A 109,015-nucleotide genomic window follows, 5' to 3' on the forward strand; every position below is an offset into this window, starting at 1 on the left:
AGAGAAGTTTGCATGCTTTATTTAAACTTCATGACAGAAGAGACATTGTTTATAAATCTTGTTTGGCTGTTCGTTCAAAGTTATTTGAGTTGCTGCAGATGGATTCTTGGACTGCTTGACCATTGACTGCCCTGTACATTAGGACAAGCTGGAATCAGCAGAGGTGTAATGTGGGAGTACTTGGAAATGTTGAATCAATTTGGGTTGGGAAGGTCGAGAATTATTCCGGATGAGTCGTGGAGCTTTGATTGCATACGCCAGGACTGAATTGCAGTAGTTAAAATGAGAGCAAACCAGAGCCTGCACCAGAATTTGAACAGTTAGGAAAAAGTCAGAAGATGTTCTGCAGAAGATTCTTGATTGTGGTCACAAACACGAAATTGTTGTCCAGCGAGACACAAAAGTTTTTGAGGTTCTTTCTATGTTGGTGAGACATTTGAGTTGTTTATTAAAATGAGAAGGTGGTTTTTGGCTGGGAAGAATAACGACTCAATAATGTCGGCTTCTGATGATGGGCGTTCATCCAGGCCGAGGTTTTTGCCAAGATACAGTTATTCGTGATGATACCTGGATTTCAGAGTGTGAAAATTGAGTTTGGCAGACACTTTAACCCAAAGCAAATTACATTTCATTTGGGATATGCATTTCCAGGGAATCGAACTGATGACTGTATTCTCAGATAATTGAGTTACTATCTACACATGAATAAAAGTAGAAGCCATAACACATAATATGAAGAATGTCTGCTGAAGTCACACACATTTACTCTGTCCCACAACTACCTGCCTGTCCTCTGGAGTGGCAGATGAAATGCACTTGCAGTATATAAATTATAAATTAGCTGAAAGGTAAACTGTCAAAAGCTACATGTGGTTGTTGAAAAGGTCAGTAACATCCTCTTACCTTCTTGCGTTTCACAAATCTGGTTAGTAGCAGCTGATCAGTGATAGATAAAAACACATGGCTACATGTGCAGTCAAGCCCGAAATTATTCACACCCTCTGGCAAGTTCTGACTTAAAGTTACTTTTATTCAACCAGCAAGTTTTTTCTTTGACCGGAAATGACACAGGCTTCTTCCAAAAGATAATAAGACGATGTACAAGAGGCATCATTGTGAAAAAAAATATATATTTCTCAGCTTTTATTTACATTTGAACAAAAAGTGGCATTTTCAAAACTGTCACAGTCTATGGCAAAATCCAAAGTTCTATACTATTCCAAATAGTCCAAGCTGTTCTAAAGCATCCTAATTACCCTGATTCATTGGGAACAGCTGTTTTAATCAACTCAACAGGTGAAAAACAGAAGGTCTCTGCTGTTGGTTCTCACTGAGGACCTGCAGCTGCGCATTGTGGCTGCTCACAAGTCAGTACAGTGCAAAGTATTAATAAAAAATACAAGACGTTCCACACTGTGAAAAATCTCAGAGGACGTGGTCGGAAGCCAAAAGTGTGCTGGCCAGGAGGATAGTGAGAGAGGTAAAAAAAAGAATCCAAGAATCACCACCAAGGCCATCCTGATGAATCTGGGCTCTGCTGGTGGCAACATCTCAAGGCAGACAGTCCAACGGACACTGCACACCGCTGGGTTTCACAGACGCAGACCAAGGAGGACACCAGATAAGGCACACAAAAGCCCGCTTGGCCTTTGCAAATGCTCATCTGGACAAAGAAGAAGACTTCTGGTCTTCTGTTTTATGGTCAGATGAAACAAAAATTTAAGTGTTTGGCCACAATGATGTAGCCTTCATTTGGTGTAAAAAATGAGAAACCTTCAACCCTAAGAACACCATCCCCACTGTCAAACATGGTGGTGGGAACCTAATGTTTTGGGGGTGTTTTTCAGCCGGTGGACCAGGGAACCTAATCACAGTAAATGGCACCATGAAAAAGGACCAATACATCAAGATTCTCAACAACAACATCAGGCAGTCTGCAGAGAAACTTGGCCTTGGGCACCAGTGGACATTTCAGCATGACAACGACCCAAAACACACAGCAAAAGTGGTGAAGAAATGGTTAGTGGACAAAAACATTAACGTTTTGCAGTGGCCCAGCCAGAATCCTGACTTAAATCCAATTGAGAATCTGTGGAGGGAGCTAAAGATCAGGGTGATGGCAAGGAGACCCTCCGACCTGAAGGAGTTGGAGCTCATCGCTAAAGATGAATGGGCAAAAATACCAGTGGAGACATGCAAAAAGCTGGTCAGCAATTATAGTAAGCATTTGATTGCTGTAATAGCCAAAACAAAGGCTTTTCTATTGATTATTGAGAAGATATGAATAATTTTGGACATGCCACTTTTTGTTCAAATGTAAATAAAAGATGAGTAATATTTTTTTTTTTTTCCACAATGATGCCTCTTGTACATCGTCTTATTATCTTTTGGGAAAAGCCTGTGTCATTTCCGGTCAAAAAAAGAAACTTGCTGGTTGAATAAAAGTAACTTTAAGTCAGAATTTGCCAGGGGTATAAATCATTTCGGGCTTGACTGTATGATGGCATAACCATCTATGATGCTGCTGGATATCTTGTCTGTAGGGAGCACAGGGTTCAGATCAATTAGCTTGATGTTGTATTGACAGTGTCAGATCTCCTTATCCATCAGAGACAGTCACTATACAGCAGGATTCAGCAAATCTTACCCTGGAGGGCCAATGCGCTGCAGAGTTTAGCTCCAACCCTGATCAAACTAAGCTACCTGTGATTTTCTAATGATCCTGAAGACATTGATTAGCATGCTCAGGTGTGTTTGATGAGGGTTAGAGATAAGTTCTACTGGAAATTGGATCTCGTAGGCCAGATTTGATGGTCCCTGTTGTACAGTTTTAGCAAATGTCCTATATAGGGACAAATGTGTGAAAAAGTACAAAGAGATGGCAAAATATTTGCAATCCAGATCTGAATCATGTTTGTATTATTATTTTCAGATATTTAATATGAATGTAATTCTAATTAATTTCACCAATTTACTGTTGTATCTCTCTAAACAAAAAAAGACAACATGAAAAAAGTTCAAATTGCACAGGAAAATAACTAAACATTTAAATGAAATGACTGTTTTGTGGTATAATTCTATATACACACATATATTTTAAGAGATATGTTTATTTCAAAATAATTTGAATGGATACAGTGGGGAAAATAATTATTTGATCCCCCGCCGATTTTGTATGTTTGCCCACTGACAAAGAAATTATCAGTCTATAAGTTTAATGGAAGGTTTATTTGAACAGTAAAAGACAGAATAACATTTAAATAAGTTAAATAAGTATTTGACCCCTTGGCAAAACATGACAGTACAGACAGTGGGGATGGTGTTCTTGGGGTCAGGCAGCATTTCTCCTCCTCCAAACATGTTGAGTTTAGCTGATGCCAAAGGGCTTGATTTTGGTCTTATCTGACCACAACACTTTCACCCAGCTCTCCTCTGAATCATTCAGATGTTCATTGGCAAACTTCAGACAGGCCTGTACATGTGCTTTCTTGAACAGGGGGACCTTGCGGGCGATGCAGGATTTCAGTCCTTCACGGTGTAGTGTGTTACCAATTGTTTTCTTGGTGACTATGGTCCCAGCTGCCTTGAGATCATTGACAAGATCCTCCTGTGTAGTAAAGTTTTGTAAAAATCAAGGCGTTTCAGAAAGGCGTAATGTATGATATATGTGGAAAATAATGTGTTTTGAACCTGTGCAAGTATTATAACCATTTTTGTTTTGTGTGTGTAATTGTATTTTTATTTACAAATTATACATTTTTTTTATAATTATTTAAATAATGAAATGTTTATATATATATATATATATATATATATATATATATATATATATATATATATATATATATATATATATATATATATATAATTTTAGAAAATGGTAAATAATACAATTCTCATTCAAATATTTTAATATCAATTTCAATGCTTCTTCCACTGGAAAATATAGTAACTGACATCTTGTGCAAGGTTAACAGTTGGACTTCAAATAGTGAACATATGTTTTGCATCATAGCTGTTACCATATTGTGCGTTTTAGCATGACTGGAACGCTGTATCCGAACTATCCGTTTCATAAAAATTAAGCAGCCCTATACTGTTGAACTTTATTGTAATAAGAAGGGATCCAGTATTCCCTTCAGACAAAACTTGGCATATTTATATGATTTATATTATTTATACTTGCGGTCGGAGAGGTGTTGGATCAAAATAGGCCGCTGTAACTGTTTTTCCTGACTCTGTGCTGCCAAAACTATTAGTGAAGTTCTGGCCTGTGGTGGGCCTCTGGGGGCCAAGACAATGAGATACAGGAGCTGTCAAAAAAATACCAAGAGGCCCTCAAAGAGAGCTGCGTATGCACTTACTGTATATGTCCTCCCTGAATTAGTATTCCAGACATGGGTGCTGATAAAATTCTCCTAGCCAAATGATGATGGCCAACTTTTCAATATAGTAAGATTACATTTTTATTGTTTCATCTATCTGTGCCTGCTTGCTTGTTTTGCCTTCGGGATAAACTCTAATTTGTTTTGATACATATCTGAATATTTCTCAAATGTCATTTTTTTAAAAAGTCAAACTGCTCCGATATATATGAGAAGTCATTTTTTTATCTGTCACATCATTTAGCAGGCACTTTTATCTAAAGTGACACATCACGCAAATAAAATCTCTTACAACGTTATATATAGGGAAATGTGTCTAGCACCTGTATAGCAGCTGGCTTTATGACAGACCTATGATCTCCACATGAGCGCAACGGCGGAGGAATTTATACAAACAGTTCCCAGGGAGTTTCTCGCTGTTGCTAATTTTAGGATACAGTAATTATGAAACCCTTTTAAGCGCAGCCAAGCACCCTGGCTATTTGAAATGTACTCTATTTGTTGAAGGTTTGCGGTTCATTGGCGAACAGATGTTGCAAGGCCCACATGATTAACACTAATTGTTCCACATGAAGAATAGTTTAAATAAATTAATGCACAAATAAAATAATCTCTCAAACTCAAATGGTTTCTGTCAGTGTCAGAAATGTAATTTTCCATTAAGGGGCAATATTTGCCCCCTGGAATTTAATTTTTTACCTATACGAGCAATTAATCACCCTATTAAATATATTTTAATATATTATATATGTCAAGATACTTAAATCTAACCAGTTAACCAGTTACTTAAATCAATCACAATACTATAGACTGTTATCAATGAAAAACATAAATAAATAAATCTGCATCAACAAAAGCCATCTTTACACATTAAAGATGGACAAAGGCTCAATATTTGCTTATTTACAGAGGCTGATTGCTGCTCTTGTACATGTAGGTTATTTACACAAAAAAATCATAATGTAAAAAGCATATAAAAAAAAACAGGAACTAATTATTAGATTTTGTCATTATCATGACAAAATCATTATTGCTTTTCATATGGTAGTAGTTTCATATGGTAGTAAACTGCTTGTTTTGCTACTTGATATTGAAAATTGGTGTGTCTTACCATGTTTTTTTTAAGACTTTGACCTTCAGACTTCCTGAGTTGTCTGGTATAAAAAGTCTTGCAATTTTATTCTGGACAGATCGGAGACTTCAGACTTCTCAACCTCCTTTACTCTGATCTCAACTTTCTTCTGGGTGCACCTGAAACGGTCTAATTTTCTATTAGACTTATTTTTCTCAGATTTGAAAATATTAATAGACTATTGAACTAAATTTGACTTTATTAATTGCAATTTGGCTTTTATGGAATTCTCTACTTTTGAGTAAATATAATTATTGCAATATTTCTTATAATTTCTGCATTTGTATATCTTCTCAAAGAAGTATACTATTATTGAACAGATTTGAATTGGCTTATTAATATAACATTGAAACTAATGTTTATTCCTGATCAATGGATTTATGGACTCTTAATTGTGTTAATCTTACATTTATGACTATTGTTTGGATTGTGGTCTACATTGCCCCACTGAAATATAAGAATTTTATCTGAAGATTATTGAATAAATTGTATAATCATTTTTAACCCCACCCGTCTGACTCCGAATCAATCATTTTCCGCATCAGTAACTAAGTAACATAATTAGTCACTTTTTTAGGTAGTAACTCAATATTGTTATGCATTACTTAACACTGATCTCTACCCAAGAATGAAAATTGTCATTATTTATTTCAGTTTTTCCAAATTCAATCCTTGATTCAAATTTCTCATAAGCCTAATTGATTTGGTCTAAAGAGAGAAGAATTAGAGAAGACTATTTTAGTTTGAAGACTATAAAATAGCTACCAAAATAAATGTTGGTAACTGCAGTTTGACTAAAAGTAATGACTAAAAGTTAACTAAAACGATGGAAGACTCAACTGACTAAAAAGTGACTAAGACTATTAAGCTACTGCATTATCAGGAAAAGTAATTAAAATACATTAATATCCAACTCTGGTTGTAATGTTCAACATTGCAAAACTTGCGATGATGTAACGAGCAAATGTGAGAGTCGGTAATAGATTAGCTTAATTTTTAATTTAACAAATTCAAGATAAGGGGACCAAAATGTTCCATTTTGTTCATTTTGGTGGCTGTTTTTGCCCCAAACCCCTGTTAATTTCCTAATGGAAAAGTATGATGTAGATGTACTGAAAAGTTTCCCAACCCTATTTTCCTTCATTAAAGTTAGAAGAGCACCTCTGAACACACGACGCAGGGAGCCATTTGAGCCCCAGTGTTTTCATATTCAAGATATGCACTGATGGCACATCCATATTAGTGTCCAAATGAAAATAAAAATGTGTTGTGTGATTTTGATGCTGAAACTATATATATGCAAATGGGTGCAGGGCCTGATGGGTGTTTCCTCTCCCTGAACATCACCTTTCAGTCTGCCTGACTGTCGCACTGAGATTCGTAAACAATTTGAACAGCCAAATAGATTCTTTTATTATTTAATTTCCTTCCACTTTTTAAATGGCAGTCAGCTACTTTTCCAGAACAAGAAAAGTCTGATGTTGTAGTTCTCAGAAGAGACCGAATTTTCGATATTATAATGGTCCTTGAAGAATTAGTCCAAGCAGTGAGAAAATTGTCTAAGCCCTTTATGTATTAACTTATTTATGAAAAATAAGAGTTAGAAAGAGATTGTTAGTATAGGTAGAAATGCTTGGTGTTACACACATCTCCCTCTGGGGGGCAGACTGTTATTTTCCTATTTGACCATTAGCTAGAAAAGTCTACTCAAGTAAAGTGGAATAAATAGTGCTATAAATGTTACAGAATGTAAATCTAGCTTTAAATATAAACAAACTGTCACTGAATATTTCAGTCAATGTTTTATGCATCTGTTGGCTCTTGTTTTTCAATGGACTTGACAATGAAATACATCCCCTCATATGCGTCTCCTTCGGTGGTAGGAAATGGCAATGCATTTCTATTACAGCCCCAGCATCTGTTTGCAGTCAGCCTCAGGTGCCAGTGTTTAATTTAGTTTACCACTCTGTATCTATTTATTCTGCTCCCGTAGCTGGAAAATTGATTTCCTTGCTTTGCACTGTTCATTATTCACCAGCCAATGAGCCTAAATGTGCTGAAATAAAACATGAAACACTTGTGGAGTTTAATTAGCTCACTTTGCACTTACCTTCCTGTACAAAGTGACAGACCATTCGAGAGGAGACTGGACTGAACTGGTCTCGGTGGCATCGTTGGCATAAGGACAATCAGCTAAGAGAACACAATCAAGGGTAATGGTTTGAAATGTACATGATTTTTGTACTACAAAAGTCTGAGCAGATGGAAAAACTAATAATAACAAGTGCATTCAAATGGTCATTGGTCACTTGTTTTAATTATATACATTGGTCCCAAAAGTATCCAAACACTTCAAAATGCATGTAATATGTATATTGATCACTATTAATTAATTTAATTGTATTTGTATTATGTATTTTAGTATTATACTATTGCATTAGTAGTATAATAGTATTAATTGTAATACTACTACTACTACTACTACTACTACTAATAATAATAATAATACAGTAAACTTATTTAATATTATAAATAATTGTTAATATTGTATTATTAATAAGTATAATTTGAGGTAATATTATTAGTATATTTTTGTATGTAGCATTATAATATTAACATATTACTTTCTATTTATTATTTATTTATTTATTCTTATTCGTTTAAATGTGCGTGTGTTGTTGTTGTTCTTATTATTATATTGATATTAATGAATATTTATCTTTCTTTCATCTATCTATCTATATCTATAATTTTATTTTATTATTTTATGTATTTTAAAGAATAGAATATTAATAATAATATAACCATAGTGTATAGTATTATTATATTATTTTATATTTATTTATTTATTTGTAATAATTTACTCTAATAATATGCATGTGTTGTTGTTGTTATTATAAATGTAAATGTAATATTATTAAATATATATCTATAAATATATCTATAAATAATCACCTATCATTTTATTTTTATTATATATATTTAAACGAATAGAATAATAACATTAATAATATAATGATAGTATATATTATTAGTAGTATATTACTTTTTATTAATTTATTATTTTTATGTGTGTGTTGTAGTTATTACTTGTACTTTTAGATTTAGCAGTACATAATAATACATATACTATATGTATAAGTATTATATGTACAAATATCTTATATATATTGATCATTATTAAGATAATTATTAGTTATTGTAATAATAATAATATTATAAATAATATGAATAAATGTAAATATAATATTGTTAAATAATTTACTTTATTGTAATAATTTATTTATTGTGCTTTTAGATTTAGCAATACATAATACATGCAATATATGTATATGTATAAATATAATTTGCGTAAATATCTTATATATATATATATTAATCATTATTAAGATAATTATTAATTAATATAATAACATTAATAACAATAATAATATATTATAAACTAATTATATAATTATAAATAAAGCTAAATATAATATTATTTAATAATATCATATTATCTATCTATCTATCTATGATTTTCTTTTCTTTTATTACATATATTTTAAAGAATAGAATATTAATATTAATAATATAATAATAGTCATGGTAATAATAATAAAAACAATAATGCATGTTATTATGGTAAATTAAGTTACTATATTATAAATAGTTATTCATATTTTTAATTGACATAATACATTATATTATTACCAATTAAAATACAGTAACATAACATTATTATAGTATTTTTAAGTTCCGTATTCGCTGTGCATTTGAACCATTGTGTATTTTCAGCCTTAAATACTGTATGTGATGGTGATGTCAATTAAATCCCTGTTGTTTTCCAGGTCGCTCTCTCTGACATGCCATTTAAAAGTAATTCTGGGCAACAGTTCCGGTTGCCTTTAATTTGCTCTGTGAATCACCACAAGCAGCAACCATTAAAACCCATGTGACTCCCATATACAGGTGTGATGACTCCTTCCACATGAGCAGTCAGGTGGCAGTGTTTTAGCTATTACTGTCTGTACCGCTAAAATGTGTGAAATATTTTGTATACTTAGATATAGTCCCTAATTTAAGGCAAATCCTATTGTGCTTTATGCATTTTGTTTAATCATACTTTATTCTGCCATTCCAGTTCCATCATGGCAAACAGGCCGACATCAAAACAGTCCCAATTTAAAAGCTCAAAAAACAGCCTCGGCTCTCCTCAAAGCACACATGAATCGCCTCTAATGGACCTCACACTCATTTACAAAGCTTGTAAAACCTCTGGGGGGATTTTCTGCATCAAATTAGCCCGCGCAATTTAAGGCACTTACAGTGGTCTGAAAATGTGGTCATTTACTTCGCCCAATCCCAAACAGATGAATCACCGATGGTGATAGGCCTTTAGAGCCAGTGAACTTACACTGGGAAATGTCTTTAATAACACACTGCAGTCATTTAAAGGTCTTAGTATTTCCAGTCTGACTTCAGGAAGCAGAAATCCTGTTAAGCAAAGCATATTTTGGAAGTACAGGAGGAGCCTGTGCCTTAATTAAGGCCATGTCTAGCTGTCTCTCCCGTGCAACAGTCACGCAGTTTACGGCAAAATCCTCAACAGCTGCCACTTAATGGGAGGATTTTATAGGCTTCTGTCTGTACCAAACATAGTTGTGTGTGTTTCGGTTTTTTCGCTGTGAGAGGTCAGTGGTTTGGTGAGTTCAAAAGATGATGTAACTTGTGGCTTTTTTGCTTTATGATTTATGGCGCCTCATAAACACGTAAAATCCCCTGCATGTGGCTTTAAGCACACATGAGCATTTCACGCAGAACTCTAGAAGCTCAACCCAGAGCGGAGTTTAAAATCATTCTCCATGTCCTGGTGTTTGCATCCATCTAGTGGTTGAAATATAAATTGCACAGGTTCACGATTTTTATTTTTAATGTATAACATAAAAGAAGGCATTTTGAAGATTTTTGGCAACGAAACAGTTGCTGGTAGCCATTGACTATACAAAGAAACTCATACAGGATTTGAAGAACGATAGCAGATTTAAATTAAAGAACACACATGTCCAGTTTTAGGACTATTATAGACATGGTCTGCGCAGGGAGAACCAGAAAAAAAGGTGAAAATCCATGTGACATCATATGGACGGTATATATTTTATATCTTAAATATAATAATTGCCCCTGTCTGGTTTAAACTGTACAAAGAGGTTTTATTGTACCTGAGTATCTGTATGCGTAAATATTTCCATTTCCATTTCCGCAAAGGCAGTGGTTCGGCTGACACACGCACCATAAGGTCCCAGATGTACGTGACCTGGATGTTGACATGTTTGCTTTACAGGGATTTATTTATGAGCCAGTGACAAATCTCATGTGATTAATAATTCCACTTTAACCACTTCCAGCAGCAAACAAAAGTCTAGATAGATAGATAGACAGATAGATAGATAGATAGATAGATAGATAGATAGATAGATAGATAGATAGATAGATAGATAGTCTGGGAATCCCTGTGATAGAGCACTAAATGAACATTAGAGGGCAGTAGTGAGAGCAGCACTATTCAGGTTTTGATCTGAAGAGAAACAGTCATTTTACAGGATTATTTCCTGATCATTTACTCATATTTCATCCAAAATATTCATGTCTTTCTTTTTTCCGTCGAAAGGAAATTAAGGTTTCTGAGGAAAACATATCAGGATTTTTCTCTATATAGTGGATTTCATTGGGAGCAAACGGGTTGAAGGTTCAAATTGTAGTTTCAATGCAGCTTCAAATGCTCTACATAATCCCAGCAGAGAACTAAGGGTTTTATCTAGCGAAATTATCTGTAATTTTGTAACAAAAAAGAAAGTAAAAATGTATATACTTTTAACCACAAATGCTCATCTTGCACTAGCTCTGAGATGCGCGTCCGCAACTTCACGCATTACATAATCATGTTGGAAAGGTTATTTCTTCGTCTGTTTTGGCAGGCTAGGGCGAAAAACTCTCCTCCAGCTTCATTGTCCGACACCGTACATTGTCTGTAGCTTTTTTTTTTTTTTACTTTTTTTTGGTGTTTGACTTTTACTGGGTCGGTACTTCCATCTACATCACACGTGACCTTTCCAACTTGACTACGAAATGCGTGAGGTCGGGCTAGTGCAAAATGAGCATTTGTGGTTAAAAAGTACATAAAAATGTATTTTTATACATAATGACCGATCGTTTCGCTAGATACGACTCTTGTTCCTCGGCCATTTGAAGCTGCATTGAAACTGCAATTTGGACCTTCAACCCGCTGATCCCCATTGAAGTCCACATTATGATGAAAAATCCTAGAATGTTTTCCTCAAAAACCTTAATTTATTTTTTCGACTGAAGAAAGGAAGACATGAACATCTTGGATGACATGGGGGTAAGTAAATTATCAGGAAACTTTAATTCTGGAGTGAGCTAATCCTAATGCTAATGACAAGCAAAACTGTACTAAAGATGTGAAATTAGGTTAGATAATTTGCACCTATTCCTTTCACTGCATATGGAAAGGTGTCCAAAGCTCATCAACTGGTTCCTCAGGGATCCGTTTTTGGACCCCTCCTTTTCTCCATATACCCCATACAGTGGGGGAAAAAATTATTGGATCCCCTGCAGATTTTGGACGTTTTCCCAATGACAAAGAAATGATCAGTCTATAATTTTAATGGTAGGTTTATTTTAAAAGTGAGAGAAAGAATAACAAAAAAATCCAGAAAAACAAATTTCAAAAAAGTTATAAATTGATTTGCATTTTAATGAGTGAAATACGTATTTGATCCCCTATCAATCAGAAAGATTTCTGGCCCCCAGGTGTCCTTCATACAGGTAAGGAGCTGAGATAAAGTGCTCCTAATCTCAGTTTGTTACTTGTATAAAAGACTCCTGTCCACAGAAGCAATCAATCAATCAGATTCCACACTCTCCAACATGGCCAACACCAAAGAGCTGTCCATAGGATGTCAGGGACAAGATTGTAGACCTACACAAGACTGGAATGGGCGACAAGACCACCACCAAGCAGCTTGGTGAGAAGGACGTGGAAACATTATGCTTTGGGGGTGTTTTTCTGCTAAGGGGACAGGACAACTGTACTGCATCAAAGGGAAGATGGACGGAGCCATGTACCATCAGGGCCAGGACATTGAAAATGGGTCGTGGGTGGGTATTACAGCATGGCAATGACCCAAAACACACGGCCAAGGCAACAAAGAAGTGACTCAAGTAGAAGCACACTATGGTCCTGGAGTGGCTCCAGACCTTAATCCCATAGAAAATCTGTGGAGGGAGCTGAAGGTTTGAGTTGCCAAATGTCAGCCTCAAAACCTTAATGATAACGAGGAGTGGGACAAAATCCCTCCTGAGATGTGTGCAAACTTGGTGACCAACTACAAGAAACGTCTGACCTCTGTGACTGAACAACAAGCGTTTTGCTAAGTCATGTTTCACTCATTAAAATGCAAATCAATTTATAACTTTTTTTAAATGTGTTTTTCTGGATTTTTTGTTGTTGTTGTTGTTGTTGTTGTTGTTGTTGTTATTCTGTCTCTCACTGTTCAAATAAACCTATTAAAATTATAGACTGATCTTTTTGGTAAGTGGGCAAACGTACAAAATCAGCAGGGGATCAAAAAAAAAATTTCTCCACTGTATCACTAGAACCCAATATACAGGCACATGCTTTCTGCCACCATTGCTATGCTGATGACACACAGAATGAAAGAACATCAATTCTAGCTCAACTTAAAAAAGACAGAGCTTCTCATCTTCCTTGCCATAATTCGCCATCCGGCTAGATTTTTCAACAATTACCCTATCAGGTTCAATGAGTAATCCTTGATGATCAGCTGACCTTCAAAGAACACATTACAAAGATGGCTCAATTACTCAGGTTTCCGCTGAACAACATCAGGAAAATCAGGCCCTTTCTAATGAATCATGCTGCACATCTTCTGCTCTTGCGAACGCAGCAACACGACTGATCTTCAACGAGCCTAAAAGGGCCCACGTCATACCTCTTATTCTCTCCCTGCACTGGCTACTGCAGCTCACATCCAGTTCAACTGATGCTTGCTTGGAGATAAGTCATGGGCTTAGCATAATAGTACCATCACGGAGAGGCACAAAATCATTTACGAGAACACTGTTCCATGCTAGTGGAATGGTGAATTTCTGTCAGTATTCAAGAGACAGCAGAATACTCATCTCTTCTTTTTAAACAATGTCTGAATCTTTGTATTATAAGTACTTCTTGTGTTTATCTGGATAAAATTCAGTCTGCTGCAAATATGCAAATCTAAATATGTTGACATGCGCTAGTATGTAAGTGTGAGTTTTTCATCATTGTGTGAGATTTTAACAAAATCAACAACACATCATGTGCCTTCTGTCTCTCATAACAACAGTGTCTCTTGACGCACCTTCTGTGGTGTGCATGCTGTCCATTGTATGGCTTCAGTGGATTTAGCTCGGTTTAGTCCTAAGGGTGACCGCACCTGTGAACCATACCTGGCAACTGTGAATATACAACATTCAACAAAGACAAACTCAAACTTGGGCTTTAATTGAAAAAATATATATACAGCCAAGCCCAAAATGATTCATACCCCTGGCAAATTCTGACTTAAAGTTACTTTTATTCAACCAGCAAGTTTTTTTTTTTGTTTTTTTTTTGACCGGAAATGTCACAGGCTTCTCCCAAAAGATAATAAGACGATGTACAAGAGACATCATTATGGAAAAAAATATTTCTCAGCTTTTATTTACATTTGAACAAAAAGTGACATTTCTGTGACATTGCAAACTGTCACAGTCTATGGGGAAATCCAAAGTTCTATACCATTCCAAATAGTCCAAGCTGTTCTAAAGCATAATTACCCTGATTCATTGGGAACAGCTGTTTTAATCAACTCAACAGGTGAAAAACAGAAGCTCTCTGCTGTTGGTTTGTGGACAGTCATGGCTAAGACAAATGAGCTCACTGAGGGCCTGCAGCTGCTCATTGTGGCTGCTCACATGTCAGGAAAGGGCTATACGACCATACCTAAATGTTTTGAAGTTCCAGTGGCTACAGTGCAAAGTATTAATACTTAATGTAAAAAATACAAGACGTTCCGAACTGTGAAAAATCTCAGAAGACGTAGTCGGAAGATGCAAATGCTCATCTGGACAAAGAAGAAGACTTCTGGTCTTCTGTTTTATGGTCAGATGAAACAAAAATTGAATTGTTTGGCCACAATGATGTAGCCTTCATTTGGCGTAAAAAAGGAGAAGCCTTTAACCCTAAGAACACCATCCCCACTGTCAAACATGGTGGTGGGAACCTAATGTTTTGGGGGTCACAGTAAATCACAGTAAATGGCACCATGAAAAAGGAGCAATACATCAAAATTCTCAACAACAACATCAGGCAGTCTGCAGAGAAACTTGGCCTTGGGCACCAGTGGATATTTCAGCACAACAACGACCCAAAACACACAGCAAAAGTGGTGAAGAAATGGTTAGCAGACAAAAACATTAACATTTTGCAGTGGCCCAGCCAGAGTCCTGACTTAAATCCAATTGAGAATCTGTGGAGGGAGCTAAAGATCAGGGTGATGTCAAGGAGACCCTCCCACCTGAAAGAGTTGGAGCTCATCACTAAAGATGAATGGGCAAAAATACCAGTGGAGACATGCAAAAAACTGGTCAGCAATTATAGGAAGCGTTTGATTGCTGTAATAGCCAATAAAGGCTTTTCTATTGATTAATGAGAAGGGTATGAATAATTTTGGACATGACACTTTTTGTTCAAATGTAAATAAAAGATGAGAAATTATTTTTTCCATTATGATGCCTTTTGTACATCATCTTATTATCTTCTGGGAGACGTATGTGTCATTTCTAATAAAAAAAAAACAAAAAAAAAAACACGCTGGTTGAATAAAAGTAACTTTAAGTCAGAATTTGCCAGGGGTATGAATAATTTCTAATTGACTGTATATATGTACATACATTAAAATAATATGGTAAGACATAGGGATGTTAACCGATGACCGTTTGACCGGTGGTTGACCGTATCAACGTTAACCGGTCAAAGTTGTCGGTAGTCGGTTAAAAAAAAAAGTGCCGGTGCGTCTTTTACGCATTCTGAAGGTGCCTGTTTTATCCATTGGTTTTATCATGTTGCAGTCTATTAGGCCAGGGATTCCCAAACTTTTCAGCTCACGACCCCCAAAATAACCGTGCCAGTGACTCGTGACCCCCACTATCCTCGGAAGTGTTTAAAATACACAAACTTTGCGCGCAACGGCGCACATGGGCCAATAGGCCTATCCAAACATCTGCATGTCAACACAAAAGAACACAACGGTCTAACAACTAGGGCTGGTCCGAATACCATTTTTTGAGCTTCGAAGCTTCGGTGGGAGGGGCTGAACATATTCTTCTCTCTAATAAAGGCAGGAATCTCTGTATGTCTTTCTGTTTGCATTTTTATTATGTCGAGAACAGTTCATCCAAACGATTTTTGCTGTGGACCCGAGGGAGTGCAGTGTTGCATTTTGGTGCAATATGGACACACCACACGTTCAGAATTAATAAATTGTAATAGAACATTGCTGGATGCGACGCGCCTCACGCAGGCAGAGCTTATACGCTTCATGAACGGACACCGCGCTAGTGATACAAAACACACAGGTCTGTTAAGTGCAATACTTTTAATAAGGTAGCCTAAAAAATTTTAACAAACAAATCACTCCCAAATCAGAAATTAGCACAGTAATTACTGGCACCGTGAAGGGTAGGCTATTTAAATAAAAGTAGAACGAAAAAAATGGCGCGGTGTTTATATATAAATAAATTGTTCATATCTAAATTATTTATAAATAAATAAATATATACATTATATATAACGTTTGTGTATATAAGCCTATATAAAATACACAGCCTATGTATATTATGTTGAAACCCAAAATAAATGAGGCCCAAACATTATTAACAAACGTGCGTGTTTATTTGAGCACTTCAGTCAGTGAACAATCAGCCTACAAAACGCTAAAATAAATCAAATAAATAATACATTTAAATATGAATCTAGCCTAAATAAGAATGTTAAATCGGCTATTTAAGAAACATTCGTTGCAAACATTACTAAAACCTCGCCCGGACCTTCTCCGACAGCTCATCAGATTACTGTCTCGAGTCCGACTGGAACCGGTCTGTTTCTCTTTCTCTTCCCCACTGCACAGCTGCTGTTTTTAATAGCAAAGTGATTACATTTATTTTCGTTTATTTAGGTTATAAAGTTAATTTAGACATATATTTGGAACACTTTTTATTTGTTAAATTTAAGTTTTTGTTTTTTAAAGTAACGACCAAGTCATCACGATTTCAATTAAAACCCATAGATATAAGCACGCTTTGCAGAACATGGAAGCGCCAGCCAGCGCTATGTGAAACTTCATTTTTGCTCATAAAGGTAAGACTAATATATCATCCGAAACTGTAAAAAAATAATTTAAATAATTCAAATCGAAAACAAAACTCTTCCAATAGCTATAGGCCTAATGCATATGCATTTAGGTATTAAAGCCGCGTCAATGAGCAAATGGCATCAGGATCGTCAACTTCATCTTTGTGTCAAATACTAGGTTTTTAATAAATAATTCAAATATCTCCCTACTTTTCCCCCGACACATTCATGGTAATTATTTTTGCTGGGGCTTTGCGATCAGCTTTAGCCTATGCATGCATTTAAAGCAGAGGCGCAGTTGTCATTATGACAGTCACAGCCCTAGTTTTGCTTAAACCATTTAAGTGGGCCCGACTGTACTTTATAGTGTCTCTCAAATATTACTAAATTTCTCTCTCTCTCTCTCTTTTTTTTTTTTTTTTTTGTTGCTGTTTCTGTGTTAGTGGCGCAGCAGTCTGATCTTCTTCATTCATATTTAAGCGCAAATGAGAACCGTTTTGCGGGGGATGCAAGGTGTATGGAAAAAAAAAAACGAATATTGAATCTCAATTTAAAATCGAATGCCAACCCACCGAACGAATATTAGTCCTACTAACAACCAATTTTTTTTAAATAGTAATTTACTCGTTTGTTTAATTTCAACAAAAATAATATCCTAGGGGATTTTTAAAAAGTGATGTGAGTGGCAGTGTGTGTGTGTGTGAGGGAGGCAGAGCGGCAGAGAGATGCGACAGAGTTGCGAAATTGCAGGCGCGGCTCGAAATGGCTGTTATTTCAAATAGCGTACCATATTTTAAACTAATCGGTTAACCGGTTTCAACCGGCTAATGAGGCTCGGTGGTCGGTCAAGAAATTTTTTAGTTTTCGCCATCCCTAGTAAGACAATAATTTGCGATATCAAGCAGCAAAATGAACTGTTTTGTACAGCTAAAAATAATCGAATGAGACCGGAAGCCAGACCCATGAAATTTGCAAATAGCCGTGGCCGCTCTTACAGCAAAAATAAGGTGGATGGAATAAATCAATGCATGTGACCTTATTTTCTCTTGTAACTGCTGTTTCCCCAGCATTGTAGGATCATACAATCGTGGAATTACACTTGAAAAATGTAATTTGGCAGCTTATGCAAAGCACTGGGACATTAATTTTTGAAACATTGTTCCTGTTCTTGTTATGGCTGTTACATTTACATCAGGTATAACCCATAGTCAGCGTGGCGCAACTTTCTGTACTTTCAGAAGACAGAAACTCCATAAAACAGTTTTTAAATGAAGCAATATGTGAAGAATAACAAAGCGCTGTAAACGGCAAAACTGTTTGGACTACAAACCAGTGTGTTCATAATTAAGATAATACATTAAAATAGCATGGTAAAATACACCAGTTTGTAATATTAGGCAGCAAAACGAGCTGTTTATACAGCTAAAAAATAGCTGGGAGGTAATGACACCGAAAACCAGACACAATCAATTTAGAAGTGGCCACACCCACTCTTACAGGAAAAAAGGCGGATAGGGAAATAACCAGAAGAATAACAACATGCAGTAAACTGTAAAACTGTTTGCACTACAAACCAGTGTGTTCAAGATAATACATTAGAATAATGTGGTAAGACTCATCAATTTGCAATATCAAGCAGTATGAGACCGGAAGGCACACCCATAAAATTTACAAATGGACGCACTCACTCTTACGGATAGAAAAAGGTGGATAGCACTAGAAAGCTGTCATGTTGCTATGACGAAACTAAAAAAGGGGGAGCTGTCCGAGGTGCTGAAATGGACCAAGAGACTGCGAGCAAATAGGCTTATATTTGATCTGGAAACTGATATTTAGGATGATTCAAAAGTGGCAAAAGAGTTTTAAGAAATTAGTAGGGGTTTCCTGAACGATTCCGGTTTCTTAACAGTTCTATAATAATTCTGTCCGAAAAAAAAATTATGCAATTATTAAAAGTTTGTTATAAATACCACTGATTTCAATAGATTTAGTTTAGATTTGAAACAACCACTACAATTATTTGTAGTAAGTTTTACGAACCTTAAAGTAAATTAATCCAGTAACTGATCAGGGCTGCGTTTCCCAAAAGCATCGTAAGCCTAAGAAGTTCGTAAAAATGATCGTAATATTACGGTCTGTTTCCCAAAAACATCGTAACTTAAGTAGCACTTTAAAATCTTCGTAGATCTACGAGTGCTCTGGAGTAATCGTAAAGCCTTAAGTGCATCGCAAGGAGATAGAGTTATGAGGGCACCTGCTGGACATCCGGCAAATTGCACCTAAAATGTACTTCTCTTCAAAGTAATTTTTCCTTTTATTTGTACGTATATTTTTATTCATTTCTATTTTCTACTCATTACACAATTCAATATAGAAATAATAAAGAAATAAAATAAAATGACAATAAATGTTAGAATGAAAAAAAAATTTAAAAATTAAAATTACAAAATTAAAAATTTAAGTTTTTCAGGCTGTGATAATATTCACATGTTGCACACTGATTGTCATCTATTTCACTAATTGCAAAAGGCCCCACTTGAAAAAACTGAATCGCTGATTTTAGAAATTGCATTAATTACCTCTTCCCTGAATTTATTCTCTTGTTAGGTTCATAATGGTCAAAGGTTGTCCTTTTATAAATGTATATGGAGAGTACATTTATATAAAACAGTGCTGATAAAGAATGTGCACATTAAACATTTTTCTGCACATATAAGGATAGGCTAATAGATAGGCCCTAATACTATATTGCCACACACACCCTCAAGACTCAAGCTGTAGTAAAATATATAACCCTCTTTTCAAAATATATAACCCTCTTTTTTCAAAAGTGTGCTTAGCTGTTTAGAAGCAGATCTTTTAAAAGTGGTGAACACCTCACTTCTTTCTGGGACTTTTCCAAACTCCCTGAAAACTGCAGCCGTTAAGCCCCTTCTGAAAAAGAAAAATCTTGATAACACCATATTGAGCAACTATAGACCAATATCAAATCTTTCTTTCATAAGCAAGATTATTGAAAAGGTTGTTTTCAATCAGCTGAATCACTACATAAACTCAAATGGATACCTGGACCATTTCCAATCTGGCTTCAGACAACATCATAGCACAGAGACGGCGCTCATAAAGATAATAAATGATATTCGCCTAAATTCAGATTCTGGCAAAATATCAGTGCTGGTACTACTAGATCTCAGTGCTGCGTTCGACACTGTCGATCATAACATTCTTTTAGATAGACTGGAAAACTGGGTCGGGCTTTCTGGGATGGTTCTCAAATGGTTCAGTTCATACTTAGAAGGGAGAGGCTATTATGTGAGTATAGGAGAACATAAGACTAAGTGGACGTCCATGACATGCGGAGTCCCACAAGGCTCAATTCTAGCGCCGCTGTTGTTCAGCCTGTATATGCTCCCACTAAGTCAAATAATGAGAAAGAACAAAATTGCATATCACAGCTATGCAGATGATACCCAGATTTACTTAGCCTTATCGCCAAATGACTACAGCCCCATTGACTCTCTCTGCCAATGCATTGATGAAATTAACAGTTGGATGTGCCAAAACTTTTTACAGTTAAACAAGGAGAAAACGGAAGTCATTGCATTTGGAAACAAAGATGAAGTTCATAAGGTAAATGCGTACCTTGACACTAGGGGTCAAAAAACAAAAAATCAAGTCAAGAATCTGGGTGTGATTCTGGAGTCAGACCTCAGTTTCAGTAGTCATGTTAAAGCAGTAACTAAATCAGCATACTATCATCTTAAAAACATTGCAAGAATTAGATGTTTTGTTTCCCGTCAAGATTTGGAGAAACTTGTTCATGCCTTTATCACCAGCAGGGTAGACTATTGTAATGGTCTCCTCACCAGCCTTCCCAAGAAGACCATTAGACAGCTGCAGCTCATACAGAACGCTGCTGCCAGGATTCTGACTAGAACCAAAAAATCAGAGCATATTACACCAGTCCTTAGGTCCTTACACTGGCTTCCAGTTATGTTTAGGATAGATTTTAAAGTACTTTTACTTGTTTATAAAGCACTCAATGGCCTAGGACCTACATACATTGCAGATATGCTCACTGAATATAAACCTAACAGACAACTCAGATCACTAGGATCGAGTCAGTTAGTAATATCAAGGGTTCACACAAAACAAGGGGAATCCGCTTTTAGCTATTATGCCGCCCGCAGTTGGAATCAGCTTCCAGAAGAGATCAGATGTGCTAATACATTAGCCACATTTAAATGCAGACTCAAAACTCATCTGTTCAGTTGTGCATTTATTGAATGAGCACTGTGCTACGTCCGAACAGATTGCATTATTTTATGTATAATCATTTTACTGTATTAATTTGAAATCATTTTCTTTTTTTTAAATCATCTTAAATGTTCTTAATTTTGTTTTTATTGTTGTGATTATTATTTTAAATTTTTATGATTTTTATGCTATTGTGATTTTAATTCCTTTTTATGTACAGCACTTTGAATTACCATTGTGTATGAAATGTGCTATATAAATAAACTTGCCTGCCTGCCTACCTATAGATCGCCATATAGATTCAATAGCGGTCTGGTGGCGTCGGTGATTAGCTCGGGAAACACTGTCAGGGTAGGTGGTAAAATGCACGTTCGACAGCCAGTGTATCTGAATAAGAGCCGATTCTCAGTTCCCAACCCTAGTGATAGCAGAAGCGCATTCGTTATTTTGATTGAATATTCCGCTTCCCAATTGCAGTCCACAGTGAAAGCCAGGGATTGGGAGAGAGAGGCTGAGAGGGCGTGTGTATGTGTGTATGTGTGTGTGTGCGGAAAGCGTGTGACAGACCCCCTCCCTTTCTCCACCCCTTACCAGCACAAACAGCAGTGTGATATTTACATTTCAAACGACATTTACTTCATCTTCACCCTGCTAATTTACAACATCCAGCTTTTGGAGAAGCATCTGAGAAAGAAGACGCTGATCTATTGTTTTTCATCCTGGCGAGGACCAAAGCAAGAAGCCGTTTATCGTCCTGTCGCTTGTGACATCGGGAATTGCAGGATTATGTTGTTTTCTTGAATGTTGTGTGTCGTGGGAGATTTGGGGATGGGATCTATGACGCCCTTTGGAAACTGAAGACCCACTTTGAAAACAGCATTTGTTTATTGTTTTGATCAAGGTTATTTCGAGTGAAAATCATCATATTTAATAGCCTATATATCTTTTATATCTTGAGCGTAGGATATCGATAGATCAATTGAAAATAGACTGAATTTGGACATCAACTCCAGCCCGCAGTGATGCTTCAGTGTCTGGACTGACTTTTAATATGCGCACTCAGACGGAAATGGAAACCTAGACATTTTAAAATCATTGATCACTTGGAACAGATTCATAAACATAGACTTTGCAACCATATCACAGCTCAAGCTGACACCCAGATGTGAAGGTGATCGCGTTTCCTGGGCTTCCCTAGTCTAAGGGATTACTTGTATTCTTTGTAACAGCAGAACAGTCTTCGGAGGGTCCAACATGCCCACCTCTCGGTCCGGCGCCTGCTCGGTGGAATACTGGGTCGATGGTTCGCGCCGAGATGCGACAGTGGAGGATTTCTATAACATGGGCCCAGAATTAGGCAGGTAAGTACATTACTAAACCACTTTTGATGTTTTTGTGAAAATACATACGTACTTACTATGTGCATATGGTTTTATTCTTAATTATATGCTGACCTATATAGTGTTTAATACAAGTAATTGTTAACTGACATGTAAAATAAATATTTAATTGTCTATTTGTGTGTTTTGACACAATAATCAGACAAAAATAATTGTAGCCTATCACTGTTAGACGCTGAGTGATAATCGATTTGACCAATATAAAATTTTAACGAATATTCAATGTTTTGTACTGATTGTACTTATTATTAATAATATATTCATAATACAAATGTTGTATTTCTTATCATTAAGTATTTCGTTATTGATTATGATTGTGTTGTTGTGGCAGAAATAAAATAATGTAAAAACCTGAATAATAAATAAATAAATATAAATGGCTGAAAATGAATATGTAACCCGATCTCACACGGCAGCTCACTTTCTTTTTTTCTTTTTGACAAGATGGCTAATTCGTAAGAATTCGTATGACCTCACTCGTATGAATTCATAAGATTAGCTAAAAATCGTGTGTATTTTACGAGGTGGCAAATTTGTAGGAATTCTACTAAGGACCACACATAATCCCGCCCTCAGTGTTGCCAAATCCGCTGTTTTGCCGCGAAATTGGGCTACTTTAACACTGCTGTCACGGGTTGTTTTTAATGTCTGCTGGTTGTACAATTTTACCAAGGGAACTTCGTCAAAAAGCATGTATTTTACACCACAGAATGCGATTTTTCCCCCTTAAAATGCCATAGAGTCTTTTCATGATGCGTCATCAGTTGGCCATTTTGGTGGCATTGAACGTAAACAATACCACTGGACTTAATGAAATTTGGATATTTTTCTGATTATTGCTGCTGAAAATAGTAAATTAATGTCATGTTTAAGGCTGCACTAATCGCTCGGACTGGGAAGAACATTATGAGTACTATAGACTGCCAAAAGTTATAACAAATCAAGGAGAAGACTGCAAAAAGCTGAGGAACAATGGGCATTTATGGTTGGCCAAACTGAACCAGGAATTCCAGGGCAAGAGTCTTTACAACATTCATGTTTGTTTTTATCATTTCCGGTCAGGTAGGTGAAATATTAGGCTAATAGCTTAATTAATTAACTTTAGTTTTTTAAAATATTGCGCCCTTTCCTGCTTACTAAGTCATTCTCTATATGATTTAGTAGATTCCACGTTTTTATTCGTGGTTTAGACAGCATAAATGAGCAGAACAACGTATTCAATAGTACATTACCCGTGCAATCCATGCTGTTGTTTACATCCAAGTATCACCAATATGGCTGACCAAACAGTGACTTAAGTGCAAACCCCCTATTGAGATAGATTTTGGCTATTTTTAAGTAGCAATTGGGCAGGTTTTTTTGTGAAAACCTGGCAACCCTGCCAGCCCTTAACCTTAACTGCTACAGAAATCGTACGATTGAGGTTGTACGAGTTTGTACAAATTAGCCACCGAGGAACATATGTACAAAAATTGGCTTTTAAGATTGCGTTGGTTAAGCTGTTTCCTGTTGATCGTGGTTTAATGGTGTTGTTGAGAGATACACTACAAAATAGTGAATATTAATAAAATAGTATCCGTTACACCGATTATCAGTCTATTGTTATACCTATGTTTTGAATTCTATAACTAGCGTTATCATTATTGCAGGTAACATGAAGGTATAAAAATATGTGCCGTCTATGTGTATATGTGAGCAAGTGTTCAGGTTTTGTGTAATAATCAAGGTTATTCTGAACTGCTAATGAGTCTTTGTTGCATGTAATTGTCACAGATAGGGATGGGTGGTTTCTAAACTAATTGAGCTCAAATTTAATCTCCCTTTAGTAAACTAATTATAATGCACTTAATTGAGCACATTAAGGAAGCACCCAATCTTTGCAAATGTCACCAAGTGCTCTAAAATGTCATCATTACCTCCCAGGATGTGGGATACAAAATGTTGAGCCGTTGACGCTGTCTCCCGATTTCACTCTGTGCGGACATCCATGGGCCTCGTTTTCACAAACCAAAATGGTTTTAATGTATCTAGTTGCACTGTATGACTGTGAGTGCTTCGATGTCTATCGCTGATTATGCTGAAGACTTTTTGTCAGACACTGATGTGTTGAAGTGTTGGATAACAAGGCAGCAGATGGAGAAATGATGGCCTTCTCTTTGAGTGCTCGTCTGATTGAGTCATTCACTGACCATGAAAAGCAAAGACAACATGAAGACACACAAATACTGTGTAAGGTTTAACATAATGCAGCTGTAAACAAAGTATAAGTCTAGGCTGGTGTATTTTCTTTGTGTAAATGTGTATTCCCTTCTTTAAGATGCTCTGTCCTCATGGAAACTAATTGTTTAGACTCAGCTGCCATGGACATAATGGTGATGGGGAGGAAGAATGTAGGTAAGAACCTCCATGATTAGTTGGAGAGATGGAGGTCACAGTCGTGAAATGCCAACACTTTTCTTTCATTGAACATCTTGGTTTTCTGTCAGTTTGTGCAATGTGTTTGCATATGGTAAGTGCTATGATGCACGGTTATTAAATTTTAGATCTTTGTTTAATTAGTACTATATAAAGATTGCTTTGTGTTAACCACCAGGGGAGCCACATCTGTTGTGTTTCGCTGTGAAGAGAAGCAAACTGAGAAACCTTATGCTGTGAAGGTCTTGAAGAAAACCGTAAGTTGAGTTGAATGTATTTTCATTCTTCCTGAAATCCCAGAACGACTGTTTGAGGTTTTGTTCATTGTGTCATCAATTCAGATTGACAAGAAAATTGTGAGGACGGAGATCGGAGTCTTGCTGCGTCTCTCTCATCCAAATATTGTAAGATATTTATGTTCTTGGCAACATCTCATTGTGCGCATTGTTATGAAATATTTCATGTTCATTGTATTCTGTGAGAAAATGGATGGGCTCGTTCTGACTCTCTGACTCGTGACTCTTCTCACTTTGTTTTCATTCAGATTCGCTTGAAGGAAATTTTCGAAACCGAGACGGAGATCTTTCTCATCCTAGAGCTGGTCACAGGTGGAGAGCTATTTGACAGGTATGATATGCTCCATAAATGAGAGGCAATTCAAATGTGAAACTGGATTTATGATATTCATCATCTGCGTGAAGAAATAGTTCACCCAAAAAACTTGAATTCTGTCATCGTTTACTCACGTCATGTTGCTCCAAACATGTATTCGCACAAATGTAACCTTGGACCACAAAACCAGTCAATTTTTTTAATTGGGATGTATATATTGTCTAAAAGCTGAATAAATAAGCTTTCCATTGTTGTGTGGTTTGTTAGGGTAGGACAGTATTTGACCGAAATACTACTATTTGAAAATCTGTAATCTGAGGGTGCAAAAACATCTAAATATTGAGAAAATCGCCTTTAAAGTTATCCAAATAAAGTTCTTAGCTCTGTATATATTACTAATCATTTTTTATATATATATATTTATGGTAGGACATTTACTAAATATCTTCATGGAACATGATCTTTACTTAATATCCTAATGATTTTTGGGTCACAAATATAAACTATATACAATAAAAAAGCCAATTTTTAGTAAAAAAAAAAAAGTCAAATTGTAGCATTTTATATACAAGTACAGAATTTATTATTATTATTATTAATTATTATTTTTTAATGTGATTAATCACGTCCAAAATAAAAAAAATTGTGTACATAATACTGTATATGTGTGTGTACTGTGTATATTTATTATGTATATATAAAGACACACATACAGTACATATTTTAAAAATATTTCTATGTTTAATTGCATATATTTCTATTTATATAATTTATATTATATATGAGCAATATCACACGAGTAGACGTGAGATATGGCTGTATATCAGAACTGCTGTGATTCGGCCTTAGGTGCCGATAGCGTGCCGATATACAGCCATATCTCACGTCTATTAATGAGATATTGCATTTACAAAACAGTTAGATGGCACAAGTGTTTAATTACAAAAGAAACAACAACAGAGTGTCTGTAAAAACCCTCTTTTGTGCAGAACTACTTCCTTCCGCCATGAGTTTGACAGTTTAACAGCTGAGCCCAAGCCTCTCTTACTAATTCAAAAACGTCACTTTAGAACTAGTAACGAAAGAACGTTGAGTTGCTTCATTGAAAACTTATTGTATTACTGTATTATGTAGAGTATTATGAGAGAAAGATGGACTGAGCGATCAAGATTACCTGCATTTGATACAGCATTTATTCTTCAGATTAATCCCATTTTCACAATTAGTTTGAATGTCCGCTGAGGAAAGCATCATCTTTGTCGTAACGTTAATATCCTTTCATCTGTTAAGGGTGATTTCTGAAGACAGCGCTGCTCAGTGCATTTGTTAGATGCTTATGACTGTATTCATTTTTTTCAACATAAAAGTCTTTTCTGTTGAAAAACAGTCTCTTGTCGCCTTCTAATGGCAGAATAATGTAACTAAAATCACTATTAAGAACACTACTATTATTTATATAAAATACAGTATTAAATATCACTATTATTTATATTAAATATTATTTATTTAATAATAATATTTAATAAACAACAACAACACCCATCATAAAAGTTGCTAGGCAATTCAGTCAAAATTACACAGGCAGCGCTCTGATATACAGCATTGAATTTACATAAACATGATGAGATTTTGCCAGAACGATTTGCTCTGGAACAAATAATAGACTAATGAGACCAAAGACTGCCCATTAGATTTACCCAAAACAAATTATATCTCATGTTTAACCACTACAGAGACATCAAAGCAAGCAGTTAATTCCAGAAGATCTGGCCGAGGTGAGGCACTCTCATGCGGATTCATGAGTGCAGCACGTCCGTTGACGATAAGGAGCTTTCATGTTCTAAAACAAATTTTCAAATATATGATTGCTTATCTTTATTACAAACTGCATGTTTGAACCATAAACAAGCACATTCTCAACTCAAAACCTCCTAAAACTATACTATGTGACACAAAAATATCAAATAACTATAAAATGATACTGTATTAGGGCGTCTGCCATGACACTCTCTGTAAGAATCTGATCAGTCAATCAGATTCGAGGACCAGAAAGAACTGTTGCATAAATAAATATAATTAATTTATAAACATGACATATTTTCTTAAATATATACAGTCGTGGCCAAAAGTTTTGAGAATTACATAAATATTGGAAATTGGAAAAGTTGCTGCTTAAGTTTTTATAATAGCAATTTGCATATACTCCAGAATGTTATGAAGAGTGATCAGATGAATTGCATAGTCCTTCTTTGCCATGAAAATTAACTTAATCCCGAAAAAACTTTCCACTGCATTTCATTGCTGTCATTAAAGGACCTGCTGAGATCATTTCAGTAATCGTCTTGTTAACTCAGGTGAGAATGTTGACGAGCACAAGGCTGAAGATCATTATGTCAGGCTGATTGGGTTAGAATGGCAGACTTGACATGTTAAAAGGAGGGTGATGCTTGAAATTATTGTTCTTCCATTGTTAACCATGGTGACCTGCAAAGAAACGCGTGCAGCCATCATTGCGTCACATAAAAATGGCTTCACAGGCAAGGATATTGTGGCTACTAAGATTGCACCTAAATCAACAATTTATAGAATCATCAAGAACTTCAAGGAAAGAGGTTCAATTATTGTTAAGAAGGCTTCAGGGCGTCCAAGAAAGTCCAGCACGCGCCAGGATCGTCTCCTAAAGAGGATTCAGCTGCGGGATCGGAGTGCCACCAGTGCAGAGCTTGCTCAGGAATGGCAGCAGGCAGGTTTCAGCGCATCTGCACGCACAGTGAGGCCAAGACTTTTGGAAGATGGCCTGGTGTCAAGAAGGGCAGCAAATAAGCCACTTCTCTCCAAAAAAAACCCCATCAGGGACTGATTGATCTTCTGCAAAAAGTATGCCGAATGGACTGCTGAGGACTGGGGCAAAGTCATATTCTCCGATGAAGCCTCTTTCCGATTGTTTGGGGCATCTGGAAAAAGGCTTGTCCGGAGAAGAAAAGGTGAGCGCTACCATCAGTCCTGGGTCATGCCAACAGTAAAGCATCCTGAGACCATTCATGTGTGGGGTTGCTTCTCATCCAAGGGAGTGGGCTCACTCACAATTTTGCCCAAAAACACAGCCATGAATAAAGAATGGTACCAAAACACCCTCCAACAGCAACTTCTTCCAACAATCCAACAACAGTTTGGTGAAGAACAATGCATTTTCCAGCACGATGGAGCACCGTGCCATAAGGCAAAAGTGATAACTAAGTGGCTCGGGGACCAAAACGTTGAAATTTTGGGTCCATGGCCTGGAAACTCCCCAGATCTTATCCCATTGAGAACTTGTGGTCAATCCTCAAGAGGCGGGTGGACAAACAAAAACCCACTAATTCTGATAAACTCCAAGAAGTGTTTATGAAAGAATGAGTTGCTATCAGTCAGGATTTGGCCCAGAAGTTGATTGAGAGCATGCCCAGTCGAATTGCAGAGGTCCTGAAAAAGAAGGGCCAACACTGCAAATACTGACTCTTTGCATAAATGTCATGTAATTGTCGATAAAAGCCTTTGAAACGTATGAAGTGCTTGTAATTATATTTCAGTACATCACAGAAACAACTGAAACAAAAATCTAAAAGCAGTTTAGCAGCAAACTTTGTGAAAACTAATATTTGTGTCATTCTCAAAACTTTTGTCCACGACTGTACATGCATGCATGTGTGTGTGTTTATATATGCATAATAAATATAAACAGTACACCCACATATATTATGTACACAAAAACTTTTTTGGATGCGATTAATCATTTTCCAGCACTAATTTAATTTTAATTGAGCTTTTTTTAAGTGTGTTTTAGTTTTAGTTTTAATTTGAGTAATTTTAGTACTCCAACTTATTTATAAATATATTATTTAAGTGTCCATTTTTTCAAGTTTTCAATTTAATGTTTTATCTAACACATTTTGGGAATTAAATAAAACAGGACAATCTAAATATTTGATCAAATAAATGTACCTATATTTTACCTATCCCCCCAAACATAAATTGTAACTGTTGCACAGAAGAAAGAAAATCCAGATTTAAAACAACATCAGGGTCAGGAAATGCTGGTATGGAAGCAATCGCATGAAGAAACTGTCTCAATGAGATTTACTGCTTGAAGATTATCAAGAGATGATCTGCTAATGATATGATGAGGGCAAAATGTTTCTCCTTGGATCTTACGGTGATCTCCAGCACAGGAATCTCATTTGTTCTTTATCGTCAACACCTCCCGGCTCAAGTTCTTCCAGCTCAGTGGGCTTTCTGTCTGTTCTTCTACCCAGCAGTGAGACGTAATTGAATAAAACAAGTTCCCGATAATTGGTTTAAGTGGGTTTGGTGCAGAGCAGGAGCAGGATGTGTTTGCCTACACACATCTACACACTGCTAAACAGAGCACTAAATGCTGCCAGATCCACACACACAGACGCCTAAACATCAGCTGTTCGTGTTTGAAAACATATGATGGTCTATATACGTGCTGTGTGATGTTTTTAATGCTGAATTTGTCTCTGAGATGGTCTTGTGTTGTTTCAGGATCGTGGAGAGGGGCTACTACAGCGAAAGAGATGCAGCACACGTTATCAAACAGATCCTGGAGGCTGTGGCGGTAAGACCAAATGAATCATGGGATATAAAAATGTGCTTTTCACCCACACACAGATTTTCTATTCATGTTTGAAAGGCAATAATGGTAATGTGGATGTTTAGCTTTAAAGAGGAACACAAATGGCTCTTTTGAAGTAAAAGAGTCTGATGTACTGGGTAGACATACTCTAATATTCACAATATAAAAGTGCAAAAATTCTGCTTTCAGAATAATAGTTAAGATAGCATAGCATGAATTATGCATGAACAAGTTGGATAATCATAACCAAGATTATTTGAAAGAAATATTCTGTTTGCAGTATTTAATCAACAGCATTTTTGTTAACATTAAAATACTTAGTGTTTCATTACTATAGCAACAAGATGCATGTTAACATGGTTTTAGTGAGGGAAATTGCTTACAAACCTTATTTCTGTAAAATGATAAGCAGTTTACTTCTGTCGTAAGTGACTCATCATAACATTGATTTTTGCTTTTCTTTAAAGATAACAGGGCATGTATCAAAGCTGTCAGTTGAGCTTAAAGGGATAGTTCACCCCAAAATGAAAATTACCCCATGCAATGTGTATATGACTTTCTTCTTTCAGACTAATACAATCGGAGTTACATTAAAAAATGCCCTGGCTCTTCCAAGCTTTAAAATGGCAGTGAATGGCTGTTGAGATTCAATAGTCCAATAGAAGTGCAATAAAATGCATCCATCTATTAGGGATGGGGCCGATCCGATCCAGTATCGGTATCGGGTTCCGATACCAGCTTAATTAATGGATCGGAAATTTCCGATCCAACCTAGAGAAATTTCCGATCCAGAGTTATGTCTACGTACAGTGCTGTCTGCTGAAATGACTTCACAAGTGATCCCGGGCTAGGTGACGTGTCTGTGCTCCAATGAGACACTGAGAGAGATGACATGCCTCCTTTCAGAAAATCTTCAGTTTGCAGGTAGCAGTTTAGCATTGAGCGTCATACATGTCCGCTGTGTGGAAATACTTTACGGTCGGAAACGCCGCAAAGACAGCAACGTGCAATGTTTGCAAAGCCGTTGTTCCGAGAGGTGGCACCTCGTGGATTTATTTAGTAGATTAACTGTTAAATATTACCCATCATAGAGTAAAAGTTTATAATTTGTAGACTTCGTGCGTGTTATTTTCTGTTTTTAACGTTGCCGCACACACCTGAAGCGAGCACGCGCACAGAGAGAGAGAGAGAGAGAGAGAGAGAGAGAGAGAGAGAGAGAGACGTGATTCAAACTGCGCGATTCACAGACTGATTACTCTTTAACGTCTCTTGAACAGAAACATTCATACAAAGTTATGTTTAAATACCCGTTGTTTTATTCTGGTAACACCGTCGGTTATGTCTTCAGTGAACCGAAACAGCTGAGAAGGAGATGCATGCCAGTATTACGTGCATTAGGCCTTAAAGAGACAGCATCCTATAAATACCTGCAGTGAGAAGCACTAGTTATTTATCAATGAATTATTAAATTTCTGCACCTGAATACTAGTATTATTGATTTTATTAGTAACTTTATGTTGTATTCATCTACACTTGTCATTTGTGTTAGTGTTCTTGTTTTGTTACTTATTATATTAGTTCAGCTAGTTTTTGCTGTGGATTAGAAGTACTTAAAGTAAGCATTCAGTAATTAATAAACAACAAACTTTTTTTTGTTTTGTTTGTTTTTTGCTGATCCGAAAAGTGCACTTATTGCACTTTTATTCAAAATGTTTAACATTTGAAAACCTTATTTTGTTGCTGCTACACAAGCAAGAATTTACTGAATTTATGTTGATCAGATGCACATTGTTCTATTTATAGTGTGAATATTTATTTTTTATTTCAAATATTTGAAAACCTTTTTGTTTTATGCAACAAGAGTGTATATTGCACTAGTATCTAGTAACCTTGTCTTGAAATTTAAATAAATATCAATTTAAACCCTTAAAGTTGCATATTTGTTTTCAGGATGGGATTTCTGCCATTTTCTAACCTCATACTTACCTCAAGTTGCTTTTTGGGAGATACTTAGACTTGCTTGTAGAGAAGTTTGTTACAGCCTCATAAAATCAACAATAATGATAATAGTCATAGTGATATAAAAGCAAATAGAGCTCTGGTATCGGAATAGTATCGGTATCGGCAGATATCCAAATTCAGGTATCGGAATCGGATCGGAAGTGAAAAAATGTGGATCGGTGCATCCCTACCATCTATCATAAAAGGAAAGGAAAGGATAAAAAAAAAAAACATTAATTACCATTTTGAAACATCCTGTTGAGTATCACCAAGCCACAGCAGGCTACAGCATACATGACCCTAATTACCTGTGGTTGGCCTGGCTGTGCGTCAGTCAGAAAACAACAGGCCAATCAGAAGAGAGGCTCATAAATATTAATTAGACAGGCTAAAATCGACCTGCTCTTGAAAGAGCTACTAAGAGAGGAGCTGTAAAAATATATTGAGATGGTTTTTGGCATGTATACCGCAAATATATATTCTTAAGGACATTAACAACTAAAATAAACCTCCAGAAAGATGTAAAATATGTGACCTTTAAATAATGTTTTTGTTAAAGGTGCCATAGAATAGAAAGCTGTATTGACCTTGGCATAGTTGAATAATAACAGTTCTGTACATGAACATGACATACCGTGAGTCGTGAGTCTCAGACACCATTGTTTCCTCCTTCTTATATAAATCTGGTGTTTGCAAAAGACCACTGAAAAATAGGCTAACCCTAACATAACACAGACTATGACGTTATAGTCTCAGGATCATTAATCAGGGATGTGATTTTTCCGGATTAATCCGGAATTCCGGATTTTTCGACCTGAAAATATGACCTATGTCACGTATTTGCGACCGTTCGCAAATGGCGGATGACGAAGTATGATTCCGGACCGCAAGGTGCGTCCATGCCGACCGTGAAAGCTTTTGACATAATAATAATAATAAAAAAAAATCCAAACGCTATTTCTAATAAATACATTTATATCAAGCACACAAGGGTCAGCGTTTGGGTGCAATCTTCCGTGCAGTGAGGAGAGCAGAGATCGGCAGACAGATGTAGCTTTCAGTGAGTGAAAAACGTTGATGGAAAATGCATTATTTTGGGGTTACGTCGCAAAATATTGTAAATATATCTTTTTATACTGTATTTTTATACATATTTATATTTTAAACCACGACGGTGAGCAAATGGATATCACACAAGCAACGTGAAAACTGCATATGTTAAAGTGAAAGTAAAAACAGCGCTTTCAGCATCTAATGTGCACATTCTCTAAGAGACAATGATAGACGATTATACTTCATATGCTGATATTAATTTACTTCCCTAATATTTCTCTTCTGCAAAATAAAAAGATACGTATTTTGTGTAAGCTATCCATTGAATAAAATATGAGCGCTGCGCGTTTCAAAGTCAGCTGCGGCGCTGCTTTGTGTCATTCTGACAGCGCCTCCTGCTGGAGGAGAATGATCTGACATTTTTAATCAGCTCGTACGTCTACTGTTGTCAAAAAGACCAATGAAAACAAATCAGTCCATGGTTTTTAAGCACCAAACACGTAGAGTTGTAAATGTTATCTAATGGATCGACAAGATCATGTGTTATACAAATTTAAACAATTAAGGCAATAAAATATATGTTAATTAATATAATACTTGATTGACAATAATTGTTTAAAGAAATCTTTTTTTGTTTTGTAAAATCTGCATCTCAATTGTAAATCATGCTTTTAACAGTCATTTTAATAATTTATTTATTAATTAAATTTTGTTCAGGTCTTTAAAAAAGTATTTAAATGTGTAGAATTTAAGATAAAATATGCTGCAGATACCCTGGTCTCGCGAAAAAAAAAAAAAAAAAAACATAAATAGTTTTTTTTATATATAATTGTCTGGACCTCAGCTGGTGCGCAGGGTTCATTACTGGACCTCGAGCCGTTTTAGTTGAAGACCCCTGGATTAGATGATCGATTTTGAGTGATTTTCTACTATGGCAGGATGTTTAAGCTGCATTAACATTAACTTACTTGTATTTGCTAGCTATTATGGATGCTCATTTCGGTTAATTTTCCCAACCGACAACCGCAAATCGTTATCGGGGTGGGGGGTGGGGGGGGGGGGTCTTAGTATATTTTCCTGCTTTTTTGTCCTTAGCCAATCACATGCCTGATTAATAGTCACGCCCCCAATATTTGCATAGCCCAATCGTCAGAAGTTCTGCAGGTAGGCTATTGTGAAAAAACTAAGCAAGGACAATAGCGAAAATGGCAGATCACGGAAATAAATGTTATGTTCCAGGTTGTGCAGGAGATGTTAAGTGCAGGGATTGTTTGGTGTCTGTACTCAGAAAGGCACAGAAAACAAATAAGGCGTTCTAATAAAATAAGGCGAGCCACTAAAGGAACACGGTTAGCTTCTTGCTAGCAGTAGCCTGTTACATTGCAGTACAGATGATTTCACTCACCACATAAACAGAGTAAGGAGAGATGACTGCGCGGACGATGGCGAATGATTTGCAAATCCCGATCACCGCTGACAGCATCTAAACTTGTCAAATGTGGTAAGTACGGCGGCTGTAGTATAACGTTACACAGAGAACGTGCAATCGCAAATCTCAAATGTGAAAGTAAAAAGTTATCGTGCATTCAAAAAGGCAGTTTCAATGCCCCTTGATTGGTAGGAAGCACTCCCTCTGCATTGTAACTTTACACAGAGCACATGCAATCACAGTAATCACACTAAAATATCTGCGACTCAAAACGGCAGATTCAACAAACCGCATATTAAAAGGAGCTAGAGATCCTAATTAAAAATATATTTTTATCCATGTGCGAGCTATTGAGCTCTGTGAAACAGCCAATCAGCAGAGCTCATGATATTCATGAAGCTTCCAAGTAACAGAGTGTTTCATTCTAGGGACAAATCCTAGGGTTTTAAATGGACTTGTAAAACCGTTTCTGGAGAATTTTTTCCCTTACCTAAGCCATATACCTTCTATGTAGATATCAGTGAACAATTTAAAATATTGTATCAATGCATTCTATGGCACTTTAAAGGTGCCATAGAATGGAAAACTGAATTTACCTTGGCATAGTTAAATAATAACAGTTCAGTACATGAACATACCATGAGTCTCAAACACCATTGTTTCCTCCTTCTTATATAAATCTAGTATTTGCAAAAGACCACCGAAAAATAGGTCAATTCCAACATAACAGACTGTTACGCAACATCCCCGAGATCGTTAATAGTTACGCCTCCAACATTTGAATCGCCCAATCATCGGTAACATCAGCACATCAGTTAAACAAGGCAAGCCACTGAAGGGACACGGTTAGCTTAATACTAGCGCTAGCCTGTTACATTGCAATACATAGGATTTCACTTACCACATAAACAGAGAGATGACTGCGTTGATGATGGCGAATGATTTACAGATCTTGAGAATCACCGAGGAGCAGCTCAACTTGATTGGTAGGAAGCACTCCCTCTGCATTGTAACTTTACACAGAGCACATGCAATCACAGTAATCACACTAAAATATCCGCGACTCAAAACGGCAGATTCAACAAACCGCATATTAAAAGGAGCTAGAGATCCTAATTAAAAATATATTTTTATCCATGTGCGAGCTATTGAGCTCTGTGAAACAGCCAATCAGCAGAGCTCATGATATTCATGAAGCTTCCAAATAACAGAGCGTTTCATTCTAGGGTCAAATCCTAGGTTGTAAATGGACCTGTAAAACCATTTCTGGAGATTTTTTGCCCTTTCCTATGCCATATACCTTCTATGTAGATATCAGAGAACAATTTAAAATATTCTCTCAATGCATTCTATGGCACCTTTAAAGCATTATAAGCCTTGAACCAAACCAACTAGCTATGAGGAGAGTCAAAACTTTATAAACGTTTTTTGATGCCAAAAAATGGAATTCAAATCTGACAAAAAAAGCAAAGTTAAAAGACTGTGTATGTAATAGCTTTAGTGAGTGAAAGAACTACAATCCCATGAAAAGTTGCGAATGACATTAATCAAATTAAAAATTACAGAAAATATCAAACTTAATTTAAAATTGTCGGTTGTATATAGGAACAATATATTTTAAGTTAATTGCAAAATATGCCTGTATTTGGGGTACAACGGGACTAAAGGCGACGGGGGTAAAAGGTGCCTTTGATATTATTTTCCTCTAAACCACTAGATGGCAGAAAAGCCGTAGCACTTTTCAAAACAGCCGCTTGTCAAGATACACATGCTGACGCTTGACGTGATCGCGGATAGCACCGCAAAGTCGATTCTGTGCTTACTTGATCTAATATTTGATGTTTTTAAGAATGTTGTAGATTTAAGTAGCAAATGAGAATCGCTACAATTCTTGAATATATCTTACCTAAGAAGACAAAGGTCTTCTTAATGATTTTCGGTTTTGTTTAAGACAGTTAAAGCAACAGTTTTAAAGCAACAGTCGTACCCTATATACAAATATTTCAATAATTTGGGGGTCTTCACTCATTTGAGTGGGCGGAGCATATCTTTTTACAGCATCATGGGTAATGTAGTTTCTCACCACAAATGCAACATTTAAACATGATTATTTAAAAAAAAAAATCAATCTATCTATTGATTCAATATGAACAGATGGGTTCTACAAAGGCATATACAGCTCAATTAAAAACCTTAAAGCTCACAACAGGTACGTCTTTAAATGTTTATCACTTATTGAGTACAGACACCAACCCATCCCTGCACTTAACATCTCCTGCACAACCTGGAACATAACATTTATTTCCGTGAAAATTTTTACTATTGTCCTCTTTTTTTTTTTTTTTTTTTTTTTTCCACAATAGCCTACCTGCAGAACTTCTGATGATTGGGCTATGCAAATGTTGGGGGTGTGACTTTTTTTTGGCATTTTTGCCTTTTATTACGATAGGACAGATCAGACATGACAGGAAGCGAAGTGGGAGAGAGATGGGGGTTGGGATCGGGAAAGGTCCTCGAGTCGGGATTCGAACACGGGACGCCCGGAGCGCAACGGCGCTATATGTCGACGCGCCGCCCACAAGGCTATCGGCGCCGACTGTGGTGTGACTATTAATGATCCCGAGACTATAACATCATAGTCTGTGTTATGTTGGAATTGGCCTCTTTTTCATTGGTCTTTTGCAAACACCAGATTTATATAAGAAAGAGAAAACGATGGTGTTTAGGACTCATGGTATGTCATGTCCATGTACAGAACTGTTATTATTCAACTATGCCAAGGTAAATACAGTTTTCCATTCTATGGCAAGTTTAATGTTATGAAGTTATGAGAATACTTATTGTGTGCAAAGAAAACACTAACGACTTTATTTAACAATTTCCTCTCTTCCGTGTTTCAGTTGCGTTGCTGTCTATGCAGGGCCAGAAAGCTCTCAGATTTCATCAAAAACATCTTAATTTGGTAGGGTAGCTGAAAAATGTTTATTTCCAAGGATCTAAAAGAGGTTAGAAAATATAGTGTAAAGACCTCAGGGGAAAAAATTTTTTTTTTTTTTTTTTTTTTGGTTTATAATACAGTGCCTTTAATGTGAGGTAAATAATATGACCAAATAGCATGATATGATGATGCGTGTTATGAGGGACAGCAGTTATTTTAATGCATTCTCAGCCGGAGGATTATTATGTATGTGTTGGCCTGGCTAAACACATGTCCGGCAATGGGCTGACAGTGGAATGGGTTTGGAGATGTGGGTCAGTCTTGTCGTCACTCAAAAGCGAACGGTAGAGTAAGCGGATGTGTGTGCAGAGTTGCTAGTGAAAAATAATCTTCTCAGGGGGGGGAAAAAAAAAAAAACATTGCAATTTTTTTTTCCCCTGGCTTTTAATCTCCCTGAGCAGGAGGAATGTGGGCTGGCGTTACATAACAGCTCAGCGATCTGACAATGAAGCAACAATGCGGAGGCCACATTTATGTGTCGAATGTTTGTGTGTGCCTATCGGATCTGTTTAAGCCACGTTGTCTATGATATAATCTGTAGGGCTTGATTGTGACATAAGGTTTATGTATGTGCATATAAGATGGTTTTAGGAAATCTTTGCATTTGTCTCTGACATGTTTTAATCAGGATCTCACTATCTTGGGGATGGGTGATATGGCTGAAAATGTTTTTTTTTTTCATATCGTACGATGACGATATTGTTCACAATATTTATGTACCGTAAATGGGGAAGGAATAAGCTTTTCAATGCTCTCCTGATAATTTACTGTCCCATGTCACCCAAGATGTTCATGTCTTTCTTTCTTCAAAGGAAATTAAGTTTTTTGATGAAAACATTCCAGGATTTTTCTCCATATAATGAATTGCAATGGGAGCCAATGGGTTGAAGGTCCAAATTGCAGTTTCAATGCAGCTTCAAAGGGCTCTACACAATCCCAGCCGAGGAATAAGGGTCTTATCTAGCGAAACGAGTGGTCATTTTCTAAAGAATATTAAAGGTTATATACTTTTTAACCAATGCCGGCCCGTCCAACAGGCGATACAGGCGGTCGCCTAGGGCCCCGTCTTAAGGGGAGGGCCCCGCGGTCGCGAGGTTGTCATTTGGATTTTTAGGTGTGTTCGAATTGAAGCAACGCTGCGCAGAAAGATCCTTGTATAAAACCAGAGCTATAGAGCGCAGACGGCTCTGCAAGCTTTCAAATCGTTCTTACGGCCATAAAACGATCGGTGTGCACAACGCAACTTCAAGCCACACACATCTTCTGTCAACATAACTGGGGTGACGCACCTGAGCTGTACAGTGCGGCATATGTGTCGAACGTATGGAAAAACCAGTCTGTGCGTTCAAATTGACCTCAGTAAACCTGCTGTCTAAAGAGAACATTTTAATAACATAAGTCGAGTGTTTGAAATTACTTTCTTTTGTGATCTGACGTGGTTTCACATCACAGAATAAGGAAAAATCATTATTTAATATATTATATTCTATAAAGTGATGAAGACTGTTGATTAGCATTGCGTTGCGTCTAGTTTATTCATATAAAAATACCGAATATGGCTTGAAGAACAGAGATAAAACAGATATGTCTGTTTCATCAGTTAAAAAAAGTCTTTGTCCATATTGTCCATTAGTGATTTCTTGTATGAATGAAACATTATATTACACGTGTGCACTCACTAAGGCTACAACACCTTATTTTGTGGTTAATAAATAAATAAATAAATAAATAATAGGAATTGTAATACTTTTATAAGAGTTTTTTTCCTAAGTGAATGCAAGATTTTCTGACAAAAATATGATTTTAATAAGAAATTATTTTATAATAAATCCATATACCTTTCTAAACATTTATAGTTTAATTATTCATATTAAAAACATCACTGTGGCCAAATTGTGTAGCCCTACGAACAGGCACAACAAACTCGGTGTTCTTTATAATTTGGGGTAAATAAAGTCTGAAATTCTTTTGTTACATTACAGATTTTGTGGTTATGGTTTAGATTTTGGAATTTACCTAATTTTGCCTCTCAGAATAGTATCTCGAATTGTCTTGTTACACATTATTGCTATTTTTAATTTTTTTTAAATGAAATTAAAGTGAAGTTAGAAATGGAATCCAAACGATATCTTTCCAGAGCTGTAAAAAGGGATGTTTTGACTGCTACATAATATTTATTGCTTTAGTACTTTGTTTTATACATGTAATAATGCCCATAATCACAGACAGACTTGTAATACAAGGACAAATTGAAACACATTTAGCATGTTACGTTAAATAATTACAGACCCAGATCCAGTGTCTAATGCAATAAAGTTTTTTTTGTGATCATCAATCAATCCTTAAAAATAAGCATATTAGCCTACATGTCTTATCATTTATGAATATTAGTAGGCCTGTGTTTATTTTGTCTACGATCTGTTTATTTTGTTCAGTTTTTGTGTATACTTAATTTATATTTTATTTATTTGACTTTTTTTTACTTTCTTGTATCTGTTTACTCAAGTTCACTTGCACTTCTGTTTTTTTAATTGTTTAAATATTTTTCATATGTTTTTTTAATGTGTTACAATTAATACACATTCACACTTAAATATTGAAATAGCCATTTTATGTGACAGTTGTTTAGACTAGTGGGGTCCATTTGCATTATCTTGCCTAGGGCCCCACAAACCTACAGGCCGGCACTGTTTTTAACCACAAATGCTCATCTTGCACTAGTTCAACCTCATGCATTATGTAGTCTCATTGCACAGGTCACATGTGACGTAGAAGGAAGTACCAACCCAGTGTTTGTAGTAACCACAAGTGACTTTTCCAACATGATTACATAATGCGTGAAGTCGTAGACACGCAGAGCTAATGCAAGATAAGAAATTGTGGTTAAAAAGCATATACATTTTTTTTTTTTAGAAAATGGACAATCGTTTCGCTAGATAAGATTCTTATTCCTCAGTTGGGATTGTGTAGACCCCTTTGAAGCTGCATTGAAACTGCAAACTGGACCTTCAACCCATTTGCTCCCATTGAAGTGCACTGTTTGGAGAAAAATCCTGGAATGTTTTCCTCAAAAACCTTAATTATTTTTGACTGAAGAAAGAAAGACATGAACATCTTGGATGGCATGGGGGTGGGTAAATTATCAGGAAGTGTTTATTCTGAAAGTGAACTAATTCTTTAAAACTGGATGAATATCTTCCTTAAAAATAGTATTATTTTGAGAAGTACATTTTCAGTATGCAATAGTAATATATTTGTGTCATAATTTCTTCAAGTTAGCCCAAACATTTATTTTGGCAGTTTGTTGTGAAGATCCTTGAGTTTAAGTGTTTGTTTGATAGTAGTTTTTCTCAAATGAAACTGTGTAAAGCAGGTGAAGCGAGTTTCAGAGCAGCTCTGGAGATTACGTTTACGTGTACATGTCTCATTTTGAAACAGCAGACGCTGAAAACACTGAGCGTTAAGTGTGATTGCATTTGTGAAGTAGACAAAACTACACAACACATTCAGACAGAGACACACAAAACATAAAGACTTATCAGTCATATGCATTGACTGACTGTTGTCATGTTTATCGGCTGTTAGATTAAAGGGTTACTCCACCCCAAATTGAAAATTTTGTAATTAATCACTTACACCCATGTCGTTCCAAACCGATAAAAGCTTTGTTCGTCTTCGGAACACAATTTAAGATATTTTTGGTGAAGCTTTTTGACTGTCCCATTGTTGAAAAAAAAAGCAGCATATGCTGGTTTGGTAGGTTTTGATGCTGGTTTAAGATGGTCCTTTGCTGGTTTATGCTGGTTTATGCTGGTTCAGCATTAAACAGCTAAGGACCAGCTTAAACCAGCATCAAAACATGTCTAACCAGTATCCCAGCATCAAAACTATCTAACCGGCATATGCTGGTTTTTTCACCAGGGTGCCAAGTAAATAGCACTGTCAAGGCCCAGAAAAGTATGAAAGACGTTGTCAAAATAGTCCATCTGCCATAAGTGGTTCAACTATAAGTTTACAAAGCTACAGGAATACTTTTTATACGTAAAGTGAACAAAAATAACAACTTTATTCAACAATAGTGCTATTTTGGAGACTATGCCCTGATCTTTGTCAGCTTGGATGGGGGCTGGCAGACATTTTCTTGAGTCCTAGTTGTTCCAGTCGTCTTCCATTATGGATAATGCTCCTGTGAACCTTCAATGCAGCAGATTTTTTTTCTGAACTCTTCCCTAGATCATTGCCTTAACGCAAGTCTGTCACTGAGCTCTACAGGCAGTTATCTTGACCTCAGGACTTGGTTTTTGCTCTGATATGCATTTTGAGCTGTTAGACCTTTTCTGAGAGGTGTGTGCCTTTCTAAATCAGACTCATTCAAATGAATTTGCCACAGTTTAACTCCACTCGAAGTGTAGTTACATCTAGAAGCAATATGAATGATCCTAAATGTCGAGTGTCCCAGAAAAGGGTATGAATACTTATGCAACGGGATCTTTTCAGTTTTTTATTTTTAATAAATTTGCACAAATGTTAAAAAACAATTTTTTGCTTTGCCATTATGGAGTAGGGGGTGTAGATTGATGTGGGACAAAAAGTAATTTAAAGTAGTTTAACATAAGGCAGCAACATAACAAAATGTGAAAAAATGAAGGGGGTATGAATAATTTCCCAAGGCACTGTATTACATTCTTTGAGTAACTAGCCCAACACGGTTGACGACGTCTTTCATACTTTTCTGGGCCTTGACAGTGCTGTTTACTTGGCAGTCAATGGGACAGTCAAAAAGCTCCCAGTTGTCTTGCTAAAATATCTTAAAAAAAAATTTGGAGTGGAGTAACCCTTTAAGGAGAGACACTGCAGGTGAATAGGGTAAAAAAAATTAACTAATAGTTATCGTCTTACTTGCTCAGTTGTTTGATTACATTGGTAATTTCAAACATTTTTTGTATTACAAGTTTTCTAAAATGTTAGGTTTTAATATGCAAATGAAGCATTATTTAATGAAATATGCACTAATTTGCATACATTTCTAGTACAAAAATCTAAACACTGGATGAAGTCAGTTTCTAAATTCTTGTTTAATTGTTTTGACATATTAGAGTCAAATGTTTTTACAGAGAATCTCATTTTGTCACTCCATAATTCAGAAATCTGAAAACTTTATATTTATTTTACATTTTTTTGTGGAATAAAATGTTGTATAAAATTAAGCAAATTATATATGAACAAATCCCTCTGTAAAAACCTTCAGGATATAGACAGGAATAAAAATGTAAAGTTTGGTGTGTGTAAGTGCTATGGCTCAGTGTAGGAGAAAAAACTCATTTTCAGAAAACAGCCTTTAAAAATATGGATTGTAATTGAAATCTATTGACATGAATAGATAAAGTGCTATAAAAGAAACACTTAACAGTGTCTTTTGGATGTTTTCTTTCCACTAGTCTGAAAAAACACTTTATGAAAACCCAAAAAGCCCCAAATCGCAGACTTGACAGGTGCATAAAAAGTGTTTTTGCCTGCAGTGTCTCCCCTTAATCCATATCGAGTAAAAATTTCCAGTGCTTATCCCTGTTATTAAAAAGTTTATAGCAATCTCAATATGATATTGTTTATCACCCAGCCCTAGCTCAACTAGCTCAAAAATCCTATTTTGACTTGACAAACCACCTAGCAACCACAGAGCACCCTAACAACTGTATAGCAGCCTTCTAAATCTAGTCAGAACACCTTGGCAACCACAAAGCAGTGAGTCGACCTACATTTAGCTTTGTTTATAATTTCCTAAATTATTTGGCCTGATATTTAAATGTCAAATAGAAACAACGCCATCTTAACCTTGTTCAAACCATCTTACATGGTAATTAATGAAATGTTTACAACGTAATAAAACTCCAGAAGCTTATTTCAGTGTGTAGTAGAACTGACTCACCTCCAGTTTTCACACTAGTCATGTGCTAACACACAAGAGTGACTCCTGCCGCCTTCAATTTACACTTTGTCATCTGCCAAACACTTTCTGTACTTCATCGGGTTCTGGCTCACATTTACCAGGAAATCATTGTGTCCTCGCCTGCCATGGTGCACTATTATATTTTTGGAATTGTGTTAAAGGAAAAACATCTGTCTTGTGCCTATAACACAAAATTAATTAACACGGCCTGACACCGTATGAGTCATCCCCGCACTTATCCGACCACAGATCACAGACGCCCATGCTCCGATAATGGAGAACGACCCCATGATCTCAACAGAGTGCTAGAAAAACCTCTTTAGAGAAGACAGGAGGTTTGAAAGGTTCAGGCATCTCTCATCCCAGAGACAGTCTGCAATTGGCTCTGTCTGGAGCCCAGAGATGATTTGTTAAAGAAGAGGTTCAGCCAAAAATGACAATTCTGTCAACGTTCTGTTAAGTCTTTTCAAACTAGGATGACTTACTTGCTTCTGTGGAACACAGGTGGAGAAATTTTGGAAAATATACTGAACATGTTTATTATTATTGTTATTATTATTATTATCAATATTTAAAACAGTTTTTTCATGTTTTTTTAATGAATAAAAAGATGCAAAGATCAGCTTTAAAAGCTTGGAGTCAGTATATTTTGTTTGTTTGTTTGTTTTGGGAAAGAAATGATAGAAATTAATGCTTTTAATTTGCAAGGATTCTTTAAATTGATCAAAAGTGATAATAAAGACGTTTATAATGTTACAAAATATTTCTATTTTTCAACTTTCTATTCATCAAAGAAACCTGAAAAATTTCCACTCAGCTGTTTTCAACATAATAAAAATAATAATAAATGTTTGAGCAGCAAATCTGAATGTTAGAATGATTTCTAAAGCATCAAATTCAGCTTTGAAATCACAGGAATAAATTACATTTTAAAATATATTCAAAGAGAAAAGTTATTTTAAATAGTTAAAATATTTTAAAATGTTACTGTTTTGCTGTACATTGGATCAAATAAATGCAGGCTTGGTGAGCAGAAGAGACTTCTTCATTAAAAATCTTACTGTTCAAAAACTTTTGACTGGTAGTGTATAGGCCAGTTTAATGTTATGTAAGGGAGTGTAGGCCAAATATATTTTTGATATGCAGTTCTGTGGATCATTCAGGTAACAACACAGTATTAAGAATCAAGTGTATGTAAACTTTTGAACAGGCTCATTTTTATAAATTCAACAATTATTTTCTCTTGTGTACTATTATGTAAACATCTTCTTTTGTGAAATATCTTATCCATTTTGTATGATCCCTCTTATTTTTGTAAAATAATTAACATTTTTGCAGATTCTGTAAGGTGTATGTAATATCTGTCACTACTTCAAAACACAGAACCCTAGTGCTATTTCATTCTTTCTAAAGCTTGAAAGCCTCAGTTCCAACTTATTGTAAATCAATGGAAATAAGCAACGAGAACATTCCTAAAAATATTTCCTTTTATGTTCCACAGCAGAAAGTCATACAGGTTTGGAATGACATCAGGGTGACTAAATGAGAACAGAATTTTCATTTTTCAAACAACTATGCCTGTGAAGTGAGGAGACACTGAATACCGAGTCTGTCTCTGCCTTCATGACAGCTGTTTTAACAGAGAACTCCGTGAACTCATCTTCCCCACCTACACTCCATCAGGACTTCAGAGAAGCGAGGATGTCATCTACAGTCACACACAATCAGACACACAAACATGCTCCTGGAGCTGTATAATAAGTCCTAATGAATTCAATAAACATAACAAATTAGCTATTAGAGCAGCTCTGCTAAATGAGGGGCTGATTACTCTGCGAGATGAAGAAAAATTATAATTTTTCAGTGTTGCCGCAATCACATTTGGCAGGTTTTTACAGTTGATCCAGTTAATCCATAATGTTCATTCCATGATTTAGCAAACTCCTACAGATTCCATTGAAATTCACCAAGAAAACTGCACATAAAATTGAAAATTCTGTCCTCATTTACTTGTTTCAAACCTGTATGACTTGCTTTGCTCTGTGGAATATAAAAGATATTTTATTTCATGTATGGTTTTAGATAACTATTATAACCCTGTTGTGATACCTCTCTTCTGTCTCTCTTACAGTACTTGCATGAGAATGGAGTTGTTCACAGAGACCTCAAACCCGAAAATCTCCTCTATGCTGACTTGTCAATAGATGCACCTCTTAAGATAGGTAACATGAAACTGAAATTGAAACTGAACAGTGAACTCTTTCATTAATGAATGGGTTTTATTGATTCAATCTTTTCTGTAATGTTCACAGCGGACTTTGGTCTTTCTAAAATAATCGATGAGCAAGTGACGATGAAGACAGTTTGCGGGACCCCCGGCTACTGCGGTGAGTCAGAATTCAGGAAAGTACATTATCTGTGTTATGATTCAAGCACCCTATTAATGATTTCCTTATTTTTACATGTACTGCAAAGACAAAAGTCATTTAGTTGTCCAAGTGCATGACTAATAAAGTTTTATCAGCCAATTCATTTGCAATCATTTGCAATCATATTCTCACATCCACTCAGCTCCTGAGATCCTCCGAGGAAACGCTTATGGTCCTGAGGTTGACATGTGGTCGGTGGGAGTCATCCTTTATATTCTGTGAGTAATACATTAATGTTTAATTTATTTATCTCACTTGCAAATGCATATTCCAGTATTTCTCTAAAATATGTGAGAAACAGACTAAAACTTGACATCATTATTCCCTTAAAGGGACAGTTTACCCAAAAATGAAATTCTGTTATTAATTACTCACCCTCATGTTGTTCCAAAGCCATAAGACCTTTGTTTATCTTTGGAACACAAATTAAAATATTTTTAAGGAAATCTGAGAGCAGTGCAACTGATACGTTCAAATTGTCCATGTGACATCAGTGGTTTAACTGTAGTGTTATGAATGTATGAAATTGTTTCAAGGTTTCAACAAAACTCAAAACTGTTTTCAACATTGATAATGCTTTATGAGCAGCAAATCAGCATATTAGAATGATTTCTGAAGGATCATGTGACGCTAAAGAGCTGAGTAAAGCTGGGTACAGACCACAAGACAATCAGGCTGATTATGGCCTATTTCTCCCCTTCCGACAATCCTAGGTAATGTCCGATTATCTTGGTGGTTCTAAAGATTATTTTATTAGATTTTCCTGTGGTGGAGGTGTGTTAAGAGTGACTGAATCTGCTCAGAAGAATGTCGGAGGCGCCTCCGGAAATCCCGATGTGTGGGAGGAAACCAGAGGACAAACGCGCAGATTATCACGTGAAACAAAACAATATCCAATCAGAAAGCGATCTGACAGAAGACGGATTAATAACACAGGCAATCATGGCTCAGCACTAAAGGATTTTCTGTCTTTCTTTTTTTTTGTGAATTTTCTGTCATAAACATTCCAAACACTGTTATCGCAATTTCGTCCTGCCTGTCCACCATGTTTATTCTCAAGTGTTTTATTAACAAGATGAAATTACATGTACAGTCAAGCCCGAAATGATTCATACCCCTGGCAAATTCTGACTTAAAGTTACTTTTATTCAACCAGCAAGTTTTTTTTTTTTTTTGACCGGAAATGACACAGGCTTCTCCCAAAAGATAATAAGACGATGTACAAGAGGCATCATTGTGGAAAAAAATATTTCTCAGCTTTTATTTACATTTGAACAAAAAGTGGCATGTCCAAAATTATTCATACCCTTTGCAAACTGTCACAGTCTATGGGAAAATCCAAAGTTCTATACCATTCCAAATAGTCCAAGCTGTTCTAAAGCATTCTAATTACCCTGATTCATTGGGAACAGCTGTTTTAATCAACTCAACAGGTGAAAAACAGAAGCTCTCTGCTGTTGGTTTCTTTCCTGACTTGTGGCTGCTCACAAGTCAGGAAAGGGCTATAAGACCATATCTAAATGTTTTGAAGTTCCAGTGGCTACAGTGCAAAGTATTATTAAAAAATACAAGACGTTCCGCACTAAAAAATCTCAGAGGACGTGGTTGGAAGCCAAAAGTGACACCTGTGCTGGCCAGGAGGATAGTGAGAGAAGTAAAAAAGATCAAGGCCATCCTGGTGAATCTGGGTTCTGCTGGTGGCAACATCTCAAGGCAGACAGTCCAACTGACACTGCACACCGCTGGGTTCCACGAAAGCAAACCAAGGAGGACACCACTTCTTTAGATAAGGCACACAAAAGCCCGCTTGGCCTTTGCAAATGCTCATCTGGACAAAGAAGAAGACTTCTGGTCTTCTGTTTTATGGTCAGATGAAACAAAAAACGAATTGTTTGGCCACAATAATGTAGCCTTCATTTGGCGTAAAAAAGGAGAAGCCTTCAACCCTAAGAACACCATCCCCACTGTCAAACGTGGTGGTGGGAACCTAATGTTTTGGGGGTGTTTTTCAGCCGGTGGACCAGGGAAACTAATCACAGTAAACGGCACCATGAAAAAGGAGCAATACATCAAAATTCTCAACAACAACATCAGGCAGTCTGCAGAGAAACTTGGCCTTGGGCACCAGTGGACATTTCAGCACGACAACGACCCAAAACACACAGCAAAATTGGAGAAGAAATGGTTAGCAGACAAAAATATTAACATTTTGCAGTGGCCCAGCCAGAGTCCTGACTTAAATCCAATTGAGAATCTGTGGAGGGAGCTAAAGATCAGGGTGATGTCAAGGAGACCCTCCCAGCTGAAAGAGTTGGAGCTCATGGCTAGAGATGAATGGGCAAAAATATCAGTGGAGACATGCAAAAAGCTGGTCAGCTATTATAGGAAGTGTTTGATTGCTGTAATAGCCAATAAAGGCTTTTCTATTGATTATTGAGAAGGGTGTGAATAATTTTGAACATGCCACTATTTGTTCAAATGTAAATAAAAGATGAGTAATATTTTTTTCCACAATGATGCCTCTTGTTCATCGTCTTATTATCTTTTGGGAGAAGCATATGTCATTTCCGGTCAAAAAAAAAAAAACTTGCTGGTTGAATAAAGTAACTTTAAGTCAGAATTTGCCAGGGGTATGAATCATTTCGGGCTTGACTTATAAATGATGTAAACAATAAACATTATACATGGTATAAACAATTCTACACTCAAGGGGCAGTAAACAAAGGGGCAGAACTTACATTTGTGAAAATGAAATGTTGCATGTAAAAAATAAGATTTATCATGTAGATGTGCTTTTCTTTGCCGTTCTGCAGGGAATAAATAATATAATACATATTTTCATAACAAAACAAAATGTTTACATATTTCCAAATAAAACATATGTCCTTAACAGAACAAAATGATTATCAATATTATACAATAAAATCACAGTTTTACAAAAGGGCAATGCCAAAATGAATGTTTCAGGGCAACCAGCAACTAAAATCATTATCAGATTTAAATTTTACCAAATAATATTTTGCTGAGTAAATCCTTTGTATAATTTTGAATGATACTTCCTTAACCCTTTTTGTAATTACAGTATTTATTGATTAGGTATTAACCAAACCTTTTTATAAACAATATTGTGTCAATTGATTCCAACATGAATAAACATAAGGCTTGACATTTATTCTCAAGTCTCGAGAAATATCGCGAGATTTCCCATGTTCACAATTGGGACTCTGGTTGAAAATCTGTTGGTGTGTGGTGTGCTGTCTTTGTCACATCGTGGCACACCACACACTATAGGAGCAGAACGGTTAAATCTAGGATTTTTTCTCATGTTTGTGGTCTCTCACATTTTGAAGATCTTATAAGATTTGAAAAACCTTTTAGTGTGTACCCAGCCTTATGATGCTGCAAATTCAGCTTTGCATCACAGGAATAAACTACAATTGATTTAATATATTAAAATAGAAAACAGTTATTTTAATTTTTAATAACATCTCACCATTTTTTCTGTATTTTTTATCCTCTCCTCCAATTTTCGCTCTTGTGAGTGTTTCCCCTTCACTCCATTGTTCAAATTATAAATTGCATTTTCTCTGCTCTCTGCCTTTGTTCTTCCTTTCTCCACCCTCAGGCTGTGTGGGTTTGAACCATTTTTCGATCCAAGGGGGGATCAGTACATGTACAGTCGCATTCTGAATTGTGATTACGAGTTTGTCTCCCCCTGGTGGGATGAAGTCTCTCTCAATGCCAAGGATCTGGTAAGTACCGTGTACTTGCAGATCATTATTGTCTTGTTTGTAATGCTGATGATGTTCATGCACTGCACTGTGATTTCAAATGAGATGAGAGAGAACAGTAGCTCCATCAAAATATCAGATGCTGATTTGATTATACTCACCGGAGCTTTCCCATTCTTTGTTTATTCACCATTAGCTGTTGGTTATGTTTGTTTGATGCTGTCTGTAGGTTAGCAAGCTCATAGTGCTGGACCCTCATAAACGTCTCACAGTGAAACAGGCTCTGGAACACCCATGGGTGCTTGGAAAAGCAGCACGATTCTCCCACATGGACACAACACAAAGGAAGCTACAGGAATTTAATGCTCGGCGCAAATTAAAGGTCAGCCACCAATAGCTATGTTTTGCCAATTATAAAAAAAAGTGTCCACAATAAAGACAAAGAACATTTCCTCTTTGCATTTAAGTTGCGTTCATATCAGGTTATATTTCAATATTTAAACTTTATATCTTTGTCAAGAAAAGTTTAAAGGATTAGTTCACTTCCAGAATAAACTTTTCCTGATAATTTACTCACCTCTGTCATCCAAGATGCTCATGTCTTTCTTTCTTAAGGCGAAAATAAATTAAGGTTTTTGAAGAAAACATTCCAGGATTTTTCTCCATATAGTGGACTTCAGTGATCAATGGGTTGAAGGTCTAAATTGCAGTTTTAATGCAGCTTCAAATGACTCTACACAATCCCAGCCAAGAAATAAGGGTCTTACGTAGCGAAACTATCAGTCATTTTCTTTAAAAAAATTACAATTTATTTATTTTTTAACCACAAATGGGTTAAAGGTCCAAATTGCAGTTTTAATGCAGCTTCAGAGGATTCTACACAATCCCAGCCAAGGGTCTTATCTAGCAAAACGATTGGTCATTTAAAAAAAAAAAAATTTAAATACCTTTTAACCACAAATGCTCATCTTGCACTAGCTCTGGGATGTACGTTCATGACTTCACGCATTATGTCACGTTGGAAAGGTCAAGCCCGGTTAGTTCTTCGTCTGTGTACTTCGGTTGTATTTGCAAATACTACATGAACTGTAGAGCAATCATATATAAAACAATGGATTGAACATCAAAATTTTACATCTAATATTAAAATGTATGTTTTAATGATGTTTTTCTCCCCTTAAATACTTTGGTCAGTTAATAATAATTTATTGTTTATTTTATTATGAATCATTTATTTTATTTAGCAGTTTTATGTCTATTCCTTTATTGTTCAACTAGTTGTGGATGATTTGGCATTTAGAATATAATTAGTATTAAGTAATACAATACTTTTAAGAGAGAGTAATTAGTAAAGTAATGTAATTACACTGTTAAAGATGTCTTTTTTTACTTCTGTACACGTTCTAAAATTGCATATATATATATATATATATATATATATATATATATATAACTGATATAACTATTCTAATAGCTTAAGCCCAATTTCTTTAAAATTTTCTGTAAAGTTCTCTTTTTTCTGCCATTTTCTTAAAACTTTCTGCTCATACGTTTACACAAGAATATACAAGAGTTTAATAATCTAAACAAAATAAGGGAAAGCATATTAGTGGCAGCACAATACACTAAGATTGTGTAAACTTTTAAAACGTTTGTTAATTTGTGTAAATTCAGCTGGGTCATTCTGTGTCAAGTCAACCAAAGGTCCCCGGTTCGAATTTTTGATTTTTCTAGTATTTTATCTGAAGAAATATAGACATGTATAGTGATGAAAGCCAAAATATTAAATCTCATGGATGAATATTTACTGAGTAATCCACTATTTTGTAGAGGGAGGCCAAAATGGCAATTTTCAGCTGACATTCAGAGCCAAATTAGAAGAGGCTAAAAATGACTTTAGTAAGATGGCACGATCATAATGTTATTTTTACCCAGGGATTATTAACGTTATATTAAGGAGGATAGGGCAAAAACATGGTGATATCACTGACAATTAAAGGGGTATTTCACCAAAAAATGAAAATTCTATCATCATTTTACACCCTCAAGTTATTCCAAACCTGCATACATTTCTTCTATAAAAACATGAAGGAAGATATTTTGAGGAAAAAGTGTTTCTGGTCTATGGAAAGAAATACTACAAAAGTCAATGGCTGCCTGCAACATTCTTTAAAATATCTTCTTCTGAGTTCAACAGAAGAAACACAAGCAGGTTTGGTACAACTTTTTCAAATTTTCATCTTTGGGTCAAATGTTGTTCAGTGTAGGATAATTTCCTGTTCAAGAATATGATTTCTGTGCTTTCGGAGTATTGTAATGAACCAGTGCGCAGTAATCATTTATTTCTCCTTCCACAGGCTGCTATGAAAGCTGTGGTGGCCACAAGCCGGATGCACGAGGGCTCACGACGGCGAACAGACAGCTGCGAGATGCCCAACGCAGACAAGACCTCCCGCCAGAGCAGCATACAGAAGGACAACACACTGGATTCTCAAAGAGAGCCTGTTTCTATTAAAGAGAGATCTGAGAAAGTTGAAGACGGGGCCACGAGTCCCTCGAGTCCCCCTCTCCACTCTACTCATAAATCCAAACCTTCTGTCCCATCCGGGCCCATGCCCACTCGCCCACCCCTGATCGCAGAGGGACACAGGCAGGCCTCCGTCCTTCCGAAGGCTCCAGTGGTTCGCCCCAGGGTGCCCAAGAAGAGCTGCTCGGTGGATCCCGGAGGCAAACACGAGCCTTTGCCGGTGAGCACCACCCCACCCAGTCCCAAAAACCTCAGCAACGGTTTCTCTATGAGCGTGGAGGCGAGCGGCAGCACGGCAGAATGTCAGTAGCCTGGATTCCCACGGAAGACAAAGGAGGACAAAGACGATGCTTTTAAAACACACTGAGAATTTCTTCTTCTCCTCTTCCATTTTTGCCATGGGATATTTTGATACGGGACTGACACATGATGAGCTGTTTCCGAAAGCTCTTCGTATGGAGGCATGTGGCTTTCGTGGCAACTTTAGGTTAGCGGCACAGCGAACATAGGTGTTTTTCTCTTTGCACAAGCATTGTGAATAAGATTGTCTCTCATCTGAACTGAAATTCATTTTGCTCTTCTTTTGCTATCATATGCAACTGTTCATACAATCCTATTCTCTCTCTAAAGGTAGTGAGGATCATGTATCTGTGATGTTGTGATAGTATTTATTTGTTTAGGAATGACTGCTAAAAGACCCTAAATGAATAATATAGATACATATATATATATAATACGAAATGTATCTTCATATGTCTATCCCCCATTTTAATTCAACCTTTTTGTATTAGCACACTACAAAAAAATGCTTCAATGGTTTCTGAAAGCTCAGACTAATGGAAGGATATGACAGAATGCCACAGTCAAGGATTATGTTTTTCCCGGCTCATCTTTGGCAGTTTATCGTCCATCAAATCGAATTGATGTCATTCAGGGTTACCACATTGATGTGCAATTCAGTCGCCCCCTTCTTCAACATCTGGGAACGTTTTATTGAAAATCGCACCTAAACTGCCACTGTACTATAAGAAATCTTCTCTATGAGGTGGAAATAATACAACTAGTATGCTTCAGCCACACTGTCTACCTCTTCTACTGTACAGGGGCTTCCAACTTCTCAAATAGGAAATTCTGTAGAGATCTACTCTTAGGATAGAAGGCATGGAAGAATATTTTTCAATGTTGATCGTCGAAGGGCTGTTTTTTGTGAACTTTATGTAGGCTAAATTTATCTGCCTCTATAAAAATGTAACAGCATTGCGAAATGTTTCAGTATATAATATAGTCGCTTCTGTCATTCTACTTTATTTCGATCTTTGCCAAACAAGAATGCTTTGTACATATCGCTGACATAAACAGTAGCCTGATTAGACATCACTGAAACATTATGGTCATGTATGAATAATATTAATATTTTGCGGTTAAGGTAAATCACTTAATTCTGTGTTCAATTGCAAGCCGGTGTAGATGCTGTTTATGTTTGAGCAGGAGTTTCCATGTTTCCAAGATTAATAAATCGTGCTATCAGATGCTTTCTACTACTTTCTGTAGTAAGTTTATATGCTTTTTGGTAGCTCATATGCTGACAGCGACCATTTTTGCTGTAATACTAATATACATTGATCAATAAGCATTGTTGAATATATATATATATATATACACACACATATACATCAGGGGTGCAATTACCGGGGTTCGAGCATTTAAGGTCTTGTTGGCTTCTATGCTGTTAGGGTGTAGGCCAACATGAAATAAATAACATATGATATGAAGATCTAGTGTTTGAGTGAATATATGAGCATTTTTTAGCAATTTGAGGCCATTAAAAATAGAAATTGTGTGGTTTTGAAGCCTTTTTAACTGTTATAGCACCACCTATGGTCCAATTTCCATGAAACTTTGCATGCTTGTTAAGAGTCATCTGACACTTGTTTTCATAATTGTTTCATGTTTCTATAGGCTTTTGAGTATATTTTGCCACGCCCCTTTCCTAAATGACCCTGTTATAGCCATCCAAAGGACAAAATTCAACATTTATTTTGATAATTATTAATCTAGAGATTCTGGAGAACTGCGCTGCAGTGGTTTGATCGAGATTGGGCAAAAACCTAGGACTAGTTCGCAAAAGTAGGTTTTTAACATAATTGTGAATATTTAATGAACGATTTGATTGACAGCAAAGTTCAGTAAAATTGTTCAGCATGAGGAGATCTATCAAATAATATGCATATTGTGTGGATGTGTGAAAGACCACGTGTTTACAGAGCCATAAAACTCATTAGCGCCAACTAGTGGCCGATTTCTTTCAAAATTCTTACAGACCTTTAGGGCCATGAGTCGAACATGTCAACATGCCCACTAAGTTTTGTTCCAATCAGCCTCCATTAACCTTGTCAAATAGGTGCTTAAACTTAATTGGCCAATGACGGCCATGTTTTTTGAGATACGCCAATGTCCTCATAGACACTTGTGTCACTTTGGACCAAGATGCTGCATACCAATTTTCAAGCCGATTGGACCAACTATCTATGTGCTCGAGCCCACTACGTGCTCAAACCCCTAATTAAAAGATGTATAAATCACTCATATTTTTTCTAAAGGGACATTGTCCAGTAGTGACACCAGCAGGTAACAGCGGGTGTCCGCATTTCACCTCCCCTGAACCCATTGAGTTTTAGCGCCACCTATGGTCCAATTTTCATGAAACTTTGCATGCTTGTTAAGAGTCATCTGACACGTTTTCACCAATTTTCGTAAATTTTTGAGTTTTTGTTTAGTTTTTACAGGCTTTTGATTATATATTGCCATGCCATTGCCACGCCCCTTTAGAATATTTCTGCACTGGTTTGGGTCTAATTGGGCGTTAAGCCTAGGACTAGTTTGCAAAATTAGGTTTTACATACAAGTCAATTTTTTGGGGACAACCGTACGTAGTAGCTCAAAAATTCCGACTCCAATTTTGTTCGTGCTGACCCAACAAAAAGCAACGATGTATGTGCTTGAACCCACTACATTCACTATTGGGACATTGTCCAATAGTAACACCAGCAGGTAACAGTGGGTGTCCGCATCTCGCCTTCCCTGGCCTGAACTCATCGAGTTTTAACAAACCACTTAAAATGTATGGTGTGTTTGGTGGAGGGTAACTGAGAATGAATACATAATATGATATGATTAGGATATGACTAGTTATGATCGGCTGTGATTGGTTCATGCGATAAATCCCTCCTCTTGTGTTTGTGTGCGTTCTGCGTTCGTGAATCAGTCTGAAAACTTTTGATTTAGTAAAAAATAATAAATTTTAATAAAAGTACAAGTTCTCAGTACAGTATCTAAAATAGTTTTAATTTTTTTAAAATATTAATTTACACTAAAGCCTATGTGTGAGACTTTCGGTTCATTATCTGCTATAGTGTTTTTTTAAGACACGTCATCTATCGGCCATATTTGCAGCACTGAATGTTAACAAAACATAACTTACATATTTTGCTGATTATTATTGCTGCTGAAAATGATCAACTATTGTCATGTTTTTGGGCTGTACTAATTGGTTGGACCAGGAAAAACATTTACCCCCAGTTTCACAGACAAGGCTTAAGCCTAGTCCAAGACTAAAATGTAAGTATGAGCTGTTTCAACTGAAACAAAATTGCACTGATTGATCTTAAAATATATCAGTGCCTTTGTTTTGTCTCAAGATGCACACCTGTACTGTTTTTTTCCAAGCATGTTTATAAAAATGACTTAAATGTCCTAATTGAACTATGGCCTAATCCTGGTTTAGTCTAAGCCCTGTCTGTGAAACCGGGCCTTAGAGTACTACAGACTGACAAAACTTATAACAAATCAAGTAGAAGAGTGCAAAAGAATGTCTGAGGAACAAAAGGCGTTTGTGGTTGACCAAACTGCAAGAATCTTAATAACATTCATGTTTGCCCTGCTGAAAAAAAAACAGCTAAACCAGCCTAGGCTGGTTGGCTGGTTTAAGCTGGAAGTAGCAGGGTGTTCTTACAATTTCTGGTCAGGGAGATGAAATATTAGGCTAATATCTTAATTAATACTGCTTGTACGTATCTTTACAGCCTATTAACTTTAGTTTCTCAAAATATCACCCTTTCCTGCTTGCTAAATCCTTCTCTATACGATTTAGCAGCTTCCACACATCTTTTCCATGGGTTTAGACAGCATGAATTAGCAGAACAAGGTTTTAGTACATTAATCGTCCAATCCATGCTGTTATTTACATCTGAGTATCACCAGTATGGCCGTGGATCGAGGTAACTGACCAAACAGTGACGTAAGTGCAAACCCCCCGGTGAAAAAAAAACAGCCTGATTTTAGCTGGTCATAGCTGGTCAGCAGGCTGGTTTTAGAGGGGTTTTGGACACTATTCCAACCTGGCCAGGCTGATTAGGCTGGTCTTAGCCACCACCAGCTAAAACCAGCCTGGCCAGGCTGGGAGACCAGCTTAAACCAGCTAAAACCAGCCAACCAGCCTAGGCTGGTTTTAGCTGTTTTTTTTTCAACAGGGCTTTTATTTTTACAAAACAACTTGTTTTTGCTGCTTGATATTACGAACTGGTGTGTCTTACCATGTTATTTATTATTATATTAATTATGAACACTGGTTTGTAGTGCAAACCGTTTTACCATTTGTTATTCTTCTCGTTATTCCCATTAAGCGGAAAATGAACCGGAAGTCTCGCCCATCCGTGTTAAGGAAAAAGGTTGATATAGAAAGTAGATAGATATTCAATAAATAAGAAATACCAAGGTCACACTGTTCTACAGAAGGTCATTTGCATGGGGTACAGATTGATACAGACATTGGATGTGTTTAAAACTACATATATTTCGTGCTATATTAATTATAAAACCCATGTTACGTAATAAATGATCAAACTACATATACTTGCATAAAAAAAAACAACTGGCGATGTTTTAAAAAGGTCGTGTGATGTTTTATCGAAGGTGCGCTTAGATGGGGTGTGACTCCGCAGCATCTCTTCCTCCAGACAGGAGGAGGTGTGGCTTCACTTCAGCTCGAGCTCGAGACACCCCAGCGCACCCCAGCGCACCCCCGTCTTGTGTTGAGATCGGCGCGTGCGAAGTAGGTAGAACAGATCTCCGCTTTGTTCTTTACGCAGTGTGTGACTCCCTCTGCTACAACGACGGTCGAGGACAAAGGAAACGAAGGTATATATATTATATTTGTATTTAAAAATAATTTCAATCTTGTTACAATCTGGTGTTTTTTTTTAATATGCGGACTGCACGCTTTCTCAAACGGTCACAAGCGCTCTTGTAGCTTTGATACTAACAGGCCTCAAAAGAGCGGCCTACAGCGACGAAAGGATCATAGTTTGCAAAATTATTTTAGGTGATAATGTAACCAATCTATGTGTGGGTTATAGTACTATTGCAATGCTGCTATTATAGATTTATTTATTTGTATCACTTCGCGTTGTTCGCGCAGCCTAGCTTAGCTTGGTTAGCCTAGCCTAGCAGATATGCATGGATTTAGCTATTCTTCGTTGTTTTGCGTTCGTTTTTGTTTGTAGGGGAACAAGTCAACGATTAAACGTTTATTTTATTGTAAATAGTAGCCGGTGCAAACATTGGGAATTTTGTTTTAAATGATTTGAACCGATTGATGTATGGTTTGTAACGGGGTAGCGTTTGGAAGAGGGTGTGTTTTTACTACAAGGCTTTTTACGATTTGTTTTCTTTTTCAGACTAAGATTTTGAAGCAGTAAGGTGTCTACATGGCCGTCAGAAGAGGACACATAAGGTATTTGAAAGTAAGTATGTCTAATCTGTTTTTATTTCTTTTTCTTCAGTGAAATGGTGAGTTATCTTACAACAATTCTATATACTATCAACATATGAAGGGTTTTTAAGTTGCACATTGAACAGCCGTTGTTTTGATTTATTTTGTATGTATTTGATTGATCTATGGGATGAATTTCAGTGATAAACTTCAAGTGCTTATAAACTGGTATGTTTGTAAAAGAATATGTGATCCTGGACCACAAAACCAGTCATAAGGGTACTTTTTTTCAAATTGATATTTATACATAATCTGAAAGCTGAATAAATAAGCTTTCCAATGATGTGTGGTTTGTTAGGAAAATATTTGGCTGAGATCATTTTAAATTCTGGTATCTGAGGGTTCAAAAAATTCAATATTGAGGGAAGCCACCTTTTAAGTTGTCCAAATGAAATTCTTGGCAATGCATATTACTAATCAAAAATTAAGTTTTGACATTTACAGTAGGACATGTACAAATATCTTCATGGAACATGATCTTAATATCCTTTTTGGCATAAAAGAAAAATGGATCATTTTGACCCATACAAAGTATTTTTGTACAAAAATATTCCTGTGCTACTGAAGACTGGTTTTGTGGTCCAGGGTCACACATTTGTCTTTAAGGCAAGAAAACAAACTTCTGGTTATGGCCAAAATAGTTTTGAAGGGCTTAAGTTATTGACTGAAACAGTGATGTTTAGCGCTTCTCTGATGCATTTTGACATGGATAATGTACAACAGGCAAACGTTAGCAGTGTAGGCACACTTCACCATGGCCAAGAATAAAAAGTAGAAAAATGTGTTCAGCTAAAATATCAAAAGGGGACTTGTAGCTGAGGAACTTTACTATAGAGGGTTTGCACTTAGGATTTGGTCAGTTACCCGGATACACGGTCATATTGGCGATACTCTGATGTAAATAACAGCGTGGGTTGCACGGTTACTGTACTACTCAATGCATTGTTCTGCTAATTTATGCTGTCTAATTCAGGAAAAAAAACATGTGGAAGCTGCTAAATCATATAGAGGAGGAATTAGTAAGCAGGAAAGGGCGCAATATTTTGACAAACTAAAGTGATGGTAAAGATGCGTGCGAGCAGTATTAAGATAGTAGGCTAATATTTCATCTACCTGACTGGAAATAAAAAAAAAAAAAAAAAACACAAATGTTGTCAAGATTCTTGCCCTGGAGATCCTGTTTGAGTTTGGCCAACCACAAACGCCTTTTGTTCTTCAGACAGTTTTTTGTTTTGCACTCTTCAGCCTTGATTTCAGGGCTCTAACACTTACTTTTCTTGTTAGGAGTAGAACTTAAATTAAGGTGCACAGTCAAAATTTCAGGAGCACATTTTACACAATAATCAAAAAATCTGAGAAAAAATTAGCCTTTCTATTACAAGGTGATATTTGACTCCTTAAAGTGATTTACAGGAGAATTTAGTTTTTACATTTGTAATGGCATTTTTCTAACTTTATTAAAAGCTGTATTTTATTTAAATTTTTTGAAAAAAGTATATATATATATATATATATATATTAGTGGTGGGCCGTTATCGGCGTTAACGTGCTGCGTTAACGTGAGACTCTTATCGGGCGATAAAAAAAATATAGCCGTTAATCTATTCTCAAAGTTGGGTTGGGAGCTGGGTCTAAACTACTTGAGCTATGATGACTTGCACCTTGATATTTGAGCACGGATGACGTATACCTAGTCGAATTGCACTGTAGGGGGCGAGAACGAGTCTTCAACTTCTGTGAAATTACCATATCAAATGAGACGTGCAAACATGGATGCAGTTATGAAGCCGCTTCAGGGCAGGTGCGTTGCTAGATCCTTTTTACTGGGGCACATGAGTTATAATTTACTTTGATAATCCCGAAATAAAGACATTAAACTATATGCAACAACTGAATTGACGCTTCTAAAAGCAACGCAGTTTAATGGAAGACTATGCACGCAGATATCCATGCCGGTGCGCGTCTGTGTATTTAATGGCAACACGCACGTCGTGCAGCCTTTTGCGCACAAGTACTTGGTTACACAAGTTTGTATAGGTAATTATGTAAATGCAATTGTCAAGCAGTTTGTGATGCATTTTGGAAACAGGAGATGAGCGCCTGGTCTAATGCGCCACCTGGCCCGTTCTAGAAGACTTACTTTTAGTCATTATTTGGGTAGCACACATATTCTGAATGCCTTCAGCAGAATTCAAATTAGCCATTTTAATCTAGATTAATTCCAAGATTTAATCTAGATTAAAAAAAAATAATCTATGCCCACCCCTAATATATATATATATATATAAATATATATATATATATATATATATATATATATAAGCTTTTTAAATTCTCTAATTAAAACAACTGAATAAGAACAAGTAGGATAAGAATAAGTTACCAATTAAATGAAATCAGTATTAACAATTAATTTGTACTACAGAGGTGGCACAGAAGAACACAAAAGTGCTTGTAGGTGTGTTTTCATGTTTAATGAGGCTCAGAGGTGGCATGATTGCAATCAAATTCATGTTGAGATTAATGTTTTAAATGTAAAATTTTTAATACAGAAACATTAAATGATTTAAATAACTGAGAAGATACTTTAAAAATGAAACTAAATCTGCCAGCAGGCGGCAAGACACTAATTTAATTACTGAATCATTCATTTATTTGATTCGTTCGAACCGCAGATTCATTCAGGAATAAAGCAATTGACTGTCTTTATGAATGGGAAATTGAATTATTTCACTAGATTTAGGGCTGGGCGATAATTCGATAACGATAATTATCACGATATTTTTTTTTTCGATAAAACGATAATGGCAGTTCGATAAGTGCTCGATAATGTTTATGCACTATGCGTAACGTTGCGCAGGCATTTTGCAGCCTGCGCTTCCGGATGCCGCACGCAGTATTTAGTTTACAGCCACAGGGCTCTACAGTGCGAACATTTCACTCGCATTTGCGACTAAAAATTAGTACGTGCGACTGTAAAAAAAAAAAAAACATTTAGGAGCAGCATGTGCGACTGACCCGATCAGCATATTTGTGTTTGCGCTCAGCGGAGCTTCAAAGGTTTCTATGTGTTTTTGCAACGTTGAGTAATGTAGGCTATCACAGACATATCTCACCAATGCTTTCATAAATAAAATGTAGAAAGAGTGTAAATCAGAGACTGATTGTACAATAAAGAGAGCGTCTTTTTTTATAATAGAGCTTTGTGATATCGCGAACTAAGATGAGTGACAGCTTTTAATAATTAAGGGAGTTTGTAAATGAGATATTGATCTAATACAGCAGTTAATAAACAAGAAGTTATTATTAAGTGACTTACATTGACTGACTACAACACTATGCCTGATTGTGCTCTATTTCCTCATCAAAAATAGTCTGAAAGAAGTCACATCTGCGCGCATATATCCATTCAAAAAGAGCGCCAGCGGTGTTTGGTTTATGAATGAAATGTGTGTTTTTAAACGAATCTAGTGAAATGATTCACTTTCCCATTCATAAAGAGGATTTCCCGAGTGAACCATCCGTTCAAAAGAATCAAATGAACGATATGATTCAGTAATTAAATCAGTGTCTTGCCGCCATCTGCTGGCAGATCTGTTCAGTTATTTCAATCTTTAATATTTCTGTAGTCATGATTTAATTAAAAACATTAATCTCAACATGAATTTATGATTTTGATTGCATTCATTTCACCTCTGATCCTCATTAAACACATGAAAGGGTAAAAACAAAGGTAAAAAACAAAATTCCCCTGTAAATCAATTTGAGGAGTCAAATATCAACTCATAATAGGAAGACAAAACATTTTTATCAGTTTTGATTATTGTTTAGAATGTGCTTTTATTTTTTTATTTATATTGTCAGACAGCTAAAACATTTTACAAAATGTGTTAAATCAGCTGCACGAAGGGACTGGCATGCTGAAAAGATTTGTCTATTCTTATTTTTGTTGAATGTTAAATATTCTTAATCATTTTAACTCTGCATTTAGAGTCAGAGCCATGTTACAAGTGTTGTATCATATTACAGTTCTTATTTTTTTATAAAAAAAAACTTTTTATATATTCTATTATTATTTATAATATTGTATTCTATTGATGTTGATTTTACTAGTAATATTCTAATCTGTATTCTACCTCAATTGATCATTGTTTGGAAAGTATTTGTCATGTTCTGACAAAAAAAAACACAAATTTGTGGTTTTTCTTTCATTCAGGAGTAAAATCTGCCTTTAATATTAGTAGATATAAAGATTTTACATTTATCGTGATAATTATCGATATCGACTGATATGAAAAAAATTATCGTGTTAATTTTTTTTGCCATATCGCCCAGCCCTAACTAGATTAGTTTAAAAGCGCACGTTCATTCATAAGCGAAACACCGCTGTGTTTGAATGGAGATGCGCAGCAGCTCAGTAGTGACTTGTTTCAGGCTATTTTTGAGACGAAATAGAGCACAATCAGGCAATAGTGTTATAATCAGACAGTGTAAGTCACTTAATAATAACTTGTTTATTGAACTGTTGTATTAAATCAATATCTCATTTACAAACTCCCTTAAAAAAATATTAAAAGCTGTCACTCATCTTAGTTTGCGATATCACAAAGCTTCATTATAATCAACGATACTGCACTAGGGCTGGACAATATATCGAACGATATTGTGAGGCGCGTTTAGTCAATGAAGCCGGTACTTTGATTAGTAGTAAATCTCCATCACGTGCGTTCTGCTCAGGTTCAGCTGGAGCGGCAATTAATACACAGAGACGTAAATCTCTGACAAGCTACGCCATATCGAGCTTGATATCGAATGCGATATTGAGCATTGTTTACATTCAGTGCCACCAATATGGCCGATTGATTACTCGTCATGAAAATGCTCTATTACTGGTTTAATTTATCACTTGGGACAGGAAAACTATCGGTTTATCACCAAATTTTTACTGGTTTTGTGCTGAGTACAAGTATAAAGGCCAGGAATTAAGTTAGCAAGAAGTGCAAGTAGCTATATATTGCATGGTGTTATTAGGCCTATATTTATATCATGTTGCAACTGATTTGTTGCTGCAGGTTTGTGAGGTTCAGAACCAGGGTAATGACAGAGACTCACACAAGGGTGGCAGCTCAGTAAAGGTAAAATTGGCCATTATTTTTGTGTGTAGACTAATGTCGGATATTGGATGTTGGTCATTCTTGCCTGTTTTTTTTTTTTTTTTTTGTTAGGTTTTAGTCTGATAGTTGAAGTTTGATGGTTTGGTTACAATGTATACTCTTTTCTTAAGCAGGAAGTGTACGACATGCCGAACGGTTATGAGGACCACATGAGTGATGAGCCAAGTGATGCGAAAACCAACCTGATCATCAACTACCTGCCCCAGAATATGAGCCAGGAGGAGCTCCGGAGTCTCTTCAGCAGCATTGGCGAGGTGGAGTCGGCCAAACTCATTAGAGACAAGATGGCAGGTACGGAGGTGGAGAGAGAGGCCGATTGTTTTCAGTTTTACTTTATGTCTGTATTTCCAACACCTTTTTTTTTTCCCCAAAAGTCACTTTTTTTTTTCTTGTTTGGCTTTGAGGAATATTTTATTTTCATACTTAAATGTTCTATAGGGAATGCACTTATTTTTTCAATGTTTTGAAGTATTTTTAATTTTTTTTTTTTTTATTTGAAGGCAAATCTTTGATTTTCTTTTGACCAGTTTATTGAAGCTTGGGTCAGGTTTGTGGCAGCCGTCCACTGTGGTGTTTTATGCTCCAATAAACATTTTGCTCACAGATTTTTATTTGTTTTTTTTGTTTTGTTTTTTTGTTCGTTTTCACTCTATTTGAAAAGGTGTAAAGATGGTACTGGTCCGATTCAATATCGTTGAGCTTTTAATTAAACTTGGAGTCCTCCCACAATGTGCTGAGTTTTGATTTGACTGAAGTCAAGCACATTTGTTTTTCTGTAATTTTTTTTTTTTTGTGTGTGTGTGGAGACTGCAAAAACTCTTGACTTTTTATTTTTTTTTTAATGATGTGAGCCTCCTGTCTTGTTCTGTGCGAAGTGTATAAGCAAATGTGCTTTAATTTTTGGATTGTGTTTTTGTTTTTTGGTTGTTTTTGTTTTCCTATCGTTTTTGAGGACAATTATCAATTTTCAGTTGAAGTGTGGAGTACCTGGAGAGGCCAAATGAAGTCAGTCTGGTGCCATCTTCATGCATCTATGCCATTAGCTTTATTTGACTTCTGTTTTGTTTTTGTTTTTATTTTATTTTTTATTTTTTTACTTGCCCACAGCATCCCACTATCAATGGATTTTAGAAATATGATGTACAGTTATGATGTGGAATGTACATTCTGTATTTTATTTACTTAAACATTTATAAATGCCTACTAATGTTTTTTGTTTTTATTTTTAAGGAGGTGAAGGAAGGTATTTGTTTTTTTTCCTAGAAACTACTCTGTGAAGACTGTTGGTTTTTATTTCTGTATCCTAACCGTTTTCTTGCCTGATGTCAAATTTTGTTTTTGATGAACATGTAACTGTTTTTGTTTTTGCGATTGTCATTCACAAGAATAGCTTGTATTGTTTCTTTTGTGCGGAGAGAATAGTCTGCAGGATGTGGACGAACGTTTGTTATTTTTATTTTGTTTTTTTCCCTTTTTTTTTCTCTAGGCCACAGTTTAGGGTACGGATTTGTTAACTATGTTAACCCTAGTGATGCAGAAAGGGCAATCAATACACTCAATGGCCTGAGACTACAGTCTAAAACTATCAAGGTAACGTGCAAAGAGGTGTTTTTGTATCCATGTGTTCAATAATAGATGCCATGTTGGTACACTAGACTCAAAGCAGTTAGGACAGTGTTCCAGTCCTGCCTGCTTTCTGTAAGGAATGAACAGCTTCTTGAGTTTCAACAATTGTTCCTTTTTTTTTGGTTTCGTTTTCTTTACTTTCAGTTTCATTTTCCTGACATTTGATGTCTCAAGACTTTTGCTCTTATAATGTGTATGATTGGCTGTCTTTGACTTAGCATGGTTTAATTTCGGTACAGAATTATACTGAAGTCAGTGACGGTTTTTATTTTGGCGTTTAAGATCAAAATCTGCTTTTTTCATTTCTTTTGCGTGGTGTGGTGTAAAAACAGAGGAAACATGTTAGTCATTTGCTTGAGTATGAAATTGTGCCGAACAGAAGCCCTGCGCTGAAGTCCCAGACATTTATTTCATTTGATTTTATTATTGGTTTTGTTTTTGTTTTATTTCTATACATTGTAGTTTAATTCAATCTGAAAGTTGTCAATTTTTTTTTTATTTATTTATTTTTTTGGTAGACACACAAAAACTGTTTTATTCTTACATGAAATACACAATATCATTGTAGTGTTTTTATTTTTCTGGGTTTGTTTTTATTTTTATTTCATATGTGAAACTCAGATGTGAGGTTATGCTTTGGATACACTTTGGAAATACATTGTTTCATCAGTAATGTGAGCAAAAAAGATGGCTTATTACATTTATCTTTTATAATGGATGGATAAAGTGGTTTTTAATGCAGTTCTTCTCCATTAAACTAGGTCTCGTTTGCCCGGCCGAGCTCTGACAGCATCAAAGATGCCAACCTTTATATCAGCGGTTTACCCAAGACCATGACGCAGAAGGATGTAGAGGACATGTTTACTCAGTATGGGCGTATCATAAACTCCCGTGTACTGGTCGATCAGGCCTCTGGTAATAATTTTGTCCTGTGGTCTGCAGTTTTCCATCATAAATGTATTGTAGGTTTAACTCATTTTTGGGGGCTTTTTAACCTGTCAGGTCTGTCACGTGGAGTTGCATTCATTCGTTTTGATAAGCGGTCTGAAGCGGAGGAAGCCATCAAGGATCTTAATGGATCCAAACCAGCTGGTGCCTCTGAACCGATCACAGTGAAGTTTGCTGCCAATCCAAACCAGACCAAGAATTCCCAGCTGCTTTCGCAGCTGTACCACAACCCATCCCGTCGGTTCGGAGGACCTGTTCATCACCAGGCTCAGCGCTTCAGGTAAGAAAGCCAATTATGCTTTATGTAGCTTAAATTTTGTCCAAGATTTTTGCCTCGGATCAGGGGATTTAAACTCCTGAAATCTGGCAACCACAACCATGAAAGTTTGTGAAAAGGCTTGTTACCAATGCAATATAATGCAAAAGTAAAAATGCAAAAGTAGGTGTTTTTTTTTTTTTAATAGTATCAGCTGTGGTCCGAGCTTTACATGCTCGTTTAGAATCACTTGTTGCTAGTGCTCACCGGGTTTCAAGAAATAGCATAGATTTCTCACTCATTTCACAACAGATTGGAGTGACAGCAGTGATTCTAGAGGCGAAGTTGTTTGGAATTAGGAGGTCTTTCGTGTGATACGAATATTGCGCGTATATGTGAAAAACCATGCAATAGACAATCGTTTACGCCCTTGAAAAAAATGTGATGGTCGATTTCTTTAAAAATTTTTACAGACCTTTAGGCAAACAGGCCCACTGAGTTTCCTTCCGATCAACCTCTTGCTTGTCTAATAGGTGCTCTAAGTTTATCAGCCTATGGCCGGCATGTATTTTGAGTACCAAATGTCCTCAGCCGCTTGTGGTACTTTGGACCAAGACCTTGCATACACATTTTCACGTCAATAGGGCAAACAGATGCGTAGTTATGGTGGTTTCTAATGTGTTTTTTTCAAACACTTCTCAATCAACTTTGGCTCCCGAATAAAGCTGTTCTGGGCTTGTGCAAGTTTGTTTGCGTTGCGGTCCGACCTGATAAATGTCCACGCTGTGCAGCTCAAATGTAGCATCATTTAGTTTGGCTTTCATTTTGTTTGATGTTTTTCATATGCAACAGAAATGGCAGGGCTTATGAGTTGAACAACGTGGATGGCATTTTCAATACTAGTATTGGAATCTGAACAACCCTAATTCTGTTCAAAAGTTAAAGCTGTTTTAGTAAAAAAATAGCACTGCCCTTTTCAAATGTTTTGGCGTCCCAATGCGACTGAGGGTTGAAAGTTCGTTTTTTTTTTTTTTTTTTTTGATGATTATTGATATTCTTCAGGGAATCGTAATGGACAAATCTTAGGCGTGAGTTAAGGATTCCAATGACATAAGACACTCGAGCCTGCGACAAACCATTTAGGAGTTATAAGCGATTTTGCACATTTGAGCACTGTAGCGCCCCCATAAGACCAGTTGGGGCTAACCTTGGTGAGGTTGTAGACTGTAGGAGTACTACCCTCCCTCCAAGTTTCAAGTCTCTATGGCCCCATTTACACTGTCAGTTAAATGCGACCCAATTCTGTTTTTTTTTTTTTTTTTTGCTCACATGTGACAGATCGGATCTGTTCTATGACTGTAAACAACCTCCGTGAAGTTGGCACCCCATAAAAAGAAATAATGACCAAAACTATTCCATTCGTTTGTGCTGATTTGTGCCGCAAAAACGAACGTTTGTGCTGGTTTGTTGTTTAAGATATTAAACATTATTTTTTTGACCGTATGACATCACTTTCCACCCCATGTTGTCCAAATCGCTCCAAACCGGCGCAGTTAGTTTGTGCTCGATTTGTGCCCGTTTGTGCCGTTAAAATAAACACTGTATCTGTTTTCCTTCCCTAGATATAACCAAAATATTTTCGGGGCTGTGACGTCACTCTCCACCCCAGTTCCTCTAAATCACACAAAACTGGTGTCATTCGTTTGTGCTCGATTTGTGCCCGTTTGTGCCGTTGAAATGAACGTCAAATATATTTCCATTTCTTAGAAATAACAAAAACAATTCGGGGCAGTGACGTCACTCTCCACCCCATGTCGTCCAAATCTTTCCAAACCGGTGCCGTTCGTTTGTGCTCGATTTGTGCCCGTTTGTGCCGTTAAAACAAACCTGGTATCTCCGAGCCCTTCTTAAATATAATGGGGGAAAATACTTGTTTGGGACTTTTACGTAACTCTCCACCCCATATCGTCTAAATCTAGCCAAAAGGTGCCATTCGTTTGTGCTCGATTTGTGCCCGTTTGTGCCGCTAAAATAAACATTGCATCTAATTCTCTTCCTTTGAAATAAACAAGCAGGGTGTTTTATAGCATATTTTACACGGAGCTCCTGCAGATTTACACTGCACTTACAGTGTATAAATAATATTATGAGATTAATGATAATAATAAAAAAGAAATTAGAACAGAAACATGAAATTACAGAAAAAAAATACAATGACACTTTTGAATGTGAAACTAAATTGCCAATAGATGACAGCATGCTCCTGTTTTAATGAGTGAGTCGTAAGTCATTTATTCAATGGAGGTATTAAACACGGCTGATTCAATCTGGAAGGAAGAACTGTTTTTATGAATGGGTCAGTGAATTACAAATAGAACCGGTTTGTAGTCCAAATCGCCTCAACCCGGTGCTTCTACAGTACTTATACTCTTTGATTTTATGTCGTGGCCACGAGATATTAATTCGTGGGAACGACATCCTTATGTTGTGAGACGATAGATGCAACGATGAGGGAACTACATGCATTTCTCGAGGCCAAGAGTTAAGTACATAAACAAACCTGCATGACCATAGTACCCCCGATTAGATAGGTTTATTAATATTTTATTTTGAGTTAAATGATTGTATCAATTATTCTAGAAATTAATACAATATTAAATTATTATATTAACAATAGGCGATGCTGTCTGTGCGCGACGTTGAGAGCATTCAAAAGTTTATCATGAATAAATAAAGTGCATCAAATAAAATGGCCCTACAAGAAATATTTTATGCATCCCACAATCTTGTCCATTAACTGATCCTATTTTTTCCGTAATATTTTTATTATTCGTTTATATTCGTTATTTTTCCTTTTATTTCAATCTCTTTACTTAATTTTTTTAATGTAGCCTAATACTGTAAGGTTCTATGACTGGGGTTTGCACTGGAATGCAGTTTAAAGGTTGAATTTACCATCTATTGTAGCTTAATTTATTTAGTCTAATTAATAGACAAATATAGTGTTTCACTGAAGAGTGAATTATTCAAGTAGTTTCATTTGGAAATCATTTATCGTCACACAGAATACGCCTACATGACATTCCTTCTATTAACTGATCGTCTTTTTTTCGTATTATTATTATTAGCAGTTGTAGGCTAGTAGTAGTAATTTCTATTATGATTAGCCTATTATTATTGTATATATTTTAATTTTCGTTTATATACGGCTATTTGGCTATGACTGATTTTTACTGTAGTTTTAAAGTTAATTGAATTGAACATTTATTTCGTTTCGTCTTTATAGACTAGACTATATAATACTATAGTGTTTCACTGAGGAATGAATCATTCACGTAGACTATAGTTTCATTTATAAATAAAAACATTTTCGTGTATCGTCACACAGGGGTGTAAATGCAATCATAAAGTCAAACTTAATTGGTAGCTAATTGTCAGGCGTGAAAAAATATAGCCCTAACCAGTTAATAATAGAATAATAGCCTAATAATAATAGCCTAATAATAATAATAATAATAATAATAATAAATATAGCTGCAAGCAGCAATTAACGGGGTTCGAGTATTTAAGGCCTTTACGGCTTCTACACCGTTAGGGTGTTGGCCAACATGAAATATATGGCTGACACCAGAACATATCCATTACGAAGAATACACTCACAAACAGAAACATACACAGAAATGAAATGGTTAAACTATTGTGTTCATTAAGCATGATTACAGACACAGACAGATGCACACATATTTTGTTGCACATAAGAGATTTGTACAATAAATGATAATTGACAACATGCTTAAAACTTGTGTTTTTAAGATTTGATATATCATTGTCATGTTTCACTGTAATCATAATCATGTGTAATTGTCAAATATGATATATCTGTATAAATTAAGCTTTAAACTTTGGCTAAATGTGATTTGAAAAGTTATAACAGTGATTTGGTATCACTTACATATAAATTTAAAACTACATAAAGCCATTAACCCCTACAAAGCACTGTTCTATTAACATGTGTAAGCCCATTAGTGGTATTCTATTGCCATCTAGTGGCTATAGTTGTAATTTTATTGAAATAGAGGTGCATTGTTTTTAAGCTTTATAACAATTACAAAGCTTATTTTGCCCAATGTCCATAAACATATGCTTGTTTTGAATCATACGATGCATGATTTTACTTAAGTTTCTGAATTTTTTTTCTTTTAGTATTTGTAGACTTTAATGTACACTAGATAAAAAGCATATTATGAAATGGCTCTGTTATAGCTGACCAAATGCAAATGTTCAACATTTTTTTGATAATTACTGACCAAGAGAGTCTGGAGAACTGAACTGCACTGATTTTATTGAGTATGGGTTGAAAATCCAGGACGAGTTCACCAAACTATGTTTTTTAAATGATCTCATGTTTTAAAAGAACAGTTTGATTGACAACATTGGTCCTAGAGGCATAGTTGTTCAGAATGAGGAGATCTATCATATGATATGAAGATATAGTATATATGTGAAGATATTGACGTTTAATTAGGATTTTAGTTCTATATACAATAGAAATATCATGTTTTTGACACCTTTTTTAACTGTTATAGCGCCACCTATGGTCCGATCTTCATGAAACTTTGCATGCTTGTTAAGGGTCATCTGCTACATGTTGTCACCCATTTTTGTAAAGTTTTGAGTTTTTGTTTAGGTTTTATAGGCTTTTGGATATATGTTGCCATGCCCATTTTACTAAATTAGCCCATTATAGCCAACCACAGGACAAAATTCAACATTTTTTTGATAATTATTGATCTAGAGAGTCCAGAGAATATTACTGCAGTGGTTTGATCCAGATCGGGCGAAAAACCTAGGACTAGTTCGCAAAAGTAGGTTTTTAACATATTTGTGAATAATTAATGAACGATTTGATTGACAGCAATGGTTCTTGAGTCAAAGTTTCTCTGCATGAGGGGATCTATCAAATGATATGCATATTGTGTGGATGTGTGAAACGCCGCGTGATTACAGAGCCAAAAATACTCGTTAGCGCCAACTAGTGGCCGATTTCTTTCAAAATTCTTACAGACCTTTAGGGGCATGAGTCGAACATGCTCACCGAGTTTCGTTCTGATTGACCTCTGTTAACCTTGTCAAATAGGTGCTCCAACTTCATTGGCCAATGGCGGCCATGTTTTTTGAGATACGCCAATGTCCTCATAGATACTTGTGGCCCTTTGGTCCAAGACACTGCATACCAATTTTCAAGTCGATCGGACTAACGGCTGTGTATTTATAGCTGTTTATATGTTTTTTCCGCCTTATAGCGCCATCAAGTGGACAAGCTCCGCAATTTTTTTGATTTGACCAAAGATTAAGCTTATACACGTGTGTGTTGAGTTTGGTGAAGATATCTCATTCCATTCAAAAGTTATAGCCATTTTAGTAAAAGTGGCCCCGTCACTTTCGAACGTTTTGGTGGCCCTTTGCGACCGTGAGTCAAAAGTTCAACTTTTTTTTGATAATTATTGATATTCAGTGTCCAGAGAATATTTCTGCACTGGTTTGGTTCCGATTGGGCGAAAAACCTAGGACTAGTTCGCAAAAGTAGGTTTTGGACAAATTTCAAAATGGCGGAAAAATTTGCATACCGGAAATGAAATCGGAGATAGCCATTTTGTTTTGATTGACCCAAGGATTTAAATGATATAAGACACTTGAGTCTACGACAAACGGTTTAGGAGTTAAGAGAGGTTTCGCGTTTTGGTTCGCTATAGCGCCACCTATGGTCCGATTGGGCTGATTCTTTGTGAGGTTCTCCTCGATTTTTGCTCTATCATCTGACCAAGTTTCAAGTCTCTAGGCCTTACGGTTTGGGCTGCCCGTTCAGTTTTACGGCAGAAAAATAATAATAAAAATCCTAACAATTACAATAGGGATTCAGTGCTACGCACTCGAACCCCTAATAATAATAAATAAGTGACTTAGAGCTATATTTTTTTATTTATTGTGTATCGCTTTATCTAAATGACGTTGTGTAGACTATGTTATTTGCCATATATTTAGCAAATATTGTGAACGACAATTATGCCAATAGTTTTGTTTTTATGATTGTATTTATGCCTGTGTGTGACCATAAACGATTTACAAACACTATATATGTAAGTTATAATTAGACGAAATAAAATGAAATATGTTAAATTCAACATATAAACTGCATTCCAGTAAAAATCCCAGTCATATAGCATAATCAAAGCTTTACTGGCATGTCCAGCATTTACAGTATCATTTACATTAAGAACGTTGAGTAAAGAAATCGAAATAAAAGGAAAAATAACGAATATAAACGAATAATAAAAATATTACGGAAAAAATAGGATCAGTTAATGGACAAGATTGTGGGATGCATAAAATATTTCTTGTAGGGCCATTTTATTTGATGCACTTTATTTATTCATGATAAACTTTTGAATGCTCTCTACGTCGCGCACAGACAGCATCGCCTATTGTTAATATAATAATTTAATATTGTATTAATTTCTAGAATAATTGATACAATCATTTAACTCAAAATAAAATATTAATAAACCTATCTAATCGGGGGTACTATGGTCACGCAGGTTTGTTTATGTACTTAACTCTTGGCCTCGAGAAATGCATGTCGTTCCCTCATCGTTGCATCTATCGTCTCACGACATAAGGATGTCGTTCCCACGAATTAATATCTCGTGGCCACGACATAAAATCAAAGAGTATAAGTACTGTAGAAGCACCGGGTTGAGGCGATTTGGACTACAAACCGGTTCTATTTGTAATTCACTGACCCATTCATAAAAACAGTTCTTCCTTCCAGATTGAATCAGCCGTGTTTAATACCTCCATTGAATAAATGACTTACGACTCACTCATTAAAACAGGAGCATGCTGTCATCTATTGGCAATTTAGTTTCACATTCAAAAGTGTCATTGTATTTTTTTTTCTGTAATTTCATGTTTCTGTTCTAATTTCTTTTTTATTATTATTATTAATCTCATAATATTATTTATACACTGTAAGTGCAGTGTAAATCTGCAGGAGCTCCGTGTAAAATATGCTATAAAACACCCTGCTTGTTTATTTCAAAGGAAGAGAATTAGATGCAATGTTTATTTTAGCGGCACAAACGGGCACAAATCGAGCACAAACGAATGGCACCTTTTGGCTAGATTTAGACGATATGGGGTGGAGAGTTACGTAAAAGTCCCAAACAAGTATTTTCCCCCATTATATTTAAGAAGGGCTCGGAGATACCAGGTTTGTTTTAACGGCACAAACGGGCACAAATCGAGCACAAACGAACGGCACCGGTTTGGAAAGATTTGGACGACATGGGGTGGAGAGTGACGTCACTGCCCCGAATTGTTTTTGTTATTTCTAAGAAATGGAAATATATTTGACGTTCATTTCAACGGCACAAACGGGCACAAATCGAGCACAAACGAATGACACCAGTTTTGTGTGATTTAGAGGAACTGGGGTGGAGAGTGACGTCACAGCCCCGAAAATATTTTGGTTATATCTAGGGAAGGAAAACAGATACAGTGTTTATTTTAACGGCACAAACGGGCACAAATCGAGCACAAACTAACTGCGCCGGTTTGGAGCGATTTGGACAACATGGGGTGGAAAGTGACGTCATACGGTCAAAAAAATAATGTTTAATATCTTAAACAACAAACCAGCACAAACGTTCGTTTTTGCAGCACAAACGTAGCACTAACGAATGGCATAGTTTTGGTCATTATTTCTTTTTATGGGGTGCCAACTTTAGGGGTGTAAATCGGAGCCTTCAAGACGATTCGATACGATACCGATTTCTTAAGCCAACGATTCGATTATTTTCGATACTTCAGAATTCCCTGTGATACGATGCGATTCGATCCGATTCGATTCAATACTAGATATTTTTACATGATATCTATTAAGTTTCAAATAAATCAACAAAAATAGTAAATAATTTGCCTTTTATTGAGAATACAGAAACAGTATTCTATTCACATAATGTGTATGTTACACTAAAGCAGTTGTGCTCAATGCACTGCAAATAGAACAGCAAATATAAGTTACTGCATCTACAAAGTGCAATCAGATAAATTGTAATAAGAAAAAAAAAAAAAGGCTAATGCTTATAGTGCAGGTCTACTATGGCCAATAGGCTCTATGCACGCGTACTTCCGCGTTTGACGCAAGGCTGCTATTCCGTTTCCGGTTGGAGAGGTTTGAAGCGGAGAAAAACGCGATTATGGCAGAGTCGGCGAATTTTACTCGGTGTTTGCAAGAGTTGCCCAAATGTACAATCACTGATGTGCAGTACAACGCCACAGAGCAAACTTGAGAAAGGTTTCAAGTTTTATGTGTCTTCGTATCTGTGCAATTATGAAGGTAAATTCAGCTAACCTGAACCGCCTGAACTGAACTGCTATTATTTTTTTACGATTCGTCCAGCAGCAGGCGTGTTTGTAATTTTGTCTGAAAGTGTCAGGTAAAATCAGGGCCACAAATGAGATCTCAGTGAAAGCTCACTGCTACCGCTCTATGAGGAAAGCAGAGACTCCACACCAACTGAGAGTAGAGTAGCTTAAAAGTGACGTTCAAAGTTCTGTTGGACATGTTCAGTCCAGTTCAGTTTTTACTTTTCTAACGTTACCACTGTTCAGCTTGGATAACCACAGCTGTTATCTTAGCTAGTATGGATGATTATTGTACAAAATAATAAGAATAAAAAATGTAATGCAGTTCTACGACAGATGAATAGCACTGCATTATCACTGCTAATTATAGCTGAAACAGTGGTAATGGAGATACAAGGCGGCAAAGTTGGTTTTATAATCACACATTCTTTAGGAAACGTGTGGAAACTTAGAAAAGTGTTAAATTTAGCAGATGCTGTACACTGCGGCACACAGCAGTGGTGGCTAGAGGGGCTGTCCTCCCGTCTTTGAAAAGATACTTTCATACGTTTAGATGTCATTTTATATGTTTATTTAATATAATAAAGCAAATAAGCATCAACAATATGAGTGGAGTCTGTTTTTGTGACTAACGTTACCGTAGTATAGAAGACAATACAAGTTATTAGAAAAAATAGTACACAGCACTCTACAATCGCGCCGGAACGGAAGTAATCCAGCATCCTTATATTCCACCGGAAGTACGTCATTCACCGCCGTGCATACAGCCTATTAGCCTATTCACTGTTTTAAAAAGTTTCATTTATACAAAATTGGTTACATTTTGAAAATACAATTTGCATCTTATTAAGAGGTAATGGTCGCACATCCTCTGCAGTATGAACTGCAAATAGAATACTACTCCACAAAATCAGTTCAAAATCATCGCTCTTGAAAGTCAGACAACAACGTGAGGTCTGTGAACATGAACAACATCATAGATGGACTGTGAAACGAAAGTAACACGTGTGAAGTAGAAGACAATAATGAGGTTAGCGCCACCCGCAGCTTAGGAGTAGGTAGTACGCTTACGTCGGAGCCATAGACAGTAAAAGAAAGGTCGGAACGGATTCTAAAAATAGACAAGTGAACAAACAGGCGGCAAAATAAACACATTAATCGATACTCTTGCGGACGATTCGATGCATTGAATCGGCGGCTGCATAATCGATGCATCGATACGAATCGATTAATATTTACACCCCTAGCCAACTTCACGGAGGTCTGTAAACAGGTATGCATTTAGATAATTCGAGATCTGTTTCAGGCCTTATTCATATGTGGAAATTAATCAGATATAAGTCGGATATGTGCCAATGCGACTCATGTAAACGGGCAGATCGGATTTTCTTAGGCATTGCGTTCTGTACGTCATTAAAATTGCTACAATTTGTACTTCTCTGCGGTTTAATGACGTCTTATGTTACCCTTGCTGGCAAAATGAGTGTGAATGTGCACAGGATATTTTTAGGTACAGGTAAAATGGTGAAAAGGTGAAAAATGGGGGGTTTCACAAAAATGAGTTTATTAAGCCCCCGTCTAGTGATCCCAAATGCTCCAAATAGTGATTAGACATCTAGAAGTTTCTTTATTTGTACATTTACTGAGAGGGTTACCTTTTCTCTGCTCGCTTCTCACGCTGACTGTCATCCAGAGTGTGCGCATAATGCGCTTCCGACGGCGCACAAACCCAATAAATATATACACAGAATTACAGTATTTCAGTATTCACGCAAACATTAATCTGTTCTGTCTTAAGTGAACGCTTGGGCAACTGTTGGGAAAAAACATCTGATGTGTAACATTATATTTGATTCGTGCATTACAGTATATCTGTACAGTAGTCTGTCTCATTAAATTCATTAAATAATCAATTTATTTCTAATAAACACATTTGAGTATTTGTATTTCGCACATGAATGCTTTTGTTTAAATGTAAAATGATAAAGGTAATGCATTTCTTTCTTTGTAGGCTATTTGTTATACTGTTTTTCGCATCTGTTCTTATTTATAATAGCAAAGATAAAATAAAAAATAGCTGTATTGTGATTAATGTAGTAATTGTTAATAAGAAAAAAAACTGGAGGAAATCTTAAATCTTTCTCATAATCAACTTTGCTGACTCAAACGGGTGTAGCGTAGTCCAAGAAGTCATGCATCATATTTTTTACAATTTGTTAATTGTGACTGGTTTGATCAGCACTGTTCACATATTATTCTCTGGAAGGAAGCATGTGTAAAGGAGGTAAACGACAACAATGCATGCGCGATGTTTAAGATGGTATGGCAGGTGTAAATGCATGAATCGGATATGGGTCACAATTGAAAGAACGTGTAAACGGACAGCCAAAAAAATCATATATAGGCAACAAATCAGAATTGGGTATCAAGACCTGCAGTGTAAACTAAGCCTATGACTTAGGCCTATGGTCTGCCTAATCAGTTTTACGTGGAGATCGCTGATCCTTGGCCATTCTAACAATTGCAATAGGGTTTCAGTGCTGTGTGTTTGAACCCATAAACATAAGTGTTTTTATGATAAATAACCGGGTGAAATAAGTGACTTTAACCTAGAGTTGTCCCTCTAATCCATCTTTTGCTCTGGCAGGTTTTCACCGATGAGTGTTGACCACATGAGCGGTGCCTCCGGTATGAATGTGTCGGGCAGCTCTTCCTCTGGATGGTGCATCTTCATCTACAACTTGGGTCAAGATGCCGACGAAGGCATCCTGTGGCAGATGTTCGGTCCGTTCGGTGCCGTCACCAACGTCAAGGTCATCCGTGACTTTAACACCAACAAATGCAAAGGGTTCGGGTTTGTTACCATGACGAATTACGAGGAGGCAGCAATGGCCATCGCCAGCCTGAACGGATACCGCATGGGAGACCGAGTCCTACAAGTGTCGTTCAAAACCAGCAAGTCTCACAAGTAAAGGGACTGATTTTTTTTGTGTGTGTGTGTGTCGTAAGAGAACCTGGAAGTTAATTGAGGTTTGTTCTAAAAATTTCAGTTATTGTTAACTGTCTGCATATACATATTCATACATCTGTGTTGGGGTGAAATAAATTCGTCCTAGTGTTTTATTTAAGGTTTGAGCAAAAATTAAAATATTGCATTGGTGGTTTTGTCCCAGATGCCTGGCGTTTGTGAAAACTCTGGACAGTTTAATATTTTCAGATATATATTGAAGGATCAGAGTTTTTTTTTTTTTGTAAACACTGTTACGATGCCTTAAAGATATCAAGGCATTGTTGCTCTTTTCTTCTAAACCCTCTTCCCTTAATCACACTGGACTTAATGGTCCCGTTTTCTTCATTATATTATAATGTGAAAGCTTTTAGCTTATTGTCAGTACAAACTACACATCCCCACTTCTTCTAGACTTTTGTAAATAGTGACTAGTCCGATTCTTCAGTGCTCCAGCTCACCCATCTGGGAAGTAAAAGAATGATGGAAGGACCAAAGAACTTGGAGTGTGTAAAGCATATGCCTTTAAGTGTTTTAGTTTTCCTGTTTGGAACTTAATCTAAAACCGGAAGTATTGTCAATTGTCATCTAGGATGTCAATTTTTGTTGTTTGCTTCCTTTTTTTTTTTCCACTGCAGTTTGCATTTATTTTTTTAAACCAAGTTATTTTGTTTGATATATTAAAGTTTGTTTTGCATTTAACAGCATGTTTCCTTTTATGATTTTCTGTCTTTTATTTAGGTGTTTTTTAAATTATGGTTTTACATGATTTTTAGCAGCACTCCCCATATCGTGTTAAAGGTCTGGAACATTTCTGGATAAATTTGAGTCTGATAGGAGCAGGGTTGTAGGCACGTGACTTCAAGTTGTCAGTCTAGATTTGGTTAGATCAGTGTTCAGTTACACATTTGCTTGCAGAATTAACATTAATAATGCATTTTAATGTAGTGTTTTACTCTGTACTTAGTTGATCCCGAAATGCAGCTTTGTAAATTTTAATGTGAAATTTGAATCTGCTTTTTGAGACCTTGTCAAGTCATGTAAAGCCACACAGAGGTGAAGAATTGTATTTAATTGTTCTCAAGATATCACACAGTACTAGTACACATCCGGTTTGCAGATCAGCACTGTACTTGTGTGCATGTTCGTTTGTCAGTATGTTTGACATTGGTAATTGTACACGTCATGCTTTGGGTCTGGTAGTGTGACCTAAAGTGTTGTAGCAGGATGTTCCATGTGTTTCATTCAAATAAATGCCATTGTTTTGTCGTAAAAATGTATTGTTACTTTTATTATGATTCTAAATATATTTGAGTTAATAATAAAAAGTCTTCCAGATAGCTTAAATTTTGGGTGTTCATAATGGGTAAATGTTCTGCTTTCATTTGCTGAGTATATTTGCCAAACTCTCTTGACAGTGACAGACAAATAATGTTTAGGAATCTAGTGCACAAGTCTTATGAACCGCTCTTGTGATATTTTTCAGTTGCTTAAAAGGCTGAGCCTCATTTTATCCATAGGAGAAATAAAAAGGCAATAAAATTGGCTTGTAGTTTTAGGTGAAAATGGGGAAATTACACAGGTTTGAGTGCAAAGTTATGTATAATTGTGCTTTTGTAGTAGCTGTTAGGTAAACGAGTTAAAACTACACTAGCATTCATGCGGTCATGAGGTAAACTGGTTGAGAATCTGTCATACTCGCTGTATGCAGACTCTTCAAACGTTACAATAATAAAATTTTACCAGAGAAATATTGTGGTAGCAATAGTATCAGAAAGCTATTCCGAATTCAGGCCCAGTAGCGGCTGTATTTTTACTGCAGCAATTATTACCTCAGTGTGCTTTTTCTCTGTGCATTTTCAAGGTTCAACACTAGAGGTCGCACTTGGGAGCCAAGTGGAAAGGAAAGGCCAATGAAATTGGCAAGTGGAATTTGCTGGTTTTAATAGGCTAGTGTGGCATTTGCTCACTCGTTTTATTCTTTGGAGCCAAATGCAGCATCTCTTTGTGAGAAGCAGCACCTCATTCAACTCTTGATCTCCTCGTCTTGGGTTTATGACACAGGCAGCGCTCTCTCTCTCTCGTCTACACAGTTAAAGGGATAGTTCACCAAAAAATGAAAATTAGACCATTATTTACTCACCCTTCAGGCATCCTAGGTGTATATGACTTTCTCCTTTCAGACTAATACAGTCGGAGTTATATAAATTATCCTGGCACTTCCCAGATCTATCATGGCAATAGGTGAGTGTTTCTCTTCATCAGTCCAGTAAAGTGCATCCATAATGAAAAGTGATAGTTGCGCATGCACCGGTGAGTCTTGTGAAAACCAACGTTTGTTTACAGGAGCAAAGGAAACAAAGCTTCCTTACTATAGCAGGAAATTAGTCTAATCTTGGTTTATATTGAAATCTTCCATTTTTCTTTACAAATCCTCATTTGGTTTCTCCATGGTGCGTTTGTCACTTCTGAGCGGCGCATGCGCAGCATCATTGTCGTATGTCACCTGCCCAGAGCAGCTTGAGATGAAGAGAAACACGCTTATTGCCACATAATTTTGAATATAAATCTGGTTGGTTTTGTCTGAAAGGAGGTCATATGCACCTAGGATGCCTGGAGGGTGAGTAAAATAATGGGTTAATTTTCATTTTTGGGTGTCGTAAGAGTACACCTGGGTGCTTCAGTTGCAATCTTTGAGAGGAAATTTCCTCTTAAAGGGGTCATCGGATGCAAAGTTCACTTTTGCATGTTGTTTGAACATAAATGCGTTTTGGCAGTGTGTGTACACATCTACCCTATAATGATAAAAAAATAATAATAATAAATTTCTCCATTTTTTTTTTTTTTAAATCAAGCCATTCTCAGCTTCTTGTCGGTGTGACGATAGATTGATTGACATGGCCATCTAACAGGGACGTAGACAAGAATGGCTCCTAAGAGATTGAGGTGTTCTGTTGTTGGATGTAATAATGAATGAACTTCATTGATGACCCCTTTATAAGCTTCACAAGTGGAATCGTGTGTTTACATCATGCCTTTTCATCGGTGTCCTTTTGGTTGCGGTTTCTACACTTCTCCCATTGATCGGCATGGCCACTGTGTTCAGTACTTAGGCCGTGCCTACTCTAAAGCAGCCCTTGTGTCCATGTCCTGCCCTATAAGGATACCACAGGGTGCAGAGTTCCAGTCTAAATGGACAATGAGATTGCAGCTGTGCTTACCTGGGATGCTAAGAGCAGTGGACTTCAGAGGACTCCCCCATCCTGTCCTCGATGCTCCAATAATGATTGGTTTCTGGGTGGTGAGTGTGAAACTAAGCCACATCCAGCCCCAGTGTCCTTTTTTCCCAGAGGTGCACAAGGAGCTGTCAAAATTGTGGACGACCCCTTTCTCGGCCAGAACATGATACACCCTTGATGAGGGTCAAGCAAGGGGGTACATGGAGAGGAAAGCGATTACAGTGCAGCTCTGCCAGCAAAATGACACCATTTGGCACAGTTGGCAGGGCTGTCCAAGACTCCCATCTAGGGCCTAAAAGTTTTTTTTCCCCTTGTGGCAAAGGCTTACAAGGCCTCTGGGCAAGCTGCGTCCACCCTGCAGGTCTATCAGGGCAAGGCGTTGAAAGACCTGCACAAGGGTGGTCTCAACCCAGAGGTTCTCCAGGAGCTGCAGACGGCAACATACTATGCCCTCTGGGCTACGGAGGTCACGGCACAGGTTTTGAGGAAGGTGATGTCCACATTAGTGATCCCGGAGTGCCATCTGTGGCTCAACCTTTCAGAGATGTGGGATGCTGAGAAAGTGCACTTTCTCAACGCCCTCATTTCCCATGTTGGTCTCTTTAGCGACACTGTCAGAGAATTTGCACAGCAATTCTCCATGGTTAAAAATAAACAGTGGCTATTAAACACATCCTGCCTCGGCGTAGGTCAAGTTCTACCTCTCCAGCCTCCGTCTGTTTGTCTGTAAGGACTGCAGAGGCCCAGCAACAGCCTGAGCTGGCAGTCAAGACCGAACAATGGGAAGCCACTCGCAGAAAGGTGGCACTACCAGCCTGCCATAAAAAGGTAAAATATTTCAGGTTTGCTTCAAAACAAAGTCTTAGCTTTTAATTTTTTTTTTTAAGAAATTTAGACATTTTGTTTCATGTGCTGTGACAGATCGTTGTAATGCCTCAATTTTCGTTCTAATTACTAGTTATGGCATGAAATAAGCATGAATGAACATCAGAAGGATTGGATTTAACCACAGAGAGATGTCAATACACAGCATTTTTCAAGTTCAAATACACCAACGTTAATCTACTCTCCTGTCTGGTTTGTTTGTCGGACAAAAATGGCAGATATGGTGTTATGATTGGTCAGATCGCCTGTCAATCAAACTCCCCGCAAAGGGTCAATTGCCTGGAGTTGTTGAAAATGCTTCTGGCCTTGAGGAGGTTCTGGCTTTTGATCCAGGGCAAGCACGTGTTGGTCCAGATGGAGTTTTTCTTATATCAACCATTAGGCTGGTGTTCGCTCCCGTCGCATGTCACAACTCGCCCACCATCTCTTACTGTGGAGCCAACAGAGAATCAGGTCTCTGCATGCCACTCACATTCTGACGATCTCTGCCTCTAATGGCTGGTCCTGCTCTGAGGCGAATGGAGGCTTCAACTCCAGCCACTCCAGCTGATTTGGGATCGATTCAGTCAGGCAGATAGACCTGTTTGCTTCACAAGAACTTTATTCATTGCCCACTGTGGTATTCCCTGACTGAGGCCCCCCTAGGCATGGATGCATTGGCACACAGCTGGCCCAGGGGCCTCCACAAGTATGCGTTTTCCCCGATAAGCCTCATTTTACAGACTCTGTGCAAAGTTATAGAGGACACGGAACAGCTTTTGTTGGTGGTGCCATACTGGCCCAACGAGACTTGGTTCTTGGAGTTCTTGCTGTTGGCATCAGCTCCTCCCTGGTGGATTTCCATGAGCAGGGACCTTCTCTCCCAGGGGAAGGGCGCAATCTGGTACCCTCGCCCAGAACTCTGGAACCTCCATGCCTGGTTCTCCATGCCGGAATACCATTACGAGGTGGCTAAGCATCTTCTCAGGGGACCCACAGAGATTTGCTATCAGATCAGTACTATCCTTTCTCCTCTGGGAAACAAACTCAGGGAAACAAAGGCTTCCCCAATGTTAATAACCAGGAATTTCTAACTGCTATTTATTCCTATTTTCTCAGAATAAGAAAAGGAGAAAAGGATGGCAGCTCTCCTGGATATTGGAGAGTGAGGTCATAAGTCTTGGGTGTTGGAAGGTTTTGAGAAGGAAGTGCATTTGGTTCTGGCACGCTGGACTTGTCAACATCTGTGCCCTCATGGACTCATAACGCAGTCCAGCAGCTGTGGAATTTAGTATAGGGACCCTTAGTGTAAGTGACCAACTTAAAGGGAATGTCTTTGTCATGTATGGTCCCTTATGCCACAACTCTTAACTCCCTCTGAGTGGGTTGAAACACTTATTGCCACACACTGGCTTATTTATACCCATTTATCTGGGTGTGGCCAGCTATGCAAATTTTGCTTGCCAATTTCATTGGCTTTTTTCAGTGATGTCAGAGGTGTCTGGGCTTCCAAGTGTGACCCCTAGTGGTGGACAACGTCCCATACCCTCAATCAGTGTTTCTGTGGGTCTCAAAAATTTTAAGCCGCCCTTTCACTAATTAAAAGATCTTAAATCAGAGCACAAAGTCTTAATTTATAGGCATGGCATTAAATGTTGCAAATGTTTTTGAAATGCAAAAAGAAAATGTCTTCCTCAGTAATTTTTGTCTTGTTTTTCAGTACAAATATCCAACCATCCTTGAATCAAGATTTATTTAAGATACAAATTAAATATAATATATAGTAGTTTTCTTCAGTCTATACTTAAAACAAGAACACATATCCATCAGTGGGGTATGAAAACTAGTTTTTCTTTTGAATTATGTTGACTTTTCTAAACCTATTGGCAGGAATTTGTACATTTTAATCATAAATTCACTTCATTTTGATCAATTTCTCAGAAAACAAGACTTTGTATGTCATTTTGCTTTCTTAAGATATCATGATTTAAGAATCTTTAGACATCTGCACTAGAAAACAAGGCAAAATACTAAGGATGAACATCACTTTTGCCGTATGATTAGAAGGTACAGTGAACGATTTTTCCATATTTAAGTTGTTGCAAGGTGTACTTTCAAATTTTGAAGTGTTGCTAACATGTTGCATTGTAGGCTCCTTAAACATTTACACTTACAGAACATACTGAGGTTGTATGTTCCCTGTAATTTTCTTTACTTGGTCTTAAAAACTTTTAAATTACCATTGAATTACTGAAACCCTAAAATAGTGTGTAAAAATGTTAAAGGTCTAAAGGCTGTAATAATTGGGTCAGCAGTCCTTTGGACATACGTCTGTTTTGTCCCTGCTGAATTAGTTTCATTGGTCATAACCTCTGAATGGCTAATTTGTCATTAATGTTCTTTGTACTGATCATCCTGAGCTTTTAAACCTGAAGCAAGCAGCTCTATCTAATTAGGCGTAAGCTCTGCTTGTTTTCTCCGAAAACCAAATCCGTTGTTAACGCTCGAACCATCTGTCCTCACGTGCGTGCCATTTCTCAAAACATTGCTGTGCAAACACTTTACATCTATTTTTGTTTCTCAGTATTTGTTTTATTACAAATATTTAGCAAGTTCATTACACAAAAATACAATAATGCAGATGTATAAAAAAAAAGAAATATTTGCAAATGAGTCACCCGTGTTGTTGCACGTGATGCTAGATAATTGGCTTTTGACTGTGCATTTTATAATGTCACTCAGTTTCCTTCTCCATCACCTTTAAGTTGTTGTTGAATCATGTCGTTTCAGTTCTGCATCGTGTTTAGACCGTAACATCCTCCTGAACCAGAATGACAAAATTCCTGAATGCATGCCAGCATGCAATAACTTTTGCACCTCCAAAAGGGAAAAATACATATATATTATTTTTGGCCTGTCCATGTAAGTAGAAGTATTTCCCTTGAATAGGGAAAGCAACGCTGCCTAAATGTATTCAGCTGTACAAAACAGCCAATATGTGAAGAACCAGAGAAAGTGTTCAGTACTTAATGGCACAGTGGTAGAAAAGAGGTTCTTCGATGTGTGTAAGGCATCCATCTGTTCACTCAGACCTGACATATATTGTAGTAGACTGTGGGTCGTTCAAAAACAGTGTCCCCGACCACTTCAAATATGCAGTCTTTGCCAGCCAGCAGTGGTACTTCAGTTAAAGGCACATTCTCCATGTTTTGAGCAGTCTGGCTTTCCTGTGGAGCTCCATTTGCTTTAGCCTGACAAAAAGGAGGTCATATAGCATCAATAATCTCTCATTAATTAATTTCTCACCCGCATGTCGTTCCAAACCCATAAGACCTTCAAATGAAGATATTTTTGATGACATCAAAAATATCAGATAGCTCTCAAAATACCTTAATTTGTGTTCCAAAGAAGAACTGAGGTCTTACAGGTTTGGAACGACATGAGGGTGAGTAATTAATTACTGATACTGAGAATGTCCCTAAAACCTTGATTGAGTATATATATTATATATATACTCAAAATCAAGGTTTTAGGGACATTTACATGTGGGTTGAAGACGTTAAGATGTCCACGACAAAAGAAATTTACAAAAGTGATTTTATGTCCATAGAAAGCACATTAAATGTAAGTAAAGTGTCTACTTTTAAGGTTTCAGATAAGTTTTTGGAGAATTAAATTTGGTCATTCAGCGTAACACTATATTTATGTAAAAATTCAAACAAAATGCTTATTCTGACTTGTGCATATTAAAATATATAAAAGAATAAGGGATCATATTAAAGTTTGTTGTGTTTTAAATTAGTAAAACATTCTTACTGACAAATGGGCACAACCTAGGATAGTGGCAAATTTAAAAAATGTTTTACAACAAGAATTACAACTAATTAGTATTTGGGGTGAAAGTAATTTGTCTTTTAACATGCCATAAATTGATTTTTGTTGTAAATATGCCGGACAAGATTGCTACACTGAATGACATTTTAGTGGTTGTCTTCTGTAAATTAGGGAAAATGTATGAATTAGTTTTTCGCTCAAAAAACAAAGATTTTTTTGCAAAAACAACAACAGTTAAAGCAGTATTATACTTATTGTTTTTATGCTTAAACGCCCATGTATAACCTGAAAATTCCTTGCCTTGTCATAAAGTTTATGTAATATGCTAGGAATGTGGAGTCATTGTTTTTTTTATGCAGGTTGTTCATAGCACATGACTCGAATTTGGTGGACAAAAGTTTTATATATATTATTAAGCAGTGAAGCAATTTTGTTTAAATATTTGTCCCAGAAAGAATTTGCCAAACTACAGATTCTTTTTTTTTTCTCAAGAGGTTCATTATTTAAATTTGTCAATATTATGATATCAGGACAGACATTGTCTTCACCTTATGTCTACAGGTCCTTTTCAAAAAATCAGCATATTGTGATAAAGTTCATTATTTTCTGTAATGTACTGATAAACATTAGACTTTCATATATTTTAGATTCATTGCACACAACTGAAGTAGTCCAAGCCTTTTATTGTTTTAATATTGATGATTTTGGCATACATCTCATGAAAATCCCAAATTCCTATCTCAAAAAATTAGCATATTTCATCCGACCAATAAAAGAAAAGCGTTTTTAATACAAAAAAAGTCAACCTTCAAATAATTATGTTCAGTTATGAACTCAATACTTGGTCGGGAATCCTTTTGCAGAAATGACTGCTTCAATGCGGCGTGGCATGGAGGCAATCAGCCTGTGGCACTGCTGAGGTGTTATGGAGGCCCAGGATGCTTCGATAGCGGCCTTAAGCTCATCCAGAGTGTTGGGTCTTGCGTCTCTCAACTTTCTCTTCACAATATCCCACAGATTCTCTATGGGGTTCGGGTCAGGAGAGTTGGCAGGCCAATTGAGCACAGTAATACCATGGTCAGTAAACCATTTACCAGTGGTTTTGGCACTGTGAGCAGGTGCCAGGTCGTGCTGAAAAATGAAATCTTCATCTCCATAAAGCTTTTCAGCAGATGGAAGCATGAAGTGCTCCGAAATCTCCTGATAGCTAGCTGCATTGACCCTGCCCTTGATAAAACACAGTGGACCAACACCAGCAGCTGACATGGCACCCCAGACCATCACTGACTGTGGGTACTTGACACTGGACTTCAGGCATTTTGGCATTTCCCTCTCCCCAGTCTTCCTCCAGACTCTGGCACCTTGATTTTCGAATGACATGCAAAATTTGCTTTCATCCGAAAAAAATACTTTGGACCACTGAGCAACAGTCCAGTGCTGCTTCTCTGTAGCCCAGGTCAGGCGCTTCTGCCGCTGTTTCTGGTTCAAAAGTGGCTTGACCTGGCGCCTGTACACGGTGGCTCTGGATGTTTCTACTCCAGACTCAGTCCACTGCTTCCGCAGGTCCCCCAAGGTCTGGAATCGGTCCTTCTCCACAATCTTCCTCAGGGTCCGGTCACCTCTTCTCGTTGTGCAGCGTTTTCTGCCACACTTTTTCCTTCCCACAGACTTCCCACTGAGGTGCCTTGATACAGCACTCTGGGAACAGCCTATTCGTTCAGAAATTTCTTTCTGTGTCTTACCCTCTTGCTTGAGGGTGTCAATGATGGCCTTCTGGTCAGCAGTCAGGTCGGCAGTCTTACCCATGATTGCGGTTTTGAGTAATGAACCAGGCTGGGGGTTTTTAAAAGCCTCAGGAATCTTTTGCAGGTGTTTAGAGTTAATTAGTTGATTCAGATGATTAGGTTAATAGCTCGTTTAGAGAACCTTTCCATGATATGCTAATTTTTTGAGATAGGAATTTTGAGTTTTCATGAGCTGTATGCCAAAATCATCAATATTAAAACAATAAAAGGCTTGAACTACTTCAGTTGTGTGTAATGAATCTAAAATATATGAAAGTCTAATGTTTATCAGTACATTACAGAAAATAACTGAACTTTATCACAATATGCTAATTTTTTGAAAAGGACCTGTATAAGAAATATATATTAATTAAGAAATGATTAAAGCATGCATTATTACAAGCATGCTCAGATTCTTATCCAAAGCAACTTATAATGCATTTAAGGTATACATTTGATCCGTTTTTGCTTTCCCTGGAAATCGAACCCATGAACTTGGCATTGTACGTGCTGTGCTCTGTTGTCTGAGCTACAGAAAGGTTATAAACATAAATTCTAGATTTGAGCTAAATTCATATATACAGATGAGAAAACAGAAAACAAACGTTAGCTTACCGCTCTGTCAGTTGGGAAGTCTTTTCGACACAAGTGACCAATGATTCCAGCTGCCAGAGCGTCTCCCAGTACGTTGATCATTGTTCGAAAGCGATCTCTTTAAACCAGAAATGGTAGAAGACTTCATTTACTATTTCTCTCATGCATTGTTTTAATATTTACTCTTAATATTTACTTTTATAATGTGACCCTGAACCACAAAACTAGTCATAAATAGCACGGGTATATTTGTAGCAATATCCAACAATACATTGTGTGGGTCAAAATGTTTTTTTTTTTTTTTTCTTTTATGCTAAAAATCATTAGGATATTAAGTAAAGAATCCATAATGATATTTTGTAAATTTCTTACCATAAATGTATCAAAACTTAATTTTTGATTAGTAATATGCATGGCTTAAAACTTCATTTGGACAACTTTAAAGGCGATTTTCTCAATACTTTGATTTTTCAGCGCCCTCAGATTGCAGATTTTCAAATAGTTGCATCTCAGCCAAATAGTGTCCAAAACCATACATCAATGGAAAGCTTATTTATTCAAAAAATAGACCCTTATGACCGGTTTGTGGTCCAGGATCAAATTTATATTTAATTTAGATGATTCATTGATTGTAGCAGATTTTTGATCTTTTCCAGCAGATAAAATGGCAGTTATCTCAACTTACAAGATCCAATCAATAGCCACAATCAGCGTGATGTCATCCGCTGGCAATCCGACGGATGTCAGCACTATCACCATTGTTACAAGGCCTGCCTGAGGGATTCCAGCGGCACCTATGCTGGCAGCAGTCGCTGTTATACTGGAGGAAATCAGAATAGTAAGATTATTATGATTTTACTCTGATAAAACTAATCATAAGTTGATCTAGTTCCATGAAGTTTGCCCATAATGTTTGTCTACAGGCCAGTAAACTCTATAGACATCTGTAGGATGTCCTCCTAATATTCAGAATAGTGGTTGAACAAAATGAGTAGTGGTTGAACTATGTTGTTTTTTTGTTTGTTTGTTTGTTTTTTGTTTTGATGGCCATATCTTAGAAAACAGGATAGAGACAGAGCGCATTTAGGCCACGCCCACACCGGGGGGTAAAACAATCCAACGCTCTCCATTGACTTTGTATTGCAGGAAGCTGCCTCCCTGTCATTTCTGACTTATAACAAAAAACAGAACCATGTCTAAAAGCAGCTATGTGACAAGGTGTACAGTAAACGAGCTAAAAAACTGAAAACTACATTTTTATAAGCTGTCAACCTAAAAAACGAGTGTTTAAGGACACAAATAGCTGTAGATGTCTGGTTATTTCACGTTGGGCCATTCAGTTGGATCATTTCTCCAACAAAAGGAAGGTAAGGAAAAGGAGCACTGACATAGACCAATAAAATTTAGTTTCTCAATATATCTCCCTGTTTCAGGGTGGTGAAATAATCCCTTGACATGGTTAAAAATAATGAATGTCTACTGTTGCCATTAAATTTCCCTCCAGTGGTTGTAGTTATCTGAGTAATATGACACGTTGCACTCTACTTTTGTTTCCTTAAATGCTCGTTTTTTAGGTCGACAGCTTATAAAAACGTAGTTTTTAGATTATGAAGCGTGTCGCTCTGTCTCTTTCCCCCATGGCTCATATATATGTAAAATCACACTATTTAAAGGGATAGTTCACCCAAAATTGAAAATTTGATGTTTATCTGCATCCAAGATGTAGGTGACCTTGTTTCTTCAGTAGAACACAAACACAGATTTTTAACTCAAACCATTGCAGTCTTAGTCAAATAATGGCAGTCAATGGTTACCAAATCTTTAAAAGTAAAAAAACATACACAGACAAAACCAAATTAAACCCTGCGGCTTGTGACGATACATTGAGGTCTCAACACACACAACGATCGGTCTGTGCAAGAAACTGAGCAGTATTTATATATTTTTTACGTCTGATCCACCACAATGTCCAACTGTCCTGAGCTCGTTCACAACAGCTGGCGTGTGGCGCGTCAACGTGCTCTGGCATAGTAGACGCACGCACATATACGTTTACATGGAGAGATTGTGGGTACCATGGCTACTCAAAATGGTAATTACTTGTGCTTGATTGTTGCAACCCGGAAAACTAAAAGATTACGTTTGCTTGCACGAACTCATCCTGAGTGTTGACTTTTCACCGAGTTCCAACTTTTGAGCCTAATCGACTGAAGTTATGGTTGCTTGCTCTTCGCCGCAATGACAGTTGGACATTGTGGTGGATCAGAGGTAAATAATTATATAAATACTGTTCAGTTACTTGCACAGACTGATTGATTCATGTGTTAAGACCTCAATGTATCGCCATGAGCCGCAGGATTTAATTTGGTTTTGTCTGTGCATGTTTTTTGGAGACTGTGGCTCCCATTGAATGCCATTATATGACTGACAGACTGCAACGGTTTGAGTTAAAAATCTTTGTTTGTGTTCTACTGAAGTAAGTCACCTAGGGCTGGGAATCGATTCCAAAAAGAATCGATTCCTCGTTCAGAGCCGTTTTCAGTTCAACAAAACTTACCTCTTAAACGGAAGGCTGCATTCCATGAAGGCTGCATATTTCGGCTGCAAGTCATCAAACGTCGATTGACGAAAATAAACGTAATAAAATCGACTCATTACTAAACTCGTCTGAGTTTAAGGATGCAGCCTTCAGTTTGAGAAGCACCCATTAATTTGCCTCTTGCTCGCTAATAGCTATTATAGCCTGATACATTTCCACGAAAAGATTCGTTCGGATAGATCAGTTAAATGAACCAGTTCAAAAAACGATTTAGATGTTATTTTACGGGAGAACTGGCATGGCGTCCACAATTTTGAGCGCTGCACGACAGAATAGATCATGACGTGTCTTGATCTTATTTACATCTTAAATAAATGCTATTTTTAATCTTTCTATCAGCCAATGATAACTCTGAAAGAAAACGCAGAGAGCACGTCAGTGGCCGAGAGCACATCTGATTGACAGCTACGCCACCAGCTCTTATATCATCCTGCATTTATTGCGAAATTATAGCTCTTATATCAGTGTTGTTGTTAAAGTTCTGTTTATTTTGTTTCAGTGTATAGTTTGCTAATTTTGTCATTTTATACACGTCACGTCTTGTTTTATTCATGCAATAAATGCATGTCCACTGCTGAGCTGTGGGTTATGATTAATTTCCTGGGCAATGAATTACAATTTGAAATCAGTCAGCGCTACAGAAAAATAGTGTATATATATATATATATATATATATATATATATATATATATATATATATATATACTATTTTTCTGTAGCTCTGACTGATTTCAAATGTATATATATATATATATAGGATGTAAAGGTCGTATAAAGTTACCTTCTCATAATATGAAGCTTCATTTGTATAAAAAAATATATATATATATATATATATATATATATATATATATATATATATATATTTTTTTTTTTATACAAATGAAGCTTCATATTATGAGAAGGTAACTTTATACGACCTTTACATCCTGCATTTATTGAGAAATTAGCTTCCTCCAATCTAAAAAACAGGAATCGAAGAGGAATCGATTCCAGAATAAGAATCGGAATCGATTCCAAAATTTTCGGAATCGAACAGCCCTAAAGTCACCTACATCTTGGATGCTCTGGGGGTAAGCAGATAAGCGTCAAAATTAAATTTTTAGGTGAATTATCCCTTTAATTTAAAGATTTTATTAATTTTATATATTAATTTTACATAATATTTACTAAATTATATAATTTGAAAATGAATAAATATGAATAAATATGAAATAAATGATTAAATTAGATGGCAGCTTCTTGATTCTGTAATTGTATTTGCAGTATTTTTCACAAATAAATTGTTAAAAATATGAATATAAACAGTGTAACAAACAGTGCACAAGTACCTGATGGTGACCAACTGGCCGAAATCCAGTTCATACTCATTGACCTGGGCAATGAAAATAGCAGCGACTGCTTCATAAAGCGCCGTTCCATCCATGTTAATGGTGGCTCCCACTGGCAGCACAAAACGGGCAATCTGCCTGTCCACTCGGCAGTTCTCCAGCAAACATTTCATTGTAATAGGCAGCGTTGCTGAACTGTGAAAGAGAGAATATTTTACTCTTTTGAGGTCATTAGGTCAATGCATGTGGGGAGTTGGGAAAAGCCATTTACACATTTTTTTGAGAAGTAATTTTACCTGGATGATGTGGCTAGGGCAATGACCATGGCTTGCAGAAGCCCTCTGATGTATGTGAAAGGATTTTTCTGTGTCAGAATGAAATAGAAGAATGGAAGCAAGATGAGGCCGTGCACAAACAGGCCTGCCATGACCGTCACCCCGTACCAGCCCAGCTTCTTCCCAAGTGTGGAGGGATCACTCATGTCCAGGATTTTGCCAGCCACAAGGAAGATGATCCCAAAAGGAAAATACCTGACAAGAAAGAAAATTATTAATTACATTAATTACTCCAAACCCATAAGACATTTGTTAATCTTTAAAACACAAAAACACAAATTAAGATATTTTTGATAAAATCCGAGACACATTCAATGCCCAGAAAGGTAGTAAGAATATCGGTTTAAGAATATCGCAGCAGACATTGACACGGAAGAGAAGAAATTGTTGAATTAAGTCATTTTCTTTTTTTTCTTTGCACACAAAATGTATTCTTGTAGCTTCATAAAATTAGGTTTGAATCACTGATGTCACATGGATTTTTTTTTAACAATATTCTTGCTATCTTTTTTGGGCCTTAAACGTGTCAGTTGCGTTGCTGTCTATTGAGGGTCAGAAAGCTCTCGGATTTCATCAAAAATATCTTAATTTGTGTCTAAAGATGAAGGAAGGTCTTATATGTTTGGAACGACATGAGAGTGAGTAATTAATGACAGAATTTTCATTTTTGGGTGAACTATCCCATTAATTTAAGACATTAAAGGTATAGTTCACCCAAAAATGGTGAATTCTGTCATTATTTACTAACCTTCAAGCCATTCCAAACCTGTATAAGTTTCTTTTGTAGAACACTTTCATTTTATGAACATGACAATGCAAATTATGACAAAATTTACCATTTTGGATAAACTATGCCTAACTATTAAACTCAACATGAAATGGCACTTTCTTCCATAATGTCATGCATTTCAGTAAAAAAAAAAAAAAAAAAACGAAGGTATTTTTTTGGCCATGGAGAACTGGGGAAAAAAAAAGTTTTACAAAATAATTTATTCAATTTCATTATGAACTTGGGTCGTTTGCTTTAAAAAGACTATGATACACGCTTTACTATCTACACCCCCGGAGCTGTTGTTTGGCAGCCATCATTTGTAATGTTGTCTAGCCCAATAACACATTGGTGGGTGGAGTTAGTGTAAATAGCCTCTGCCAACAAAACAGGCTGTTTGCACTTAGTATAAATAGACATGCTGAAATAGTTATCCCATGATTGTTTTAGTTTTGTTTTTGTTTTTTGAGTGCAGAAATTGGTTTTATTTCCTAGTTCATGATAAAATTGTATAATGGAAATTTGATATTCCATTGGAAATTTAGGCCTAAATATTTTTTGGAGTTTGATACATGGTGACTGTTGTAGCCCCACACTTCCTAGCAGCATGCTGAAGAGCGTGACAGCTCTTAAGTGCAGGTGATCCATAATCCCTGGATGTGCCGAATGGCAGCATGACTTTTAACACACCTTCATGCTTGCAGCCGTAATGCACGTGCCAGTTGCATGCTGGAACCTTCCACACAGATCCTCAGCTAATAGTATCTGAGCCCTCAAGCTTCTCAATGGCCAATCCTATCCAAGATTTCTGTAAATACTACTTCCTGGTCTTCATTTCAACAACAAACCGTTTTTGTATGAAACTGCTTCTTTAAAAACCCTAAATGAGATGTTTATTTTAGTTCCCAGATTTCTGAGTATGAATGTGTTCACACCAGTGCTTTTTCTCTTACCATACAGCCGCATTAATGATCTTCATCACACACTCATTGATGCACTGGCAAACGTTGACTAGAGGAGCTCCCCGTTCGCCCATTTTCCCAAGTAAGAGACCTAAATGAAAAGCCATTCATTATAGTTATGCATTTGATTATGATCATACTTAGTGAAGATGCTTCATTAGGTGAAAGCAGATGTTTTACCCATTGTGGCTGAGAAAATAACAATGCCCAGTACGTTCATCTGCTGACTGCTGCCTGGACGGGTCTTATACTCAATGTCTGGAGGTGGCGTTAGCTCCAACAACACGGTCCGACCCTTTGGATTGTCTTCATCAGGCATCAAGTAGACAAAACTTGGGCGTCCCGTGTTCACTGGTGTTTTTATGATTGGAATGATGTCTGTTTTATACTGAAACAACAAAATATAAAACTAGGTTTTACTTTTTCTGAAAATGTGAGTTGTTTTTTGCTTGTATAAAGTATTCTATCCTGATGCTACAATGCAAGTCTAATGGATTTCATCATCCACCAGGTGAAAGTCGCTACCTGGTGATGAAAATTTACCTGTGGGAACTTTTTCGCAAGACGAAAAATACTTACCAATAACTACATATCAGTGCAGTTTCCAACAGAAATGAACAATAGAGGCGGTAAAACAGCGAGCACTTGTAATTGTTTTTGTACACAGTTATGATTACAGCTCCATATGCTTCGCTTTCCAGATGTAACAAGTTTGCTCAGTAGCTCAGCTGGCACAGAATTGGAATTAGGATGCGGAATCCTTGGGTACAAATCCCATAAAAAACATGACTCAATGAAAAACAAGCAAAAACGGCATGCTTGCGATTGTTTTTACATCACATTTGCTTTTGTTCCTACAGTCGGGCAGGTTTAGGTGTAGTGCAGAGGGTACGTTATTTTAAAGGGGTCATCGGATGCAAAACTAACTTTTACATGTTGTTTGAACATTAATGTGTGTTGGCAGTTTGTGTACACAACCACCCTACAATGATAAAAATCCACCCAGTGTTTTTTTTAATCTTTAAAAGTAATGTCCCCTTTTTAAAATCAGGTCATTCTCAGCTTCTTGTCATTGTGACGAAACACAGCTGATTGACATGAGCGTCTTACCTTAGACCTGCCCTCACCGAGCTGAAACAGTCCTAATATCAACATTGTGTCAACTAAGGTGCAGGGGAAGACTCTAATTGAACGATTGAGGTTTTCTGTTGTTGGATGTAATAATGAACATAGCAGTCGTCATTTACTCCCGACACCTGAGCCGCTTAAGAGGCAGAGGACAACATTACCTTCTTTTTCAAAAGGAAAGCGCCGATCCCGATCTATATATGCATCTATGTTCGTGTGAATCATTCATGATGCACACAGCCCACCTACAGCAGAGCATAAGGGTTTTTTATGCGTCTTTGCAAATGGCCTTTCTTAATAATGTGCTTGTTGGCAAGTTTCACAGATAAACACGGCTAAATCCAGCTAAATGTGGCTAAAGTAAACATTACAGCTCATAACCCCACAGCAGAGAGGGGTGGGGCGAGCAAAGCATTTAAAGGGCCCATGCGTAAAATGAGCTGATATTTTGCAGAGCTGATTTTGACAAGGTAAAAGGGTGTTTTTTTACACTACTATTGAGAATTTTTAACCAAAGTATATTATAGACTTTTTATTAAGCCCCTAAAGAATCATATGAACTTGTGGAAAATGGGCATCCGATGACCCCTTTAAAACGTTGCAGAGAATTAGAGTTATAGCACCACTCAATGGACATTTCAAGTCAGAACTGCAGTGACACATACAAAAACAATGTCACATAAAATGTACCATATGTACCTTCATCTGTTCCTGGAAAAAACAAAACACTTTTTTTACCACCAGTCAGTGGACATTTCACATTGAATATGTCAGGAAACATACATGGTGGTACGTATTTTGTGTCTTGCGAAAAAGTTCCCACAAGTACGTTTTCTTCATGAGATAAGGTTGAAAAGTCAACAATAAGCCGCATGATTTAATGGAGAAGTCAGAGCCTGCATATATTTACACACAAAATGGTTTACTTTATATTAGTATGAATGGGAGAAAGTGCCACACAATAGAGTGCAACAGTCAGGTTCAGCAAGTAAAAACTTTTTAACATGAATTTTCTCCAGAATTCAATTTTAACAATAACTAATAAATGTTTAAGGACCAGTGTTGTGGGTAACACATTATAAGTAGCACTAATTACATACAGTACAGATGTACTCTGCTGGCATCCAGTTCCAAAAGTTCAAAAAGGTTAAAGCGAATTATGTTCACGGTGGGCTGTGTTTACATTTATCTTGCATCATAAAAGCATAAAAGCCGAGGTACAAGTGCATGTAACCACTTACTCAACCTGAAGGCATAAGTGTTCTTCTTCATGAACATTTAGGTGTGTGGTTAAACACTAGCCTATAGCGGCATTTGCTGTTAAAAACTAAGCTCAGAATCTATTCCAGAGAGAATCTTGATGCATTCGGAAAATTGAATCGATTTATTGTCGCACCTCTATTTAAAATATAGGTTCTATGGATACAATTAACAGCTTTAAAGTAATAAACTATATTTCTCCATCTTTTTTTTTTAATTTTCACTAATGCACTTTATATGGTGGAATAAGTCGGTCTATGTATTTTTTGGTCATTTGATTTTCCTTTTAGAAACGGGTATTAAAAAAAAAGAGTGGCTATTTGATTTTCGTTTTAAAATACGAAAATTAAAAGTGGCTTCTTTATTCTTTTTTAGTTTGTTCAGAAAATGAAAAAACAAGATTTCGGCTCGATTTTTAGTTTTTTTTTTTTTTTTTTTTTGGTTCACCGGTAGAAAACAAATTTTGAAGTCCTTTATCTGTTTTCTACCTGTGAACCAAAAAAAAACCCCCCGAAAAATTTGAGCTGAAATCTCTTTTTTTTTCTTTTCTGAACACACGAAAAAACGAATAAAGGAGCCGTTTTCTCATTTCTGCTTCTTGTCATGAAAATGACCACATCCGGTCTTGGAATATAAAAAACAAGCCTTTTTTCGATTCTGTTTCCTAGTGATTTTATTTTTTGTTATTCGAAATATACAATGAAAATCAAACAATTTTTAAAATTTTGCTCATCCGTTTTTCACCATGAAAAAGAAAAATGCCTTGTATTTCAATTTTAATTTTTGTATTTTAAAATGAAAATCAAATAGGCACTCCTTTTTTAATAGCCGTTTCTAAGATACACGGACCTAAGTCCTACCTTCTAAATAAAAGAGTAATTTGTCAACATGCGCATTGGCTGGACCAACTTTGCTTATTATTGCTATTTGAAAATAAGAAACAACATTAATTGGATTGCCTTCGGCAATGAAAGACACAAGAACATGCAAGACCTACACGAACAAGGCAATAAGAAATTTCAAAAACTGCTTGCTAAAATCACATTTAAATACTTAAAATCAGCAACAAAATTGGGCAGGTATTATTTATTACAAAACAGTCCATTTTTAAGCTCACTTATCAACGGATAGGTGTCTGTTTACTCACTTGCTGAAATGTGGCTTCAATGAGATTGGAGGGGATCATATTCCTGGGGATGGGAAAAAAAATTTAAGTGTAAAAGTGTATCATATTTAAAGCATATCATGCCAATTCATTGTCTTTATGAATATATATCACACATCATTTATGTTCTATGTTATAACGTACACTTTGCAGATTTGAACACTTAGGCCAGCTATCATGAAGTATAGCAGGACAAGACCAACAGCAGTTCGCTGTGTTTATGGGCGGAGGGGAGTGGGAGGGTCCTGCATTTCTTACTTGGCCCTTTGTGCAGATTACTAAAAATACCCTAATCACTGCTTTAATAGGATTGCACTGTATGGGATGGCCTAAAATCCCCAGACATGGGAAACTCTTCCTAAGAATGTTAGTTATAGTGTCCAAAAGTTTATGAACATGAAATTTACCTCAAAAGCTTATCATTTTATGAGATATGAGAAACATGATAACAGAACTGTCATGTGTGGGTGCAAATTCTTTGGTTTTATTCAGCATTTTTTTGTGTATTTGAACCTGTTTCCAACAATGACTGTATGATTTTGAGATCCATCTTTTCAAACTGAGGACAATTTCATCAATCATTTAGGCAACATAAGAAAAATCTACAAATTTTCATTCTGTTCAAAAGGTTACACCCCTGGCTCTTAATGCATCGTTTTTCCTTCTGGGGCATCAGTGAACATTTGAACCTTCTGTAATAGTTGCTTATGAGTCCCTTCAGTTGTCCTTAGCGTGAAAAGATGGATCCCAAGATCATACAGTCATTGTTGGAAAAGGTTCAAATACACAAAAGTGCTGAAAAACCAAAGAATTTGTGGGACCTGAAGAATTTTTCTGAAGAATAGCGGGAATAACTAAACAGAAAAACACAGCTGCGGATCATTCAGGTAAGAACACAGCATTAAGATTCAAGTGTGAATAAACGTTTGAACAGCTTAATTTCTATAAATTCAACTATTATTTTCTCTCATGTTCCATATGTAAATGTCTTTTGTCTGAAATATCTTATTCAGGCCAGTACTAAATAAAAAATAAAACATATAACATTTTGTATAATCCCTTTTATTTTGGTAAAACAATTAACATTTTGCAGATTCTGCAAAGTGTGTGTAAACTTTTGACCTCAAAATTTGTAGATCGATAAGGAGATTTTCCAAGCCTTTAACGTCATATCTAGGCCTATGCCTAAAATTTGGCAGATATGAATGTTAGCTCGGAACATACAACAACATTATTGCTACTAATTTCTTATTTGGACACTCATACCTGACCAGATCCAGCAGCGCATCTGCAGATGTTATGACCTGTCCACCTCCCAGTCTAAAGCTCTCCATGTGTGTCCCATAACCCGGTTTGATGATAAGAACGAGTACAATGCCAACTACTACGGCGATGAACGTTGTCCAAAGGTAGTAGGTGACCGTCAGCACCCCCATCCTGCAGCAGGCCTTCGACTCCATAGACGACAGTCCAGACATTAAACTGCAGGCAGACAGTACATGGAGATATGAGGATATGTTTACACAATCTTTATGTAAGACAAGAAGATATGAAGAAGAAAATGAGTCAAATCTTCACCTGGAGGTGATTAGGGGAAGAATCAACATTTTAAGTATCCGCATGAGCAGCTCACCAGGAAAGGAGAAATAGATTTTTGCCTAATTACAAAAACAGAGAAACAGCTTTTCAAATGATATACAATTTCAAAATTTCAGTAGTGCAGAAAATGTGAAGAATATGGTAACACAGGTTGAAATGTCATCCAGTTTTACCATGTATATTTTACAAAAATTGGGTCAAGCTCCACCTCTTTGGACCCAGTTTTTGTAAAATATCTAGCGAGGAGGAGCTGGATGTCATTTGCAGTGAGCACTAATTGATTCTATGACCAAATCTGCTCATAAGAAATCAACTATGGTCACAAGTTCCATCATTATAAATAGAGTTCAGTAAAACTTACATAGATCAAACGCTATTTTATCTGCTGCTGAAACCCTGATCTGAGACATGATACATTCAGGCATGATACTGCACTTTGTTTTCTTTTAATACTCTATAGAGGGTTTTTCACAACATGTCATCAATCGGCCATATTGGCGGCACTGAACATAAACAATGCCACCGAACAAAACTTGCATATTTTGCTGATTCATGCTGCTGAAAATAGTCAATTATTGTCATGTTTTGGGCTTTACTAAACAGTCAGACCAGAAAAAACATTTGGAGTACTATAGACTGCTAAAAGTTATAACAAATCAAGAAGAAGAGTGCAAAAAACTGCCTGAGGAACAAAAGGCGTTTGTGGTTGGCCAAACTGAATTTCCAGTCAGGTAGGTGAAATATTAGGCTAATAACTTAATTAATACTGCTCGTATGCATCTTTTTTGCATGTTAGTTTCTTATCAGAAGTAACAAAGCACAAACCTCTTTGCAGTTACTGGATGGGATGCAAACAAATGTTTGATAGTAGATAAATGCATTTATCGGCTGAATTATTTATTTGTTCTTAAAGGGGTCATCAGATGCCTATTTTCCACAAATTCATATGATTCTTTAGGGTCTTAATGACAAGTCTATAATATACTTAGGTTAAAAAATCTCAATAGTAGTGTAAAAAAAACACCCCTTTACCTTGCCAAAATCAGCTCTGCACAGGGCTCTCAAGTTTTGGAAAAAGTTTGGAGTGAGATTTTATCTGTTAGGGGAGGAGCCACTCAAATATTTGCAGCAGCGGCCCCTCGGCCCCACGCAATTCTCTCCAGTTTTTGGTAAAAGTTCAACTATCTATTGTTCATAATTAACCTGCACAAAATAAAAAATATAACAACTGGTAGATCTGATAAGTCAAATTCATGTGTCAAAAGTAAAAAAAGAAATTTGGCCCCAAACGAGCAAACTAAACATCAGTGCTCAATGCACATACTGTAAACATACAGGAGGATTGCAGAACTTGCTCATAGCATGTATGTCAATCTGTGTGTGTGTTTGTAAAAGAGAGAGGGTACATATTTCAGCTTACTAATGTCATTTTGTATTTCAAGTGTTTATTGCACACTTTGATGCCTTGATGACAGTGGTAGGGGCTTGAACTTAGCTAGAGTAATTAGTTACATGTAACTGAATTATGTAATTTAATTATAAATGACATTTAACTAATCTGTTACCGTTACTGAGAGATAACAGATATAGTTAAATTACAGTTACTTTTAAAAATGTTTACAATTACAAAGTGGGTTACATGTAAATATTTTGATTGATTGATTTCCCAAATCGCATTGACTGCTTTAAAATAAGAGACACCAATGTTTCAGGAGTTAAACAGAGGTGCTAAAGATTTTGTGGTGGCTGTGCTTTAAAATTAAATTATTATAATCTTAATTCAAGTGATGAAGGATTTTGTAAAATTGACAGTAATTAGTGTTGAGTGATACTGTAAGGTAAACCTGCCTGCTTAAAAAGTTTTTAAAAGGATTAACAGTTGAAAACATTCCTTAGAAATTTAGAAATCAAATGTAATGTTACATTACCTCTAAAGCAATTGAAATAGTTACACTACTTTTAAATTACATTTTAAATAGGGAAATTTAATCTGTAGCCTATTACAGCCTATTTCCAAAATAACCTTCCCAACAATGTTGATACATTTGTGTTTTGGAATATATAAAACAATTTATTTTATTTGGATGAATTTGTCTGTCTTTTTTAGCAGATTTACCAATTATCTTGTCTTTTCCTTAATTTCAGGCCCACAATTAGTTAAAGCTGTTGAAGTACTAATAATTTTGCACAAATTTGGCTGTAATCCCCAACATCAGTTCTCACTATTTTTGATCACAGGCAAGTGATTTTGTCTAGGAATCGTAAAATGGAAAAAATAAATAAATAAATAAAAATAAATATGAAAAACCCTGCTGCATTTATTTAGTTTCTAGTAAATACAAATGGCAACGTCCGCTCCGAGACCGCAACGCGACCACCTCCTCAACTGTACTAAACGCTTCCACTGCGAGAGAAAGCCGCAGCCCCGCAACGATTCCACCGCTGGCCTTGTCCCGTGTGTGCGCGTCTACGTTGCCTAGTGACGATCGTGATTGTAGCGGGACCACGTAATATACCAGAAAACAGCAAATTCTAATTTTTTGGCTGGTAGGTGCCATTTAACTCTCAAGACAGCTATGAGCTTGGCAGATTACTTCTCTCTGCAAAGCCTGCACCTCGTCCATTTACACCATATAGCGGGACAAGTTATCCCTTACTTTTCAGCGTGAGAAATACAAGGTGTGGCGTGAGAGCGTGTGAACTGGTTGAAATGCGTGAGTCTCACGGTGAATGCGTGAGACTTGAGAGCCCTGTCTGCATAAAATCAACTCATTTTACTGCATAGTCCTTTTAAATGCAAATGAGCTCTGCTCGCCCCACCCCTCTCTGCTGTTGGGTTTATGAGCCGTAATGTTTACTTTAGCCACATTTAGATGCATTTAGCCACCTTTATCAGTGGAACTTGCCAACAAGCACATTATTAATAAAGGCCATTTGCAAAGATGCATAAAAAAAACCTTATACTCACTTCTGCTGTGGGTGAAGCTGCATCACGAATGATTCACACGAACATAGACGCATATGTAGATCGGGATCGGTGCTTTCCTTTTAAAAATGAAAGTAACGTTATCCTCTGCCTCTTCAGCGGCTCAGATGTCGGGAGTAAATGACGACTGCTATGTTCATTCTAACATCCAGCAACAGAACACCTCAATCACTCAATTAGAGTCTTCTTCTGCACCTGAGTCGACACAATGGCGATTGTATTCGGACTGTTTCAGCTCAGTGAGGGCAGGTCTAAGGTAAGACGTTCATGTCAATCAACTGTGTCGTCACACTGACAAGAAGCTGAGAATGACCTGATTTTAAAAAGGGGACATTACTTTTAAAGATTAAAAAAATACCACTGGGTGGATTTTTATCATTGAAGGGTGGTTGTGCACACAAACTGCCAATACTCATTAATGTTCAAACAACATGTAAAAGTTAGTTTTGCATCCGATGACCCCTTTAAAAGTATAATTATGTTATTAAGATTATGATTATGTTCAAGTACGAGTAAAAATTGATGAGTGCCACTAATGTAACTACATATATCAGCAAGGGAGGATGAATTTGCTATCTGAGAGCAGTCTATTTGAGCTACTTCCCCTGACCGTTGCCATTTGCTGTTCATAAGGGTCAGGCGTCACACGCGGTGAGACTGTCAACCTCCATTTGTCTTGGCTGGACTGCTGTCTGTCTAGGATTAGATCACTGAGCACAAGTGTCCTTAAGCACTTCCTAACATTCAAACCTACACGCCTCGTTCAATCACAACAATATTGTTCTTCGTTTTGGACGAGACATTTTCTTTTCACATAGTAGCCAATGACCTGCACTATGACACATTTTTCTGCCTTTTTGACTGAGTATATGGTCAGCCCTAACCATCGGCTATTTATCAGCCGATACATCAGCACATCCATAAAGTAAAAGATTAAAAGCATGACAAAATGTTCTGATCATTTCATAAGTCTTATCAAAATATTAACATTTGGGTCATTCCGTGTCAACTCAACCAGAGGTCCTTGGCTTAAATTTTTTATTTTAAGCTAATATTAATTCTAAAGAAAGATAGACATGTGTAATGACGAAATATTAAATGTGCCTCTATTTTGTAGAGGGAGGTCAAAACGGCAATTTTCACCTTAGATTCAAAGTTTACAGGGGGGTAAAATGACTTCAGAAAGATGGCAGCATCATTATTTTATTTTTACACAGAGATTGGTTCTTCTATTAGTAAAATAAGTTGACTTTAGCTATCTTTGTTGCATTATGTGCCAATGATGACCATTCAGAAATGGGGAAACAGCACTTTTCAAGTTTTTCTCCAATGTTTGCATGCCTGTAACACAAGAAGTATTATAGATATCTTAATGCCCTTTTAGATATTGGGTCTTAACAAACTTTCCTTTTGGCATCTTTATTTGTAATGCCCTATGAGATTCCGTTTTAGAGATATTGGAACTTCAATATGGCTCCAGAAGTAAATCGTTAAAACTTACAAATTTTCAGTGGTCAAATACCAAATGTGGGTCGGTTTGAAAAAATACGATACTTTTTTTTAAATTTTAAAGACGAATGTCTGAAGAACAATAAATGTTAAGACTGGAGATCTCGTTTCTTTCTGTCAAGACCACTGCATTGAACATACTTGTCTGAGTGCCATGAATATTCTTTTTCCAAAGTTTGTGTGCTTATAACTCAAGACGTATTAAAGATATCACAATATGATTTTAGATTCTAGTTCTTAATAAACCTTTCTTTTGGAATACTGGAATATTTTCAAGGTCCTACATCATTAAGTCCCTGAGATATGGGGATCTCAATGAGGCTCCATTTCCAGATTGTTCAATGTTACCCAAATGTTGGTCATTTTGTATACGTCTGATACTTATTTTATTTAAAGAACAATGTCTGAAGAAGAAATAATGTTGAAGTTAAAACTGTATCTTGTTTCCCTCTATCAAAATAACTGCATAGAACATAGCTGTCTGAGTGCTAAAAGTGCACTGAAATGGTCAAGTTGATGCACATTACCTTGCTCTCTGTAGTCTATTCATAAGATTCTATATTTGAATCAGTTTCAGGTATATTTGGGAAAAAAGGGATTTTATTCATTTTAACAGTTTCTGAAGCTACCAAGAGTTTAAACATGCAGTATTGTAACAGGTTTGAAACAAATCCCCTGCCTCATTGGAACGTGCGGTTGTTTTCGCCACACATTGCATTCACATCAATAAAACAAGATTTGCTTCATCTAGATTAATTATTAGAATTTATTGTATTTTTTATTGTTATAAAATATTAAGCACAGTCATAGATCAAGTAGTATCTACTGCTAAAGGTAATATTTGGCAGAATCACTGAGATCTCAATAACTCTCGGATTAAACCATGCAGGGCCTGGTTTCTTAAGAACCAGAATCTAAAATCATATTAAGATAACTTTAATTCTACTTGAGTTACAGGCACACAAAGATCAGAAAAAGAATATTTATGAGACTCAAAAAGGTATGTTCTATGCAATTTTTGATAGATGAAAACAAGATACAATTCTTTCTTCAGACATTGTTCTTTAAATAAAATAAGTATCAGCTGTATACAAAATGACCAACATTTGGTTTTCGACCACTGAAAATGGGTTATATTTAACAATCTGGACATGAACCTCATTGAGATATCCCATATCTCTGGGACTGATTGATGTAGGGTCTTGAAAATTAAGATTCTAAAAGAAAAGTTCATTAAAAACTAAAATCATATTGTGATATATGTAATACTTCTTAAGTTATAGGCACTCAAACTTTGGAAAAAGAATATTTATGGCACTCAAGACTGGTATGTTCAGTGCAGTTGTCTTGACAGAAAGAAACGAGATACATCTCTAGTTTTACCATTATTTGTTCTTCAGACATTACTTTTTAATAGAAAATAAGTCTTGTATTTTTTCAAACTGACCCACGATGTGAAATGTGTTCATTTTAAATATGTACATTTTAATGATTTACTCCTGGAGCTATACTGAAATTCCAATATCTCTGGAACAGAATCTCATAGGGCATTAAAAATAAAGATGCCAGAAGGAAAGTTTGTTAAGACCCAATATCTAAAAGGGCATTAAGATATTTTTAATACTTCTTGAGTTACAGGCATGCAAACTTTGGAGAAAAACTTTTAAAAAGTGCTGTTTCCCCATTTTTGAATGGTCACCATTGGCACATAATGCAACAAAGATTGCTAGTTAAAGTAAAGTAAAGTCAGCAGATTTTACTAATATAACTACCAATCTCTGTGTAAAAATAAGATAATGATGTTGCCATCTTTCTGAAGCCATTTTTACCCCCCTGAATCTAAGGGGAAAATTGCCATTTTGACCTCACCTCTACAAAATAGTGGATTACTCAGTAAATATTCACCCATGACATTTAATATTTTGGCTGTCATCACTATATGTCTATCTTTCCTCAGAATAAATATTAGCAAAATCAAAAAATTTGAGCTGGGGAAATTTTGAATGACCCATTTAGAAAAGAACGTGCTGGGTGGATGTTTGAGGTGCACCCATGAAGATCCATCACTAACAACTTTCCAACATTCAGTATCATGTCCACAGTCATTTCTCTAAAATCCCAGTTAAATAGCCTTACCTGTGTGGAGAGTTCCACACTCCTCAGCATGAAGCCCAGGATGCATCCTGTGAGCACGGATAGAATCGAGAGTGTCAGGAGCCCGTTTTGCCTGATACAGTCCTTCACATACTCTCTGACGCTGACCGAGAACGTGCTTGCCATGAAGTCCTTCATCCTCTCCAGCGGGGTTTTAGCCGGTCCCGCCGGAGAGAAGAAAACCGCAGGCTCGGGCGGCGCCTCTTCGGTATCTGCGGGTATCAGTCGCTCCTCCATGGCGAGACACTGCGAGTAATGCAGGAGGGCAAAGCGTAACCTCTTCTAACAAGAGATTAAGCCATCATGCATCCATCCAGTATCTCAAGACCACAGTCGGGAGGAATTAGGGGACTAAGAGGATTAGGAGGCAGTAATAAAATCTAACACTTCCCCTGTTGACAGTGGCCCTCTGCCATACTTCTGGATTTTTGTCATGTAGTGATGTCAAAACAACCCCCACTTTTTGCGTAAATTTACTACCGTAGCAAAGGGTAAGACAGTAGTGTGCTGTGTTGTTAATGAACGTAATCCATAATGAGGATGATCTGTGTCTCTAAAGCCACAATTAAGGGAAGTCAGCACGTGCCTTCACATGATCTCGTTACGACTGAGTTTGTCCATTACGCACGGGCTCAATTAAGTGTTTTTTCTTTGAAGAATAGGTTCAGTATTTTTGATACAGTCTGTCTTGTTGTGGTTTAAGGGGATTTCCAAAGTTTGGCTTTAGTATGACATGACCATCTGATGTGGTCCATAAACCTGAATAAGCTTTTTTTCAACAGGGGATGGCACTGAACATAAATAATGCCACTGAACTGAACTAAACTTGCATATTTAGCTGATTATTGCTGCTGAAAACGGTCAATAATTGTCATTTTTTGGGCTGTACTAATCAGTCGGACCCGGAACAACATTTGGAGTACTATAGACTGCCAAAAGTTATAACAAATCAAGGAGAAAAAGAGTGTAAAAAACTGTCTGAGGAAAAAAAGGGGTTTGTGTTTGACCAAACTAAACCAGGATTTCAAGGGCAAGAATCTTGACAACATTTGTTCTTATTTGTTCGTTTGTTCTTATAATTTCCGGTCAGGTAGGTGAAATATTAGGCTAATATTTTAATAAATACTGCTTGTATTTATCATTACCACCTAATAACTTTAGTTTGTCAAAATATTGCGCCCTTTTCTGCTTACAGAAAGTCCTTCTCTATATGATTTAGCAGCTTCCACACATTTTTTCCATGGTTTAGAAAGCATAAATTAGCAGAACAATGTGCTCTGCTGTTCGAGAGAGTAAAAAAATATTCGACTGATATACATAAACACATATTCCAAAAAGTTTTCACACATAATTTACTATTCATCAGATATACATTTATTCCCACTTAAATGTGTTTGCAAACAAAGTGTGCTCATAATTAAGATAATACATTAAATAATATAGTAAGACATGCCAATTTGCTATATCAATCAGTAAAACAAGCTGTTTTGTACAGCTCGAAATAGCTAAAAGTGGAAGAGACCGGAAGCCAGACCTAAAAAATGTACAAATGTCTGCGTCCACTCTTACGTTAAGGAAAAGATGGATAGTGACTGGAAATTTTGAAACTGTTCCCTGTAAAGATTTATTCAAATTCATTCACTGATTTGTTCAGTATCGAAGCCCATTTCTGCCATAAACTAAAAAAAATATAGCTATTAAATTAGAATTTATAGGCCTGTTTCACTGTTCGGACATGGTTTTTAACAATTCTGAGGTAGAAAAAAAAGATATAAACTCAATTCTAAGAAAAAAAGTCAGAATTGCGAGACAAACTCAAAATTCAAACTGTATTTCTCGCAGTTGCGAGTTTATATCTCATAATTTGGTCTTTTCTTTTCAGAATTGCAGATTACTCCGTAATCTCCAAATAAACCCCATAAATGGTATTTGGACATATTCTGATGTTTAAACATTAGATCATGTTCATAGTTAAATGAGATGAACTACGCCTGAACTACTTTCAGTGGCATTGCTAAGGATTCTGGACTCTGTCTGGGCCCTAATGAAACAGAATTGTTTAATATTGTTTTTTTGCATGATGTGCTATTTTATCTAATGATATTCTTAATAAAACTACTCAAATATCCACAGCATATCAAGACAGCAATTGTATATTCTCTTACGTGTTGGGGTTATTTCTCAGATATGTAACACAAGTTACTTTGTCTTCCCATTTATTCAGAGAGAAATAGGGAGTAAAAATCACTTCCTTCAGGCTGAGGTTATTAATTACACTTTAGGTGTGAAAGGGCTGTTATAGTTGCCAAAATAAGCAAACAACACAGAATCTCACACAAAAATAATGTAACGCATTACCTTCCATAAAAAAATAAGAAAAATATAAAAAATAAGAGGGATCATACAAAATGCATGTTGTTGTTTTTTATTTAGTACTGACCTGAATAAGATATTTCACAAAAATGATGTTTACATATAGTCCACAAGAGAAAATAATAGTTGAATTTATAAAAATGACCCAGTTCAAAAGTTTACATACCCTTGAATCTTAATACAGTGTTGCTACCTGAATGATCCACTGCTGTTTGTGTGTTTGAACCCTTTCCAAAAATCTTTTCACACTAAGAACTCATGTGAAACTGTTACAGAAAGTTCAAACACTCACTGATGCTTCAGAAGGAAAAACGATGCATTAAGAGCTGGGGGGTGAAAACTTTTTGAACAGAATAAAGAATTAATTTTTCTTATTTTGACTTAATATTTTTTTTTTTTTTCATTTAGTGCTGCCCTTCAGAAGCTACAGAAGACATGTTTCCTAGAAGACAAAGTTATTCACCCTGATCTTCAAATTCAAAAAGTTTTCACCCCCCGGCTTTTAATGCATCTTCTTTCCTTCGGAAGCATTAGTGAGCATTTGAACCTTCTGTAATAGTTGTATGTGTCCCTCAGTGTGAAAAGATGGATCTCAAAATCATACAGTCATTGTTGGAAAGAGTTCAAATATACCAAAATGCTGAAAAACCAAAGAATTTGTGGGACCTGAAGGATTTTTCTGAAGAACAGCAGCCAGTTTAACTGTTCAGGACAAACAAGGGACTCATGAACAACTATCACTACACAAAAAAAAAAAAAACGGATGTGGATCATATAGGTAAATGAAAACTTTTGAACAGGGTCATTTTTATAAATTATATTCAAAAAACGTATTTTCTCTTGTGGATTATAACGTCT

General features: G+C 36.5%; 3 protein-coding genes across 7 annotated transcripts; 2 read left to right on the forward strand and 1 right to left on the reverse strand.

Moving 5' to 3' along the window:
- Positions 1-21,794: 21,794 nt before the first annotated feature.
- LOC141293726 (calcium/calmodulin-dependent protein kinase type IV) lies at positions 21,795-53,945 on the forward strand. The gene is made up of 11 exons (XM_073825781.1): positions 21,795-22,587; positions 25,220-25,298; positions 25,383-25,445; positions 25,586-25,668; positions 30,199-30,271; positions 45,849-45,939; positions 46,030-46,104; positions 46,289-46,364; positions 49,772-49,898; positions 50,107-50,259; positions 52,235-53,945. The coding sequence occupies exons 1-11, from the start codon at positions 22,481-22,483 to the stop codon at positions 52,712-52,714; spliced, it is 1,407 nt and encodes a 468-aa protein (XP_073681882.1). The 5' UTR covers positions 21,795-22,480; the 3' UTR covers positions 52,715-53,945.
- A 3,517-nt stretch (positions 53,946-57,462) lies between these two features.
- elavl1b (ELAV like RNA binding protein 1b) lies at positions 57,463-78,948 on the forward strand. Of its 5 annotated transcripts, none has more exons than XM_073825440.1 (8): positions 57,463-57,600; positions 58,140-58,205; positions 63,307-63,369; positions 63,519-63,699; positions 64,895-64,998; positions 65,796-65,949; positions 66,037-66,262; positions 77,313-78,948. In XM_073825440.1, exons 2-8 carry the CDS (start codon positions 58,170-58,172, stop codon positions 77,635-77,637), a joined length of 1,089 nt encoding a protein of 362 aa, XP_073681541.1. In that variant the 5' UTR covers positions 57,463-57,600; positions 58,140-58,169; the 3' UTR covers positions 77,638-78,948. The 5 variants fall into 5 exon arrangements, with proteins under 5 accessions (XP_073681541.1, XP_073681542.1, XP_073681543.1 ...); XM_073825441.1 differs by having other exon boundaries at positions 63,522-63,699; XM_073825442.1 differs by lacking the exon at positions 63,307-63,369.
- A 5,432-nt stretch (positions 78,949-84,380) lies between these two features.
- On the reverse strand, positions 84,381-106,093 carry slc1a8a (solute carrier family 1 member 8a). The gene is given in 11 exon segments (XM_073825613.1): positions 84,381-85,026; positions 88,009-88,105; positions 88,673-88,807; positions 91,918-92,112; positions 92,214-92,447; positions 93,975-94,074; positions 94,164-94,371; positions 97,519-97,561; positions 98,803-99,018; positions 99,115-99,194; positions 105,767-106,093. Coding segments are annotated over 11 exon segments (1,800 nt in total). The 3' UTR covers positions 84,381-84,861.
- Positions 106,094-109,015: the final 2,922 nt, after the last annotated feature.

Source organism: Garra rufa, chromosome 20 (genome assembly GCF_049309525.1).
Source record: "Garra rufa chromosome 20, GarRuf1.0, whole genome shotgun sequence".
Classification (NCBI taxonomy): Eukaryota; Metazoa; Chordata; class Actinopteri; order Cypriniformes; family Cyprinidae; genus Garra; species Garra rufa.

What these genes read in the sequence shown, in the direction of transcription:
- LOC141293726 (XM_073825781.1), top strand. Translation starts at nt 22,481, where the DNA reads ATGCCCACCTCTCGGTCCGGCGCCTGCTCGGTGGAATACTGGGTCGAT. An exon ending in AGATGCACCTCTTAAGATAG is followed by an intron (nt 45,940 to 46,029) that starts GTAACATGAAAC and finishes TAATGTTCACAG; the next exon opens with CGGACTTTGGTCTTTCTAAA. An exon ending in CGGGACCCCCGGCTACTGCG is followed by an intron (nt 46,105 to 46,288) that starts GTGAGTCAGAAT and finishes ACATCCACTCAG; the next exon opens with CTCCTGAGATCCTCCGAGGA.
- elavl1b (XM_073825440.1), top strand. Translation starts at nt 58,170, where the DNA reads ATGGCCGTCAGAAGAGGACACATAAGGTATTTGAAA. An exon ending in TACAGTCTAAAACTATCAAG is followed by an intron (nt 64,999 to 65,795) that starts GTAACGTGCAAA and finishes CCATTAAACTAG; the next exon opens with GTCTCGTTTGCCCGGCCGAG. An exon ending in CACCAGGCTCAGCGCTTCAG is followed by an intron (nt 66,263 to 77,312) that starts GTAAGAAAGCCA and finishes TTGCTCTGGCAG; the next exon opens with GTTTTCACCGATGAGTGTTG.